Source organism: Equus quagga, chromosome 11 (genome assembly GCF_021613505.1).
Source record: "Equus quagga isolate Etosha38 chromosome 11, UCLA_HA_Equagga_1.0, whole genome shotgun sequence".
In the NCBI taxonomy this organism is placed as follows: Eukaryota; Metazoa; Chordata; class Mammalia; order Perissodactyla; family Equidae; genus Equus; species Equus quagga.
The window spans coordinates 56,612,331-56,753,382 of NC_060277.1; the positions used below are offsets into that span (position 1 = coordinate 56,612,331).

General features: G+C 54.9%; 3 protein-coding genes across 11 annotated transcripts; 1 reads left to right on the plus strand and 2 right to left on the minus strand.

Moving 5' to 3' along the window:
- The first annotated feature begins 8,656 nt into the window (after positions 1–8,656).
- MED9 (mediator complex subunit 9) lies at positions 8,657–19,783 on the plus strand. The gene is made up of 2 exons (XM_046676376.1): positions 8,657–8,972; positions 17,790–19,783. Exons 1-2 carry the CDS (start codon positions 8,746–8,748, stop codon positions 18,004–18,006), a joined length of 444 nt encoding a protein of 147 aa, XP_046532332.1. The 5' UTR covers positions 8,657–8,745; the 3' UTR covers positions 18,007–19,783.
- A 1,145-nt stretch (positions 19,784–20,928) lies between these two features.
- Positions 20,929–22,962, minus strand: RASD1 (ras related dexamethasone induced 1). Its single transcript, XM_046676375.1, has 2 exons — positions 22,418–22,962; positions 20,929–22,132 (listed from the first exon to the last, which is right to left on the minus strand). Exons 1-2 carry the CDS (start codon positions 22,701–22,703, stop codon positions 21,579–21,581), a joined length of 840 nt encoding a protein of 279 aa, XP_046532331.1. The 5' UTR covers positions 22,704–22,962; the 3' UTR covers positions 20,929–21,578.
- Positions 22,963–28,332: 5,370 nt separating this feature from the next.
- PEMT (phosphatidylethanolamine N-methyltransferase) lies at positions 28,333–111,773 on the minus strand. 9 transcript variants are annotated; one of them, XM_046676456.1, is made up of 8 exons: positions 111,492–111,773; positions 95,212–95,315; positions 58,052–58,260; positions 44,931–45,046; positions 34,730–34,875; positions 32,155–32,266; positions 28,976–29,050; positions 28,333–28,629 (listed from the first exon to the last, which is right to left on the minus strand). In XM_046676456.1, the coding sequence occupies exons 1-8, from the start codon at positions 111,494–111,496 to the stop codon at positions 28,572–28,574; spliced, it is 825 nt and encodes a 274-aa protein (XP_046532412.1). In that variant the 5' UTR covers positions 111,497–111,773; the 3' UTR covers positions 28,333–28,571. The 9 variants fall into 9 exon arrangements, with proteins under 9 accessions (XP_046532412.1, XP_046532410.1, XP_046532415.1 ...); XM_046676454.1 differs by lacking the exon at positions 111,492–111,773 and adding an exon at positions 110,428–110,552 and having other exon boundaries at positions 95,212–95,319; XM_046676459.1 differs by lacking the exon at positions 58,052–58,260.
- Positions 111,774–141,052: the final 29,279 nt, after the last annotated feature.

The following is a 141,052-nucleotide window of genomic DNA, read 5'->3' on the forward strand; positions in this document are numbered from 1 at the left end:
GGAGCGTGCGAACTTAACCACTGGGACACAGGGCTGGCTCCCGATGTATTTAATTTCTAAGATCTAATACCATTGCCCTTCGGGAGAACGAGATGATAGAGAACCAATAATAAACAATTTTCCTCTTTTAAAAATTTAAAAGACTGAAATGAGATTCTAGGACAGCTTAAAAAGTAGGAATCTCAGAGCAAGTGAAAATTGTCTCATTTTGGTAAAAATAGTCCCCGAAGGTTACCTCCCATCACTACAGTTCCCAAAACCCTGTGAGGCTTCTCAGGGGGCCTGTCCCACACACAGGCCTGACCACCACTGCTCTTTTGTAGGAATTGGCTGGTTTTCCTCTTTGGTTTAGTTTTTTTCCTTTCGTGCATCCTTTTACTGAAAACCATGTTTTAAATAAATATTAGCTGTTGTGGGAAGCCATTCAAGACAAATTAAGAAGAAAAAAAAAGCAGATTCCAAAACAACATGATCCCAAATTGGTTTAAAAAACACACATATACATTTAAAATGTAGGAGGAAAAGATAGACAACAAAATTTTAAGCGTGGATCTCTCTAGGTGTTTGAGGAAAGTTTTTATTTTCTTTTGTGCTTTTTTTGCACTTTCTAAAAATTTTCTCCATTGAATATGTATTTTTTTGTTAGTAGATTTTAAATTAATTATTATTTTTATGTTAAAAAAGTTATTTAAGGAAATTATCATTAAGGACGTATTTGGGGGCTAGTCACAGAATGACCTCTTTTTCCCACCTAATAAGAAGGTGGGAGGTTGCCCTGTGCAACTGTTTAATGATGCGGTCAGAGACCCAAGGTCTTTCTCTATTTGTGTTCTGTCCTTTTTGCATGTTATGGCCTCACAGTCTCAATATGGCTATGCATCTCCAGGCATCACATTCACATTCCATCAAGAAAGAAGGGAGGAACTAGCAGCCACAGCCACATTTACTTATCCCTTATTCATAGAGTAATGTAAATTTTTCTGGAAGCTCCAATCAACAGATTTCTGCTGATATATCAATGGTCAGAACTGGGTCACATGGCCACCTCCATACCAGTCAAGGGGAATGAGATGATCAGGCCTGGTTCAGCTCGGTAACATTTCATCTCTTAGGGCTGAGCGGAGGCTGGGCAGAGCATGTCCAGACAATGAATGATATTTGACCAAAAAAAATTCTTTTTCCAAGAAATGTCCACATTGCACTATAAATCATTTCAATCTCTCTCCCCCACCCGCCACGGCCGCCAGCACAGGATCTCCAGGAGCAGTAACCATGTCTCCTTGTTAACACGATGCCTGGCAGATGCTTAGGGAGCAATTGCAGAATGAGAGCTGGGAGCATGAAGGATGGACGGCCGTGTTACTGGCTGGAGGAAGTGCCAAACGCAGCGTCAGACAGTGGTGAGTTCTGAAAGGGAGACAGCCCGTGTGCGCGAGGGTCCCACAGAGTTGGGAGGGCAGGAGCGGCATCTTGAAAGGCCAGCTCCTCTCTCTGGCGTCACTAGTTTTGCTCATAGGCTTCTTTACCTTTGTGAAGTAACGTCCTTCACTTATATGTTTCTTTATTTGCATTTGATTTGCGTTTTAGAAGTTCAGCTGGCGGGGGGCTGAATCAATTTGGATTTCAACTCCAGCTTTTGGAGGATTTTGTTTTGTCGTCCGTGTGCTTTCAGCTTCTCAAATTGAGCTGTGCAACCCCCAACCGTGTTTGCTGCATGCTGACTTCTAGTTGGCCCCCCTTTTCCTCAGACAACAACCCTGCAGGGGTCTTCTTTCCCATCTTCCCACCAAGGCTATTTTGGAAGTGCTTTCCTTGCACTTGTGCTCCTTCCCACTCCTTGAGCAGGAGGCTGAGCTGGCGGGCTCCTTGGCAGTTCCCACGCCATTCAGACCAAACTAAGTGGCACCTGACTGTGAGATAAGTGGATGGTGGGTAAGCAAATATCTCCGCTGGAGACGTTAATTCTTGGCTAATGCCAGAGAGCCTTGTCATTCATGTAATGCTTTGTCTCTCCCGTAAAATTAGAAGCTTCCTGAGTCAAACGCGACTCCTTACTTCCGGCCCTTGCCTCCTCGCAGCACCTGATGTGTGGCCCTGCACAGAGCAGGGCTTCAGTGGGTCATTGATGACTCGCCTAACCTTTCATGACCAGAGCAGTGTCACCGATGACAATACTGTGAGTCTGGTTGCGCGTGACACCCAACAATAGCTGAAATGCGAAAAGTACAGGGGAAAAGATGTAATAACATGATTTCTGTTTGCTCTGACTGATTTCTGATCTTCTTTTCTTGTGCTGCTGGCTAATTTGGAACCCTGTGCAGACAATTCCCGAGATGTATTAACCACAGATGTAAGGAGAAACAACAGGAAACAAGCTGAAGAAATGGGCAGGAATCACACCATTGACTCCGTTCATGGGGGCTCCTGAGCTCCAGGCACCGGGCCTGACACTGGACACAGGTGGTCTCTAGACTGGAGGCCCTAGAGGGGAGTAACGTTAACTTCATTTTACTACTGGGATGTCCAAGTTCAAGGTGGTTGAATTACCCGCCCAAGGTCACAGAGGTGGTACTTGGCAGATGTAGGGTCTGAGCCTTTTCTCCAGACTGACCCTCAGGAGACACAATTTAGGCAGTGCTGTCCACAGCTGGAGATCGTGTGACGAGGGGCTGCCCTGTTATTGATGATCACTGTTTGGCTTCTGGCCTCCTCTCACTGTTTCATAGGTTAACGTTGCGCCTTTATTCCTTCCCCACCGATTCACCCGGCAAGAAAACCTGGCCTTCGCTCCAGAAACCAGCTTGGCTCCGGCACGCGGTGCTGCAGCTGACCCACAAGACATTGCTGCCTCTTGGGAGTGCTCAGCCTGCCGCTGGTTTTTTCATAAGGTTGGCTGCCAAGGAGATTTCAGAGGCCGCCCGTGAACTTCACATGCAGGAAGCTCCTCGGTTCCCTAGATTGGGGATGGCTCTTCCCACGTTCTCTTCTCTCCCTGCGGTTGCACAATCCCTAGTCAGGCGGTTACACAAGCAGGCCCCCTTGCCAACTGTCACCAAGGCCACTTGAAAATCAAGACTTACGCAAACCAGCAATGGCTTGCCAGAGGCGCAACACCCTCGTGTACTCATTACCATCTGCTCTGGAGCTGCATTCAAGCCCTCTCCCTCCTAGCAGCCCTGAATTTTTCTGAAGAAGGGAAAATAACAACAATGTGGATTTTCTGTGAATTTAAAACCAGTGAAGATGCTGGGGAGGCAGCATAAATAGGCTGGAAACTCTGTTGTCACTGAAGGTCGTCTGTCCTCTTTTGTTCCTGGTTTCTTCCTAATTTCAGTATCACATACTTACTCCCATTTCCATGTGCCAGTACTTCCACCAGCTGGCAGTATGACCTGGAGTGAGTCATTCAGCCTCCCTGGGCCCCTGCATCCTCATCTGCAAAATGAGGGGAGGGTGGGAGACAAGCACCAGGATCCCTCCAGCTCCCAGATGACAAGTCCATTCTCCTGAGGTTTGGCCTGGAGCTCCCTTTCCTCCCCTCTGTCCAGCAGATCCTGGCACAGTTCTAGGCACAAAGCTGGCACCCAAAACATGGCGTGTGGACACGTGGAAGGTATTTCCTGACAGCTAGAGGGTCACACAGTTTGTTTGAGCTAAAGAACTGGCAGGAAATTTTCACAGCTCACAGAACCACATTTTCAAAGACATGTTGTAAGGAGAGGATGAAAGACAATGGCATGGATGCTGCTGTTCCCTCCCCAGACGGGAACGCTTCTTCTGTTTTTCAGCTTGGAACTTGCTGGCTTCTGCAGTTTTGGATATTCCAAATGTCTGTAGTCACAGGCTCTCTCCTCCCGTCCGAAAAGGTTTGAAAACCCTGCCACAGGACTGGACACAAAGACCCACCACGGCACCCACGGGCAGTGCGCCCTGCCTCTTCTGCACTCCAGGTGCATAATAATTTTTAACTGTAATTTTGCAACTGGAGTTAGTAGTCAAGAGTCAAAAGACTTTCAATGAATCCAATAAGGAAAACAAAGTAAATTCTAGAAAAAGGGAGGAATGAAGAGCAAGAAAAACCCAAAATGGCCATTATGAGAAAAAGGTTATTTTTTAAAAAAGGATTAACAGAAGGAGATAAGGTTGTGAGTTTGGGGGAACAGTTGGTAGACAAAAAAAAAAGCTTGGCTAACAAATAATTTAAATGAAAATGGCTTAGTAAAGAGATTGGAAAGAACATGATATCAGAACAATAATGAACCATTTTAGACAAAAAACTAGTTCCTGGAATGGAGTGCCTCTCATTTGTATTATATCAAAAGCTGGTGGAAGTCTGGTGACTGTAAGAAGGAATCAGGACTAAAGGAAAGGACTTAAGGAGAAAATTCTGAGTCTGAAAGAAATGTTGAATTTATGTGCTGAAACGCCCCAAAAAGAGTGCTTCTGAGAAGAGAAACCAGTGAAACAAGTGAGTTGAGAAACTGGGCATGTGGGGCATCTTGGGTAAGGACAGAATGGTTGAAGGGAGTAAAAAGAAAAACATGCAAGTGAGTTCAGAGAGAGAAGAGCCACCCCAGGGCGGATGTGGGGAGGGTTGTGCTCTGTGGCGGGACGCAGGCACTCCTGGCTGGCGTTGCATTACGTTTGGCCTGAGCAATGATTGCTGTCTTTTTTTTTTTTAACCCACAAAAATCAAAGTATCATGTAGCTTTTCCAACTCGCCTGAGGCTCCAGGTGATGAAAGAGAAGGACGAATCACACGCAAGAATATAGCCTTGAAACAGCCCCTGATTATTCAATGACACGACCACTTTAACAATCCCCATGACATTTGTCTGACAGAGAAATGGCTATTTTTGGACCTCACGTAGCAGAAATGTATCACAATCATATTCATAGGTATTCGTGGCGTAGGTCCACTTAGAGCATCTGAAAGTTCAATTCTGGGATCCAGCCTGGTTTTTATGTTTGTTCGTGTAGTAACAGTTTGTTTCATAAAGAGTTATTATAAGGGTTTTGTGGTGGTTCAGAAAATTAAAAAAAAACCCAGCAGCAGTAGGAGCTAAAGCTTAAATAGTGCTTACTCTCAAACCCCTTTACATACATTAACTCCTGTAAGCCTTACATCAGCCCTATTAGGGAAGGTATTGTTATGATTCCATTTTGCAGATGAGGAAACTGAGGCACAGGAAGGTTAAGTGACTTGTCCAAGGTCACACAGCCAGAAAGTAGCAGAGCCTGGATTTTAATGTACCGAACTCCCATGTACCCACCTCTCTATTTGGCAATTGTCCATATTTTTCCTATTTGCTTCATATCCTCTTATAGTCTATAAAGGAAATATAACACGACACAGACAGTTGCAGTGCTGGTTACGTTCCCATCCAGTCCCAGGAATGTGCGGTATACCCTTCAGTTCTTTTTAGAAACATTTTGTATATATGTCTTGTACCTGTGGACGACATACAGTGTTATTTTTCATGCATCAAGCATCTACAGAAGTAGTAATATACTCTATTTCTCTCGTGCAACTTGCTTTCTCCTTCTCCCCGTTTGACTGTGAGCTCTGTCTACAGCGATGTGTATCGGGCCCTCAACTGCGCGGTCCAGTGCTGGGGTCTCTGGCCACACACGGCCATTCAAACTGAGATGAGCTGTAAATGTAAAGCACATACCAGATTTCAAAAGCAGTATGAAAAACAGGAAAACACCTCTTCAATAATTTTTAACATTGATTACATGTTGAAATAATATTTGGGATATACTAGGTTAAGTAAAATATATTATTAAAATTAACTTGTTTTGGGCCGGGCCCGTGGCCGAGTGGTTGAGTTCGCATGCTTTGCTGCGGCGGCCCAGGGTTTCACTGGTTCGGATCCTGGGTGCAGACATGGCATCGTTCATCAGGCCATGCTGAGGCGGCGTCCGCATGCCACAACTGGTAGGACCCACAACTAAAATACACAACTATGTACTGGGGGCTTTGGGAAGAAAAAGGGAAAATAAAATCTTTTAAAAAAAATTAACTTTTTTTTTTAATGTGGCTACTAGAAAATTGAAAATGACTCATGTGCCTTGCATTTATGTTTCATATTATATTTTTCTTGGAGAGCTCTGATCCTAGATCATTCCTCTCAACTGCTATCAGTCTGGGTTTTACTAGTTGGTGAAGGAACAAGCCCTAAATCTGAAAAATAAGAACTAATATTTACTGTGCACAGATACTTTCGTCTATGATTTATATGTAAGAATACATTCAGTCCTCCTGGGAGCTTGCACGGCTGTAGGAAGTAGGGTTTTGCAGTGGTGCAGAGTCACACAACTTCAAACAGGCTGAGCTGGGACTGGAGTCAGGCGGGCTAGCTCCTCGCAACCACCAACTCGACTGCAAGGCCCTGCGAGAAGCAGTGCAGCTCTGCCTGAGAAAGCAGCAAGCAGGCCGCTTGACTCGGTGCCTCTACCAAGACGCCGTCCTTACACATCAGTGGAGGCTTTCAAATGACTTTTAACGAAGCAGTCATGAACAGACACACACTTGTCGTGGCAATTTTAGCTTTAATGAAACCAGCACGGGCCAGGCAGTATTTTTCTGACATCCACTTGCAATGCTATGAAGTCAGCTTTACGCCTTGCCACTAATTAGATTAACTATTTTTAGGGCAAATTGTCAAGGCACTCTGCTTGTTCATGCTTCCTACGTTTCCAATTTGTTTCTTTTAGTCATATCTATTTATACCTGGAGTGTTTTTTCTTTTTTAAGAAAGAGGTGTCGTTATTATCCTGCCAGTGATAAAGCTGGGGCTGGTAATTAAGTTATAAAACACACTGGGAGGGAAGAATGACGTGTAATTGCCATGGAGATATTATTGACGATTATCGGATTGCTTTTTGAATTCTGCATAGATAAAATGTGAAACTAACTGTAACATTTTAAATCATAAAGTTACAGAACTGGTAGGGACCTGAGGTCTCCTATGTGTTGGTTAAGACCAGAGGCTTGGTGTCAAGCAAACTGTGTGACCCAGGGCAAGTATCTTAACCCACTGTAAGCCTCAGTTTCCTCATCTATAAACTACAGATACTAACATCTACTTCTAGTGCTCTTTTGTGGATTAAATGAGATAATGACTGTGACTCTATTCCTTGTCCCTACTTTTATTGCACAGTAGTTGTGGTAATTACTGTTATTATTATAGCATCATTGTTTTCCCTAGATGACTCCAAGGCTGTACAGTCTTTTCAAGTACATCTGGTCCTATCGCAACAAGCCTCCTCCTCCGCTATCTACCACGACTCTTGAACTCTTCCCTTAGGTGGAGAGGTCCACGGTTCGGAGGAAGAAAACCCTGCAGCCTTCTCCCTCCCCTTGCAATCCCTCTGGAGTGCTCTGGGAAGCTCTTGCTGAAGAAAGCTGCACTGAGGCCCATTACTAAAGAGCATCTACAGCGCACCCTCCAACATCTACTTTGCTCTACGTTCTTGCTCCCCTAGCATCTGCCTCCATAAAGCCCTCCTGATGCATCTGAAAATATCAGCATTGATGCTTTCCTTGAGATTGACCACCTTGCTCTTAAGTGCTACTGCTCATCTTGCTACCTGGATGTGGGCTTCCTTGTCTCTCTTTAAGGCCCATGACGCTAGACGAAGGAAGGATGGGGCTCTCCTGGCTCCCGTCTTCTTCCAATCACTAGCTAAACTTAGGATCAGTGTCCCCACTGCAGAGAAATGTATTGTACAGTTCCCATATCATACCTGTTTTGAGGAACATAACCACAAATCTACCAAAAGTAGCCAGCTTTGGCCTAGGATCCTAGGAGGTCCCCATGTAAACGGGACCTTCAGAGGTCAGCCATGTATCTGAAATTAGAAAGCAGTTTACACTCTGCCATTACCCTGAACTAAAGAAGATTATAGAGGCGAGGAAACTGGAACCTAGGGGCTTAAGAAACTGGCCCACAAGTATGGAGAGCACCTGACTTTGACTTTCTCCAGGATATGGCATTTATTCCGGGCACTGATCCCCTTCTACTTTGCACTGACGTTAGGGCAGCCTCCCCATCTTCTCCCCGTACATTTAGCACAGCGTCTGTTATCCAGGAGGTGCATATTAAATGTTGAATTATTAGTTCCTCCCTATTCAGCCTTGCGGAGCTGTGACGGGCACAATTTCTTCGTCTCTGCGGCACACGCTCTGGCACGATCCACCCGGTCAGGGTTGCTGCCTGTCCTCCTGGAGGCTCCTGCGCGGTGGAGGAACTGCAGGTCCTTCACCTCTGGATTCTCGACGCCCGCAGGCCCGGTGCCCTACACACAGCAGGTGTTCCGCACGTGTGGTCCACTCTGCGCGCAGTTCAAGTGAGTTCTTCCGGAGGCCTCCAAGGGCGGGGCCGTGCTGGGTGTTATTTATCTCAACGCTTCCTGTATTAGCTGCTTTTGGACCCTCTTCGTAACGTGAATAGGAATACGATGTTATGTCTGAAATAAATCTTCTGACTGCTTAATAATTTAGCTCTCTTGACACAGCCAAATCCGGGCCGCCGCAGACACGCCCGCCGCCTGTTGCCTAGTAACAGCCGCCCCGCCCCGTGCCTTTGCCCCGCCCCACGCCCTGGTGCGCATGCTCACAGCCTGCCTCCGGGTCCCGCCCCCACGGGCGCGCGGTGGTGACGTTGGGGTCCGCGACGCTTTCGGCTGGCTGACCGCTCGGGTCCTGCTACCTGTGCGACTGGCCGAGTCCCGAGCGCCATGGCCTCCGCTGGGGTGGCCGCCGGGCGACAGGTCGAGGATGCGTTACCGCCGTCGGCCGACCCGCCGCTGCCCGAGACGAAGCCGCTGCTGCCTCCGCAGGCGCCGCCGCCGGTCGCCGCGCCTCCGCCTCAGCAGTCTCCGGCGCCGCGGCCCCAGTCCCCGGCGGGCGTGAAGGAGGAGGAGAACTTCTCCTTCTTACCGTTGGTTCACAACATCATCAAATGGTAAGGGCCGCGAGAGGACCAGCACCGATCGCCCTCCCGCTTCTCGTCGGCGCGCTCTCGGGTGCGCCCCCATCCTGCAGACGGGGAAGAGGCCCGGGGGACGAGGCCTCTCCCGGGACCGCACTGGCTCGGCCCGCGAGTTCAGCACACGCTTTGAGCCCTGGCGTTGCCGGCCCTCGTGATGGATGGCCAGGCGAGGTTCTCGAAAACGGAGCCAGCTTAGCGACCAGATGCGCGGCTCCGCAGTCGTACCGCTCGAGTGTGCGCCCTGCTGTTCTGGAGCGGGTCAGGCTTCTGAGCCTCGGTTTTCCCCTGTGACATAGGGGTAACACTCACTTGGCTTCTTTTTTTCAACAGATCCAACAGATACGGATCGTCTTCCCTGTGTGGCACACTGCTAAGTGCTGTGGGACGTGCAGAGTAAAAAGGGCCAACTTCTCACCCCCACAGTGCTCATGAGTTAGAAGGAAAAAAGACACGAACGGAAATTACCTGTAATTCAGAACTGTTGGAGGAGTGATGATGGGAAACATTAAAGAAAACAAAGGCGGAGGTTGCCCCACCAGAATCCGTCCCTGTAGTACTACCTTTGTTCTAACATAGTCTCAAAGGGGTGACTGTCCCCCTTTTGACCAGTCTTTAGGCTAGTCAGTTTTCAAACAAAAGGGGAAGAAAAAGGAACACAATGAAAAGTCTCCCTGATTCCCATGTTTGCCTAAATTATTTTTACTGTTACTTACATCCTCATGATACTAGGTGTAAACTCCTAGGCTTGTAACTCTTATTCAGCTGTTAAAAACCAAAACAAAGTAAATTAAAACAAAAATTCCTGCTGCAGTAACATTCAAGTGAACATTAATGTGCTCTTGGATGTTTTGCTGAAATGGAATTTCTACTCACAACATGAAAGTGGTGTTCATGGCCCACCCTCTAAGCTTAGCCAGACTAGGTTCACTGGATGTGGGCTGACCTGATGCTTCCACCACTTTTCAAATAACACAAAGCCTTTGTTCTCACTTTAGACCCTGACTTCCCTTGGCTGCACCCGGGGTGACCATGCTGTGTATGGGCTCAGGCGGACTGTTCTGTTCTCGTAGCCGCGCCCGTCCAGTAGCGCCGCTCGGCCGCAGTGAGGTCGCAAACGCAGCTGCAGGTGCAGACGCTGCCGTCCCAGCGCAGTGCTGGATTGTAAAGGGGCTCTCCACATTCATCCATATCTACTTAGACTGGTTTTAAGAAAAATGTGGAAAAATGAAAACACAAAATGTACACGTTCTCAGGGACAGCTTTTGGACCCCTGCGAGTATGTTCGTAAGCCCCGGGAGAGCAGTTGAGTTGGGCTAACCTTAAAGATGGGGCAGTAAGGTGCACCAGAGAGAACATGGGTTTTGAAGTCAGATAGTCTTGGATTCAAATCTCGTGCTGACGCTTGGTTGCCTTGTATTCTTGGTGAATATGTAACCTTTCTAGGCCTGATTTTCTTACCTGTAATATATGAATAATAATAACGGACCCCAAATGATGGGTTCAAACTGTGGTTTTATAATGTACTGACTAGGTGACCGTGGTCAAACAGCTTAGCTTCTCTGAGCCTCTTTTTCTCTTGGGAAATGGAACTAATAATACTTAAATCATAATATTGTTCTGGGTTCTACTCAAGAGCATCCTCCTGTTAAAGAGGGTGGATTGATTACATGTGTTTGTCTTTGTTTCCTCTAAAAGGGCAGTGAAAAGGTTTTTTCTTTTTGTAAAGCATAAACGCCAAAAGTGCAAGAGAGGAGAGAATTGCCACAAAGCAGATGGCCAAGGGCTAACCCGCCCAGCAGCGCCTGGTTGGCAGAAGCGCCTTTGACCGTGGCTTTGCGCCGCGTTTCCTGCTTGCCAGGGCATGAATGAGGCGGTAAAAGCTGCAGTGAGTTTAGCCTTCCTTGTTCTCACAAAGAATTCAGAGTACTACATCTTAGGTCTTTAAACATTTTTTGTGTAGAAAAAGTAACAATTGCAAATTCAGAAATATGTAAAATGAGAAAAGGATTCCCTCCCCTAAGTTCCCTTCCCAGCAGCACCTGCTGTTACTCCTTTAAGCAGCCTCCCAGGAAGTGGATGCGCTTGTCTTTTCAAAAAGGTGCACACGTGGAGATCAGGCTGTACTCTGCTTTTTTCACTGACTGGTCTGTCTTGGATGCCTTTCCATACGCACACATGAAAATCTTCCTCAATGAGGTGGCTGCACCACAAATTATGTAACTAGTCTTCAGTGTAAGGACTTTTAGCTGTTCTAATTTTTACCATTACCAGCAGCGCTGGGGTCAGCATCCTTGTGTTTGAGTAAGTTTACGATGCGGTAAATCCTCAGCAGTGGAATTGCTGGAGTGGATGGTACATACATTTTTGATTTTGATAACTATCGCTAAATTTAGAGTGCTACATCTTTTTAGCTGTCGCTTCAAAGCACCGTCCTGTAACCTGGATGCTTCAATAAACCTAAAATGGCACATAAATCTATGACCCAGAAAGTATTAAAAAAAATTGAAGTTTAGATATATTCAAAGAGTAGCCATAGATATAAAATGGCAGGTGAGCCTCTCCCTCCCTCGTCCCGAAACTGCGTAACATTCCACCTGATGAATATGCTGTTTATCTGAGCAAGGATGCTCACGCTGTTTCTGGCGTTGGCGGTCACAGTCGGTGCTACGGGGACCCTCTTTGTAAATGCCATCTTGTGAACTCTTGAGAGTCTCTGAAGCGTACATTTCTGGCCACGGGGTATGTGAATTTAAAGTTTTGGTGACTTAGCAAATTCAAGAAGAATGCACCAATTTATACTTCACAACAGTGTATTTGTGTCTTTTTCCCACATCCCTGCTATCACTATTAACCTTTTAACTTTGGCTAATCTGATAGGTCAGAAAGGATGCATTGTAGCAATCTATGTCTTTTATTATATACAGTAAAGCATCTTTTCATATGCAACTTTATATGTCATTTGTATTGTTTCTCTATTAACTGTCCATTTTTCTCTTCATTCTTCTTTTTCTGAGCTCTTTGTAAATTAAGGAAAGTATGCCTTTTTAAGTGTACTGTAAATATTTCCTCCAAGTTGTTGCTTTTCCTTTGACTTTGTTCCTGGTATTTTTTTGTCATTCAGAAGCATATCATTTTATTTAGGCAGATTTGTTAAGCTTTTTCTTTATGGATTCCGAGTTTTGGTCCTAGTTAGAAAGGCCTTCAAACGCTAATAAAATGATAGATATTGATCCCTTTTTCCTAGGACTTTTATGGTTTCATTTTTTGCTTTTAATTCTTTGATGCTTCTAGAATTTATTTTGATGGGGGGGGGCAGCTTTTTCCCAGTTAGCCGCATCTTCCCACTCCTGTTGTTGAACATTCAGTATTTTCCATGCTTTCTTTTTTTTTTTTATTGTGGTAATGTTGGTTTATAACATTATATCAGTTTCAGGTGTATGTCGTTATATGTTTTGATTTCTGTGTAGATTACATCGTCCACCCAAAAACTAATTACTGTCCATCACCACACACATTTGCCTCCCCATAATCGAATGAATGATTAAAACTACACATTTATGTTATTATTAAAGAATGAGGAAAGAGGAAAAAAAAATCTCACTTTTATTCCTATAAGAAATTTTATAGATCCCCTCAGAGACCTTTCCTGGTATGGGTAGAAACCTCATTATAGAAGTACATACATCATAAACGAGGAATGAAATGAGGCTTGTTGGACCAGGGAAAGTTATAATGTTTTTTTTTCCTTCAAACTTGCCAAATCTAATCTGAGTCTGGAACTGTGTCCCAACCTCGGAATTCTGAATTGCAGTTGTCACTGCCTTGCCCGATGATTTGGCTCGCCTAGTAAAAGTGTTCTGTCAACATGGGTACTGAAACACTTTTTTAAATTAAGTTTTTTAGTTCTTTAATATTTTTTAGGGTGCTGGGTGGGTAGAGGGGAGGCAACTTTGACACTGCGGAGGTGGTTAAGTGACGAACACTACGTTGTCCTTTACCCTTAAGCTGGGGCCATATGGCTTCAAACAAGGCCATTTGTTGTTGGGGCCGGTCAGCAAGGCCTCTCTTGTGGGAATGGGGTGTTTCTGACCTACTTCTTCACACATAAGTGTCTGTTTTAATATGGCTGGCCTTCCACACCGGCCGAGTCCTGGCCTCTGGTTGTGCAGGAAGAGCCCCCACAGCAGCAGGGAGGTGACCGCACTGGCTGCACGGGTCCTGTCTGCGCTCGTCTCCCTGAGCCCTCTCTGCTGCTCACTTCCTCTCCTGAAGCCAAGCCCCGGTGAAGAGGACGCGTGCCCAGACGGGGGTGTTTGTGGCCTGTCTCGGGGACAGCCTCTGGCCTGCTCATGGGCCTTGCTGCTTCTCTGCCGCTCTGCCTCTGTCGGTGCAGCACAACTCCCTGAGCACCTGCTGGAATGCAGGCTCCACGAAGGCAGGTGCCCAGGCCAGCAGTCACTCAGTGCAGCGCCACAAATGCCACGGTGGAGTGCTGATGCTGGGTTTGGGAGGAGTGGGACTTTGAGCCTGGAAAGTTTGGAGGCCACTTGTGGGTGGTCCTGGGTGACTGACCACCCTCACAGTGTGAACCTGCCTGGCAGGTATTGTCGGGGAGTTGGGCAAGCATCTGAAGTTTGTGAGCTCAGACTTGGGTTTTGTAAAGGTAGGTGGGGCAGAGGGGTTTAGGAGGAGGAGAGGACCTGGGGCTACAGGATATTGGTGACAGTGGGAGGAGGAGGCAGGGTGGACTTGAGGGGTATGCAGGAGGAGGTGGCAGGACTGGTGGCTGGGTGAACAGTGGGGTCCACGGAAGTGTGTGTGGGAGGGCAGCACCGTGCGGTGGACAGGGCGCCCTCCATCTGAGATGGGACGTGCTGAGGAGGCAGGGAGTTCACTCTGGCATTTGCGGGTCTCCCAGACTCCAGGGAGAAAACGCTTTGTAACTGTTGGAGCAAGGGAGCTGAAATTCAGGAAGGAATTTCAGGCTGGCCTTGGGTGTAGTTCTCAGCGTTGGAAGAGGTGGGAGTGGATGAATACATTCTGGGTTATTTTGTAGAGCAGTGTTATTTCCAAACTTCTTTTAGCAGCAGAATCTTTTACTCCTCCCTAAAAAGATGGTTTTTCACAGGTAACCCTGTGAGCAGATAAAAGCGAGGCTGTGAGTTCAAAGCCCCTCTTGCAAAGGCCCCTTAGGTGCTGGCAGAGCTGGGCAGGGAGACACAGATGGTGCTGGATCGCTAATAGCCGAGGGTGGGAGGACAAGTGTGGCGTCTGTGGCCACAGGAAGTGTACATCAGTACAAGTTTTTTGGAGGGCATTTTGGTAATCTCAAAAATTTTAATATACATAACCTTTGACCTGGAAATCCAACTTCTAGGAAATTATCTTAGTAAATATTCGCACAATTACATACAGATATAGGTACAAAATGTTCATAGCCATTCTGATAGCAAGTGATAAATAGCAAACATCCAAATACCCATCAACAGCCAAATAGTTTAGCTGTATGTATATATATGTGTTAACATGGAAAGACATCTAAGGTACATTGTTAAGGGAGAAAAGCAAGAATCAGAACCGTGTGTGGTCACGTTTTTGTCAAAATAACAAACAAGTATGTGTGTACAGTTGGCCCTCTGTATCTGCAGTTCCACGTGCATGGGTTCGACCAGCCGCGATCGAAAGGCCTAGGATAGTTGCGCCTGTACTGAACGTGTACAGACTTTTTTTTTCTTTTCATTATTCCCTAAGCAATACAGTATAACAACTATTTACATGGCATTTACATTGTATTAGGTATTATAAGTAATCTAGAGATGATTTAAAGTATATAGGAAGATATGCATAGGTTATATGCAATACTATGCCATCTTATAGAAAGGACTCGAGCATTGTGGATTTTGGTATCTGCGGGGGTCCTGGAACCTATCCCCCCCCCACCGGGTACCAAGGGATGACTGTGTTTGCACGTTACTGTATTTGTCAAAGTAATCTGAAAGAACGTGTGCCACATGTTAACAGAGGTTGTTTCTGGGATGTGGGATTAGAGGGACTTTCCTTTTCTAAGCCTTGAGTGTCTGTCATTTTTAAATTTTTGCCCTCAAGCACCTATTACTGTCATTTAAAAAACCCCACTATGTAAAAAAAATGCCAGTCACTGAAGTTAGTGTGGGAGGAGGAGAGGGTGAGAAGGACCAATCCCAGGGCAGGTCAGCTAGGAGAGTAGAGGCAAGAGGAGGGAGAAATGGGAAACTGACTTAGATGCCACTGGCAGGTCAAAAGAAGTGACTCTCAGGTTTGGGAGGAGGTTGGCTTCTGTGACCTGATGGGTCCTTTTGCTTCTGCGTTACCAGTGGACACACTTGCTCAGTTGTTGCCAGTTTGCATCTTCAAGTCCCAAAGCACCTGTACAAAAAGTGAAAGCTGTGCTGTGCTTAGCACCTACGCTAAGCATTGTTCTTGGACTCACCCACCTAAACCTGTGATACGTGCCCGGACTCTGGTGACACCATGCAGAACGTCTGTGTGCACTGCTGAAATGGTGTGCACAAAGGACCAGCAGGAAGCGGCCTGTCCGTCAAGCCACTGTGGTAGTGTTTTTGTCCACCTTTTAAAAGCTGGTAGCCCGGTCCACAGTGCCCTAACCTCACCCTGGTTTGTATTTTTGTGCTTCTCGTCCTGACCTAGTCTCCTTTGTTTTTCCTTCTAAAGTTGGATGATGACTAACACTGAACACAAAGGCACGCCCATTTGGAGCTTTCTGCTTTTATTCCCTTGATGTCTGGGCCTCTTTTCTTTCGGCTTGAGTGTTTCACAGTCATCCTGGCCTAGCAGGTTCCCACTTGTTCCAAGCCAGTTCCTGAATAGAGTGTTTTCCTCACCCCAGGAGCTCCCCGTTATTTCCCTCTGCCACCGAGGGCAGGCTGAGAAGCTGCTGCAGACTGGGCCTCGCTGTGGGCTGTGTGGCCCCCTTTCAGCTCCGCTCCCCTCCGGGTGGGCTTTTCCTATGGCTCCTTTATTCTCTGGAGACTCTCCTTTACCAGAAGTCCACCAGGTAAAGAATGGACAGCCCTTGAGGTTTGGAAGTTTTCAGAAATGATCATCTTAAACAAGGCCCACTTTTTACTTTCAGAATTAAATCTTTTGGGCCAGGTTATGTTTACTTGCAAAACTGGATTATCATAACTTCCTTCCAAATTTTTATTTTGTGTATTTTTGTTTGCTTTTACTATGTTCTTTCAGAGTCACGTGATGTGAATCCATTTTCTTAAAATGTAATTTTAATTTCAAAACTCCCGTGGGACTTAACCAGTAACAATGTGCTAACACAGATGCCGCCCAAGTGCAATGATGTCAGAAGTCCAGATGGCTTCTGTCCGGAATTGTGGGTGTGAGCTGAGATCTAAGAGAATTAAAAGATGCTCCCTTTTGGCTTCCCTCTGAATGATTTGTAGTTCTCTTGAATACCAGTTACTCCTCCCTAGACACTGGGATTAGGTATACCATTAAAGGTCTGTCTAAACTGAGGGCGTCAAATGACAACAAGTGTCTGGCTAGCCATTCATTCCCTAGAATAAATGACTGATTCTCCATCTCTTGCGTCTGAGTTAGAGCTAGTAATAAATAGTGAGCAGGCCCTGGTGGCCGTCTCATTTGCCAGATATGAGCCCTAACCGATGGACCTCCAGGAAGGGGGGCTATTCTGTCTGCGTAAGCAGAGAAATGATGAATAGTAAGCGTGAATTAGCACCATCTGGGTTGAAATTTCCCATCAGGGATGAACACTTATTTAAAAAAATGAATGATCATTGACAGTTTTCCCCTCTTATGCCTTAATGGGTGACTTTTAGAACAGCCTACTGAATTGGCTTTTAGTTTTTAGTCTCAACTGCTTGTTTTCAAAAGCTCATCCACTTACTAAGTTTTAAAAAATGTATAAGAGCGACTGGCAGGCTGCTGCTTTGATGTTCGGTGAAGGTTTTTGTTCTTGTTCTGTTTTTAATTTAGTAGTGACAGGGGGGCATGGATCTCTGGGCAGCTAATAATAGCTGTGAGATGAAGTAAATGATTCTGCATTGAAAATGAGCTTGACCTGAAGGCAGGCAGCCTGCATGACTGTGGTAGGGAACTGGCACCTGCTGAAGAATTCCGGATGGCTTGTAACTGATGTAAAATTTATGAATAGCTCTGTGGAAGTTAGTCTTTATGTTAACAGAAGCAGGCATCAAAACATCAGCTAAAATTAGCTCTTGCTGGCTGATAAAGTCTCCTGGCTGGCCTGGAAATGGCTCAAATCAGACGAAATGTAGTATTTCAGCAAGTTTTGCCTGCCATTTGTCAGCTAATACTGGTAATGGTTTGTTTATTCATTTTACAGACATTTATGAACTTATTTGCCAAGCGTTCATTCTTTCAGCAAGTGTTACTTGGGTGCCCACAGTCCCCAGGGACTGGCCAGGAACAAGGGATATAGCTGTGCCCGAGGCAGCCACAGTCCATACCCTCTAAGCCTCTGATTTTGCGGGAGGGCCGTGAGAGGGGCTGCGCAGGCACCGCTCGGGGCGGGGTGCCTGTGCTGAGCAGCTACCACATGCCTGCCCTGAGGCTGTGTAGGAAAGAACCAGTCCCTTTGCTCTGGGCACACAGCCTAGTAAGGGGACACACGCAGAAAACAGGCATTCTAAAAGACAGTGACACTAGACGGCAGGTTTTGTGGGGTGCACAGGAGGGAAGCCAGGCGTTGCCTCAGTCTGAGCTGCGATTGCTAACGACCGCCCTCTGCCCCTGCAGCATGGACAAAGACAGCCCGGACATCCACCAGGACCTGAACGCCCTCAAAGCCAAGTTCCAGGAGATGCGAAAGGTCATCAGCAGCATGCCTGGCATCCACTTGAGCCCTGAGCAGCAGCAGCAACAGCTGCACAGCCTCCGGGAGCAAGTCAGGACCAAGAGCGAACTTCTGCAGAAGTACAAGAGCCTCTGCATGTTTGAGGTCCCCAAGGAGTAGACAGGCTGGCTTCAAGGGACGCCCGAGAGAAGAAGAGGAGGGCACGAGGCCTTGCTGTCTTCCCCACCGCTCCCTCGGAGTGTGGTTCTTGCAGACCCTAGCTCTGACCTTTGTAGCCAGATGGGGCAAGCTGAACCTGGCAGTGCGAGCAGCCGACTGGCCAGCCTGACTTCTTTGGGCTTCCTTGTATATTAACATATGTCTAGATGTGTGCTGACTCAAGTGCCTGCTGGAAAGGAGGAATGTTCCTAGAGGCTGGGGAGGGGGTGGAGGACTCCACCCCTGCCTCTGGGGAGGGGGCCATCTGCTGTGCATTCAGGCTCCGCCCGCAGATCTGAAGAGCACAGTAGGAAAGGAGGCGGCTCCTCTCTGCTTCCTGCCCTCCCGCCCCTCCCACCCCCTGGATATGATCAGTGCGTACCAGGTACATTTTGTTCTGTTAACAGCAGTGTGGTGAAACACTTGCCTAGAATTCACTGGACAAATTAGGCCTGCGTTCATATGGCATAGATTTAAAATGGTAAAAGAAGGCACTGAGAGAATGCACATTGTTTTGAAAGCCTACAGGGTGGCTTCCCCCCCCGCCCCCCACACAGTTTGGTTTTATGTTTGAGCCAGTGACTGTCACTGTGTCTGTGGGGGGTCAGCCTGGAGCCCTGCCGGGCCGGGCCATCTCCAAGTTCTCTGCCACCTACGTGTTCTTACTTTTAGCTCCTGCTCCCTTCATTTCCTGTCCCCCTCAGTCACCCTGTGTAGCCGTTTAATGCCCAGGAACAGCCGAACCACTTGAAACCCCGCAGGGCTTCCCACGGGCCGCAGGGTACTGTTGTTTCTTTGTGGGCTCAGAGGTTTCCAGGGGAGCAGACCTTGCCTCTTGCAGCACTTAGGTTCCCATTGTCCTGGTTTAAAACATCATTTCCCCTCTGGCCTTCTCACTAAAGAGCCAACCACGAGCACTTAGTGCACTGCGGACAGGGGTGTGCATGATTGACCTGGGTCCCAAGGAGGGCGGCTCTAGGTGACAGGTCTGGTGTCCCTCGGCTAGATGTGGCTCTAGAGTTCAGAATCAGTTCTGAAGGGGTGGGGCGAGCTGTACCTGGAAGTTTTGCAGCCAAGTCCTCCTCACAAGTGTTGGTAACCACCCTCGTTTCTTCCCCATGGCATATTGTGTCTGTGCTCTTCCCTTGGCCATCAGACGGAGGTAAGAGATGTTCTTGCCCTTGCCCTTAAGGATGAGGTGACAGGTGACCGAGTAGTGTTTAGGTCCAGAAATGGCCACATAGCCTGTGCTGACCAATTCGGGGCTTACCAGATGCCGGCTGACCAACCTCGTTGGCAGGAACACTGGTCGAAGATGTTTTCAGCAAGGGTCCCATCTCTGTGGACTGCAGGCACCTGTCAGGAAATGGCTCACACTGGGAACCCAGGGATGTGGGATGTGGGAAGGGGGCTCTCCGGTCATGGTGGCTTTAGAGAGAAGAGCAGGCTCTGGGTTCAGGTGGGTCGTCACTTGTTGGACCAGTTCCACCTTGGGACTGGTAGTTAACTGAGTCACTTATTTCCCTGAGATTTCGGTGCTCTGAAGTGCGGGCCGGCTTGAAGGCTCTGAGCAGATAGCGTGAAACACGGAGCGCACAGAAACACAGACTGTTGCGGCTGCTGCGAGGCGAACCCGACTGGGGCTCCCCGGGGCCGAGGGAGAGGGCCCCTTTCCTACATCCAGTGTTGTGACTGGTGAGATCTTTCTGGAGTGTAATTAAAGGAACTTGTGCTCTGCTCTCGGGACAACTTGGTTTTGTACTGAGGAGTTGATAGTGGGATGTCTCTTTCGGGTAGTTGAGAAGAAAACACTCACTCTGCTGACCAAAGACAGAGTCTGCGCTCCGCGCCCCCCTCCCCCAGCACATGCCGCTAAGCGGCCAACCAGTAACGCCTCCCAGGAGTGGCACCTGTCTGTCCCCAAGAGTGCAGTTGTCCTGGGGGGTCATCCTGCCTGCCTGTGCTTGGTCCCCCAGGCCATCCCTTGGCGTGGAGGTGGGTCCATCCTGGCGGGGCACAGCCCTCCCCAGAGCAGGGGTGAACTCCCTCCCCAGGACGATATTAGGTGCTCCTCACTGGGCTGAGCACCCTCATGGAGCCACCCATTACTTGGGTTCCTGGGTGGCAGGCTCTGCACTGAATGCTTTCCCGACATCACGCTTGCTCCTCGCAGCAGCCCTGTGCTGGGGATGTTCTCTGTGTTTCACAGGGGAGGAATTTGAGGCTCGGCACGTGTCACTCGCCCCAGGCTTGCACAGTTGTGAGCGGCAGAGAGTTGCACCCCGAGTCGGGAGCAGATGCCCTCAACTGCTGCGAAAAGGAGACAGCAAGGCAGAGAAGGGTGCTGGACCCCCACCCCGGGGCAGCGAGCTTCCTGGAGCTGGCAGGGCACAGGAAGATGGGTGATTTTAACTGTCTCCAGACAGCCCCGGGGCAGACCCTGAGAGGAGTCCAGGGCCCAGGGTCCCGCCCCAGCCTAAGGCCAGATCAGTCTCTCGAGGTTCCATTTCCCATATGTGCCAGCAGGGCCTGAGTGACCCTTCAGACCATCTGAGAGGTTTAGGTGTGACACTGTCACTCAGCCTGCACTGAGTGTAGGATACAACGGCTGGGCCCAGGGAAAAGGAAGCAGGTACATGGCTAGAAAGCTGCATCTCTTGGGCGGCCCCTGGCATCCTGTTCCGTCCTGGTTTTCTGAGGAGCTGCTCCAGGTAGAAGGCTCAGCGGCCATGTGGGGCTTCTCCGGGGCCTTTCTCCCATGGGCTGGGGCTGCTTCCAGAAGGCCAGGCTCTTCTCCAGGTCAGGCAGCTTCTGATTCCACAGAAGGAAAAGCCCAGCCCTCCTCACCCTCCCCTCTAGCCGTTTCTAAAGGCGAAGAAAGCATAGGTTTTCTGTTTTATTTTATATTAAAAAACCGATAACAATAACCACACACACAGTATAAACACCTGGGTAAGATTTTGTTCATGTCCACGATACCAGAGCTACTATTAAAGTGCAAGTTTTATGTTTTGTTTTTTCTTTGTGCAATTTCACACACAAATGTAAACAAGTCACTTGGCCTCCGTTTCAGGAGGGCAAAGGTTTTCACCAGCCGTCCTGGCAACCCAGAAGCACAAGGTAATGCCCCATTTGTGCTGCCGGCTGCTCCAGCCGCCAGGACGGGTTTCTTCAAGCCTAACGGGATGATCAACTTCCACTCCCTCCCCATTCTTAGCTCTTTATTAGAAAAGACAAATTCACCCGCGGCTGGGCCCGCACCCCCAAGTCCGGGCGTGGCGGCGCCCACGGGGAATCCGCGGTGGGGGACTCCCGGTGTCAGCCAGTCCTCTTTCCTTCCAGAGCAGATGACGGTCCCTTCTCGGTTCGTTTGCGCCTCCCCAGTGCGCGGGGCCCGGGTCACCGGGAAGGAAGACGCCGGTCAGCGCGCGCACGCGGCCGGGGCGCAGCGGGCTCGCCCAGACGTCAGATTTGATTTTTAAACAAAAAGGTCCTCCTTAGGATCTGTCGCCGGCGCGGGGGTTGCAGGGCTCCTAGCTGATGACGCAGCGCTCCTTGTCCTTTGCCTGGCCGCCACCGCTGGCCTTCTCGCGGATGTACATGAGGTCGCTGTGCACGCTGGGCCTGCGCGCGAAGGGCGCCACGATGCCGAAGGCGTCGCCCCGGTCGCCGCCGCCGCTGCCGGCTCGCAACAGTTTCTTGTTCCGCAGCGCCTTCTTGTGCAGCACATCGCAGTCCTGGACCGACACCTTGCGGTGCAGGTCTGGGCTCATCTCGCTCGGCAGCTTGGCCATGGCGAAGAGCGCCCGGAACATCTGGTCCAGGCTGCTGTTCTTCTTGGCCGAGATCTCGAAGTAGGCGCAGCGCTGGGGGTCGCCCCCCACCAGCTGCTCGATCTCGCGCTGCTCCACCTCGCGGTAGAAGTCCCGGTCGCCCTTGTTGCCGCAGATGACCAGAGGCACGTCCACGTTCTCCTTGGTTTTGTTTTTGAGGCAAGACTTGGTGTCGAGGATCTGCTGCTTGAGCCTCTGCACCTCCTCAAAGGAATCGCGGTTGTCCAGGCTGAACACCAGGATGAAAACGTCTCCTAGAGGGGACACGGCGCAGAAAAGGACAAGGTGAGGGCGGCTGCAAAGTGGACGACGGAAGTTGGGCTGACTTTGGGGCCGCCCGGCCGCCTGGCACCGGGGCTCCAGCAGCCTCGCGCGGGGCGCGCTGACGTCTCCGCGGGCAGAACTTGGCGCGCCGCGGCGGGACTGGCGGAGCGCGCCCCCAGCTCGGCTCGCGGCCGGGGGCCCTTGGACGAGGCGTCTCCGCCCATACCCCGGGCACAGCCCCCTCCCTGCGCCCGCTGCCCGCCCGCCCGGCTCACCAGTGAGGATGGAGAGGCGCCGCATGGCCGGGAACGGGTGGTTGCCGGACGTGTCGAGGATGTCGAGCTGGTAGACCTCGCCGCGGATGGAGTAGAACTTGCGGTGGAAGTCCTCGATGGTGGGCGTGTAGGCGTCTTCGAAGCGGCCCGTGAGGAAACGCGACACGATGGCCGTCTTGCCCACCTTGGACGAGCCGAGGATGACCATGCGGTAGCAGTTCTTGGCCGGGATACTCAGCTCCGAGTCGCTCGGGCACATCTTCTTGATCATCGCGGCCAGTTTCATTGGGCGGAGGGGCCGCGGGGGCAGGGGCGGGGCCGAGAGAAGCGCAGAGGGTGGCCGGAGCGCGCGGGGCTGAGCGGCCGGGCGGCTCTGCTCGGGCTCCGGCGGGGGCTCGGGCTCTGCTCTCCGACGAAGTCGCTCGCTCCGGCTCTCCGCGCCCAGCGGCCGCCCTTATATGCAGCCCGCCTGGCCGCCCCGCCCCGCGCCCTCCCAGCCTCGGTGCGTCACGCCCCGCGGGCCCCCGCCGCTCCCTCCCGCGACCTCGGAGGGCCGCTGTCAGCTCCTGCCTGAGCGCGAGAAGGAAACTGAGTCCAGGGTCCCGCTGGGGCGGGGCGTGAGCGGACCCTGCGCTTTTCCACTGCACCGGGCCCAGCGGCCGAAAGGGCGTCAGGGTTGTAGTCCTCCTGGCTGTGCCTCTGACCCTCTGTGACTTCAGGCAAGGATCCCACCATCAACACACACCACGTACACACACACACACACACACACTTTCTTTGGGCCTCAGTTTCGCCAGAAAATAACAATAGCGATCCCGCAATAAAAGGTGCTTATCAGGTGTTAGGAACCGTGCCCAGGCCCGTGCGCACCTCATTGGTTTCAGGCCTGAGCGCAGACGGGCGCCAGCCCCTCTTGGTCCGCAAGCGGGTGGTTGTTCCCGGGCAGCGACGCGGGCTCCGGCCACCAGAGGGCAGCACAGGGCCCCGCCGGCCGCGCTCAGGGCTGGCATGCGGGCGCAGCGGCAGGGTTGGGGTCTGCGGGGTTCCCGGGGGCGGGCCTTGGGTCGCCAGGCCGGGACCGGGCAGAAGCCGCCTCCAGCGCCGCGCTCCACTGCAGGCCTCAGTTCCTCCTGCTCAGGCTGCTCCCGCGAGCAGCCATGCTCTGCAGCCTGGCAGCAGTTTCCAGCTGGGGCTGTCCCCTCCTTTTCCTGTCCTCCATCAGGCCTAGGCCAATGTCCCCTCCTCCCCCTCCCATAGCATTTTGTGCCTTTAGAGTCCCTTGGGCCAACATTCCCATTTTATAGTTGTGGGAGTTGGGTCTGAAAGCCACAGACTGAGCCCAGGAAAGCCCTGGGCGGACAGCACAGTCTCTTGCCATCCGTCTCTCGGCCTGTTTCCTCTTTTGGAAGATGGTGGTTCTGGTTCTATGATCGTCGATGAGAAATTGCAAACCGTTTAGGCGGCAGGACCTGGTGGTAACAACAACAGTAAATGACCCGTGAGGCGCAGGGCTGGCGGGGTGTGGGGGGGTCAGGAGCAAACCAGGGGGCAGCGGGTTGATCAGTAACCAGGAGTGGGCTGGTGCTGCTAAGCAGCCTGGAAGTAGGCCGTCTGGAGTGAACTGGCCCCGGCCTGGAGCTCCTGGGAAAGCAGTTTCCCCGGCTGGCGGGCGGGGCTGTGCCGTTTTGCTTCTGCGGTGTCTGATTTGGGAGAAAGCTAGGGAGCCCTTAGCTGTGCCACCCACCAATCCACACTGGTCAGGGTGCTCTGGGCAGTGCTGGGGTGCACCCTGCAGCTGTTTGCACAGCGCCTGTGGAATCGCAGCTGCCCTGGAGCAGGGGCGCCCTCAAAGGCCATCTCGTCCAGCCCTTCTATGACCAGGATTCCAGCAGAGTCTCACACACTCTGCAGGGTGATGCCAGGAGAGGGTTTATTCCATGCCAGGCACTGTTCTAAGTCCTTCCTCGTGGCGACCTTGAGGAGTGGAAACTATTACTGTGTCCATTTTACAGATGGAGAAACTGAAGCAGGGGGAAGTGACTTGCTCAGCTAGTAACCACCGCTGGGGATTGAACCCAGGGGGCTGGCAGTCCTGGCTCCTAACCACCTACTCTCCCCCTCCTCTGACTGTGGCTCTGCCTCCAGCGCGGGATGTCTACTGGCTGTGGGACGTTGGTGCCCCACTTCTCAGGAGCACCGCCCTTGGCTCCCCCCACCCCTTTCCACGCTGTCCCCAGGCCTCATGCCCACTGTTGATGAGGTATTTCAAAGGTACACATCACTTGATGAGCACCCAAGGGCTCACCACCCAGATCTAAGACGTGTCAACGGCCCCCAGCCCAGCTGATTCTTGATGTCACTTATGCAGGGGTTGTCCCACAGGGCCCCCCCCAACCCCCACCTCTCTTGCCCCTGTTGAGGCTGCCCTCTCCTGCCTTCCACCTCCAAGGTGAGAAGGAACTGAGCCTGTGCCCTGCACGCGGGGCTGCTATGGACGGTGGGCCTTCCCTGCAGAAGGGGACCAGTTGAGCATGCAAGTGGGGTCGCTGCATGCGCCTGCATCACCCCCAGACCAGGGGTCCTTCCCCTGCCTCCCACAAAGGTCCTGGAGGGGCAGCCGGGCTCTGAAACGGGATGGCTCCTTACTGATGGCCACAGCCGGGCCAGTGTAATAGGGGCTCCCACGCAGCTACGCCCGCCACAGCCTGGAGTCCTAGGAGGGCCTCTTGGAAGAGCAGATGCCTGGAAGCGGCAGGGGAAGGGATTCGAACCCAGCTCTCCTTAGGGAGATCCAGTGGGGCAGGACCCAGCCTAGATTCTGCGCCCCTGCCTCCACCCCAGGTCGCTCCGACTCCTTCCAGCTGGTGACAGTGGCAGGTACTGAACCCAGCCTGGGTTCTCAACCACAACAATTCCTGGTACCTTCTGGGCATGTCACCCCACCCCACAGATGCCAGGTTATAAGACTCCTTCTCCCAAGTCAGCTGAGTTCACTAAGTCCTGAGCTCATCTGTCCTTCACGCCCCAGAGCCACCGGGGGCCCACTCCCCCAGGAATCAGGCAGTAGTGACGCTTGTTAGCTGGGGCCACCTCATTTCCGCCTCCTTTTCAGGGGGTATCTCTTTATTACAAAGGTTACACACAAGCTGTTTCAGAAAGGGACAGAGTGAGAGGAGCTGGAAGCAGTTCCTCTCGGCCCACCCCCGGGGGACGGTGGGGGAAGCGCCTGCGCAGATGCCCCGCCCAGCCCTTCATTATCTGAAGCCCCCTTTCCTGCTCTTCTGGGGTGGCCTTCGTGACCTCACGCCAGGCCCTGCCCCAGGCTGGCTGAATCTGACTGGCCCGGGGTGAGTGGTGTATTTTCCACAGGTGAGTCCTCTGGTCGGGTAAGCAGGGCCATTCGCAATCCCACACGACCGTCAGTGGTCTGGCCTGGCCCGTGCACACTCTGCGCCCCACACTGCGGAGGGGACCTGTGCACTCCCGCCCCCCGCCCGGCAGCCGGAGCATCATGTGTATGCTGTCCAGGTTCATAATGGTCGCCGAGATGCCGTTTCCCGTGGGTTTGGGCCTCAGACCAGGAGCAGCCCCGCCAAGGCCGAGGCCGCCGTAGGCAGCATCTACTCGCACGGCAGCAACTGCCGTGCTCAGAGTGTGATGGGAACTTTTAAAAGTATTTGACCAAATGTTGGGGGTGGATCGGGGGAGGGGTGCAGCGGGCCCCCAAGGCAGGAAATGTCTGCCACAGCTTGGTCTGGCGGCAGAGCCATTTAGAAGGTTCTTAAAAGCTCCATTGGAGGAGCCCAGGCAGGCCCTCGTCAGGGGTCCTCCGCCAGCACCCACGTGCCCAGGTGCCATCATGCTGGCCCGAGCCCACCCCTCGCAGCTCCCTGCACAGAGGACCCTGAGCTCCCATCTGTCCGTGGTCCACGGCCTGGCCCACCCTGGTCCACAGCAGCCATCTGAACAGAGGAAGGAGCTGAAGAGGTGCTTCCGCCCACCGGGTGCCCCCGTCCTCACCCGAGGTCAGAGCTGGCTGGGAGTTTCCTTGCCAGCTTTGAGCGCTGTTCTGTTCACAGCAGACCCTTCTAACAACAGCCAGCTCTGCCCATGGCTCTGGCCCTGCCTCCCACAGCCATGTGGACCAAGGGGTCAGGACGCCGGGAGCTCAGCACCCCTGCCCTAACAAAGGGGCACCTGGCCATTGGGGGCCTGCCTATCCTCAAAGGCTGTGTGCAGATGTCTTTGTGGAGGAGTGAGCTCTCTGTTCCTAGGGGTGTGCAAGCAGAGAGGCAAGGATTGAAGCGTTGGGTAAAATCAGACCAGATGCCTCTTGTGGCCCTTCAAGTCCTGAGCCAGACTCAGAATTCCAGAAAGCAAAGAGAAAGCCTCAAGGAGCTCCACGAGTGACAAGGGAGGCCCAGCCAGCCCTGCCTGAGCACCTGCTGTATACACAAGGCAGGTATGACTGATGGCCATTTCACAGATGAGGAGACTGAGGCTCTGAGAGCTGTGCACACAGGTGGAGATCAAGATCACCCTGGTCCCCCAACTTGAACTGGGGAAAAGGCCAACCTTGTGTCCTTGGAGGGCTTGGGGCCCGCACAGGTAAGGCTGGGGCCAGGGGCAGGTCCCGTCCACATGGCTCTGCAGGCGGGCTGGACCAACACACCTCAAATGGTCACTCGGCGTGCTCCTCGTGGTGACACGAGGTCCACGAGGGGTTAGGAGAGCATGTCAGTGGGAACCAGAGACGCCAGGTTTGGCCTGAGTGGGGGCTGGGGCCTCGGGAGCCCCTTCTCTCTCAACGGCTCTCAGCTAGGCAATGGGGCACACCTCAGTTCCAGGCCACGAGCTGTTACTCAGGTACAAGCCACCCAGCCTTGCTGAGCCCCGAGTCCTCTGCTACCAAACAGAGTGACCCCTGCCTGTTTGGCAGTCATGAGACACAGTCAGTGTGGAGCCGGCCACAGAGCAGGTATGTGTCCAGAGTCCGTGGCCCAGCGCCCGTCCCTTCCCCTCCCGCCCGGGCTCAAGCTGCGAGGCAGCTTTGGGGAAGCAAGCGAGCCCTCCTTCTCCCCAGCCCAGTCCCCCAACTGCCTGCTCTGTGCCAGCCCACAGGGGCACGCGCATCTCCACCCAGACACAGGTCCCTCGTGGGCCCAACAGAGGTGAAGCGCCAGGCAGAGGCTCAGGCACATTTAGACTCCCCTGATAACCCTCAGGACCCCCACAGAGGTGATCTGTCCCCATGGCCAGCTCATCTGGGTGTCATGGCCCAGGCTTCTGCAATTAGTGCCCCGGGGGTCCGGACCCTGGCCCAAGCCCTTGGCCTGACCCCAGGCTAACTAACATGCCCCCCTCGGGCTAACTAACATGCCCCCCCAGGCTAACTAACATGCCCCCCCAAGCTATCATGGCCCCCCAAGGCTAACTAACATGCCCGCCAGGCTAACTGACATGCCCCCCCAGGCTAACTAACATGCTCCCCCAGGCTAACTAACATCCCCTCCCCCATGCTTCCAGGTCACTTTTTACATGTTCAGCACAGGCTTACTCTCTGGGCATTTTCCCAGGACAGCAGCTTACAGGGGCTGGGAGCCCATTGGCATGTGGGGCTGTCGGGCCACTGGGCGGGGTGATGACACCCCCACCCTGAGGCTGGGCTGGCTCCCCAAAGGGACGTGGCAGAAGAGAAGGTGCTGGGGCAGGGGTACAGTGGGTGGCACAGGAGGCCTGAACACCTGGGCAGGCCCTTTCCTGCCACTCACAGATGGTGCTGCCCACCTCAGGGCTGTGATGCCTCAGTGAGCGGGCTGCTGCGCCAGCCTGGCCTGGAACCTGTGGGGAACGTCCCCCCAGATCCCCAAGTCCGCTCCTTCCCCACCTGGACGGACAGAGGCCTGGGGGCATGCTGGGGTCAGGAGGCCTTTATTGGTGAGTCAGGATGTGGTGGGGACAGAGGGGCGGGGGCCTCAGTGGCCACATGGCAGCATGTCCAGGGCCCCCAAGGCAGCGATTTGCAAGGCACTGGAGTGGCCCACACCGGGCACGAGCACCAAGCTGTGGCCAGGCACCGTTGTCCCCCTCCAAGGGCTTGTCACTTGGGGCAGGCCAGGAGCAGCAGACCCTCAGCGGGACGGCCGTGGCCCAGTCAGCTTCTCTTGTGGGACTGGGAGGCTTTCTGCCTGTAGATCTCGGCGGTGAAGGGCCTGTGGGGGCGAGGAGAGAGGCCAGGTCAGCAGGCCTTGGGGGCCATGCCGCCTCCCAGGCCCTGCTTCCCGGAGCGTGGACAGAGCGAGGATATCCGAGTGGGACAACGAGGGCGCAGGGCCGCCTCGTCACCGCCTCTTGGGGCCCTCAGGCCCCACCGTGCCCCGTCTAAGCTTCCTGTGTGCTGCTCTGACGGTGACCTGGTGTGGCCCAGCCAATGGGCAGCCTGGCCCGAGCTGCCCTGGTCGGGGGAAGGCTCTGGAGGGAGAGGCAGGGCCAGCTGGGCGGTCACACTGATGTCAGACAGCAGCCCTGGCTCCAGGGCCTGGGACACCGCCTACTCACTCCTCATACAGGACAGCGACCACGTAGATGAGGGCCACAACCATGGTCAGCAGCAGGCCGGCGGGGCTGGCGTGCCTGCAGAGAAGACGCCCAGTCAGTGGTCCAGCAGGGCCAGGCCCTCCCTGCCATGTTGGGGCCCTGCGGCCTGACAACATGCACCAGATGCCCCCTTCCTGAGCCCAGCTTTCCTGCTCAGACCAGGGCCCCCGCCATGGGCATCCTGACCCATTGGCCAGCTCGCCGCCTGCCTGCCGGGGCTGGCTGGGGTCCTCAGGGCAGGCCCACACCACTTTTCTTGGGTCTCTACCTCGGCCGGGAGCTCAGGACAGAGCAGGCGCGAATCAGGGAAGGAGGGAATACGGGCCTCTCAGAATGGCTGAGTAGCCACGTGTCCTTTTCTGTGCAGGAGGATGCTCCAGGGGCAGATAACACTACCCCTGCCCACCAGCGACGATGTTCTCAGGTAAGGAGATTGTTTTCTAGAAATGGGTCCAGGTCCCCAAAGCCAGGTAGATTGTCTGAGGGCCTCTCCCCAGGCTCTCTGCTGTGACTGCCACACCGAGGAGCCTGGGAGCCTCTGCCGTCAGGCTGTCCCCCATCTTTTCTATAGTTACTTCTGATCCCACGGGCTCCATAGGGGCTTGGCCACTGGGTCGAGAGAGGGTGGGGAGCAGGCTCATGGGGCCACAGGAGAGCCCAGGAGCCAGTGGGGCACATGGGCCCCAGGTGGGCTCTCTGTCCCCAGTCCTGCCTCCTTCACAGGAGCCCCAGGTGGGGCCCAGGGCCGGGGGGGGGGGAGGCGGGCGGGGGCGGGCAGCTTGACGTGTGCACCCTGCGGGGACCCTCTACCCTACCCACTGCCCACATCCCAGGACACACACTGTCTGTCTGTCCGCCTGTGAGCTCTGGGAGGGACAGTGAAGACCTGAGCACTTCATGAAGGCTGTCCCCCTCCCCAGGGCTCCATTCAAATCACCCCTGAGGGCAGAGTGGGCCTCTCGTCCTTGCCACTGCCACATGGAGAGGCCAAGGCCAAACAGAGACCCCTCTGGGCTGAAATGAATTCTGCCCCCGGAGCTTTGCTCACTGGCCTTAGTGTGGTGGCCCAGAGGCAGCAGAGTCCTCAACCCACGAGCCAGGCACCGGGGAGCCAGGGTGGAGCAGATAGCAGGCTGGAGCCCGATGTGGGCGGACCTGCCGCCAGCCAGCCCAGAGACCAGGGCTCCGTGGCCACAGCGACCCTAAGACTGATGACTCCATGCCTGGGAAACCAAGTTAACTAGGAGCCACTGAGGCCAGAGATGGGTGCGGCTCCTGCAGCTGGCCTCGGCTGCCCCCCAGGTGAGCCCCCGGCACTGGGCCCCAGATCGTGAGCCAAGCAGGCACCCCTGCTTGTAGTTATGTCTGTGTGAAACTTCCCTTTCAAAATGCTGTCACCCCCTGATCTTGACATCCTAACCACCCTGTGTGGACATGACCATCCCTCTCTGCAGGTGAGGAAACTGAGGTCGTGACCCACATGCCAGAGCCAGGCCTGGCCCCGAACCTGGGGTGGTGGCAGGGTCAGTTCCAGGCATCCAGCTGTGCTTCTAGGGGAGGGGGCGTCTCACTCACGCTAGTGGGCTGGGAAGGGGGGGCCTGGTGAGGGTGCAAGGCCCTGGTGCCCTGCTCTTGGCCTAGTGCCCCAGGCATCCTGCCAGGGCTCCCCACACCTGGCTGCTCAGGCGCCAGGGAGCCCCATCTGTGGGGGCCCAGGAGGGAGACAGATGGACCGCAGCAGCCAAGGAGCAGCCCTGCTGGGTCAGCGTCTCACAGCCCGGGTGACTGCTCATCTCTAAGCTCAGGCGAGGCTCCAGCCCCAGCACAGCACAGCACTGCACAGCTGATGTCCTCCTGACAGGGCCTCCTTAGGATGCCCCTACACGTTCCTGAGAACCCTGGCCTGACAGCCCTGAGGTGGGGGTGACCTGGGCACAGAGGAGACCCACGTGTGGCATCTGCCCTTGGAGAGCCCGTTTGAGCAGAGAGGAGACATCTATGGGGGAGCAGTCAGGGAGGGCTTCCTGGAGGAGGGGACATTTCCAGTTGGTTTTGGGAGGACCAACCGAGGGTACAAGTGAGAGAGAACAGCGTGTGCTCTGGCAGGGAGAAGGGAGGGGTTCTGCGTGGGGGAGGCAAGGCTGCAGTGGGGTCCTGCGTGGGAGATGCTCTGTGGAGCGGATGAGTGTGCAGATACCCAGCCTGCCCCTCGGGAGCCTACTGCCAAGTCCAGGCGAGAGGCGCCAGGCTGGAAGGCAGGCGGCTGGGCTGGGGTCCCAGTCAGACCCACGAGCCCCTCTAGCTCCTCCTCACTCAAAGCCCAGTGCTCAGATCTGGGGGCCTGGCTCCGAGCCCCGAGGGTGGGGGTTGGGAGGGAACATCTTGCTGACACTGCACCATTTGAGAGTCACTCCTGTGGGTCCTCTAACCTTTCTGGTCTCTGGAAGCACCTGTAACATTCTAGGCAAGTGGTTTTCAAGTGTTAAATAAGGAACCCTTTCCGCAAAAAACCTTCTGTGGAAGGAGCCCCAGTGCAGAAAACGGTCAGACAGGAACTGCTCTGCAGGCTGTGTGGTTTGAAGCCAGAGCCCACAGTGCTCCCTGTACCGGCCTCCTTGACTTTGGGGCCTCTGAGGGGCGTGAAGGGGAGGCCCGAGCCCCAGGGGTCACTTGTCAGTCCCCAGAGCTGGCGGAGGCAGACAGCAGTCAGCCCTGGGCCCCGGTGCCCTCTCTGCACAGACGCACCCCTGCCGGGCTGGAGGCTGCCAGGGCCGTCCAGCCCTGATGTCCTAGCACACGGTCAGCAGCCAGTGGTCCATGGGCCAAGGTCATCTTTACGTTTTTAAATTGTTAAAAAAAAGAATCAAAAGAATATTTTGTGACACATGAAAACTACATGAAATTCAAATTTCAGCGTCCGTGAATGAGGCAGTGCTGGCCTGGCCATGCCCATTTGCTTGGTGCTGGCTCGGGGCTGAGCCCACCAGCCCTTTCGGGAGAGTGTGCCAGCCCCTGTTCTAGGATGCTGGTTGTTCCACAGATGAGGGACCCTGACACCATCCTCAGGCTCCCAAATGCCGCGGGCTGACCGTGGTCCTTGCGGACGTGGCCATCAGGGAGCGGGGAGGCCTGCTACTCACATGATGGCCCAGCCCAGGTAATTGGCCGTGCTGCCCCAGTACATGGGGTTGTCCAGAAGGTTGAATGGGAACGTGGTCACTCTTGCCTCCTTAAGGATCCCGAAGTAATCACCTGTGGACAGTAGGGCAGGAGCGGAGGGTCACATCCTGGCCACACCATTACTGAGGGAGGCCTCCGGGCTCAACCTGGGAGGGCCTGCCCTCCAGGAGGCTCCAGGCCAGGGGGGAGCAGGTTTAACAGTGTGCTGAGTGAGGGGGCACCCCGGGTGGTGGGCCACTGAGACCACAGGCATGCAGACACCTCAGAGGGCACGAGGTCTCCAGGGTGCTGGAGACGCAGCTGAGGCGCTGAGCCCTACCCCACTGCCATCTGCTCCTCTCCTCTGTGCCTCTGCACAGGCTGTTCCCTCTGCTTAGGATGCCTCTCCCTGATCTGCGTACAGCAAGCCCTCTTCCCGCTCTGGACTTCTCTCCCGCGGCTCAAGGTGCCTCCTAACGGAGACCCTTCCCCCCTGCACTGTCTCAGCAGGCCTGCCTCCTGCCCATGCCCTCCCTCCTTGCCCCAGATGTGGCCTCAGCGAGTTCCTCCCCACCCCTAGGGAAACAACGGGGGCTGCTCTGCTCCTCCACCCTGGGCCCCCACTCGGGAGGTCAGCCCTCGTATTGCCGGTTTCCCACCAGCAGCTGGCCCGGAGCAGCTGGTCACAGTGGAGAGTGTGACCATCGGACGGCTGATCCCAGACAGGCCAGTGACCCACCCCTCGCCTCCCCCCCCAGTGCTCGGCCCCTAGCACAGCGGCCGCTCCGTGAAGGGCACTGCCCTGTTCTCTGGCTTCCTCTCCCCAGAAGTCCCTTGGAGCTTTCCCCAAGCAGAAGTAGGGCAGCCGCAGCAGGAGGGCTGGCAGGAGCTGCGTCACTTGTTGTCTGGGACAAAGGGTGCGGGGCCGAGGAGCCGCCCAGGGGCTGCAGGAGGCTTTTTCCCAGGAGGCAGGAAGTGGGGCTGCAATTGGAGGCAGGTGGCACAGAAACCCGCTTTGGGGTGACTCATGGCAGGGACTTCCAGAGCCCAGTGGGCCCCTCAGAGTTTCTGGGCCATTTCTTTGAGGGGGTGGGGGGGTGCTGCGGTGGCTGCTATCCTCAGGCTCCTTCCCACTCACCCCACCCTGCCTCACCCCTCCAGAGGGCTTTCCCCACCCAGCCCTGACCATGCAGTGGACCCCCACACTGCCTGGGGGCTCCACCAGCCCCTTCCTCAGCTCTCTGCCCACTCTGCCCATGGCACCTGTTGCTGGAGGGCTGTTTACCCCTGGGCTCCAGAGGACCGGAACCGCACAGCACGGTGCCCCTCCCTGGGCCCCAGCCTCTCCTCCCTCCCGTGGTCCGCACCCGGCTCTGCCAGGCCCACACTGTGATCCCCACCTTCTCCCTGGCCCCCTGGTCTCAGCCCCACCAGTCCATCCTCCTCACTGCTGGGAGAGGACCCCTCTTCTGGCCCCCGCCTGCCTCGGAGTGAAGCTCCGTCCCCTGCATGGCCTTCAAAGACCCATGTGTCGTGCCCCTGCCCCAGCCTGCAGCCCTGGCCCCACTGGCCCCTGTGCACCAGCCACCCTGCCCTTGAGTTTGCTGTTTGCACACAGGCCTTGCCTTCCCACCCACTCCCACCCGGCAGACCCAGGCGACCCGACTCCCCCTCTTCCTAGGTCCCTGCCTGCATGCCCTCTTCTAGCACTGGGCTGCCTACGGCTCCTGCCTGAGCACGAGGCACGGAACTGCCTGCTGGAGCCCACTGCTGTGGGCGCCCCAGCCCGCGCTGGGCCCACGGCAGGGCGGCCGGGAGCGCTGGCCCTCAGAGGACGGCTACTCCCAAGTGCGCCTCACCTGCCCATGCACATGAGCTCCTCGGGAGCTGCCGGCCCCTGCTGCAGCCTGCCCTGCCCAGCCCGAAGTCTGCAGCCCCGCCGACTGTGGATAGAGACACCCAGGCAAGCTGGGGGCGCCGGAGGCCACCCGGGGCCCTGGAGGAAACAGACAGGACCCCCCCCCCCCCCCCCACCCCCGGTGAAGGGCTGAGAGGGAGGAGGATCCGGGAGCCCCTGACCCAGCACGTCAAAAAGCCAGCACCGTGTGCCACCTGGGGCTCCCTCTGTGGGCAGTGCTGCCCTCCTTTCTTGCTCTGCCCCTCCCCGAGGCTGCTCTCCTTCTGGGGCTTCCAAGTTGCTGGAAGTTGCTGATGTCCTGAGCACGTCCGGCCCGGCCAGCACTGGGCTCCCAGCCTGAAAGCATGGCAGCTGCAGGCAGGAGGGCCTGCAGAGGAGGGACAGCGCCACCTCTCACCTGCCCCAGACCTGCACCAGCACCCGCTTGTGGCCCAAATGCAGCAGACCTAAATCTGCCTGGCCTGGCAGCCGAGCAGCCAGCCAGCTTCCTGAGCTAAGCATGGACAGGCCAAGGCCAAGAGCAGGAAAGCCAGCCCCACAAGACACCACAGATGGCAGGGCAGTCGGCCACCTGGCCCCAACTCCTCCCCTGAACCCCGAGTGGGTCTGCTCAAGGTCCACAGCCTTTGGGGTCTTACCTAGGAAGGTCCCGGTGAAGCCCAGTGCAAAGAAGCTGGAGAGCACAAACACAGTGCCCACTCCCAGGAGCGCAAGGCCCACGCAGTAGGCCACGGGGTTATCCAGACTCTCCATCTTGGGCTGGCTTAGCATGGCCTGCGTGAAGCTGTGGGGCAGGGGACAGGGGAGACAGGAGGTCACTGATGTGGAGAGGGGGCCACCCCACCCTTCCTGCCCCTATCCTTCATGTGGCCCCCAGAGCAGCCAGTTCATGGGTCTCAAACTCAGCGCCTGCTGGGGCCAGGCAGGTTACACAGTGGCTGCAGGTGGAGTGCACCTGGAGACCACCATCCTGCCCAAGGGGTGCTGCCCTGCAGCAGCAGCCCCCTGCCACCACCAGGGAAGTGACCAGAATGTGCCCAGGTGTGCCAGATCTTTTGGTTTTTCAAGATAAGTCAGAAATGCTGACTCGTATGTGAAATATCCTAATTTTTAGAAATAGGCAAGGCATGAAAACCATTTTGGACTCTGTAAATGTCAGCAGGCTGGATTCAGCCCACAGGCTACCAGTTTGCAAATTCCGTTTGTATCTAGTTGGCAACTGGTACTGCAGAGGCAAGCGGGGCTCAGAAGGTTAAAGATGACACCCCAGGTAGTGCGGCAGGCCCCGGGGCCCACGTGTCTCTGCAGCGGGCGTGTGCCGCACGTGACCGTGGCGTCCCACTCCCCGAGTGGACTCGGCACCCTGAAGCCTGGGGCATGCTCTGCCCCTTTCCCGCCTCCACGGCCCCTGCGCAGGGCTGGCTGCATCCCAAGCGGCATCTCAGAGACTCAGGATGTCTCCCCTCCACCCCTGAAATGCCCTTAGCAGTCTCCCTTTGGGGTCAAGCCATGGAAGGCCTAGTTAAAAGACAAGTGAGTTGACCAAAATGGTGACTCTGCTAGTGGTTTTGGAGGTTCAGGTTCTCCAGTTGGCTCCTGAAGACTGGAAGGCCTGGTGTGAGTAGGGCAAAGCGACTAGGCTTGGGGTGATACGCAGGAGCAAGGCTCAGGGGCTGCCTCATTGTGGGGGAACAGGCCCTGGCGGGAGGGACACACTCAAAGGAAAGGATGTGCACGGGAGCTAGTGAATGCACGTACCACAGACACACGCTTCCCATTCCCCCCCCCCCCCCCGCCGATCATAACACTCAGAAGAGACAGGGAGATCTCCTGCCTCATGCAGGGCATCGACTTGTATTCACTCTACCAGGTACCTCCTAGCAGGGCAGCTCACTATCCACCCACTCACTCATCCATTCACCTGTCTATCCATCCATCTACATCCATCCATCTGTCCATCTATTAGTCTACCCGCTATCTATTCATCCATCTACCCACTCATCCACATATCCATCCACCCACCCATGTCCCCCTCCATCCAACTGCCCATCCATCGTCCCATCTCTCCACCCACCCTCCCTCCATCCATCTTTCCATCTATCAATCTGTCCTCTTTCCATCCGTGCGCCTATGCATCTGAGCATCCATCATAAGGTACCTCTGTTTGCCAGGTTCTTCCAAGCAGAACAAACTCATCATCTTCATTCATTCATTCCATTGGTAAATTCACCTTGTTGTAAAACTATCCTCATGTGAAACTAAAAACTGCCTCCCTGGAACTCTTTCCTCAAACTATTTTCAGCTCTTAGAGAACAGAGGCTGTTCCTCCTTCCTGTGAGGATCTCCCTGGCACCTGGCACACACCAGGCAGAAAGGGTTATTGTCCATGTTCATCAACTCGAGGGGACATGGCACCCCTCGCCCCAGAGTGCAGGAAGAGGGACTGGGAGAAAGGTCTGGAAACAAACAGCAAACAGGACACTGCACAGAAGCCTGCATGGTGACCTGGCAAACAGGGGCACATGGGTCAGGCACACCTGGCCACCGGTCACACTGCCCACACCCCCAGCTCTCCACCCACCACTGCCCTCCCTCTGTCCTCCTGCTGCTCGGGCTCAGGGTCACCCTGCAGCTCCAGGCTGAGCCGCCCGGACTGATTCAGGGTCACACAGCCAGTGTTGTGTGGGCTGCCAGCCCATGCCCTGCCCTTCCATGCCCTCACCTGACTTCCCACTAAACCAGCAGACCTACCCTCTATGCAGCCCAAGGACCCAGGTACACCTTCCACCCTGCAGACACCGGCAGCCAAGGCCACAGAGCAGCCAGTTTTGGCACCCAGCCCCACATCTCCCATCTATAGATGGTGGGAGGGGGCATGGAGAGGGGGCAGGCTCTGGCAAGGCTGACTGCCCTGCTCAGGGCAGGCTCAAAGGCCAGCCCCCTGGCTCCGTGGCTACCACCGCACTGGGGACCACACAGCAGAGAGTATTTGCGTGTTGGGGGTGATGCTCAGACCTCCACACTCTTGTGGGCTGGGTGACCCCCCACTGCCTGGCCCTGGACCCTGCCTGCCTACCTGTTTTGCTCTGGCACCTGTATCTCCGTTCCCCGGGCTGACTCCTTACCCCCACAGGACAATGAGGCCTGCTGGCACCATCTAACTGGACACGAGCTGCCCACAGCCCAGCATACTCATCTGCCTCAAGTTCTCTGGGGGGTGCTCTGTGGCAGCCCACTAAAAACGCTGAGGGCTCCTGGCAGAAGAGCGAGATTGGAGTTCAGACAGACCTGGTGGCCTGGGCCTGTTACCCCATCTCCCCGTGCGAGCCCGGCTGGTGGCTGTGCAGGCAGGAGCAGGGCCAGGCAGGGCTGTGCATGGGGCTTTGTGGGAGCCGGGGGTGAGTCTGCATGACGGAGCACCAGGCACCGCAGGACAGGCACGCTAGACGGGGGCCCAGAAGGCCACGGTGAGGCTTAGCTGAGATGTGACAGAAGAAATTTGCCATGGGAAGCAGGCGGGCAGGGAGAGCATTCCAGAAAGAGGAAGGGCCGGGTCTGGACTTCTGAAAGCTCAGGACAGGAGAGTGACGTGAAGGAGCCCGCAGAGGGGCCTCGTTGGCCTGTGTGAGATCTGCAGTGCTTTCTCTGTGGTGGGAGGTCACTGCTGGGAGCAGCAGAGCAGGGAACCAGTCAGGCTGTTGCAATAGTGGGGTTAGCGCCGGGCGGCTGGGGCCGAGGGAGCCTGCCTCAGCCAGATATGGGGCTCGAGAGAAGCAGCCGGGGGCTGCGGGGCTGCGAGCTGGGTGGGCTCCAGCTCCCCTGCCAGAGGTCATTTGCAGCTTCCACGCAGCAGGCTGCCTGCGGGGGCGCAGGGCAGACAGAGGGGAGCCCTCTCCGTCCCATGCTGTCTGGAGCGGCTTCCCTGGGGGATGGCTCTGCAGGAAAAGCCATCTGGCTGGAAGCAGGTGGAGATGCCTGACGAAGGGCAGACCTAGGGCCGGTGGCCCTGATGCGGCCTCGTGGCTGCCCCAGACTTGCCCCTGGGCCTCTTTTCCATTCCTTCACTAGAGGGAGGAGAGGGTCCCGCGGGGCAGCACCTTTCCCAGCACCCTCGGCACCTCGGCGCGCAGCTCCCCACAAAGGGCTCTGGGCCGTTCGCTCGAGGTCAGCGGCCAATGGGGCAGGGCCTTCCCGGGGCTTCTGTTCAGGCGCCCTTTGCACACAACAGGCGGCATGCTCCGGGGCCAGGAGCGGCGGGTTTTCGGACTGGTCCCAGTGAGGTGACCTGTGCTGTTCCGGCTCCTCCATTAAGCCAGGAAAGCACAGTCCATTCCACATGGAAAATTAAGGAAGGGATGAGTGGCTGTGTGGGCCCTGCGCTCCGGACGAATGAAGTCAGAGGAGGCAATTTCCTTGGAAACAGTCTGCGCTGGGGGTGGGGGTGGAGAGACTCCTTCATTTGTCTCAGGTTCTATTTTCCGAACTTGGATTGAGCTTCCCGTCACTGTGTGACAGGCCACCTGCGCTGCACTCCCCTGCAGCCGGGAGCTGGGTGGAGGTGGGGGCGGGGCGCCACCATGCCCAGGCCTGTTCCCCTTCTCTCTGCACCTGACAAACCTCAGCCATTCGAGGTGTGTCTCCATGACGGGTCTGGTGAGCACGAACGGCTGCTCACGTCCTGTCTCCCCATCTCAGGCTCAGGGCACCTCGCACCCCATACTTCGCCCCGTACTAAGCAAAACCATCCACAAAAGTAGGCATCTGACAGGCTTACTTGTTTTTTTCTAACATACATTAAAATTAACATCTAACTGCTAAAACAAACAAAATGTTCATCTATGTCACCCCCCAAAATCATCAAGGGACTAGAATTTAGCGCTATGTTGGTGTACCGACTCTGCACATTTGAACACATCACCTTCTCAAAGTGTTTCCCAAACCCATCTCAGCCAGGAGAGGGTCTGTCGCCTCTTACCAGTCAGGAAGGATTCAGGTTCGGGTAGGACGGGCAGAACCCCAGGCCAACGGCTCCACCCGCCTTCCCAGCCCGAGAACAGTGGGAACACGCACCAACATCTCCCACGGCCCCCGCAGGCCTGGGGCTCCCAGGCTGACAATCAGCCTCCTCGTGGGCCTTGGGGTGGGAAGGCAGCTGGGGCGAGGGTCCTCTTCTCCTTGCCTAGCTGTGGGTCCTATGCCCACGGCTCTGCAGGGGAAGGCCCCCTCTGCCTGGCCCTGGACCCGCCACCCCAGCCCCCTGTTGAGGTGCACCCACCCTTCCCCTGCTCCTACTCCCGGGCCCCTTTGCTCCAAGTAGCCAAACCTAGTTCCCCGCCCCCTCCTGGTGAGAGGCCAGTTCTCCAGCTGCCCACCTGGACCCTGCCCCACCCCTTCCACCTGCACCGACTGTGGGCCTTCAGGCTTCTGCTTCCAAAGGTCCCGACATGCACCCCCCTACACAGCCCACTGACCCAGGCAGGTGACAACAGAACTCCAGGCATCAAGGGGTGAAAGGTGTCTGAAGGGAGCCCCTTGTTCCCCCAACCAGCCACCAGTTCTCAGGGTTCTAAGCTGGCATGGGCCTCCGGCTGCCCCCAGCGCAGGCCTGGCCTCCACCTGCCTCCTGCCCCAGCCTCCTGCTGGTGCACCTCCACCCGTTGCCCGTGCCTCCACCTCTAACCAGGGCCCTTCCCTCAAGGTAGACCCCCAATGGCCCCACAGCCTGCAGAGTTACAGCTGACCCCACCTGCCCTCCCACTCCCTCAGCCTAGAACTCCCTTTCACAGCAGGGCAGGCAGACCCTCAAGGGGCTGCTCAGGGCCCTGGAGCGCATGCTCTGCGTAATCGGCCCCCTGAATGCAGGCAGACTCATGAACACCAGCATCTCCCTCCCCTGATGGGGCAAGGTCAGGACATTTCTCTGATGGAATTAAGGTCCTGGTCAGTTGACCCTGCTTTAATTGGAAGGGAGATTACCCTGGGCAGGAGGGGCTTTCAAAGAGGTCTGGAGGTCAGAGAGAGAAGTCAGAGAGACTTTCCTACTGGCCTGGAAGAAGCCGACAGCAGTGGTAGGCAGACTCTGGGAGCTGAGGGCCTCGTCCTACAGCCACAAGGAACTAAGTCCTGTGCATACCCAGGGAGCCTGGGGGAGGCCCTGACCCATTTTCTGGCTGTGCTCTCACTGCACCATCTGATGGCCCCCCTGCAGTAAACTGTTCCCCGTCTGCTCCCTTCACTTGCTCCTTCGTGTAGCCACAGGCCATCAGGCCTGTCCTGACCACGTCTGTGAGCAGTTCCAGACGGGCATGGATGCAGCAATGACTAGCACACAGACGGCCGCAGGGAAGAGAGCCACACATGTGCTGACATCCGCCGATTCGGCCAGTCTACACGCAGGGTGCACCTGCCCCCAAGCAACTGACAATCAGGTAAGGGAGCTTTGCTCCCTCTACCCCTGGCCACAGCCCTGCTCCTGCTGAACAGTGCACCCCAGCCGCTGAGCGGGAGCCGTCCGCCCCTGGTCTCCCTGCCCTGTGCTTGCATGCCTATTACCACAAGCCGCAGGAAAATTCTGAGGCATACTGGAATACAACTCCATCAAGTGACTGATGAAGGGCACCAGAGGCTCCCTGATGCCCCGAGCACCTCTGAGCACCTGCCCTGAGGCCGCTGTCTGGAAGGAAGACAGCAGAGTAGGGAAGGCTGCGGTGCCTTCCTGGCTGTCTGTACAGCACTGTCCCGACAGGTTCACTACTGGGCAGCGGCTCCAGGCTGCCCGGCTCCCGCGAAGGCCAGCTGTGCAGAGGCTGTGCCAGCTGGGGAGGCTTTGATGGACGCCCAGAGCCCATCAGGCCTCGCTCCTCCTTCAAGCCTCTGCACTAACTGCCTCCAGAGACCCAGCCTGCTCCTCCTGCCGGCAGCCCCCAGCCACCTCCGGCTGCCCAATAGTGAGCTCCCTCTGAGCCAAGCAGTGCAAGGTGGGGTTAGCTCAGGAAGACCCAGAAGCCCCTGCAAATTCTAACACCGACTCAGTTCATTCATTCCCTCCCCTGCTCTGAAACCCCTGTGGCTCCCTCTCCTCCCACATCCCAGCTGCTGCTTGACCCCAGGCATCTCATCCAACCCGACCCACCACACGCTGCCCATCGCTAGACCACCCCACCCCAGTCCAGTGCCCAGCCCAGGCCAGTTTGCTGGGGGTGTGTGTGCAAGTGGAGGAAGCGAGGTCCCCCCATTTCTGAGGGGTCCCCTTGGCCCAGGTCACATGCCGGTCAGGAACCAGCCAAGGGACCTGGGCAAGCCCTCCTGCTACAGGGCCAAGAGAGGCAGGGGCTGAGACGGCGGACAGACTGTGTGCAGGCTGCTTAGGAGAGTGGTGCCTCCACACAGGGACAGTGTGGCAGTGACAGAGAATAAGGCAGACCCACGGCTGCTGTTCTGCAACAGCCTGCGCCCAGCTCCGCTAAGCGAGCCCACCACGCACCGGCCACGTGCACAGTGGCACATGCCTGTACAGGGTTTCAGTAGGGATGCTCTTGCAGGGGGCACCAAGAAATGGGTAACAGAGGGCCCGGAAGGGCAACCAGGCCAAGAGAGGGAGGCTGGGTTTGCGCCTCGCAGCCTCAAGTGCTACTCTCATCAAGTGGACCACATGTGAACGGGTGACCTGTAGCTGGCTAAGCAGAGGGTGCCAGCAGGCTTGGAGGACGTCTGGAGGCAGCAGCAGGAAGAGGCCCTGTACTCCTCTGCCCCATCCAGTCCCCACTCCTCCGGGGCCTGCAGATCTGCAGCTCCTTGAGAATGGGCACCTTGCTGCCACCAAAAACCCAGGAAGTAAGGGCCATGCTGAGCACCCACTTACGCCAGCCCTGCCAGAGGGGCTTCTCCTGCTGGGCAGCTGAGGACCCTGAGGCTGGAAGGCCGCGGTGGGGCAGAATGGATCCAGGCCTGTCTCGGGCAGCCCCTTTTCCCCCGGGAGAGTGCTGTGGGAAGGCAGGCAGAGCATCTGTAACCCCGACCCTGTGACCACAGTCGGAGCAGGGCCCGGGGAGAGAAGGGCCGGGCAAGGACGGGGCAACTTGTTTACATACCTGGAGCTCTCACCAGTGTTTAGAGACCTCACTGGAGTCTCCCAGCCATCCCCTGACCTCTCTTTCTCCAAGGTCCAGGGTCAGCTGGGCCCCCAGTGCAGGCTCCTTCCATTCTGCACTTAGCCTCAGTACTCACTGAGCCAGGCGCAGTGCTCGGCCCTGGGGATAAACGGCTCACGGGACAGAACACAGTCTTGAGCCTCCTGGAGCTTACGGTCTGTCGAGAGGCGGGTCTCACGTCAGCCCTGACAACTGGACGAGGTGCTGAGGGCCGTGCAGGAGCCGAGTTAGAGCTAGCTCCCACAGCGGGGTTTCTGCACATAGGGTGCAGTCAGGGAGGGCTCTCTGGGAGGCGCCATAGAAGCTGAGAGCTAAAGGTGGAGGAAGAGGTAGGGCAGAGGCCCTGCCATGGGAATTCGGAGGGGCCAGGTGAGGAATCTGGGCGTTATCCTTCCTGCAGTGGGAAGCCAGGGTCGGGGTGTAAGGCAGTGATGATATGGTCTGACTCTCATTCTAACAAGATGCTGTGCGGCTGTGCAGTGAGGAGACTGCTGCATGGTTCAGAGAGACAGGGAAGGGAGCAGGGATGGATCCCGGGGCTGGAACCCAGGGTGCATTACAGGTTGTGCTGCGGGACTGAGCAGGGAAATGTCAGGAAGCAACCAAGGCTGCCCCCAAGGCTTCTGCTTGAGCAAGTGGGGAGACGGGGCTCCATGACCGAGGGAGGAGGGACAGGGAAATCAGAACTCAGCCCTGAGACAGAGAAGCTCCCTGGGGAAGGCCACACGGCCAGGACAGCCAGGTTTGCCACCTGACTCTGCCACTCACCAGCCGTGGCCCCCATCTGATGTGTGGGTTCAAATGCCCAACCCCAAGGCTCTTGTGACCATGGGTGCCACAGGCAGGAGGCAGCGTGGCTGCCCACACCTGGTACTCAGCATTGGTGGTGACTTGGGGCACGGATGGGTACCTCTAGACCCCTGGGCCATACTCCTGACTGGGCTGAGGGCTGTGGGGCTCATGCCCTCTCCTGGCAGAGCACAGGCCCTGACTGCAATCCCAGCATGCTCTGGGGTGGGGGCGAGCTCTCTCCAGCCTCTGCTCTTCCTCAGCCTCACCACTCCTAGAGACCTGGGAGCGTGTGCCTGGGGTCCAGAGGGGTCCCTGGGTCAGGGCTTGCAGAGAAGCAGGCCCCCCACGGTCCTGCTGGAGGGGCCTGCACTCCCAGCTTGGGCTCAGATGGGCTACTGACTCCCACCTTCTTGATGGCAGGCCAGGGCCCCTCCATTGTAAGGGGCACACTCATATGGCAGGGTGGGCAAAGTGGACCATTCCCCTCTCCCGCCAAACTTCCTACGCCTATGAGCCCAGCCTAGGGGGAAAGCACTAGCATTGTGACCACTGCATTCCCTGGGCCTAAATGAATCGAGTCTTTCCTCCCCAAGCTGCGGCTGAGCCTGAAGCTGTCAGATCTCCCACCATCTCAGGCTCCATGGGCTGGAAAACCTTGAACAAATCATTGCTTCTTGCCATGCCTCACTTTCTTCATCTGTGCAATGGGCCCCTTCTCTGCCCTACAAATGTGAAAATGCTCCTTGGGGGCCAGCAGACCCAGAGACCCTGTAGGCAGGGCTGTAAGCCAAGCCCCCTGCCCCTTTGTTTCATAGATAGGCCTCTCTGGAGAATGTCTTCATGTCATTCAACCCATGGTGGCAGGTGCCATGGGCCCCGCCCCTCTGAGGACCATGACCCTTGAGATACCCATCCTGGCCTGGAGCAAAGGAAGTAGGAGATGAGAGGCAGCCTGAAAGGCCAAGAAGCACAGGCTGGAGGCAAAGGTCCAATGGGGAAGGCCAGCCTTGGCAGAGCCCCTCCCAGCCACACTCCCTCAAGGTGAGAAGACATCGAGGGTGGAAGGCAAAGGCACCCTGGATGTGGAGAGGGCAGGCCAGGCCACCCTCTCTCCATGTGTGAGTGTGGGTGTGAGGGTCCCCTGCCCGTGGCAGCTACAGAGGCCACTTCCCAGGAGCCAGGGAGGAGTACCCAGCATCGTGCTCCACCTCCTCAGCCTGTGCCTGCAGGGCGGGGCCACGGGGACCGTGGGGGCTGTCCAAAGGAGCAGCTGCCACCTGGTGAGGGCTCCCACGTGTGGAGACTGGAATTCTCACGTGTGATTTCTCATTTTTCAAAGCACTGCATGGGCCATGGTCAGGCCACGAGCTAGTGTGCTCTGCGATGGTTCTCACAGAACCCAAGAGGTGAGCCCCTGAGGCTCAGGGACGGGCTGCGCTGGGCTTGGCCACGTCCGACAGCCTGAACCCACTCTCCTTCCTCCACAGCTGACCCTGCTCCCCTCACCTCACTTGGCCTCTGGGCAGCAGGGCTTGCTCCCAGGTCCTGCTAGCAGTGCCTCATCTTCCAGAACAAGTCCACTGGCCCTAGCCTCTTTCTCTGATGGCAGGAAGGTAACATGCCAGGTCCAGAGGCGGACTGAGTGGCTTGCTGGCATCAGCCTCAGCCTGGGGAAGGCCCCGAGCCTGAGGACCGCCCAGGCCTTGTCCGCCCCATGCCCTGAGGTCCAGGCACTGTCCCCTTCCCAAGGTCATGAGGACTCCTCTACTGACAGGAGTCTAATGGACCTGAGAGGGAAAGGGTGCCTTGCCATGGCACAAGGCCTCGGAAAGCAGAATTCCCTGGGCTTTGGCCACCCCCTCCTGATGGAGCCCTGTACCGCCAGCCTGGGGCTTACCAGTGTGAGCGCAGGAAGTTCAGGAGCAGGATGGCACAACCCAGGGAGTAGCAGGCCAAGTACGGGGATCGGAAGGCCCTGCTCAGCTTGCGAGTTTTCTGTTCCCATCTCGCAACCTAAATGGGGGAAGAGAGGAGGAGGAGGAAACATAAGACCTTTGCTGGGCAGAATCCCGGGGCCAGGGTGGAGGTGGGGAGCAGGTCTCTGTGCTCCAAGGCTCTGAAGCCCCTGGTTGCGAGGCAGGAGAATTACACGGGAGCAGCTGCTGTGTGGCTCTCAGTCCAGCTCTGCGAGCATCTCCACACTCCCTTAGTCCTGTTTGGGTGGACCACGAGGTCCTCCTGGAAGCAGCTCTTGGACCCAACACCCCTCGAACACGGCAGGAAGCAGAAGGGGCCCGGCAGCCCCGGAAACACCCCTGCGCCGGCACGGGGCTCGGACCAGACTTCAGCCTCCCTCCGAGCCTGGGGCCCGGGAGGCAAAATTCCAGCACGCCCACAGCAGACAAGAAGAGACAGCGGAGGAGAGGGTGCCGCCGCCAACACATGGGGCAGCTGCCAAGGAGGCCTGCGGCGGCGCCCACAGGGGCCGGCACCCCCGCTCAGGTGGCCAGGCAAGGCGGGCAGGGGCACCTCGTACCCTCACCCCCGCCTCCCCCGCTCCCTGAGGCACAGACTTTCAAGCTTTTACATTTCAGACACAGAATCCTTATTTTATTTTTTCAAACTAATCATATCTATAATCAACCTTCAATAGCTGCCAGTGGAGCGAGGCGAACAAACAGCTCTAAAAAATGCCCTTCTGGCCCCTGCTGTCCCCACTGCCCCCCTTCCCCGCACCCACGTCGCTGCCACGCTGGGCTCCCGCTGCACCATGTGCACTAGTGAATGGACAGGGTGGGAGCGGGGAGGGAGGCAGAGGGTGAAAAAGGCAAATACACAGGGAGGCTGGAAAGGAGGTGGCGGGAAGTCAAGGTGGCTGTGATCTCTCTGTGTGAGTGAGTGGTCCATCGGGGCCCTGAACAGGAATATATGCACACACACACGGAGCATCTCGAAGGCCGTGGCTGGCGCTCTGCAGCTCTGCGCACTGGAAGAGGACTGGACCCCGGGGGCCATCTATCTCCATTATGGCCTCAGCCGTGATTCCGCCTGCTGCCCGGCTTGGCTTCCCAGATGCACCTGCCTTTCCTGGCAATTAATCAGCAGGGACAGTGATTAGCAGCTCCAGGTCCACCAGCGACTTGGCCCAAGGCCACCGACTCTCTGACTCTCTCCCTGGAGGTAGCTCCCAGGCTTGTCCTCAGATTTCCTGGGGAGTAACAGGCCGGGGGGCGAGGCGGGTACAGGCTGAAGTTTCCGGGAAGGAGAGGTGAGGGAGGTGGCTCCTGGGCCTTCCCCTCAATCAGGTCTCCACTGTTGGCACCACTGCCCACCCTCTCGGAAGGTAAACAAGCCCTTTGTCCGGCTCCAGGCAGGCGGCCTCTGCTGACCCCGTGGGAAGCTCAGTCCTCACTCAGAAAGAGAATGGCGTGAGTGCTTCCGGGGTGAATGCACCACCTAGCAGCCTGCAGATGGCACCGTGGGGCCCAAGGCCACAGACTTCACACTCCTTATGGCCACTTTGTGTTTTTTAAAAAAATTTTTGAGATATAATTCAAAGTGGTTTTTAGTTGTGCAACCATCACCATAGTCTAATTCCAGAATATTTCTATTACCCTACATACAAACCCTGTGGCCAGTAGCTGTCACTCTCCACTCCTCCCAGCCCCTGGCACCACTAATCTACCTTCTGTCTCTATGGATTTGCCTCTTCTGTAAGTTTCATACAAACAGAATCATACAGTGTGTGACCTTTTGTGTCTGGCTTCTTTCCCTTAACATAATGTTTGAGGTTCATCTAAGTTTCAGCAGGTATCATTACTCCATTCATTTTCATGACTGACTAATACTCCGTTGCATGAAAGGACTACATTTTGTTGATCCATTCATCAGTTGATGGACACTTGGGTTGTTTCCCCCTTTTGGCTACTGTGAGTAATGCTGCTGTGAACATCTGGGCACAAGTTTTTGTGCGGACATGTGTTTCCATTTCTCTTGGGTGCATATCCAGAAGTGGCATTGCTGGGTCATATGGTGAATCTATTCTTAACTTATTGAGGAACCGCCAGACTGCTTCTCACAGAGGCTGCCCCAATTTACATTCCCATCAGCAGGGCTTTGCCAACACTTGCTATTTTTCTTTTCTTTTTTTTTTTTTTAAGATTTTCTTTTTTCCTTTTTTTTTTTTAAATATTTTTTTTTTTTTTTTTTTAAAGATTTTTATTTTTTCCTTTTTCTCCCCAAAGCCCCCTGGTACATAGTTTTGTATTCTTCGTTGTGGGTTCTTCTAGTTGTGGCATGTGGGACGCTGCCTCAGCGTGGTCTGAAGAGCAGTGCCATGTCCGCGCCCAGGATTCGAACCAACGAAACACTGGGCCGCCTGCAGCGGAGCGCGCGAACTTAACCACTCGGCCACGGGGCCAGCCCCTTAAATATATATTTTTTAAAGATTTTATTTTTTTCCTTTTTCTCCCCAAAGCCCCCCGGTACATAGTTGTATATTCTTGGTTGTGGGTCCTTCTAGTTGTGGCATGTGGGACGCTGCCTCAGCGTGGTTTGATGAGCAGTGCCATGTCCGCGCCCAGGATTCAAACCAACGAAACACTGGGCCGCCTGCAGCAGAGCGCGCGGACTTAACCACTCGGCCACGGGGCCAGCCCCAACACTTGCTATTTTTCCTTTTTAAAAATTGTAGCCATTCTGGTGGGCGTGAAGCAGGAAGTCATTGTGGCTTTGATTTGCATTTCCCTACTAACTATTGACGATGTTGGGTGTCTTTTCATGCACCTATTGGCGATGTCTATGTCTTCTTTGGAGAGAAGTCTGTTCAAGTCCTTTGCCCGTTTCTTGTATTGGGTTGATTGTCTTTGTTCACGAGCTGTTTATATATTCTGGATACTAGATCTTTATCAGGTATATGATTTACAAATATTTTCTCCAATTCTGTAGGTAGTCTTTCTCTTTCCTTATAAGGTCCTTTGATGCATTAAAGTTCCTTATTTTGATGGGCCACTTTGTTTTGCCCTGTAGGATTCAACCCAACTCAGCCAACCTTCCTCTGGGGCCTACTGGTGTGTGCTCGGCACTGCACCAGGTGTGGCTGAGGCCCCCAAAATGAACAAACCACCAGGCCTCCCCTCAGGGTGGCTCAGAATCTACCAGGATAACACATAGATTTGAGTTTCTGACTGTGTGCCTGTAGTACACAAGCCAGCTGGGCAGATTTACACAACATCAGGAGGGAATCTCGGGTAGCTGGACTTCAGGACAGGTCATGTGGCCTATGAAGGGTTCCTTCTGGAGGTCTCCTGCAAGACACAGGCACGCTCCAAGCAGCCACACCAAGGGGGAAAGAGAAGCCCTTTCAGAGTGCCTGCCCATCAGAAAAGACTGGCAGGTACTAACAACCAATGGGGCAAAGAAGAAATCAGAAGAGAAATCAAAAACTACCTGGAGACAAATGAAAATGGAAATACAACATCCTAAAACCTATAGGATGCAGCAAAAGCAGTTCTAAGAAGGAAGTTCACAGTAATAAATGCCTACCTCAAGAAAGAAGAAAAGTCTCCAACAACCTAACTTTATACCTCAAGGAACTAGAAAAAGAGGAACAAACAAAGCCTAAAGTTAGTAGGTGGAAGGAAATAAAAAAGATCAGAGCAGGAATAAATGAAATAGAGACTAAAAAGATAATAGAAAAGATCAATGAAACAAACAGCTGGTGGTTTTTGAAAAGATAAACAAAATTGACAAACTTTTTAGCTAGACCCACCAAGAAAAAGAGAGAACGCAAATAAATGAAAGAGGAGATACTACAACTGATACCACAGAAATACAAAGGATCATAAGAGACCCCTATGAATAATTATACACCAACAAATAGGATAAGCTAGAAGAAATGAATAAATTCCTAGAACCATACTACCTACCAAGACTGAATCATAAAGAAATAGAGAATCTGAACAGACTGGTTCCCCTCAGGGAGACGGAATCAGTAATCAAAAACCTCCCAACAAACAAAAGTCCAGGATGATATGACTTCATTGGTAAAGCCCACCAAACCTTTAAAGAAGAATTAATACCAATCCTTCTCAAACTCTTCCAGAAGAGGAGGGAACACTTCCAAACTCATTTTACAAGGCCAGAATTACCCTGATACCAAAACCAGACAGGGACATCACAAGGCAAGAAAATTACAGGCCAATACCCCTAGTGAACATATGCAAAAATCCTCAATCCTCTTGAAACAAAAAAACAACCTACTAACTGGGAAAAAATATTTGCAAGTCATATATCTGACAAAGGCTTAATATCCTTAATATATAAAGAACTCTCGCAACTCAACCACAAAACATCAAACAACCCAATCAAAAAATGGGCTGGAGACATGAACAGACATTTCTCCAAAGAAGATATACTGATGGCCAACAGGCACATGAAAAGATGCTCATCATCGCTGATCATCAGGGAAATGCAAATCAAAACTACACTAAGATATCACCTTATACCCGTTAGAATGACAAAAATATCTAAAACTAATAGCAACAAATGTTGGAGAGGTTGCGGAGAAAAAGGAACCCTCATACACTGCTGGTGGGAATGCAAACTGGTGCAGCCACTATGGAAAACAGTATGGAGATTCCTCAAAAAACTAAAAATAGAACTACCATACGATCCAGCCATCCCACTACTGGGTATCTATCCAAAGAGCCTGAAGTCAGCAATCCCAAAAGTCCTGTGCACCCCAATGTTTATTGCAGCACTGCTTACAATAGCCAAGACGTGGAAGCAACCTAAGTGCCCATCAACAGACGAATGGATAAAGAAGATGTGGTACATATATACAATGGAATACTACTCAGCTGCAAAACAGAACAAAATCATTCCATTTGCAATAACATGGATGGACGTTGAGAGAATTATGTTAAGTGAAATAAACCAGTGAGAGAAAGATAATCTGTGTATGACTCCACTCATATGAGGAATTTAAAACTATGGACCAAGAACAGATTAGTGGCTACCAGGGGAAAGGTGGGGTGGGGGGTGGGCACAAAGGGTGAAGTGGTGCACCTACAACATGACTGACAAACATTAATGTACAATTGAAATTTCACAAGATTGTAACCTATCAATAACTCAATAAAAATAAATAAATAAATAAATAAAATCCTCAATCCTCAGCAAACTGAATTCAACAATTCAAATAAATTCAAAGTCAACAATTCAAAAAAAATAAAAAATAAAAATAAAGAAAATGTGGTGTATACACACAGACACACACACACACAATGGAATATTATTCAGCCATAAAAAAAGAATGAAATATGGGGGCCAGCCTGGTAGTGCAGCGGTTAAGTTCACACGTTCCACTTCAGCGGCCATGGGTTCGCCAGTTGGGATCCCAGGTGTGGACCTACACACATCTTATCAAGCCATGCTGTGGTGGCATCCCACATATAAAACAGAGGAAGATGGGCACAGAGGTTAGCTCAGGGCCAATCTTCCTCAGCAAAAAGAGAAGGATTGGCTGTAGATGTTAGCTCAGGGCCAATCTTCCTCAATAAATAAATAAAAGAATGAAATCTTGCCATTTGTGACAACAGAATGGAACTTGAGGACATTAAGCTAAGTGAAATAAGTCAGACAGAGGAATAAAAGCACCATATGATCTCACTTATATGTGGAATCTTAAAAAATAATAATAATAAGCTCATAGATATTGAGAACAAATTGTTTGCCAGAGGCAGGGTGTGGGGCTGGGCAAAATGAGTGAAGGGAATCAAAAGGTACAAACTTCAAGTCACGACAAACAAGCCCTGGGGTGTCATGTAGAGCATGCTGACTAGTTAACAGCTCTGCATGGCATACCTGGAAGTTGCTCAGGGAGTAAATCTTAAGAGTTCTCATCACAAGAAAAAAATTCTGTAACTCTGTGTGGTGATGGATGGTAACTAGACTTATTACGGGCATCATTTTGCAATACACACAAAATATCAAACCATTATACTGTACACCTAAAGCTAACATAATGTCAATTATACTTCAACTAAAAACTTAATTAAAAAAACAAAACAATACACCATGATCAACTAGGATTTATTCCAGGGATGCAGGGATGGTTCAACATCTGCAAATCAATCAACGTGATACACCACCTTAATAAAATGAAGAATAAAAATCACATGATCATCTTAATAGATGCAGAAAAAGCATTTGACAAAATTCAGCATCATTTATGATAAAAGCTCTCAACAAAGAGGGTACAGAGAGAATATACATTATAAAGGCCATATATGACAAACCTACAGCCAACATCATACTCAACGGTGAAAAGCTGAAAGCTTTCCCTCTCAGATCAAGAACAAGACAAGAATAGACACGCGCGCCACTTTTATTCAACATAGTATCTGAAGTTCTAGCCACAGCAATTAGGCAAGAAAAAGAAATAAAAGGCATCCAAATTGCAAAGGAAGAAGTAAAACTGTCACTCTTTGCAGATGACATGATATTGTATAGAGAAAACCCTAAAGACCCCACCAAAACACTGTTACAACTAATAAGCAAATTCAGTAAAGTTGCAGGATAAAAAATCGACATACAAAAATCTGTTGTGTTTCTATACACTAATAACAAACTATCAGAAATTAAGAAAACAATCCCATTTACGACTGCATCAAAAAGAACAAAATACCTAGGAATAAATTTAACCCAGGAGATGAAAGACCTGGACACTGAAAACTACAGAATAGAGCCCAGAAAGAAACCCACACCTATAGGTCAATTAATTCACGATAAAGGAGCCAAGAATATGCAATGGGGAAAGGACAGGCTACCCAATAAATGGTGCTGGGAAAATGGGACAGCCACATGCAGAAGAAGGAAACTGGACCCCTTCTTACGTCATACACAAAACTCAACTCAAGATAGTTCAAAGATTTGAACAGAAGACCTGAAACCATAAAACTCCTAGAAGAAAACATAGGCAGCAAACTCCTCGACACGGGTGTTCACGATGATTTTTTGGATTTTACACCAAAAGTAAAGGGAAAAAAAGCAAAAATTAACAAGTGAAACCACATCAAACTTGAAAGCTTCCTCACAGCAAAGGAAACCTCAACAGACTCAGGCGGCAAGGGCCGACAGGACGGCCCGGCAGACAGGACGGCCCGGCAGAGGAGGCTCCAGGGGCGGGATCGGGTGTCAGCAACTGTCCAGAACCCCGAGGGTCTCCAAGACACTGACAATGCCAATCACAGTGACTCGATGCAGCATCTCACCGTTTCTAAAGTGCTTTTACTGGAGCTCACTTAACCCTCAACACGGAGGGCGACTCGAGTGAGCTCCATTTACATATGAGGAAGCAAGGGCCCCTCAGAACCTACTGGTGGGGTCACACCGCCAGAAAGAGGGTCAGCAGAACAACCCTAGGGCTCCGAACCCAGGGCTCCTTCTAGCCACAGGTGGCCCCTCTCTCCACCCTCCTCATTAGCCCAGTTGTTTTTCAAACGAGCTACCTGGTACAGTCATGTCTCTCTTAATGAAGGGGATGCATCAGGAGAAATGCATCGTTAGGCGATCCCGTCGTTGTGCGAACATCGTGGAGCGCACTTACACAAACCTAGGTGCCATAGCCTACCACACACCTGGGCTCCACGGTACAGACTATTGCTCCCCAGCTGCAACCTGTGCAGCGTGTTACCGCACTGAACACTGCTGGCAATTCTAACACAAGGGTAAGTACTGATGTAGCTAAACATATCTAAACATAGAAAAGATACAGTAAAAAAAGATGAAAAATGGCACCCCTGTACAGGACATTTACCGTGAATGGAGCTCGCCAGACTGGAAGTTGCTCTGGGTGAGTCAGTGAGAGAGCAGTGAGTGATGTGAACGCCTAGGACGTCACTGCTCACTGCTGCAGGCTCTATAAACACTGTGCACTTACGCTACACTGAATATATTTTTCTTCAATAATAGACTAGCCTTAGCTTACTGGAACATTTTTACTTTACAAACAATTTTTAAAACTTTTTGACTCTTGCATAATAACAGCTTAAAACACAAAACGCACTGTATACCTTAGAGACAGTATATTAATAAAGATATAGTATGTTAATAAAATGTTTCAGATATATAGTTAAAAACTAATTATAAAAATATTAGTAGTTGTTGCCCAAATATCGTCTGACTGGTGCTGAATTGTCATTATTAGGAAATGGAGGGGCCAGGCCAGTGGGGGAGTCATTAAGTTTGCGTGCTCCGCTTTGGTGGCCCAGGGCTCACTGGTTCGGATCCTGGGCGCAGACGGAGGCACGGCTCATCAAGCCACGCTGTGGCAGCACCCCACATAGAAGAACTAGGATGGCCTACAACTAGGATACACAACCATGTACTGGGGCTTTGGGAGAAGAAACAGAGGAAGATTGGCAAGAGATGTTAGCTCAGGGCCAATCTTAAAAAAAAAAAAGAAATGGAGAGCATTGTGATTTTTCTTTCTTTGTATCCTTATTCTATACACATTTTTTTCTATTTAAAAATTTTTTTTTAATCTTTAAACCTTTTTTTGTGAAAAACTAAGACACACATTAGCCTAGGCCTACACAGGGTCAGGATCATCAACCCCGCTGTCCTTCACCTCCACATCTTGTTCCACTAGAAGGTCTTCAGGGCAATAACACGCATGGAGCTGTCATCTCCCGTGATAACAATGCCTCCTCCTGGAACGCCTCCTGAAGGACCTCCCTGAGGCTCTCCTTGAGGAGGTGTCACTCTTGCCAGGAACATGTCCATGGTGGTTTGCTTGCTTAGTTTCTTTTGTTCATCACAGATTCACTTGTGAGCAGATAATGCACCAGGAACATTCCTCTCTATGAATGAAAACCCGTCAGTGTTGGGGTCTGTGTTTTCAAAGCTTTTAAGGAGCTTGCTGAGGTCTGTGGAAGCTTCTGCTGAACCCTTCGCTGTGAATTTTCTCGGGGGTTCCTCTTGTCCTGCCTCTTCTTTGCTACGCATTCCCATTCCAGTTCCAAGCCCTCATCAGTCAATTCCTCCAGGAGCCCCTCAGTGTCGTCCGCAGCCACACCCTAGTCAAGGATGTTTCCATCTCCACCACAGCCTTGTTGATTTCTGCAACCTCCTCATCCTTGGCAAATCCTTGGAAGTCATGGATGAACCTCTTAAGTGTCTTCTTCCAAATGCCATTCATACGCTCCTTGATGACATGACCCCAAGTCCAGGCAAGGTTCTTGGTCAGTCAGAGATGTTGCAATTCTTCCAGAATTGCATCAGTGTCTTCTCAGTTGCAGCAACATCCTGGGCAAAGGTCTTCCTCAGGTAGCAGGCCTTAAAAGCTGCTATCCATTGGTTGGATCAGAGAAGTGGTACTTGGAGGGAGAAACACTGCTTTGATGCTGGGATGAAGAACACCAATAAAAGGAGGATGTCCGGGAGCATTATCAACAATAAGCCAAATCTTGAAAGATCTGTCATTCTCCAATCAGTACTTCTCCATGTGGCTGGCACAGCAATTCAGGAGGGCGTCTCGGAAGAGGAGCAGAGTCAACCGTGACTTCTCATTGCTCCTGTGGTACACTGGCAGTGTGTGCTTATTGATGTTAGAAGGCCCTCGGGTGCTCCCTCTGCCAGATCACAAAGGATTTCAATGTGTAGCCTGCAACACTGCCCCCAAGCAAGACTGTAATCCTGTCTTCAAAAGCCTTGAAACCTGGCATTGATGGGGCCTCCTTATGGATGAAAGTCCTTTCACACATCTGCTTCCAGAATATGGAGCTGTCATCCATATTGAATATTTGCTCTAGCAAGTAGTTTTTCTCCACAATCAGCTCACCTAGAGTTTCCAAAAATTCTCCAGCTGCCTTCATATCAGCACTCACAGACCCACCACTCACTTTCGCATCATGTAAGGAATAACGATTCTTTTTTTTTTCTCCCCAAATCCCCCCAGGACACAGTTGTATATTTTAGTGTGGGTCCTCCTAATTGCGCCATGTGGGACGCCACCTCAGCATGGCCTGACGAGCGGTGCCGTGTCCACGCCCAGGATCCGAACCAGTGAAACCCTGGGCCGCCAAAGCAGAGCGTGCGAACTTAACCGCTCGGCCATGGGGCCGGCCCCGGAATAGCTATTCTTGAATCATTTAAACCATCCAAGCCTAACAGTGAATTCAACATCACAGTTGGGTCCTGGCTTTTCTTTCAACACCACAAGCAAGCTTTTTGCTGTGGCCGTGGTCATCATGGAGCTGAGAGGGACATGTTTCTGTGCCTAGTCTTAATCCAGTCATGAGAAGTTCCTCTGTGTCTGACATAGGCTTCTCAAAGTTCTGTCTGTCTCGTTGCCTTCAATGAAGTAGATTCTTCAACAACTCCCATCAATAACCATCTCAGATTTTCCACCTTCGTAGTTCTTAATCACTTTTAATTTCATTTCCAGGTCAATCACTTGACATGGCCTCTCAGTGGTGACATTAGCAGTGGATTTCAGGGGCCATGATGAACAAAACAACATGAGATTAAATCAAGCACAGGAGGAAATGATGCAAACAAGAGACACGGTAAACACGGGATGTATCAGGCTGCCGCCGGCATAACCTGGCAGACTCTTTTACAGTAAACTTTTTTTAATAAGTAGAAAGAGTACACTCTCAAATAATGATAAGAGTATAGTGTAGTAAATACATAAACCAGTAACACAGTTGTTCGTTATCACTATCAAGTGTTACGTACTGCATGTAACTATGCGTGCCACACTTTCACACGACTGGCCATGCAGTAGGTTGATTTACACCAGCATCACCACTAATGAATCAGGAATGCATTGTGCTACGAGGTCAAAACAGCTATGACGTCACTATGGATAGGAACTTCTCACCTCCATTCTAATCTTATGGGACCGCCACCATATAGCCAGTTTGTGGTTGACTGAAACGTCATTAAGCAATGTGACTTACGTGACTTTAAGATATAGCTTTAAAGTCCATTGATTTTTTCCCTCTCAGTGGACGGGATAATGCTTTCAAAATGGCATCGAGGGGCTGGCTCCGCGGCCAAGTGGTTAAGTTCGTGCGCTCCGCTGCGGCGGCCCAGGGTTCGGATCCTGGGCGTGGACATGGCACCACTCGTCCGGCCACGTTGAGGTGGCGTCCCACATCCCACAACTAGAAGGACCTGCAACTAAGATATACAACTGTGTACGGGGGGGCTGGGGGGAGATAAAGCAGGAAAAAAAAAGATTGGCAACGGTTGTTAGCTCAGGTGCCGATCTTTAAAAGAAAAAAAAAATGACATCAAAGTCTGTTAGAAATTACATAAGCTTTCATGTCCTTATACTTGACCCTCCTGGCAGGCCCAGCGTCAGGGGAGCACTAGGCGGGGAGTCACGAGCCCTGGGTGCCAGACCCAGACCTGCCCCGGTCGTCCTCCACACTTGGGGAAACCAGTTTTGCTCTCTGGAGCTGTTTCCCTAGCAGCAAGATGAGGTGGGAGTGGGCACAGGCAGCGTTCTGTGCCCCTGATGACAGCCCTGCCTCTCAGAAACCCGCCACCTGCCGCATGGAATGTGTGGACAATGTGGGTCCCATCTGCACGATGGAATGTTACTCAGTGGCGCAAAGGACAGCTGTCACCGACTTTATGCGAGCCAGAGGAGCCAGACCAGAGGAGTGCTTTCTGCCTAATTCCACGTGCGTGAAGTCCTGGAACGGGCAGAAGCCACCTGTCCCGACAGAAGTGAGAACAGTGGTTGCTGGGGCTGGGGGCTGCAGCAGGGAGGGGAGACTGACGAGGCAGGGGCGTGAGGGGACGTTTTGGGGAAGGAGACGTTCTACATCTCGATCAGGACAGACACAATTGTCAAGCTCATCAAGCTGTACACTGAAAATGTGTGCATTCTATTCTACATACATGACACCTCAATAGAGCTGGCTGTTAAACATGCAGTTCTCGTTGAATCTGAGCTCTGAGGACAGATGGGAACAGCTGCCAACGCCCGTGCCCTGGCAGACTCTTCCACACGCAGAGTCCCGAGTCTGTCCCCTGAAGGGAGGCTTCTTCCTTCTGCTTTCATGAGGCACAGCAGACATGTCCAAGGACACCCAGCTGTGAACGGACCCGAGCCCGGAGCCCAGACTCCTCCCACTGCTTCTATATCACAGCACACTCCTGAGTGGCCAGGAGGCAGCCTGTTCTGCAACGGAGCAAACCAAGGCTCAGAAGAGCCCAGGTGAGCACTCAGGCATCTGGACTCACAGGCTGGGCCCTCCACCAGGCCTCTACTGTTCTGGGGACAATGAAACATCTTTCTTCCAAGGGCCCCTTAGGCATCACTCGGCCTCCCCTGGCCTCCTCCCACCTGTCCATTCACCTGGGAAACAGTGGGGTGCTAAATGCACATTCAGAGCCATCTAATCACAAAGGGCAGCGGAGCCCAGGACTGGCCACGCAGGAAAGGGAAACAGTAAACAGTGACTCCCATGAATGACTCCTGTCTGCCTCTGGTCGGCCTCCATTAGATCGGGCTGTTATTTCATGGCAGTCAATAAATGAGGAGCCAGGGGCCTCGCAGCATCCAAGCTTAATTTCCCTCCCCGCCTGGCAGTTGCACCTTCCCCTCCTTGCACTCCCAGCTGCACACTTCATCTGATTAAGGGACCGGAAGCAGGCAACAGAGCATGAGCACCGGGGGCTGGCTGCAAGGGCCGAGCTGTGGGATGACGCAGGTCACCATCCTTGGGCTGTGAGTGCCGCAGGAGGCAGAATGACAGGACGCTCTGCTGTCACCGCTCCTGGCCTTGCTGGTCTTCTGGATTTCCAGAATCCCCAAATATTGATGAACTGGCCCAACCCTTCCCTACCTCATGCCCAAACTCCCTCTCCCTGGCATTCCCAGATAAATACATCACCCCACCTCCAGTAAATTTGAATTTTGGATAAGAACAAATAATTTCTAGTATAAGTTGTCCCAAATGTTGCATTTGTTGTTTATCTGAAACCCAAACTCAACTGAGGCTCTGTAATCATGTCCCTTTTTTTTTTCCAATCTCTCCCACAGGCTCCGTGCCAGGGCAGAAGAGACAGGAACTGGCTGGTGGAGCAAGAGGAACACTGGAATGGGTGGAAATCCAGCGATGCCCTTCTGGCCTGGACTGTCACCAGCCAACCGCGCGTCTGGAGGCAAATCACGTAATTCCATGCTGCCTCAACTGAGTCAGCTGTAAAATACAAAAAAATGAGACAATAACTCCTGGTTGCTCACGTGCCAGGACTGCTCACACAGACTCCAGCAGGCTCCACATAGTGACCTCATACCTCAGGCCTCCAGCATGTAAGCCCTGCACACCATGTGCCCCCGATAGGGCCAGTCCCTTTAGCTATCAAGATAACTCTTGTCACTGTCCACAGGAAGGCAGAAATCTGCCTTCACCAAGTCCCCAAGACAATGTGATGCGTTTGAGCCAGGAGCCACCAGCATCGCATAGTGACATGTCCCTGCCACTCAGAACTGAGGCTTGCTGGGTTTAAGGCCAGGGAGCACAGGCACAAGCACAGAGTGTGTGACTGGTTACATTGCTGACTTGCGACCTAGAGCTCCTGCATGTAAGCCAGCAAGGGCCTTGCCAGGTTCAGCAGGCCCAAGAGCCACAGGCTCCACAAGCCCAGGCTCGGGTCCTGGACCCCGTGTTTAGAGACCAGGTTCCCTTGGGTGATCTCCTCTGCTTGAAACAACAATAATACCTGCCACAGAGAGCTGCTGCGGGATTATACATGATGTGCTCAGCCAGGGCAGGCACCAGTTAAGTGTGTCCTCGGCAGACCCTCACTCAGAGATGCTGACAACCCAGTGGCACCTGTTAGAACCAGGGAAAGCCATGACGTGCCAAGCATCCTGCAACTGTCTGAGCATCACACTAGGGACACAGTGAGTGTGGGTCACAGCAACTGAGAAGATGAGAGGCATGTGGGTGAGGGTACAAGTGACGGAGATATGGAGATCTAAGAGGTCTTTTCAGTGCCCACAGCCCAAAGACCAGAGAAAGTCTCCAGCGCTAGAAGGTAATGAGAAATATCCTTCTACCCAATCCATTCACCCATCCACCCATCCATCTACCTACCCCCCATCCATCCACCCATCTGCCCATCCATCCACCTAACTACCACCATCCGCCCACCCTTCCACCCATCCATCCATCATCCATCCATCCATCCATCTACCACCCATCACCCACCATCCATCCATCCACCCACTCACCTACCATCCGTCCATCTAGCCATTCACCCATCCATCTACGCATTCATCCAGCGTTTACTGGGGGATCTACAATACGCCAGATATTGTGCTAGATAGTAGTTTTGAAAAGAAAACAGGAAAAAAATATATACAAAGTTATTTCAAAAGTTATAACAATGGGGCTTATTTTGATATAATATACGCAATTTAGCAATGTTAATTAAAGCCAAGGATGCCTCATTCCCTGAACGCACCAGCACCACCCCTTTGTCCGGGTGTCCACAGCACAAAAGCAAGGGCCGTGGGAGGAGACTAGCAGAGCCCATGCAGAGGCTTGGAGAGCCGTCTCTCCAACTTGGTGAGGCCCTTTTCTGGAGACATCCTCCCCTTTGCCTCTCAAACTTCCTACACGTCCTTGAAGTGAGGGCGACTGAGAGTGGATTTTTTAAATACCCCATTTAGTTAAAAGACAGAGGCTCTTTCCTGTTCACTGAACAACTAATTGTTGAGCATCTACCCTGGCGCCCAGCAGGATAGCTTGTGGGTTAAGAGCGTTAGGTTCTGGGTTCAAACACCAGCTCCCCTACTTACTGGCTGTGTGACCTTGGGTGGATCATTTCCCCCTCTCTGCTTCAGTTTACTGACCTATAAAATGGGGCTAATCGTACACTACCTCATAGCTTTGCTATGAGAATCAAGGCATTAGCACACGAGATGCTCAGAGGGCAGGCCTGGAGAGTGGCAAATGTGCAAATGGCGGTGCTGCTGCTTGCCTCACTCTGGAGTGCACGAGTGAGTGGGAGGTGAGAGGCAGAAAGCAGGCCTGGCTGTTGGCCTGACAGGCCGCTGCAGTGGACATGAAGAAAGTGCATTGTGGGCCAGCGTCCCCGGCAGAGGACAGACAGACCCTGGGTCACACTCGGCACCAGGCCCGCCCAGCTGCCAGTCCCTCCCAGCCCGGGCCAGCCCTTGGCCTCACCAAAGGCCCCTCCTCTTGCTCTCCACGTGCTTCCACACCTAAACCCACTCAAAGCCCAGCTGCAGCCACAGGATGTCTGAAACCCTCAGCCGAGTCACACCCTCCACAATCTAGTCTAGGGTTCTCAACCTGGGGACCCGGGGCATGTTACGGGGTTCAGTGAATATCCCAGAACTGAGGCAGACAGCAAGGTGCTTTTGCATGGTAATTCTTGCTGAGGAGAAGCCAGAGTTTCCATGAGCTTTTCAAAGAAGGCCACGGGCCCGAAAGTGAGAACCCCTCTTCTCATGATACGGTCCACCCCCACCCAGACACACGGATGCTCCTGCTGTCTGTCTGCCTTTCTGCTTGTGCCTCCAGCTCCTCCCGCCTGCAGCGGGGCCCCACCCCTCCTCCCTGACTCTACCCACTCCCCCACCCCCATGAGCTGCTCTGGATCACCCCAGCTACAGCCAGAACATTCCCACTCCTCTGAACTCACTCACATACACCTGGGGAATACTGGACCTGGTTTAACAGTTCAGATGGCATCCCACCTGTCTGCACGGCACAGGGCAGTCACGAAAGGAGGCCTATGAGCACCCGTCTTCGCACCTAACAAACGCAAGGCCTCCCACCAGGCAACCAGGCTGGGAACCAACTTCTCCGACCTTTTCTCCTCTGCTTCCACCCGCCTTGCAGGGACACTCAGTGCCGCCTGCCCAGGTGGTTCCATCTTAAAGAGAGCAAGGGCTCAGAGGGCCAGGAGGGGCAGGGAGCCACTGACTGGGAACTTAGGAGCTCCATGTAGTGGGGGGATCCACAGGCCCTTTGCCACAGGAAAGGCAAAGCGAGAGACAGAGAGGGGCACGTCTCTGCTCAGGTGGCCGGGCTGCCTGACCCAAGGAGCCCTGGACCAGCAAGCGAAGGAGAAAGCAAGCATGCAGGCGGCTCACACCTGCCCTTCCCTGACACCCAGCTCCTCCCTGTCCTTCCAGGTGCACACGGAACTGGCTCCTTTCTGAGGCCTGGCTCGATCTGGCCAGAGAGCCCTCTGTCCTTGGAGCCCTAAGCCTGGGCCAGGACCCCTACAAGATGCAGAACCTAGTACACGGGGCACTGTCCAGCAGCTTCCCACAACTGAATCGCCCTTCACCGCTGCCCACGACTTCACTTGGTCATCACCAGCTCACTTGACACCTTCCACCAGCTCATCAAGTGAATACATCAATTTGAGGTACATCCAAGACTTCCCCTTGCCGTGAATTCACATCTGGACTTGATTGCCTGGGACAGGGTCCCCAAATCATACTTTGGAAGCCAGGACACAAAGTTTTTTGTTAACCTGGCACCACCTGCCCAACCCCAGACAGTCTGCGAGGTGCCAGTACAGCAACATGACCTCACGTCACACCCGAGGGGGCCATGGTGCAGGCAGGGAAGCAATGGATCTGGGTCTCCTGCCCGTGCTTGGCATTCCTACCCCTTCACACTGCTTTGACGAGGAGCAGGAAGAGGAGATAGGGGAGGCAGGCCGTGCTCTCGGTGGGCCCAGATGTAGGGCAGGAGAAAGAGCCGAGGGGAGGGAATCCCAGCAAATGGTCAAGAACACAGGCTCTGGGTCCACATTCTGGCTCTGGCACTACGCATAACATCCTTTAACAAAGGCACCCGCCCCAGTGTCCGTCAGCAGTGAGGGGTGGAATAAACTGCGGTCCAGCTCCACCCAGGAGAATGGCAGGAGGAAGGGCTCTACCCAGTGTACGGTGTAAGCTCCAGGATATGCCGCTAGGGGAAGGAGACAGCGCCCTGCTGTGGCGTGAAGAGCCGTGCAAACACCTGCATACGTTTCCAAAAACAAACAATGGGAGGCTAAACCAAAACTAACAAAAACCAGTACCTATAGGCGAGCGTGGGTGCAGCGGGAGAAGACAGATGCTAGGCATTTAAGAATGTCTTGTTTTATAATGTTGACCGCAGGACCACGTAAACATTTTATAAAAACAAAGCAATCGCTAAAACTCCAAAAATGAAATAAAGGAAGCTAACTGTATACAAAATTGTTTTCAAGAAATTTTAAACAGTATTTCGATTAATTCTCCCTCATGCAACAATACATCCTAAGGACAAAAAGAACCAGAAAGAAATTCTAAGCTGCATCCAGTAAACGCACTGTTAGTAATAATACAGGTAGTAACATAGGTATTGTTATTTTGACTATATATAGATTAATTATGTTAATTATTCCCACAAGAGAAAAGGTATACAAAAATAAAATTTTTAAAGTGAAGCAAAAACTTTCAGAATGGAAATATCAGTATGAACTTAGGATTTCTTTCTAAAAAATTCCTTTTTCCTAGCTCAATGCACCGAAGAGGCCGCTCCAGCTGCAGCAAGCACCCCAGCATCCAGACTGCAGTCTCTCAGGATCATTGCCACTCACAGGCACCAGAGCTCCTGTGCAAGGGCCAGCTCAGGCCCACAATAGGAAACGGACAAGACGTCAAGCCTGAGAACAGAAGCTAACAAAGACGCGAGTGGAGACGTCAGAACACGGAGGAAAACTTCAAGCTGGCTAAAAAGGGACACGGAGCAACAAAAGCAACTACAGCAGGTAGAAATTGTCAAATATATGCACGTACACACACACACACACACACACACACACACGCAAATGATCGACCTTTTTGGAGGTTGCTAGGACACTAACATTATTTTGAAAATCAATTTTAAAAGGGGGGGAAATTAAGCATTCATCCTGCCATTGCTAAATGGACTGTATTTCAGGGTAACCAAATCATTGATGAGGAAAAGCTCTTTTTAGACGAATCACAGCTAATAAGTGAGGAGGAATGACAGAGTTAAAATATCACCATTTTATAACACCTGATTTGATAAGTGACCCAGGCGACGCGCGTCAGCGCCTGAAGCTATCAGAGAAGGGCAGAGACCTTCACAGGAGGGTCAGGCCGACCTCCTGAATCCACTGCTCCATCTCAGTGTCACTCAAAGTGGGGCTGCGGGACGTGACGCAACCAGAAGTATGAGGTTGAACAGTAGAAAACTGCCATTTTGTAAGGCAAATAGCCCAATATTGGCAATTCCATATATTTCCTCAAACATGCAGCACGTTCCATGGAGTATTCTTTATATCTAAGTTTACAGGAAATATAGAGGAGCAGAGGAACACGTTAGAAAGTATCACAAAGATATAGGCACCCAAACCCAGAAAATTCTACTGGACGGATGACTCGGTTTCCTCCAAAAATAACTGATATGGAAAGAAGGGATGGAACGCTACTCTAAATTAAAAGGGACGTAAGAATCACGTCAGCCAAACGCAATGTGTAGACGTGACTGGGATCCTGAGTCAAGCACACTAATCATAAAAAGACACTTTTGAGACAATCAGGAAAAAGTGAACATGGGCTGAATATTACATGATATGAAGACATTACTGCTGTCCGTCTACTTCCAGCCAAGACGGATGGAGTCCAGCCTCTCACCTGACACAACAACAACAGACAAATGTGTATGAGAGAAGGGCATCAGCTCCCAACGGGTCAAAGACCTGAACCACGAAACTCCTAGAAGAAAACATGGGCAGTAAGCTCTTCACCATGGGTCTTATCAATATTTTTTTTGGCTCTGACTCCAAAGGCAATGACAACAAAAGCAAAATAAACAACCGGGACTAAATCAAACAAAAAAGCTTCTGCACAGCAATGGAAACATCAGCAAAATGAAAAGGGAACCTACTGAATGGGAGAAGATATTTGCAAATCATGTATATAAGGGGTTAATATCCAAAATATATAAAGAACTCATACAACTCAATAGCAGAAAAACAAACCATCCAATTAAAAAATGGGCAGAGGACCTACACAGACATTTTTCCAAAGAAGACATACAAACGGCCAACAGGCACAGGAAAAGATGCTCAACATCACTAATCATCAGGGAAATGCAAATCAAAACCACAGTGAGGTGTCCCCTCACACCTGTCAGAACGGCTTTTATCAAAAGGACAAACAATAACCCGTGTTGGCGAGGGCGTGGAGCAAAGGGAGCACTCCCGCACTGTCGGTGGATGTAAATCGCAGTAACTGTAAATCGGGTGAGAACCAGAGCGGCTGTGGGTCCTGTGGTTCTCTCTCCCTCTGCGACCCTGGCCCCCAGGACACAGTCTCCTCGCCTGAGGCGTGAGGGTGCTGGTGGCACACTCAGCCACAGCTCTCAGAACGGCAGCTGACACTTACCCAGGGCTTGCTGTCGCATATTAACCCCCCATTTAACCTGCACAGCAACCCTGTGAGGGTTGGACAATTGTGTGCCTATTTCACAGAGATGCCTTGCTAAGGACACACGGCCAGTAAGTGGCTTCTCACCCAAGGTTCGGCTCTGGTTACGACTGCCGCGTGGGTGTGGCCTGCAGTGTCCCTGGGCCTCTACTCTGGCAGGGAGATTCTGCACCAACCCCACCCACCCAAGGAATGTGTTGTCCCTCAGCGCCTTCCCAACCTCTCTTCGCCCATAAAGATCCCTGACAAGGAGCCCTGGCAGCAGTCTGTCTCATCAGAACCTTACCATTGCCCCAGCTGGCTGTACAGTGGGGCCCTCTTGGGAGCCGTGAGGCTGAGCGAGGACAACAAACCCTTCACAGCACCCTCTCCCCTCACTGGGATCTCGAGCCTCTGTCCTTGGCTTTACCCAACCGCTTAAGCCACGTCCAAAGGCCACTTCCACCTGCCCCAGAGTTACCATGGAGAGAGCCAGTGCCTCTGGTCCCAAAGCACACCAGGCAGCTCCCCACCTTTCCACCTGGGGCAGGAGGGCCTGGGGACACTTGTCACCCTCCGTAAAACTTGCACTCCATCGGCAGCCCCTGCTTGAGGCTGGGAAGCGGGTGAAAAGAACAGACTGGTAAGCGTGAGTTCACTGAAATGTGGCTCCTATGGGTTTGGGCAGGGCCGCAATGGCACGGAGCAGCCCTCCTCAGGAGCGCCTGTCACACTGGGCCTCCGCCCGGGTGAGATTTGGCGGCACGCCCTGCGTTGGCTGGAGCAGTGTGGGAAGCAGTGTGGCCCAGGGTGGGCCTGGGGCCCGTCAGGCAGAATCAGCTCCTCCTCGAGCTGCTCTCATTCATGGGGTGGACAGTCTGTCTGAGCCTGAGGGGGAGCACGAGGCCCACACCCCACACCCAGGGGAATCCACCCTTAGCCAGCGAATGCCAGGCGCTGGCATGCCAGGGAGCAGGTGGTCTGACTGCAGGTAAGACCCGCCTCAGAGGCCCCTCACGGCAGGGAGCGGACAGAGTGAGCTCATAGAGATTCAGAGCTGCACAACGACCACAGATTTGGCTCCTTTCTGTCTATCCGTCCGAGTTTCAAACCAAGGTCTCTCAGCCCGTTTACAAAGACAGCGTACCCCACATGTTGGGCCGGTGCTGCCCTGGAAGGAAGGAAGGAGCAACAACAAAACACAGACAACCCAACTCAAAAACAGGCAAAGCCCTTGAACAGACTTTTCTCCAAAGAAGACGTGCAAATGGCCAGCGAGCACACGAAAAGACGCCAACGTCACTAATCACCAGGGAAACGCACATCAAAGCGCAGTGAGCTGTCACCTTGCAGCCATCAGGACGACCACCATCCAAACAGCAGGAAACAAATGCTGGTGAGGATGTGGACAAACTGGAATGGGTGCACTGTGCGTGCGATGTAAAATGGTGCAGCTGCCATGCAGAACATCATGAAAGTTTCTCAAAACATTAGAAACAGAACCGTGTGACCTAGCAATCCCACTTCTGAGCGTTATCCCAAAAGGATTCAAAGCAGGGTCTCGAAGAGATATCTGCACACCCGTGTTCATAGCAGCACTATTCACCACAGCTAAAAAGGGAAACAACTCAAGTGTCCGTCACTGGATGAACGGATAAACCAAATGCTGAATACCCATACAGTGGAATATTATTCAGCCTTAAAAAGGAAGGGAACGCTGACACACACTCCAACATGGAAGAACCTTGAGGGCATCACGCTGAGTGAAATGAGCCAGACACAAAAGACAAACACCGTATGATTCATTTATGTGAGGCACCTAGAGGGGTCAGATTCATAGTGAAAGAAGGTGGAATGGTGGCTTCCAGGGGCTGGGAGGGGGGAGCTATTGTTCAATGGGACGGAGTCTCAGTTTTACAAGATGAAACAAGTTATGGCGATGGATGGTGGTGATGGCGGCACAGCGAGGTGAATGCATTTAATACCACTGAACTCTACACTCAAATATGGTTAAATGGCACACTTTATTTTATGGTTATTTAATTATGCGTACTATAATTTAAAAAAATAAAAATAAAAAAGGAGAATGGCTAGAAAATAAAACCAATTCCAAAACAAAAAAAGGAAGAAGGGGAGGGAGTCCTGGGGGCCCAGCTCCCAGCGGAGCACCGTGGCCCCGGGCCTGCTCCCACAACAAGACCCCGTCGTCCTGTTCCCTGCCTTCCCTTCGCGCTGCTGCTGACACCCCCAAGAGGGCAGGTCCCATCCCAGCTGGTCCCAGCCCCCACCCTTGCGGGGGAACCATGGCCAGAGGCAGCAGTCACCTCACCAGAGAAGGACACAGCCCCTCCAACACACCTGCCCTCAACCAAATCCAAGCCTGCTTGGCGTGGCCACCCCGGGTCCCAGGGGTCCACAGGCCCTCTCCCTGTGCTGGCTCCCGACCGGATGTCCGCAGTGTCCTCACGCTCTGCCTCCTGGCCCTGATGTTTGGCCTCTGCGGGGGAATGGGAAGAGAGAGAAGACAGGGCAGGAGAAGGAAAGGGAAGCACTCGCCCGCTCTGGCTCCAGGGCCCAGAGGCTCTGCCCCCGCAGGGACGCTGACAGGTCTTCCCACGGGCCCCAGCCCTGGACATGGCTGGGGAGGATGGACAGCCTGGGTTCTAGTCCTGGCTCTGCAGGGGGACCTTGGACCAGCCACTCACGCCCACTGAGCCCCGGGAGCGCATGTGCACACGGGCGGGGCCTGCTGCAGGCCCTCCAGCAACCCAGACTTCCAGGTGGCTCAGGGAAGATTTGCGATCGTCACACAGCGGTGACCCGGGTGGGACCTCATCCTGGCATACAACCTGCCAACTCAGGGAGGGTGCAGGCAGAGGGCCAGGGAACTCTCAGCTGGCAAACGCCCTCAAGAGGGGACAGCTTGGCTACAAAGACCCATAGCATGGCCCATCCTGTCTGGCCCGGTCCCCCTGTCCCTACGATGGGGTGCCAGTGCCAGGCCTGGTGCCCCGAGGGTAGAGGAGGATGCTGAGGGGATGCCAGCTGTCCCCACCTTGACAGGAGGAAGGGAAGCCACCCAGCTCACCCTGAGAAAGCCCCTGGAACTCCTGTCACTCACTCAATACACCATGTCGCCTCTCACAGGGAGAGGGGCCTGGAGAGCCCCGGGTGGCCCTGAATATCTCAATGCTACAGTCCTCGGTTAAGCACATCAAATATCTATTTTAAATTTTCCTTAGTAAATACACTGAAGGGGAAGGGAGAGTAATTGCTTTATCAAAAAATTCACTCTGAGATTCATCTAAACATGTGGGCTTTCCGACTGTACTTATAGTGTTTGATTCACGCATGGCTTTTTAGGATCCTTTTTTAAAAAATAAAACAAAGCCCAGCTGTAAGCTACTGGAAAAATACCAAGGAGTGAGTGGCTCTTCAACTATTAACCGAATACAGTACCAAACCCGGCCTGCCTTCTTGGGTCAATATTTACATGGACTTCAGCCTGCCTCGGAAAGGAAATTTGCAAGCATCTGGGGCCAGCCAGAGTGGTTGTCTGGCTACACAGGGCTGCCACAAGCATGGGGCCTTTCCTGGGCACCACCGGGGTGGCGGGGCATGCAGACGCTCCATCAGCAACAACATCGTCACCTACACTCAGCTTTTTTTTCCTTTTTTCTGAAAAAAGGGTTTATTTTTGAAGAAGAGACAAAAAACTTTTTTAGATCAGATTTATAGAGGTAAAAATAAAATTCACGTAAAATATAAATGTACCCTGTTAAATGTAGAGTTCTATGAGTTTTGACAAACACGTATGTTACGTAGCTGAAGCCCCATCAGACAGAGGATGCTCCCATCACCCTGGGAAGTCCTGCCCTTCACAGCCAGACCTGCCCCCGCCCCTCGGTGAGCCTTCTCCAGTGTGCCACCCACATGGAAGCCTGTGGTCTGTGGCCCCCTCATGCTTGGCAGAGAGCCTTTGCAACTTGTCCGGGGCGCTGTGTGCCCCTGCGGTCTGCTCCCTCCTGTGGCGGTGTGGATGGACCATGGTCGGTTTGCCTACTCCCAAGTGGAGGGACCCTGGGGCGTCAGGCTGCCGCAGACAGCTGCTTCTGGGCCTTTGGGTGCACATGTGTCTGTGCTTCTCCTGACTCTCCTGGGCTGAAGAGTAAGTGTCCATTCAGTGGTCTGAGCTGGTGAGGTCTCTGCCAGGGAGCTGAGGCCACTGGGGCACCTGGCCTATCGGGCTGCACAGCCCCCTCTCTGTGTCCACCCCCACCTACTGCTGAGACAGCACTCCAGGGGGCTGGGCAGGGAAGACTGACCAAGCAGATGACAGGGAGCCCCCGCAGCGCCACACCCCCACTACTCAGGGGAGCACGCCCACCCTCCACAGCCCAAGGCCCAGGAGCAGGTGGGGGGACACGAACCTAAACATCAGGGCCATAGCCAGGATGCAGAGCAGAGGCACAAGGGAGTGGCAAGCAAAGGCTGGGGGGCTGAGGGGACAGAGACCCCTTCCTGGAAAAGAGATTCTGAGCTGAGACAAAAGCAAAACAGAAAGGAAGGAGTCCAGTGCATGCAAGCAGGGAAGGGCATGGAGGGCAGGGAAGGGGCCCTGGGGGCTCCCGGGGTGGGGAAGAGAGCAGTGGCAGGCCTGAGGCCTGAGGCCCAGACCTCTTTCCGCCCCAGCTCTGCACCTCCCTGCAGCCCGCTGCCCACCATCTGGGAACCATAGAGCAGCCAGAGCCCTCTGCGGCTCCTCAGGCGTGCGGCTGCTGGGCACCCACAGGGCCCGCCTTGTGGCCAGCCTCCTGTCACCCACTTAGCCAGGTGAGTGAAGCTGGGCTGTCTGCCCACTCACAGGCCACCCTGGGACCACCAGGCAGCAGCAGCAGCAGGCATGGATGGGCTTTCAGCCCTGAGCCTGGTCCTCAGCTCCAGCAGGCAGGACAGCCGTGGCATCTGCCAGGAGGCCACTCACTGGGCTTGAGAAGTCAGCCCCAGACCCGGGGCTGTGGTGGGAGAGAAAGTGGAAGCCAGCATACATTTCTCAAGCCTCCAGAGGTAAATATTTCCACATCCATTTTCCAGGAGAGGACTCCAAGGTTCAGAGAGGAGAAGGGACCTGCCCAAGAGCACACAGCGACAGGGCCGGGACTGTGCCCAGGGCTGCCAGCTTGGTCTGCAACTGCAGAAAGATTCCCTCGTGAGCCCTCTGCCCAGAGAGAAACAGGCTCCCAGCCCTGGCTCCAAGGCCAACCAGACAGGCAATGGCCCCGTGGGCCCAGCGCCCAAGCAGCACCCGCCAAGCGCTGCCTCCGAGAAAGTGCTTCGGGGCCAGGGGAGCCCAGTAGTGAATATGAGAATGTCAGGCCTGAGCCAGAAGGGCGCAGCTAACCTTATTATTCTTTGAGGCAGGCACTGTGCTGAGGAAATGGTTCATGTAACCCAGCTCCCTGGAAGTCAGTCCAGAAAAAGGGCTGGGTCTCCATGGGCTGGACGACACAGCCAGCAGGACCCTGGCTTGGGACAGAGAGAGCGTGCTCAGGTGACCCCGGACGAGTGTGCTCACCTCGTGGCGGCCCCAGATTGCCTGTCAGGCCTCACCCCAGGGCAGCTCCAGAGAGGCCCTCAGGGCGCCTGCGGGGCTGGGAGGGGCCTGTCTCTCAGGTGGTCAGCAGCGTCACGGGTCTTCTCAAGAGCGCTGACCTGCAGCAGGCACACAAGCAGGCCGACGGCAGGGCCTCGTGTTTCAGTGGGATTCTCTCACAGAAGAAAGACGAGAGCACGATTTGGACCTTTCAGCCACAGCACCCCATCCTGGCGTCTGTGTCATCTCTCAGGTTTCTGAGGCTGTTTCACATGCACAGTCTGTCAGGTCCTCAGCGGGGCCTGCGAGGCAGCAGGCCTTCCAGGTGTGGGCCGAGGCTGCACGGGGCCAGGCCCGCGGGCTAGCCTCACTGCCCCGTGCTCAGCGGCTGGGCTGTAGGGCCCGGAGGCCACTGGGCCCCTCCACAGGATGGCAGCTTGCATTCCTTGGAGTCGCTGCCCCGGCTGGAGCATCCTGACACTAGAAGGGGTTTGGGGACACAGTTCCGTTCCTCCGGCCGCCTGCCCTCAGAGGCTGGCCTCCTCACTGCCTCTGAACTAGTTCGTCAAACCCAGCGTGGTCGCCAGAGCTGCGGCGTGGGTGCCACTTGGGAGCCCGTCAGAAATGCAGATCTCAGGCCCCACCCTAGAGCCTGTGAGTCGGCGTCTGCATTTGAGCCAGATGCCCAGGGGCTGCTGAGAAGGGCTGTGCTGTTCCACAACGTTCTGAGGGAGCTCACACGCCCACTCGGTATGGACGCAGCTCTCCTGGACTGTGAGCGCAGCGGCTCTTCCTTCCCACGTGCCAGCATTGCTCCACAGCTGACGCTCCCTCCTCTGACTTCCTCGGGCACGTGGCTGGTGCAGGAGCATTATTTCACTGTGCAAATGAGTCCCGTAGTGAGTGGAGATGGGGTCAGGACCGGGACGTCTCCTGACAGCTTGCTGGGCTCTCCCAGGCCTGCGCCGCTCGGCCCGGGAGCAGTCCCCGAAGGCAGCACAGGCCTCCAGCCCGGACGCTGCTCAGAGTACAGCCATTCCTCCTCGAGGCCATCCACGTGGCTGAGGGCAAAATCAAGCCCTTGCTTTTGTTGGCCTCTGGGCTTGACCAGCATGTGATTTGCTAGAGGTGACCCTAGTGACTGTCAGTTACTGGTAACAACATGCAGCGCTGCCACCACGGAGGAAGAGAGAGCTCAAAGACGGAGCTCCCAGCATGGCAGGATCTCAGTAACTCAGTCTTGCCAGGAGGCGTCTTCATGCTTCTTTTGGGAAAGGCCTAGAGGCTAGGAAAGGAGCACCGGACAGGGGTCAGGAGAGCTGAGCGCCTACTGTGTACAGCTCACTGCCCAAGGATTGTCTCACAGAGTCCTCACCACCATCCACTAGGAAAGCACTTCATTTTATGCATGAGGGAACAGAGGCACAGAGAGGTTAAGTGATTCATCCAAAGCCACACAGCTGAGAAGTGAGAAAGCCCAGCCTTGAACTCTGAACCTGTGTTTCTAACCACTAAGGCCTGCTTTCCCTCCTGCTGATCACCCCCATTTGCTGGGACAGACCACAACTGCTGCTTCCTCACGTATAAAGGGTGGACTCTCTAACCTCTCTCACCAGCTCTGACATCCCGCAGTGCCCATTACAGCAGTAAAATGGGGCTGCTTCCTCCACTTCCTGGCCAGCAGGCGGGGGCCCCAAGAGCATTCTCCCACCCAACCAGGAACTTTGCTTATGCATGAAACCGGGGCAGGAGCACAGGGAGCTGGGGCCACCACACTGAAACTTCCAGTGTTTCCACCAAGGGATCTAGACAGGTGCTTTGGAAAGGAGAAGAAAGGCCACATGCAGGTCACAAGAGGCAGCCACTCCGGCACCGCTGCTTTCGGAGGGAGCCCGCCTTGGCTCCAGGCTCTCATCGGCCCTCCAAGGGCCACCTGGTGTCCTCAGCTTCCCACATGGAGGCCACAGTGAGGCTGTCTGGACTGCATGTCCCACAGTCCCTTGCCAGGCCATACCTGTACAGCCTGACCTCTCCCGGGCACAGGCCGGGGAGGGGGGCCGCCAGGACCTCAGAGATGGAGCCCAGACTGCAGCCTGAGGGACCTCAACCACCCGTGCGGGTCACCCGAGTAAGGTCAAACACAACTAGGCCACCACTGTGAGGCCTGCGCCGTCCCGGCGTCCCAGCTCTCCCCGAGAAGTCTCCCCCTCCCACTCATCCACCCGGAGGAGCCGCCCCCTGCCCTTTGCCCACATCACACTGTGCTGTCAGACCACACTGGGGTCCCTCCTCTTGTGGCCACTATCCCCAGAAGCCATTCCCACGGGCCTGTGGGGCAGCCCCACTTGCCCTGCATCCTAGGTCTTGGCCTCGTCTCCTCCACCTGACTCCTGATGACAGGGCCTATTCTGTGCCCTCTCGTCCCTCCCAGGGCTGAGCACATCCATGACTCATTCAGCCATTCCATTCCAGAACAAACCCTGCTCTTGCCTGCTTCTAAACTTTTGCTCAAAATGTTCTCTTGTGATAATGAAGTTGTGCTGAGGTAGGAAATGTCCCTAGTTTTAGAGATGCTACAATGAAGGGTCAAGGGGCACATGTCACAGCGTTCGTGACTTCAGCAAACAGGGCAAGATGTTCTGGAACCAGGTGATGGTGGTGAGAGGTTCGTTCTCTCCACTTTTCTGTATGCCTGAGATTTGTCAATTAAAACAAGAGTTCCCCTCTGCCTGAGAAAGCCATTCCCCTGCCGCCCGTCTCTTCCTGCTAAAGCCCGCCTCTCAGGGGCTCTGTGCCTTCAGCCTGCTCTGCTGTCCCCTCCCTGAGCCCCTGACTCCCTACCTGGGCCTTGCTCAGAGCACAGCATCTTCTGAGCCCTGAAATCTCTTCTGTACCCACCTCACCTCCTCAAGCAGCCTACGAGCACTGGGGAGAGGCCGCCTCAGTCCTGCTCCTGTCCACTGCTCCCTGGGGCCCTGCGCTCAGGCACCTGGCTGAAGCCCTGACCTGCCAAGGGCTCATGCCCACTGCACTTCTGCACCTGTGGTGGCCATACAAAGCCATCACTCATGGAGGAAGAAAGGAAATGACAGCATCGGTGGAAAAGACTGTGTACCCCAGTCAAGGTGTGGGCAAGAACCTGGGACACCACTGCCACCCTGGCCTGGCCAGCCCACACGCTCTGGCAGGTCCCGGCACCAGCCTGGCAGTCCTGAGCCCATCAAGCACACATTCAAGTGCCCTAGGCTCCCTCCCGGGAACAGTGAGGCTTTCTCCAGGACATTTGTGAAGCGGGCTTCAAGCTGATGCCAGCCTCACGTGGCCAGCCTGGGGGTGGGCCTGATAGGATTTAAGCCACCCCAAGCACTTCTGACATTTGCTAAGTCTGCTAAGGGCACAGAAAGAAAATACCTAGACAAGCTGACGGCGTCTGCGGGGCTGCGTGCAACAGCTTGGGGGGGCCTCATCACACACACACCCCCTTCCTCACCTGGTGGTCCAGCCCACCAGGCCTCTTGCTCATGGATGCAGCACAAAGATGCTCTGAGGCCAATCTGCATCCGGCCCCAGGGGGCCTCCCTTTTCATGGTGGGGGCAATCAACAGCTGCGATTGTCACTGCTGGGGGTGTGGGCGTAAGAGGGAAGAGTGGCTTCCATTCCAGGAGGAGGGCTGACCTGGCCTGTGGCCAAGGGGACAGGGTGGCCCTTGGTCACCTGACAGGGCTCACAATCTGGAGGCAGGCCATGAAATCCCAAGCTTATATGCCAATGAAGGCCACCGTATTATCCTCACAGCTGCCATCAAAGATAAGTTGGAATTATTTCATTTGCCACATGCTGACCCAGGCCTCTGCCCACTGGGCTTAGTTTTCTCTCCTCTCCTTTTAAAGAACAGAAATGAGGTGGCCAGGGTGCTGGGCCTCTGCATGAGTCGAAGTGACCTGCTGGACGAAGCCGGGTGATCCACTGGAGGCTCGAGGAGCCTGCGCCTCTCTCAAGGGCCGAGCTGAAGGCCACTCTCCTGCTGCAAGTGTGCTTCCAGCAAAGCACAGCTCCTCGGGGCACCCAACGCTCCCACGAGCAGCTCGGGCCGTTAACACCAGACTCAGGATAATTGATTCCATAGGAAATAACTCAGCAGGCGAGGAATGCGCAATGCTATCTCACACCTGCTGAGGCTGCGTGAAACATTTACAAAGCAGCCCAGACCCCACAGCAAGCAGAGGATGGGCTCAGGCTTCACACGCTGCAGGCCTGTGCTTTGGGAAGCTGTGGGGCGTCGGCCAGGTGCCAGGCGCTGGGCGCTGAGAACAGGCCAGCGTGTGCCCTCAGGATGCCTCCGTGTGGGCAGACATGCCGGAGACGTGGGCGTCAAGGAACTGGTGCTGAGAAGAAGAACAACTTGGGGTGGGGCTGTGAGGGAGGCAGCTCTGGCAGGGCGGCCTTCACGCGAGGCCTGAAGGATGAAACCGTGACCTGCACAGAACACAGAGCGGAGGGTCCTCCAGGCGCAAGTCCCCAGGATACTCTCTCTCCTGCTCAGACCGGCCTGCTTCCCACGTGGTCCCCCAGGCCTGGGGGGCGTCTGTGCCAGGCCAGGCTCTACCCAAGGGCCTCAGGCCCTCCTCAGTCCAGATGCCGGAGAGTGAGCGTGCCTGGACCCCCAGGACCCCCAGAGCCTGGGCTTCCGAAAGGGAAGAGAATTGACCTGGTCTTCAACAAGGTAAAATGTCTTCACATGAGAGAAGCCAGATGCACCAGGGAGGGACACAGAAAATCTAAGTCACACTACAGTCAGGGAAGTAATTCTAATCGCCACCTCGACAAGAGCAATTGGATGCAGGGGAAGGAGAAGGCAGAACCCAAGGAGCTAAGGGAAAGAGGAAGGAAATGTGAAACTCCAGAGAGTGTCCCCAAACCAGAAGCACCAGCCCTCAGGCCTCACCAAAGAAATGCAGCAAGAGGCAGGCCCAGAGGGTCGTGCAGCCACGTCACCAGCACCCGCCAGCACCAACCACCCCATCCTCACAAGAGCTCCTGAGGCCTTGCAGGACTGCAGCGCACAGACAGGAGACTCAGGAGTTGGCCGAGCCGCACACACCAGGCCTTCTGCACGGGCTGCCGCTGCCTGGGGTGCAGACGTGAGTGGGGAGCAGCAAGGACCGAGCCCGCAGGCTGCGGTCGGCAGGTGGGAGGAGGATTCCAAGAGGTGCTGAGCAGGGACGGGGATCATCTCGCCGGCGCCCTTGAGAGACCCCAGAGGCTCCAAGGTCTGTGGCCAGAAAGTCCCAGAGCTGATGGGGGCTCCGTGGTGGAAGCAGACCTTGAGGACAGGAGGGAGGTCCACCAGGCAGTGGGACGCAGAGATGGCACAGGCCACACACGTGCCCAATCTCAGTGACATTTGTCTGGAAGGCTCCCTGACCACGCACTGGGACCAACCCTCGGCAGTGACAAGCAGCCACGGCATTCTAAAATAACCTTTTATTCTGAAATACTTTTAGATTTCCAGATAGTTACAGAGAAAACACAGGGAATCCCTGTGTGCCTCCAGTCAGCTCCCCTGAGGTTGATGCCTGGACCCACGGCTGAGACAATATGTCCATTCCTTGGGCAGAAGCAGGGCTAGTGTGCTGGATCTGAGGACTCGGTGGCCTTCCAGCCCAGCAGATGGGAGGGGGGAACGTCCTCGTCATGGCCACACAGCCACTCCACGCCCACACGGCCACTTAGTCCCCGAGCACCCACACCCTGCCCTCACCCTCCCAGAGGCTGTGAAGACAGCGTGGGGCAGAGCAAGGGCAGGGCAGGGAGCCCACCCCTTCCGACAGCAGGAAGGGAGACAACGGCAGCGTCCTGACGGAAACCCAACCCCATTCACAGAGTGGTGTGACTGTCCCCGAAACAGGTTCTGACAGCAAGCGGACAGTGTGCTGGGCACAAGGACTCTCTCTCCTCGCTGGGTACAGCCTGGGTTCAAAATACCATGTTCTGTGCTAATAACACCCCACTGGAACATTTCCCATGACCTCTGAGGACAGGGACACTTACGGTTCTCTGTCCCCCAAAGGGAGGGACGAGACAGAACAGCACAGCCTCTGCCTGCTGCAGGCACGGCCGCAGCGCGGGCTCTCTGGGGACAATCTTGTAAAGCTGCTGATCAGGTTGGGTTTAAACAGGAGCCCCTGTTGGCTTTGCAGATGCACGTCTGGGACAGGGTTTGGGGTGCCCTGTGCAGTTTGGTCAAACGCACCAGCCACAGTCCAATTTAGGACATGGGGTCTTGGGGCTTCACAATCACTCCACTCCCTGCCAATCTCCGCCACAGTCACCCTCACACCCACTCTGTGACCCGGCAATTCCAGCTCCAGGAGCAGAGCTACATATATTTGCCCCTGAGTGCAAATAAGCAGAACAAGGAGGTTTCCTTCAGCTGCGTTTACAGTCAAGTCTGAAATAAGCTACTGTCCATCGGTGGGAGAACAGTGACTAAGTGACGGGACTCCATTCAGTGGAACACTACGCAGCATTGAAAAGAACGAAGTAGATCTACGGATGCAAAAGTGAACAATCTCCAAACTCCGCTGAGAGCTACTTAAAGGATTAATTAGAACAGGGTCTGGCGCTCAGGGGACACTAGTAAACGCAAGTTCCCATTACTGTTCTAAGATGTGCATCCTCCGCTTGTGTGAAGGAAAAGATGTAGGATGTGCGGAGGCTGCCGTGCTGTGGGAGGGGAGTCTCTGCACACAGGCACGCCTCCAGCAGAGAACAGCTCAGGAAGGGGATGCAGGGGAAAGGGGTTCAAGGAGACGTTTCCACTCATGCCTTTTGGTACTGTTTGAATTTTTATTGTGCATGTGTATTGCCTGCTTTGACATTTAAAACTTTAAACAGAATAACTGCAGAGATACTAACAAGAACCAACTAACTTATGTGCCCTGGGGTGAGGGGCCGATGCCTGCATCAGGTGAGGCAGGGGCCGGCTGGAAGCAGGAATTGGTTGCTGAGCTTCAAGGCCAACCCAAGTGGTGAGGCTATGCAGCTTCTCACAGGTCTCCACCCACAGGCACCCAAGCCAAGGGCTGGTGCGGGAATGGTTACTCCTGCCTCAGGAGACATGCGCCTACGTTGCACATGATTCTTATACAGCTGATTACATGGACGCCCAAAACAGCAGATGAGACATGACAGCTGACGAGGGATCAGAAATTCGGAAACAAGTCCTGAGAAGAGGTAGTGTCTGGGGCCACCAAGTGCAGGGGCAGGGGGCCCCGAGCGCAGTGGCCCGAGAGGAGCTCTGGGCCCTGCGCCACCACAGTGTGGTCCATCAGCCCATCTGTGCTACTGAGGAGGGTAGGGAGCCTACGTGGGGCCTTAGACAGAGCATACGTGTGATTTAAAAAGAAGACGGAACAAAAACAACAGGGCATTTAAAGTTTCACTGAAAGCTGGAAAGTTCACTGACGTGAAACGGATTCTCCTAGAAAGTGCTGGATAAATGGCCACCTCTTCTGCCCAGTTCCTCGCTGTGTGTGCTGGCCTTCTCTCGGCAGAGACACCACGTGCAAGCAAAGCGCTGCTCCTCACCTGCAGTGGTGCCGAGCAGCCCAGCAGAGGCGCAACGCCCGAGCCGGGCAGCCGAGGGTCTGGGTGCCCTGAGGCCCCCTGGGCAGGCAGAATGCAGCAACAGCAGATGGTGTCTCCCTTCCAGAGAAAATCTGCTGGCTTCATAGTTAAAAAGGTCAAGAGCAGCTGTCGTTTTTCTTTTCTCTTTTTTTCTAATTATCAGCTGCTGTTTTGATATGGAGACCCAAGGTCTAAAATTAGCTCACTGGATCTCACACCTGACTTTCCAAGCTCCAGGGAGTGGGTGTCTCCTCGCTGACCACGGAAGGTGTCAAATCCGCACTAAGGGAACAGTGTCTTCTGAACACACTGTCTGGCCCTGCCCGGGCTGGAGGACCGCTGTCCCCCTATAGGGCTGGGGACACACCGAAGCTCTCTCACCTGGGAGGCTGTGGGGTCCTAGCCCCCCACTTAACACATCTAGAAACCCCAGTCTCAACTTTTTCTTCACAGAAACTGGTGCACAGGTTTCCATTCAGGATCAGGGCACTTGAAGACAAGGGGTAGAAAGGCTGTGAGGTCCCCGTACTGTGTCCTTGCGAGGCCACAGGTCAGATCTGGAGCCAGAGAGCAAGGGGTCAGGGCACCACAGCCCCGCCAGAGAGGGAGACCCCCAAATTGCCTTCTGCCCATCACCTGGCAGTTGGTGGGGGGCCTCTGTCTGGGCTCACAGCAGACTGTCCAGGGTTTAGCTGGGGGATGTTTCAACTTTCTGTTTTCTCACCTGTAATTAGCCGTTTCCCAGGGATCTGTGAGGATCTGAGAGAGAGAGAGAGGCTGATGTGCTCCACATCAGGGAAGGCCTTTCCTGACTGCCACCCTGGTTTTGTTTCAGTGACCTCTCAAATGAAATCACACTCCCAACTCCCTCACCGTCTGGAGCACCCCTAATTCTGCACCCCTCCTGGGAAGGGCCCTTCCCCTGCCCTCTCATCTTATCAGGAATGGCCTCCTCCTGGGAGAACCACCTCCGGAGACTTCCCCAGCATCCTTCACCATCAGCAACTCAGCAAAGTGAGGCCTCACGGCTCCTTCCAACTCTGCACATCTACTTGGGAAGTCTAGCAAAATCCAGAAACTTCTTGTGTGGATGAGTCCCCTTTACTTCTTTTGCCTGTCTTGAAAGATGCCACAACCCAACCACAGCAGATGGTGGGCTGTATTTGGAGAGTCAGTTTTCCTTTCTCCCTCCTGCCAGGGAGTCCAGGCCACTCCAGATCGGATGGCTGGAGGCTTCTGTGGGAGAGGGACACTTGACCTGTGACCTGAGAGGCAGGCTGAAGCCAAGCCAGAAGGCCTTGTAGCCAAATCATGCAAACCATAGCAACTCCAGATGCTTTGAACATCTCCTCTTTTCTCTCCTCTGTTTCTCTTGAGACACGGCTGGTGCAGAGGTGTCTGGTGTTCAGTACAAGGAGAGAGCAATAGGAGATCTGGACCCTTTCCCCTTTGCCACCAGCCACAGTGAGAGATCACGCCTCTGCCCTTCAGCCAGCAGGTGACATGCCTCACGGCCAATGAAGAGGCCGAAAGATGTGAACACCCTGGATCCCGTTGTAGAATGACCTGTCGGGGTCTTCAGAGGCGTAAATGTGGCCCCTGAGCACAGCTCACTGCGCAAGAGCACATTCGGCAGGCATAGCGCTCGGCCACAGAGGTGGAGGGCTTGCCTCGAGCTGGGCCCAAGCAAATGGAGCTCTTCCATTGTGGTTTTTCATCAGTAGCAACCAGTGTGATTTCAGCAGATTTTTTTAAAAGAGCTCACAGCACAGAAGTGAAAGGGGGGCATGCATCTATTCATTCATTTATTCAATCTGCATTTATACACAGTGCACGGCCTCTGTGCCATCTGGAGATGGGGCTCCAGAGTGGCCACCGCAATCTGCATGAGCACTAATGGGTGCTGTTCCAAACCCTGCACAGGGACCAACTCACTGGCTGCTCCCAAGGACCCTGTAGCAGGTACTCTCATTATGCCCATTTCACAGAGAAGGAAACTGGGGAGGGTCCTGGCCACCAGGCCGTGCAGCTGGCAGGCCTGGCACTGTACTCACTTCACAGATGAGGTGGCTTTAAGAAAACAATCCCTGAGGCTCTCAGTGCTGGGCACTGTGATGTGCACCAGGATTCAGCCATGAGCGAAATACACTCCTTCTTGGAGAGAAGACAGGCCCACAGGTGTCACACAACCTGCCCAGGCAGGGGGCCAGGAAAGCGACACAGGGAGTGAGTGGCAGGTATGAAGGTTCCCCTGGACCATAACCCCCAATGACAGGGCCAGCTCGGGCTCAGGTTAGCAGGCCTAAAATGTGGTCCCAGTCATCGGGCCCTTGGAGCAGCCCAGACAGGAAAGTCCCGAGGAAAGAGCCTGGCCGGGGTGCCAACCAAAGCCGGGACCATTCCAGTTGAAGCCTGCCTTCTGGTGGTTTCCTGTGGGCTGTCCGAAGCCTTCTCCCCTCTTCCAGTTGCCAAACAAGCCTCTCAAAGCAACGTGAGAATAGAGAAGACAGTTGAAATACCCCTGGTTTGCAGGGAAGGCTCTGGGAACAGGACCTTTGCTGTTAACGGGGGAAAGGAAGGCCTCTGCAGACCCTGTAGTCCCCACAGGTGGCCAGAGCTGCCAGCTCTCAGTGGGAAACAATGCAGACCTGTGTGTCTTCGGCCAAAAGCAGGATGCTGAAAAGACGCAGAGAAGCCCACCGTCCAGGTCCCCAAGGCCCTAGCAGAGACATAACTAGCCTCTCTCCACCTCATGGTCCCTTGCATCACCAGCTGCTTCTGGGTCCCCAAGAGGATTCAGTCCGGGTCAGGTGGCATGGTGGCTGCCTGGCATCCCCTCCTCTACCTCGCTCCTCTCTGGCTTCCCCCAGAGCCTTTGCACTCACCAACATCCTCCGCTCCCCAACCTCTGGGCAGCCTGCTCGACTTGGGCACATGCCCCTCCTGCATCAGGCTCTGCTGGCCTGTATCTCTTTATCCCAAGCTTCATTATGAAAAGGACGTGAGGTGCTTACAGAAATACACACAATCAACAGACGGGAAATGAGAAATGGAAAAGGCGCTGGGGCCAGGGCTGCTGGTGCACGCATGAGGTCCTGGAGGAAGGGCAGGGAGTTGGCTCACAGCTGCTGGAGTCTGAGGCCTCGAAGAAAGCCATTTCCGGGAGTTTCAGGGGGTTCACAGCTCATTCTGGTACCCACAGTGGAGACAAGGATGCTCCAGCAGACCACAGCCAACTGTGGGTCCATCATCAGGCTCCAGAGTCGGCTTCCTATTCACGTGTAACACCCCACGGCTCCCAGAGCCATGCCTTCCGTGGGACATGTGCCTTGGAAGTGTCTGCTGGATGAAGTGAGCCTCAGCAGCACCGCAGTGGACCGCCCAGTTGGCACAGCAGAGTGGACGGCGATGTTAGAGGAGCTGGGTCCATGGCAGGCTGCACTCCCAAGTCCAGGCAGAGGCAGAGGTCCAGGACTGGCAGTTCCCTCAGGTCCAGGAGCTGGGAAGAGCAGTCCTGGGGAAAGTACAGGCGTCCTGGAGCCCACGGGGTGTCAAGACGGGGAGCAAGGGCTAGCCACACACCTCCAGAGGGTTTGCCAAAAGGGAAAGGGCCTATTTCACAGAAGAGGACACTGAGGCTTGGAGAGGCTAAGTGACATGCTCAAGGCGGGAAAACCAGGATTGGAGCCCAGGCAGCCAAAGGCCATGCTCACCCCTTAGTGGCACTGCTGGGACAGGAGGCTGGCCAGCCAGGAGCCTGGTGCAAGGAGAGAGGGATAGAGATCATCTTAAGCAGGGAGCAGTTCAGGGCTGGGCTCCTTGAATGGGCCTTTGAGCCTTCATACAACAGCAGTTCCTCAGAGGCACCAAAAAGCCAGTAGGGCTGGAATGAGTGGTGGGCACGCCATCTGGGCCAGTGGGGAGGCAGCAGTGCAGCGGTGGGGGTGTTGGGGGCTCTGGGTTGGGGTGAACACTCAGGGCTGTCCCCAAGTCATGGCTGGGATCACCAGGAAACTCTGGGGCATAGGACGGAGCCAGAGAACAGCCTCAAATATGTGGGAGCAGAAAGGCCGCCGTGCAGTCCCACCTCTTCCAGTTTCTGCATGGGGAAACTGAGGTTCGCGGCAGATGAGATGGCCTGCCCTGGCTGCCGGTCAGCCAGCGTGTGACTGGACAGAGCCGCACCGTGGGGCTCCCCATCACCTGCTCCCTCCCCAGCTCAGATGGGCCTCCTGGACCCTGAGTGCTGGCAAGTCGGGTGGACGAAGCCTCTGAGCCCAACCAGCTGCTCTGGTCACCTGAGGCCACCCAGGACCCGGCCTCTCGGCCAATCACAGTGAAGAAACAGCCTAACCAGGCCAGAAAGCTCCCAGGTGGTCGGAGCTGGGGCATGTTTCTCGTGCCCCTGCAGTGACGGGCAAATATCTCGAAGGCCAACAAGGAGGTCCTGGGGCAGCAGGGAAAGGCTCCAGGTCCCGCCCTTGGGAACAAGGCCAGATGCAGAAATGGGCACCAGGAGCCCAGGAGTAGGAGAAACGCCCTGGGCAGGCACTGAGGCCGGCCCTGAGCAACGTTCCCCCAACCTCACCCCTCTGGCTGGGGGCCAGGTCCTGGGCCTGCCCTTGGCACACAAGATCTACTTTAGCCCCCAAACAAAAGCCAAGGCGGAGGTCATCTGGGGAGGAAACCAAGGTGCAGAGTGGGTCTATGTGGCCCCACAGCCCTGCTCTCTACTGCACCATGCCTGCCCTAAGGGGATGTGAGAGGAGGCGGGGGGAGAGGAGGATGCAGAGGCCCTGGGTGCAGGCGTGAGCGCCTTGTGACCAAGAGCGCCCTTGTTGCAAAGCTGCACACAGCTAAGAAGCTGCGCAGAGACTGGGCTAGGCTCTCTGACGTGCCCACGGGTCCAGATCAAGCCACTCCTCCTCCACCTTCACTGGGTCCCATCACCCCCAGCAGCAGGGGCAAGCTCCTCAGAAGGCCCAGGAGGCCTCTCAAGAGTCCAGCCTCGGGGCTGGCCCCGTGGCCGAGTGGTTAAGTTCGCGCGCTCCGCTGCAGGCGGCCCAGTGTTTCGTTGGTTCGAATCCTGGGCGCGGACATGGCACTGCTCATCAGACCACGCTGAGGCAGCATCCCACATGCCACAACTAGAAGGACCCACAACGAAGAATATACAACTATGTACCAGGGCGCTTTGGGGAGAAAAAGGAAAAAATTTAAAAATCTTTAAAAAAAAAAAAAAAAAAGAGTCCAGCCTCAATTCTGGCCACCGCCCCCAACCCTCCTGAACTTCCAACATGGCGCCGCCTGCTCTCCCTCCCACCTCTCTTCCACTTAGACCATCCTCGTGTCCCCTGCACTCCCTCCTCCCCGCTCACACTCCCAGAGCTGCCCTGTAACTGGCTGTCCCCCTGGGCCCTGAATCCTAGGCCCAGCCTGGCACAGGCTAGGGACCCAGCAGGCGTGCATGGCGTGACTGGCAATGCCAGGACACATGTGTGCCCTCTCCCATCTCCTCCCTTTCTCTACAACCTTCCTGCCCCTTCCTCTAGACCGCATGGTCAAAGCACATGATGAGTGGACCAGCACGCAGCCCAGGCACCGATCAGGTGGCACCCAGACAACAGCTCGCGCTTACCAAGCTTTGCTTCTGTGCCTGGCACTGCCCCCATGCCACATGTGGATTATTTCGATACTCTCACAATCCTGGAACAGAGCCCAAAATGAACCCTTTCACAAGTGAGGAAACTGAGGCATGGAGCTTAGGTGAGGCCCTTGCCTGAGGTCATGCTGTCAGTAGCTGGCCACGACTTGGACCCAGGCGGTCAGATCCCAAGCTGGCTGGTAAGGCCCTGCTGCCCTGCCTGAGCCCTTCCCAGAGGACTAAAGCCACAGGACAGCTCCACAACAGAAGCCCCAAGGCAGCCAGGCCACGAGGAACTGCCAGGGGCGAAGCTGACAGTAGGTGCCGGGAGAAGAGAAGAGAGACAGGACAAATGTGATGCTGAATCAGCTCCAGGCACCATTCTATCCACATTCTTGCCCAACCCAACAGGGCCTTGAGGCCTTGACCACTGTGCCTATATTACAGTTAAGAAGACCGAGGCTCAGAAAAGCCAAAACTCCTGCCCAGGTCTCTCGGCTGGGAAGTGCCATCAGCAGGCAGGTCTGCATGCTCAGAGGCCCCTGCTCCTCCTCCCTTGGCCAGGCAGGGTGGGCAGGGAGGACTCAGGGGGCAGAGGGGCCAGACCTCACTGGGCTTCTGAGGCTGAGCCAGCTGAGGACAGGTCCCAGGACACTTGTATCTGCCCTGCCTCTAAACAAAGGCATGCCTTCCACGTGGCTGCCCCTCGTGCAGCCCTGCCCACAGGAAGTCCACATGCAGTCATAATATTGACATAGGTGGGGCATACACCAACAAGGAAGCCAGGCTGTCAAGAAGTCAGTGCACAGCATACACATGGACCCAAGCTCCAGGAGGAAGAGGCCACAGGGCCGGATCTCCGACAGTGCTCTGAAGGCCTCTTCCTGCCAGCAGGGCCCAAGTTCTGCCCTATCTGGGCCAGGCCATGCTGTTGCTTAGGGCTATGTTTGCACCAGAGAGGCCCTCCAAGTGGTGGGATGGGGGAAGGGGATATTGCACAGGAGCAGCAGCCCCAGCTGCCAGGCCCAACTCTACACTCACAGCTGTGTGACCTGGGCAGGTGGCAGGTAAAGCAACCTCTCTGGTCCTCAGCTGCTGCTTCTGAAAAATCCAGGGTTGAACCCCAGGAGCCTGCCAAGTTGAATCCATTCAATCTGGCGGGCATTGTGAAGCAGGCACCGAGCTAGCCATAGGGATGACGAAAACACAATAGCAGCAGTCGTGACGGTGGAGGTGCTGAGAGTGGTGGCGGGGGGCCCATAATGCTCCCTCTGTGGCAGGCATCACTGAGGCACCCCTTGGAAGGTGCTGCTCCCACCCGGGGCTGTGCTGCCCTCACTGCAGGCTGCCATCCCTTGGTCCTGCTTTCAAAGGCTGGCAGGGAGATTACGCTGAGGACAGAGCAGTGCCACCACACCCAACCAACCGGCTGACCAGGCAGGCTGCCCACGCCCACCCCTTTGACCTTCAGCCGCCTCACCAGTGACCGTGTCCAAGATTCCCGCCTACTTGACAAGGAATAGATTCTACAGAACAGAAAACAGATGGCTCTGAGGAGGACAAGTCACCCCTCCTCTCAGAAGCACTCCTTCTCCCGCGTTCTGCAGAGCCAAGGGAGGAAACCTGACATCTTGTGAAGGACAGCTCAGCTGGATGGAAGGTTCTGTCTTGCAGTGACAGGGGAGAAGCTGAGGGTGGGCACTGGGGGCAGGAGGCCACAGCCAGGCAGGGGGGCAGATTCTCAGGGGCTCCCCTGTGCTTGCAGTGGGGGAGGTGGCGCCCCACACGCTGCGCAAGGAGAGCACTACCCCAGCAGGCGGGGGAGGCGGGGGAGGTCCCAGAGGCAGCACGGATGGTCCCACCCCGGGAAAGTAATGCAGATGCTTGCCCTTCTGCAGGTGTTCTGGGGCGACAGGGGCATCCACTGCACGGCTCAAGCTGCCTTTCCCCACGCAGCACTTCCTCTGCAGGCTCCCCATGCCCTTGGGGGCTGCCCTCAGCACAAATCTGCCCTTGGTGCTGCTGGGGCACCTCCCAAGAGACAGACTCACTCCCCCACCTCGCGGTGCACACGCAGAACTCTGCTGGGGCCCTTGGGAAGCAGTGGCTGGCAACAAGGTGGCTGGAGATGGACTGTCAGCTCCAGAGCCACCAGGCCAGGTGGGAAGGGGCGGGCGCGGGCAGGAGGGCAAGGACCCTCCTGGCCGGCAAGGGCTTATGGACAGATGCAGTCCACATGAGTGTTACTATTGGTGCTGGCAGGCAGGGGCCGAGGGAGCCACCCCGGCCTCTGAGCACGGCAGCATCCCCAGCTACGCTGGGCAAGTCCTCTCACCCACCGGGCTCTCGTAGGGGTGTGCCCACCTCTCCCTCCACTTTCCGTAGGGTTCCCAGAGCTGCACGGGAGCGGAGCAGCAGGTTGGGAGGCACCAAGGGGGTGCTCAGCTGGGTCTGCTCGGGGTCTGGGCTCAGGAAGGCTGCCTATAGGACGAGAGAGGCCTGTGAGGGAAACGCAAGGCAGCCAAGCAGAGGGGAGGGGAGGCCCTTCTAGGAAGAGGGAGTGGACTGTGCAAAGGCATGGGGGCATGAGAAAAGACACAGCTGCAGAATGGTGGAGGACAGAGGGTCAGAGCTCTGGGAGGAGGTCCCAGGAGACATGCCCTATGGAGGTGAGTGGGTCCAGGTCACAAACAACCCCCAAGCCACACATCTAACCTGAAAGCCATGGACCTGACAGGAAGATCCAAGTAGGAAGGCCTGATCTGCTGAAATACCTAAGAAAAGGCAAGGCTAGGCTGAGAGATCATCCGCGCCAAACCCGCGGCCAGGAGGCGCTTCCACTGCGTCCAGTCACACGGGCTGCACACATGCCAGTGCTGTCTGCTGTCCTCACGGGCTGTGGAGGCCAGAAGCAAACATAAACCATGGCAGGAAGACGTGCTTGGGCAGCCACCCCACACACACAGCACAGACTTTCTAAGGAAACTCAAATCGCCCCTCCAGAGTGTGAGGAAGCTGAGGCGAAGGAGGAGTTGGCGGAGGAAGCCCAGCTCTGTTGGGGTTTCGCCTGAGCTGCAGGTGGGGAGAGCCTGCTGTGGCTTCCTTCCCTTTGTTCCTAACTGCGTCACCCCGAGTGATCCTGGCAAAGACTGTGAGCTGACCCAGCTCCAGGCGCTATGACACTTTCTCACCGCGTTGCTCAGACACCAAGACTCTAACGCTAGCTCTGGCCAACGGCACGACGCTCCCCTGCCAGGCCGCAGCCGGCCCCACGGAGTGATGCTGCTGCCCAGCACGGCTCTCATTCAGAGAGGGATGGGGCCTCGGGGGCGGGCAGGGCTACTGCTTCCAGCTAAAAACACACGTCTACTCCCTGGTTCAGAAAAGAACACACACATATATGCCACAGAACATCTCGCACTTGAGCCAAAGTCGAGAGGCTGGAGCAGCAAGCATGGGTCCCTGGTGACGAGGAGCTGACTGCCCCCAGCCATGGAGCCGAGGCCAGACACGTCATTAATTCCATAGGAATCCAGCTCTGAACACAGCTCTGAACACAGCTCAGGCAGGGAGGATGGCTGGGGATGCCACGGTGTCCTAGGTGACATCAGTCAGAAGGGATGAGTGGCCAGCCAGCTAGAGCCCTGTGCTCTCAGAGCCAAGGTCTGTGTCAGGCCCAGCCAGCCAGCTGGCTCTGCTCAGAGAAAACCCTTCTTGTGCCACAGGCTGCACCAGTAAGCCCAGCTCAGCGTTCCCGCAATGCAAAAGGAACCCGGGCCAAGGGCAATATTCTCTGACCTGGAAACGCGGCTCAGGGCCCAGAGGGTGTAGGTGGCCATGCCCCGGGAGCCAGATTTCTAAGCAGGCTGGAGGCGGGTCTCAGCCTGGTTCATGTCCCGGCCCAATTCCCCTGCCTGCCTGAGTGAAACGCACACACTTACACACGCATACCCACATGCACACTTGCACACTCTCACATGCATGCCCATACTCTCACAATACATTTGCCCTCACACTTTCAGACACACTCTCACATTCACACCCACACACTTATAACCTTACACACACACTCGCATACTCACCGCCAACCTCTAGCAAACTATCAGGGTCACAAGCCAGCATTCAGGGTCCTCCCCAAGGGGACCTGTGCCTGCTGTCCACCTTCTGGCCACACACGTACCTTTCTTTGGTCTTGACTCTCACCTCTTCTGGAAAGCCCAACCATTACCTTGCAGCCCTCAAGCCACAGAGCCTCACGACCCCTCCCTCATCGCCTGTCTTCTAGACGTGTTCTGCAGCTGCAAGCTTTATGACTAATCAAATCCCGACTTTTAGATTGCACTTCTGATGTCCAACCTTATCTTACTGACCTAAGCACCAGCTCTAGGAGAGCGGGGGACATCCCCTAGGCCGAGCACAGGGCCATCCCAGGGTGGGACTTGGTAGAGTGAGTGGGTCATAGTGTTTCAGAGCTTGACAGGACCTCAGCTGGGTGTCCTCACCCCACAGATGGAGAAACCAAGGCCCAGACGGGGTGTGAACACAGGGGATGGGACCTGGGCCTCCCTCCCGGGGGCCAGGCTGGTTCAGCCTGAAGCATCTGCAGGGTCAGCTTCCTGGAACCTGTTGGGATCCCCCAGGGTACCCCGCAACAAGCCAATGGATTGCTGACTGGGGATCTGAAAGCAGAAGATGAGGAAGCAAAGCAAATGCACCCTACAGGTGTCAGGCAGGGGAGGAGGCGGTGAGGGGCACGACACGCCTGGAAGCACACCACTCGCCCTCCCGTGGCTGTCACACCTCCTCCGGCCTGGGAGTGCCTCGACTTGCCTACAGCGCCACCTACTGTCCTGCTTCCCCAGCCTCTCCAAAGCCTGTGGCTGCCAGCCCAGGACCACAGGTACTCGGCAAGTAACTGTCCCTGGGCCATGGGACCCCGGCCAGGCGGCAAGCTCCCCCACTTCCTGCAGAGGAGGCACTGCCTCCTCCCAAACTTGTCCCTGGGGAGGCCGAGTCCTTCTGCAGACTAGGGTGACCCACCAGGACCCTAGGGGCTCCAGAGACATGGGACTCTCAAGGCTAACCCAGGAAGGTCCCGGGCCAGTGAGCAGGTTGGCTGTCCTGCTACAGATGCGGAACCACCACTGCACCAGCGGGGCCCAGGCTGGGGGCTTTGGCAGTGGTTTGGTTGTGAGCGCCGCGATGTGTGTCAGCAGCTAACCCACCAAATACATTCACTCTGTGAGCACCCGGGAAGGAGCTGCCCAGACACGGGATACAGATTCCACACTCAGAGAGGGGGGCCTGGGGCCAGGACGCACTGAGGGGAAGCCCGTCCCAGGGGGCTGCACTGACCCTTGAAGGAGAGGCGGTGGGTCTCAGGCAGAAGAAACAGCATGAACAGAGGCATGGGCATGAGAGAGCCGTCACACCACGGGGGAGCAGAAAGGTAGGCCAGCCACTTGAGGCCCTTTGAGCTACTTTGAGCCACTCCAAAGCACCCTTTCAAGGCCTACAGAACCCGTTTGCCAGGACAGTCCCCCACTGTCCTGGTAGGATTATTAATAATGTCCCTTTCCCTCTCCCAAGTGTCCCCCTGTGGAAGGTCAAGAACACAGACACTCTGTCCATAAACTCGCCTAATTTGGCCAGGGTGACCAAACGTGCTGAGACGTCTCAATCAGCTTTGACGCCCACGACAGCAATTTGTCTCCCATAATAGTCACAGCACCAAACCATGCGAACAATTCTCTTTTGTAAACAACGGGAGGGCTGAAGGCTACCTTATAACAAAGCGTGTCCTGACATGGAGGGAGTCCTGGTGAGCTGGAATTGCGCAGGGCCACAGCCTATCTTATCTTTACTGAGATGCCAGGAATAGCCAGGCCCACCGTGCTTCACTTCCCTGCAATGCCCTTTCTTTGCAAAGAGTCAGGGTATGCATTTGCAAATGCCACGCAGATGGAGACAGGCCTTGTCCACTGGGTGCCATGGCAGACAGCTGGGAAAGAGCCCAACTGTTGGTGAAGCCAGCGAACACTGACTGCGGGTCTGTCTGTGCGGGCGGCACCAGGCGTGAGCACAGAGAGGCGAAGCAGATGCTCTGCCCTCCACGCCGCAGGGCAGGCAGCACACAGCATCTGGCACACGCCGGGGCTGGGAGCACAGAGGAGTAGCGCAGGCACTGTGTCAGCTCTCTTGGAACACTGGGGCTATGAGGAAGGCCATGGGCCAGCAAGTGATGCTGGAGGGCACACGGGACACACGTGGTGAATGCAACAGGGGCGACTGAGCCCCTCAGGGGACCCTGGCAATGTGTGGAAACATCTGAGGCAGTCAGGATGTGGGGGTCCTACTGACACCTGGTGGGCAGAGACAGGGGATGTGGTTAAACATCCTGCAGTGCTCGGGACAGCTCAAAATGTCAACCATGCCAAAGCAGGCAACGCTGACCAGGAGGCTGAGAGTGGGGAGGGGCTGTGGGGAGCAGGGATGACTGCCTGGAAGAGGTGGCACAGGTGTGCGGGAGGCCTGGGTAAGAGGATGAATCACCCGGGGAAGGGCAAGGACCCAGGGTGACTGAGGGTGCAGGTGAGAGGACGCCCGACAAAGAGGGGCCTCATGGGCCAGGCGAAAGAGCCTACACCTTCTCCTAGAAGATACAGGCACTCTGAGCAACTGAGAGTGTGTTGGGGTGCTGGGTGGGGTCAATCCTTGGCCCTACGTATAGGAGTGAGTGTCACTTGGAGAAGGTTGGAGACTAACAGGGAGTAGCAGGGAGCCAGGCTAGAAGGCTGTTGTGCCAACCCAGGTGATGGTGGTGGCCCTCACATTTAGCACCTGTGAGGCCAGAGCCTGCGGAGGCAGGTGAGGGGAAGGAGAGAAGGCTGGCCCCTGGATCTCCACCCCGGGCCCCTGGGACAGGGTGGCCTCCTCCTTGGAGATGGGGAGGGGAGCACGTCAGAGAGATCTTGGCCAGGGTTTAAACAGTGAGCTCCCTTTTAGGCCTGGACACACCCAGGTGGGGACACAGCACCTGGACTCAAGCTCCCGGCACTCTGAGATGATTCTGGGCCAGAGATTAAGACACAGATGACAAAAGGAAAAGCCCCAATTAGCCCCTTGGTGGCACCTGACCTTTTCACAATTTTAACTACAAACCTTTTTGTGGTCTTTGAGAACAGAGGCTGCACAGGTTTACTCGCTGGCTCCTGAGGGCTCAAACAGCACATGGCACACAGCGGATTCTCTATGAACATTTGTTGAATGAATGAATGACAGTAGAGGAAAAGAAGTTCACAAGGAGCAGCAGAGAGCAAGCCAGAAAAGCAGGAGGGGCACAGGGAGGGCAGGATTTCAAGAAAGAGCGAGGGTCAACAGTGTTACAGTTTCCCCCAAAGATCCAAGGAGAGAAGGCAGAAAGCCTCCTTTGGACTGAGCAACAAAGAACTTGAGGCTGGGGAACAAAGATTCTAACAGAGGAGGACACACACACCAGCTGCCTGCAGCGAGGCGGGCCAGGGTGCTGGGCGGGGCCGGGGCGGGGGGTGCACCAACACATCTACCTAATGGCATTGACAATTCCAGCCGGTGTCAACACTTCCAAGAGCACAGCCCAGGGAGGCAGACAATGGGCCCTGGAGCAGTCAGAAGGTCTGGGTCAAGGCCAGACTCAACCCTGAGCAGCCACTCTCCACCGCTTCAGACATCATCTCCGGCCCCCAAACATTGCCCTGAATTCCAGACCCACGCGGTCTCCATCTCCACCTGGAGTCTCAAGGACATCGTAAATCTGACACAGGCATGACGGAGCCCTCTTCCTCCACAACCCTGGTCTCCCTCAGTTGTCCCATCTCAGCAAATGGCCACGCCCTCTACAATTCTGCACCCAATTCCAACATGTGGGTTTTTCCCCCACACATTCAAGCAGTTGTCTGATACCAGCTAGGTGTCCTACAATTCAACTCAATTCTGACACCATCTACCCAGCTCACAGAATTCAGGAAACCAGTTTACTCACTAGACTACCAGTTTATCACAAAGGATATTAAAGGATACGAATCAACAGCCAGATGGAAAGATGCAGAGGGCAAGGTGTGGGGAAGGGCGCAGAGCTCCACGCTCTCTGGGCACGCCACTCTCCCCACATCTCCATGTATGTGCACCAACCCGAAGCTCTCTGAACCCTGTCCTTTTGGGTTTTTATGGAGGTTTCATTACATCGGCGTGGTTGATTAAGTCACTGGCCATCGGCGATTGAATCCACTCTCCAGCTCCTCCTTTCCAGAGGTCAGGGTGGCATGAATGTTCTAACCCACTAATCACTTGGCTGGTGCCCCTGGCAACAAGTCCCATCCTTAGGTGCTCTCCGAAAGTCACCTCGTTGTCAGAACAAAAGACACGTTGGTCTCACTCACTGCTTAGGAAATTCCAAGGACTTATTTGCGATGTGCCAAGATGAAGACCAAATGTATATTTCTCACTACAAGTCACTCAGGTCCCAACCATGGGGCTGGCCATGCTGCCTCTCTCTTGCACTTCCCAACCAAATCATGGTAAATCCTGCTGACTCTTCCTGCCTTCAAATTGTGCCCAGAATCTGACCACTTCTCCCCACTTCGCTGGTGCCATTCTGGTCCAAGCCGCCATCTTGGTGGCTCAATTGCTGTGACAGCCTCCCAGCTCCGCCCTCACTCCCTGTGATGAGATCTGTTCTCATCACAGCAGCCCAAGTCAACCTCGTCAACCCTGAAAACTTGAGTCAGATAGGGCCACTCATCCCAAGGCTCCCAGCTCAGAATCCATCGAAGTCTTCCCCACGGCCTACGAGGCCTGCCCCATTGTCCCAGCCACCTCTTCCATCTGCCCTCCATTCTCCCCGTCAGATTCCAGCTGGTGGCTGTTCCTTGAAATCACCCAGGACTTTTGTCCAGGACTTTTACACTTGCTGTGTCCTCTTCCTCAGATACCCAAGGGCTCCCTCCTACACGAGGAGCAGTATCTGCTCAAAGGGCACTCCTGCCCTGACCAGTGCTCCCTGACTTTCCCTTCCCTTCCCCTGCTTTACCAACACCGGGCAGTATATGTGTTTATTCACGTACTGCGCCCCCCCCAGAGTGTCAGCTCCATGAGGACCAGGGCCATGTGCCCCCAGCATCTAGGACAATGCCTGGCACATAGTGGGCCTTCAATAAATACTGGAAGAAGAAATGAGTGAACCTCTTCAAGCCCCGGTCTCTAAAGGGGATACTAACAGGCTTTGCTGTGACGATTAACTGAAATACTGCACGAAACGCCCTCAGCACAAGCGTGGCAAGCCCTGCCAAGCATCAGCTGTTACGGGGATTGAATTAATGTTCACGCAGTGCTTTCACAGCGCGACTTCTCACTGCTCGAGGTTGGGACTCTCCATGGCGTCCCAGAGTGGGGGTCCGGTGTTCCCTGCCTCCCAGGGCCATTCCACAGCTCTCCCGAGCAGGAGCCCACTAAACCGCAACATGTCGCTGTAACGTTTCTCCTTCTGAGGCGACTTTGAGGAGCTCTCTCTCTCCCACTAATGAGCACAAACTGTTCCAGTGAATAATTTTTTCAAAAACACGGCAAATCAAAAACGTATGACAAAAGAAAAAAACCCTTATGACAAATGCACAGGCACAAGCTGCCTGTCCCCCAAACCTTCCGCGCCGCAGCCTCGCGGCTGTTACGGACATTGGTCGCGGGCACAGCACAGCTTCAAAATGAACTCACAAAGCACTGTCGGACGGGCCAGCGGGAAGCAGAGGAAGGGGCTTGTGTGTGACGAAGTGCCGCTGTGCACCGGCAGACAGGCCCCCGGCGCTGGGAGACCAGCGTGACTGCAGTCAAGACCAGGCCTTCAGGGAGAGGCACATGGACCGGAGGAGCACCGCGCACGCAGCGGCGTCCTCCTGCCGGGATCAGCGGCCTCCTTAATACCCTGTGTCAGTTCCTGTGGCTGCTGCTGTAACAAACTACCAGAAACTAGTGGCTTACAACCACAGGAACACATTCTCTCTGCTCTGGAGGCCGGAAGTCCAAAACCAGCATCACTGGGCCACAGTCAAGGTGTGGGCACGGCCGTCCCCCGAGGCTCCAAGGGAGAAGCCCTCTGCCTCTCACAGCTGCCGGGGCTGTGGCCTTCCTTGGCTCGTGGCCGCATCACTCCTGTCTTCAAGGCCGGCGTCACGTGTCCACATCTCCCTCTGCCTCCCTCTTGTCAAGGGAGGCATTTAGGGCAATCTCCCCATCTCAGGATTCCTAACTTACTCACACCCGGAAAGCCCTCCCCTTTTTTTGCCGTATAAGGGAACATTCACAGGTTCCAGGGACTAGGACACGGACATCTTTTGGGGCCATTTTTCAGCCTGCCACACCCTCTTTACCCTTCACTGTCTCACACTGCAGATGCTGAAGAGGTGAAGTGGGAGGGGCAGGCGGCGGGGCCCTGGGAGAGCATGGGGAGATACAGGAGGGGCTGAGGGCTGCTCGGACTCCAAGGCCAGCTTTTAGCTCTTGTGGGGCGCTGTGTGTCAGAAGGTCAGGGCCAGCTCAGGCACAGAGTGGGGCAAGGCCACCCAGGACGGGGCGGGGGTCCCAGGAGGCCTGAAAAATGGCTTTGGACAAAGCAAGCTCTGGAGCTCCTTCCCTCAGAGCCCCTCCTGCCCGTGGGTCCCCCCTGGCCCGAGGCTGGCGCCGAGCTTCTCAGGGCAGGTCCAGCGTGCTCAGGACAGGAGGGACAGCACATTCAGAATGTGAACTCTTGGAGATGAGCAGCCCCGCCCCCACCCGACTCCCACCCACCACCCATCTCCCCACATGGAGAAAAGACCTAACTCATAAACCAGATGAAAAACATGTCCTGTTCTGCCCCTGGGACCAAGGGATCACCTGAAATGAAAACGGCCTGGAACAGTGTGCTGCTAACGCTGAGCTGGCGTGACTCCTCAGGCTGCCCTCAAAGGCAATCACAGGACGTCCGCAGCTCTGCATCAGCAAACCCAAGCATGGGCTGAGCCCCAGGGACCACCAGCTCGCCTGGCCCGGGGCAGGAGCCTCGGGAAGCAGCCCCGGGAGCACCACTGCCGCTCCCTTCCACCCCTCTGGAGACGGCCACACCATGGGAGAGCTGGACCAGAAACCCCAAGAGCTTCCACCCCATCTTGGTGAGTGGGACGTCTCACAAAAAGGCTGCAGCTGGAGAGACTGCCCTCCCTCCCACGCCTTCCTCCAAGGGCCCAGAGCCCCTTCCTACACAGCCCGGCCCCACCCCAGCTCTCCAAGGGTCCGTGCACCCACAGAAGAGCTGGGTGCCGCTCTGTCTCCTGTTTTCACTTCCTGTTGGCCAGTTCTTGCTGCCCAGCACACCTCAGTTCAGCGGTGTGCAAACCATTTTGCAAGAAGCTCGTTTAGGAACAATAATCATGTTTATGGAGCACATATGAGGGGGTGGGGAGTCACAAGAAAGTGGCTTCATCGTGAAGCGTGGCAGAAAACCCCTAAACCGAGAATCCACTTCACCAACTAGAAGACCATGCGTGAGATCGTGGGGCACACGTGGGCAGCCCACCACAGGACAGCCCTGCTGCCCCAGGCCAGCCCAGCAGCACCCCGGCTGTCTGCCGATGCCAAGACGCCCTGAGATCCTGGAGGTGAGGGGCTTCCCTGGTCAGCATCCTCTAACGGGGTGCTAACCTCAGTGGGGAAGCAGAGAGGAGGCTTCCACACAGGCCAGAGACAGACGAGGGGTGGGAAGAGCCAGCCGCGTGTCCGTCTGTGCAACCCGCCTGGCCAGTGTCAGTGTGAGAGCACTTACCACATTCCAGAAGAGTGGGTTGAAAGTGATGGCGAGGACGGCAGCCACAAAGCGGGGATCCGAGATGTCCACGTAGCCCAGCAGCCGGGTCATAACGCAGAGGTCTGCCTGTAGGACAGAGCTGGTGTCAACAGGAGACCAGCCAGCCCCCTCCCAACACCCCGCCCCCAGCCCCTTCCCGACCTGGACATGGGGAGCCCAAGGAGCGACAAGCCCGCAAAACTCAGAAACAAAGTTACCCTCTGGGAACACGCCAGGAGGCTCTGGCACATCCAAGTCCCAAAGGTTACTACAGTGTAATCTCATAAAACTGAAGATAAAAAGCTGAAACCCAATCAGCTGTGTCGCGTCCTATGGGGGGGCGGTGGGGGAGCGGGCCAGCAGCGGAAGCGCAGAGTGCAGGCACGCTGGACAAGGGAGCCGGCGGCTCTGAGGGGGTGTCAGCGCCCTGAGGGGAAGGGCCTCCACTGGGGCCAAAGTCTAGGTCACCAGGGTGTTGCGACCAAGACCCTGCGGAGGTGTTCAGAGGCCCCAGAGCAAACGCAAGGGGCTGACACCGGCGTGAAGAGACGCTCAGCCTCCTCAGTGACCAGGAAAATGCAAACCAAAACGACAGCCGCCTGCCCCTTCTCACCAAACCACACGGCGGACAGTCTTCAGTATTGATGAGGGTGTGGACTGGAAAGGTGTGCTCCCATGTGCCAGCAATGACACTCCCAGCCATCTGCCCCAGAGATACTCACAGAAGTGTGCAAAGTCGTGCGCAAAGATGTTCCTATTGGTACGCATGCAATGAAAGAGATTAGAAACTCGGGTGTCTATCTACGGAAGAAGGGATAAATAAAACGTGGCCCATTCCTAAAAGAGCTAAACTACAGAAGTCAAATAAACTGGATGTATGTGTCAACATGTGACATTCTCAAACACATATCGAATGAACAAGGCGGGCTGCAGAATTCCCAGAGCATATCTATACATTTTTAGAAAACAACACACGACCACATAGTACAAAATATTCTTTCTGCACGTGTGTTTAAACACGACACTGGCATTGGACATACCGAATTCATGACAGTGGTTGCGTCTGGAGCAGGGCACTCACCCTGCACACTGTCCACTCCTGGGCTGGGCTGTTCCTCGTGGGGAGGCTGTGCCCTGCACTGTCGGCTTCACAGCTCCCCCTCTGGCATCCACCTACCCGAAACCAGCAGCTCTCCCCACTTGGGACAACCAAAAATGTCTCTAGATGTGACCCAAACATCCCCTGGGGGCAGAATGGCCTGCAGTTGAGACCTCCTGCCTCTCAAGAGGGACAAGAGGGAAGAACAGCTGGACACTTTGCATATTGTTTTCCTTCTCTAAAACGATGAGATGCCTCCGACATTTGGAGTGGTGAGTATTTACTGAGCCCCTGCATTATTCTTTGCACTTTTCTTTTTCTTTTTAGAAAGGATTTTAGAGGCCCAAAGCACTGAAAATATTATGGTGGCTCTCCACATGTAATTCAGAGTAAAAATGTCTAAATTGCAAAATAACTCTAAGGCCATCAGAGTTCTGATCTTTCCCATAACGTCTACTTTGAGGGTGTTTTTATTCTGTTTTGTTTCGTTTGGAGGGAGAGTACATTCTTTCAAAAACCCTGCCACTTTTGGGGGCTGAGAAGAGACAATGCTCCTGGCTTGGTCCGTCCCACAGGTCACCCAGCCCTGGAGGGCAAGGAAGGTTCCACTCCAACTCTTGCTTGACCAAGCGACCTTCTCCTGGCATAACTCAGGCTGCCCTCTAGACAGTGCTGCTAAGTGTGACAGTAGGGAGATTCCAGAAGGTCACTGAGCGCAGAGGATGTGGCCTGGCATTTCTTTCACACGTGTGGTCCTCCTCTCCCAGTCAGCCCGTATCTCCCAAGGGCAAATCTTCACCTCTGTGTGGCCAAGGGCCGAGGTAAGAGGAGAGCAAGAAGTCTGATCCAGACGGGCCTACGAGTGAGTGAGGAATGCACGAACACCCCAAAGGAACCACAGGCGCTCTCTCACGCGCACGCGTAGATGTAACGACAGGGGACGCGACCCCAGGAGCACGCAAGTGCATTAATAAACACACAAGGAAGGAAGACCCGCTCAGCAAGCAGGGGAAGAGGGACCCACAGGCAGCCTCCCAGCTTGCTTCTGTCTTGTCCGGGTTGCACCCCTAGAGGCTCCCAGGCTGGGTCAGAGAGGCAAGCCTTGGGCCATGACAGATGTTTCAAGCTCCCCTGGAGAATACAACAGGAGAAGTGAAGCCACTCATGAAGGACGAAAGAGCTGGAACAGGCCTCAAAACAGGTTGCCCGCCCTAGAAGGGGACACCCACAGCTCAGCCCCGAAGCCTCTAGAACTCAGGCTGAACCAGAGGGCGCTCTACCTTCTGTTCAACAAGAAACACTTACTGAGCACCTTCCACTGCAAGGTGCTTTCCCAGGAGGGGCTGTGATGGCGCTGACCGGTGGCAGCCACGGGGAGGGAGGGAGGGACAGCTGGCCAGGGAGCCGCCCAGGGTCCTGCTCTGATCCTCCCCAGCCTCAAGCAGAGTGAGTTGAGGGAAGGACCTTCTTGCTGTGGACAGCAGACCCCTTGCCAGCCAGAAGCCTCAGTCACCCCCGCCCCTTCTCCCTGGTCCCCATCTCAACCCCCAGCCCAAACCTGCCTCCACTGGCCCCTCTCTCCTCTCCTCCACAAGGCCAGTCTGTTTGGTGACTCCATTGTTCCCCCGGTCAAAACTCTTCCCCTGCATCCCCTGCCTTCAGGATGGTGCACTCCAACCCCAGCCAACTTCAAGAGCCCTGCTTCCTACTTCCTGCCACGCTCCGCACCCCAGGCCTCCTACCTACACAGGGCTCACCCATCCCAGCACCCACCAACAGGCCATGGAGTCACCTCCTTGGCAGCACTGAGAAGACCTTCCGAAGCCTGGCTGTCTCTCACCTGCCATCCTTCCTGTCCTACCCCAACACCCACACCAAACATCGTGTTCTGGACCTTTTCACAATGGCTTCTACATGTCTGACATACTCTCTATCCCTCTGTAACCCTCCAGCAAGCTCCTATTCATCCCTCAAGGCCCAGCAGGAGCATCTCCTCTACCCTCACCCATAGCACCCTCTTTTGTTTCCTTAGTGTATACCCCGTTACAATTATTTCTTTATCTGTCCCTATCTTGCAATCGTTCTCCAGGCTAGTGGCCATTTTTTTCTCCATCTTTTGTATCTTCTGCCTGACACAAAAAGCAAATGCTTGCTGAGTGAACAGTGGCCCTCGTTCCATCAACAGTAAAAAGCAGGGGCTGAAGGTACGCCTCTGAGGGTCCCTCTAGCTCAGCCACCGATGCTCCTGGGATTCTGATCCCCTCCCTTCTGGCTTTGGACTGGAGGCAGGAAACTGTCCAAGCGGCCACTGTGGGGATTCTGCAGGTGAGCAGGCGCCGGGGCCAGCAGATCCCTCTGGACAGAGGGGCACGGCCTCTTCCTCTACCAGCTGCCCAGATGCCATGCTTCATAAATATTTATTTTTATGGCACCTTTTAGGCTGAGAAATCAAGCAATGTTCACAAGCACTGGCAGGAGATGGGACGGCCAGACGGGGGACGGGGATGGCTCCTCAGGTTCGTGGAACCCTGGGGATGGAATCCACTGGAGACAGGTCAGTCTCTCGGGCGGAGGCCTGCCTGTCCCTGGAGCGTGCAGCCGGTGGAAGGTATTTAGGGAAGAGACCTGGCCCTCCCTGACTTTCAGTTACCGCCCTCCAGGCACCAGTATCCTCACCTGTCAACTCCATACCCCGCATCCTCGCCAGCGAGCTGCCCCACGCACAGCTCCACACAGAAAGTCCTCTAGGACCGGCTTGCCCTCTGAATCCTCAGAAAGAGGAACTCAGGGCCAGCACAACTAGAGCATGAAATGTACTCTTTATCATGTGCAAACTTTTATACCCACAATTCCCACAGGAGTTCATATGGCAACTCTAAGACAAGGATTTTATTGTCAGCCAGACTCCCTTTTAAGGAGCATTCTCTCCAAGACTGCCATTCTTCTAAGCTAGCACTCTACTCCTCCATTCTCCTGTCCTTCAGTGCAGCCAGGCAGCTCGTGTTGACAATGATGGAAACGCCCCCAGCAGTCAGGGTCTGCAGTCGGCTGTGGTCCATACCCACAAGGCAAAGAGAAATAAAATATTCTCTCCTGAAATCCTGCTGCCAACCCCACAATCTATATGGTCAATGTCATCTGCATCCTTATTTTATAGATAAGCAAACTGAGGCTCAGCTTCAGACCCCTGTAGGCCTGATTCTTAAGGCTCCACCCCGTGTAATCTGTGCTGTCTCAGCAACTCTCAGGTCTTTGTCACTTTTCAGTAGGAACTAGTGGGGAGCCAGTAGCTGGCTAAGGGGATGTACACCTTCTCAAGGACTGGAAATCCCACGGTCCCAGGCAGGCCCAGTGCACCCTCAGCACTGCGCCCCCTGCCCTGTAGGCTGACCCACAGGACCAAGCCAGAGGAGAGGGTAAATGTGAGGTACAGAGCAGAGTCCGGACCAGAGGGGAAGAGGGTGCAGATGACAGCTGGAGGCTCATGGCTGGAGGCCCAGGCCTTGGGACACGGAGCGGGAAGGAGAGAGCCAGGCAAATGGTTCAGGGGAGGCCTCAGAAGGCACAGCAACACTGACGGTGGCTGCTTGAGGAGCAAGGCACAGGGAATTTCCTGGGGTGATGGCAACATCTCCCACCTCAACTGGGACCTGGGTGGCAGGGAGCGTGCGGTCAGACCTCTAACCAGTTAACCAAGTTCTGCGCGCTTCACCGTGTGTAAATTACAGCTCTGGAAAAGACAGTCAGCAGGGGCCTCCACAGTGGGAGTGGTGTCCCTCATCCCCACTGGCCCCTCGGGAGGAACACTGCCTCTCGAAACGCTTAAGATATTTTTAAGAATTCAGCTCAGGGGCTGGCCCGGTGGCGCAGTGGTTAAGTTCGCACGTTCTGCTTCTCAGCAGCCCGGGGTTCACCGGTTCGGATCCCGGGTGCGGACACGGCACTGCTCGGCAAGCCATGCTGTGGTAGGCGTCCCATGTATAAAGTAGAGGAAGATGGGCACGGATGTGAGCTCAGGGCCAGGCTTCCTCAGCAAAAAGAGGAGGATTGGCGGCAGATGTTAGCTCAGGGCTAATCTTCCTCAAAAAAAAAAAAAAAAAATGAAAAGAATTCAGCTCAGTGTCATTCAACAGATACTGAGCATCCCCCAAGAAGGCCCAACTCCAGGGGGTCTGAGAAACAGATTGAAGGCTAAGACCCTCTACAGAAACTTCATGATGCCAGTTAACAAGATCAGGGAGCATTATTTAAAGTTCACATACCTCATCTTAGGCAAGCCTTTCAACCACAGCAAAGAAAAGCACTATTGTTGCGCCTACTCTGCAGATAAGAAAGCCAGAGACTCCGAGAAGCCCCCAGATCAGCGGCTGACAGCAGAGCCGACCTCGGCCAGCCCAGCTCTTCCAGATTCCTGATAGAAGCTGGGGCTTTCTGTCAGGACTTGGAGCCACCGCCACCCACCAGTGCGGCGAGAGTAAAAGTCCTGAACACTCCCCAGGAGACCAGGCAAATAAGCAAGGAGAAATAGACTTCTTTCACCTCTAGTGGGAGCTAAGGTGGAAGAGGGAAACTGAGGTACTGAAAGGTTAACAAGCTAAAACTGGTTGAAGCTGACAGCAAGGGAGAAGGTTGACAGCAACTCCCAGTTAGGGCTGAACTCATCAGAACAGGAAACCCAGCTCCCACCCAGGTCCCAGTGCCCTCAGGTCAACCTGTCTTGGGAGGGAAATATCTGGTTATCTCAGTCACCTTGAGAGTGGAGAGTGATGGAGGCTTCTGTTGCCTGGAGAGGGGCCCACTCAGCATGAAAGAATGAGTCATGGTTCACAGTGGCATTCCAGGCAGCAGAGGAGAGCCCCTCCCGGCTCCCACTCCACAGACCTAGAGGTCCCTTCCTGATTACTGTCGCTGCCCAAAACCCGCTTGGAAGGGCAGGTCTCCCTCCAGAAACTGGATCGGCAGAAAAGAGCCAAAAACCTGGGTCAGACGTGAGCAGAGCAGGAGGCTCCTGGGGCCCACCTTCACCAAGGGGAGGGATACCCCCACTTCTCCCCCCCAACCTTACTAAAGAGCAGAAGTCCTGGCTTTCTGCCACCTGCTGATGCTAGAAACGGAGCCCCTCCAAGGCCACAGACGACAGAGTTCTCCGTGTTTGGACAGAGGACAGGCGCTACCTACCACAACCAGGGATAACTCCACTAGAGTCGCCGACGAACGGGCTCAGCTACTGAAACCTCACGGGTGGTAAGGAAGTGGCCCACGGCAATGTCACTTCACTGAGGGATTTGAGGACACCTCAGGGAAGGATGTGCCCCGGGTCAACAGCACCCAGGGTCACATTGTGACATCCAAACAAACAGCAGGGGCCCAGAGAGTCAAAGTCACACTGACCACAAGTGGGATCCACACACCACATACAGCAAAGGGCAGGAGGACCGGGGCGAGGGCTGCAGGGCCAGAGGGCACAGGGTCCTCCAGCAGGACCCACATCATTGCAAAATACAACTGCGGAACCACAGCCCCTCTGCCTCTCCGGGGAAGCCAGTGCCCGGGCATCCTCCGCTGACTCAGGGAACTGGCACCGGGCACCTTGTGGTTAGAGCCCTGTACAGGCACAGACACAAGAAGGAATGTGCCAGAGCCTTTTTCCTCGAAGAGGTTTTATACTAAGACAGCCCCTGAACTCATTTCCTCTGCTCTGCACTGGGGGGCCCGACTCAGAAGGTCGTCTCTGGACAGCCCATAGTCTGGGTTCAGGGTGCTCCCACCCTCCAGGACGGGCCACAGGCAGGCTTCCCATGACCAATTTTGGCCCAGGGTTTCCCTTTGGTGAAACGGGGGTGATGAGATGGGCTCCCCACGGTTACATTCTGGACAGAAGGGAGAACAAATGTGAAAGTCCAAGGTGCAGAGGGTTCTTCTAGGGCCGAGGCTGCTCCGGCCCCTCCTCTGTTTGCTCATTGCTAACTAACACGGACAGACACCTCACCTCTCCCGGAAGGGGCCCAAGGGAATACATGCATCCTAAGAAAGAGCCAGAGAAAGGATACTGACACAAGGAATGAAGCCCCCACGTGGAATCTGAGGGCAAGCAACCCCTGGAAACCATCTTAAGGCAGGAGGTTTACTGGAGTGTCACAACGTGACAGGGATCCGCTGCAGACAATTCTTGGAAAAATATTGCTTTGAAGTGTTCCTAAATCCCACAATAAAAAGAAACGGCCAGCAGCTGCTCCAATTCCCCAAATCCATAACTCCGTTCAGGAGGGGAAAGATGTTTACTCATTCTTCTTCATTCAGCAAGTGCGTCCTGGGCCACGTGCAAAAAGGTTCTGCACTCCCCAATCAGTGGGGCCAAAGCGAGCCCCCTCCCTGGGCGTGGGGTCTGCGGGTGGGCCCTGTGCTTCTCAAGACCCTTGTCTCCCCAACCTTGGTCCCTTCTGCATCATTGTGAGCTGCTGACCCCCTTTCACTCACCCTCAAGGGCCCAGGACAGACCCGGCTAGGTCAGTGCTACTGAGCATGTTTATGCAAATGTGCATTATACGTTAACGGCAATAACGACAACGAGCCAGCTGACCTTCACGGGGAAGTTACGGGGCGCCAAGCCCTGGCAAAGGGTTTAATGAGGGAGGGCAGAGAATGGTCCTGAGACAGGGTCCACCCCACACTGGTCAGGCCTGATGTCCTGTATAAGCCTGCGCAAGTCACGTGCCCTCCATGAGCTTTGAAGGACAGTGGCGCCTCCTTCACGCGTCTGTCAGGAGGATTAAAGGAGACCACGCAGGCAACGCACTTGGCGCAGCGTCTGGCACACGGAGGCCCATTATCGCCATGTTACTCAGTCCACGCAACAGCCCTGTGAGGCACACCCACTTTCCAGATTAAAAAACCGAGGTTAACACATGAAGCAAAAACGGACAGAACTAAAAGGTGAAACAGACAAATCCACAATTACAGTCGGAGACCTCAACACTGCCCTCTCAGTGCCTGACAGAGGACGGAGGCAGAGAACTGGTAAGGACATGGTCAATCTGGACAAGACTGCCAACCACTCAGCCCACCTGACATTCACAGAACACCCAAGCAACAGCAGACGGCACGTTCTTCTCAAGTGCACAGGGACAGTCACCAAGACAGACCACAAAAACAAATCTTAAATTCAAAAGAATAAGAAAGCATAAAAGTATGTTCTCAAAGCACAACAGAATTAAACTAGAAATCAATAACAGAAAGATACTTGTAAATCCATGGGTCAAAGGGGAGGTCTGAAAGGAAATTTTAAAATATTTTGAACTGAATGAAAATGAAAATACAACATACAAGTTGTGGGATGCAGGGCTAAGAGAGAAATGGACAGCTTATATTAATGAAGAAGAAAAATCTCAAATCAGTAATATAAGCTTTGCCCTTAAGAAATTAGAGGGGCTGGCCTGGTGGTGTAGCTGTTAAGTTCACATGTTTCGCTTCCGCGGCCCAGGTTTCCCAGTTCGGATGCTGGGTGTGGACCTAAGCACCGCTTGGCACATCATGCAGTGGCAGGCGTCCCACATGTAAAGTAGAGGAAGATGGGCACAGATGTGAGCTCAGGGCCAGTCTTCCTCAGCAAAAAGAGGAGGATTGGCAGCCGATGTTAGCTCAGGGCTAATCTTCCTCAAAAAAAAAAAAAGAAAAAAACAAAGAAAGAAATTAGAGAAGGGGCCAGCCCCGTGACCGAGGGGTTAAATTCACGTGCTCTGCTTCAGCAGCCCAGAATTTCGCCAGTTCAGATCCTGGGCAGGGACCTAGTGCCACTCATGTCAGGCCATGCTGAGGCGGCATCCCACACAGCACAACCAGAGGCACTCAAAAGTAGAATATACAACTATGTACTGGGCGGCTTTGGGGAGAAGAAGACAAGAAAGAAGAAAAAAGGAGATTGGCAACAGACGTTAGCTCAGGTGCCAATCTTTTAAAAACAAAATTAGAGAAAGAGGAGCAAATTAAACCCAAAGCCAGCAGAAGGAAAAAATAAAAGTGCAAAAATCAATCAAATTGAAACAGAAAAACAGGAAAAAACCAAACCCAAATCTTGTTCTTTGTGAAAAAATCAAACTGAAAAACCTGTAGCCAAACTGACCAAGGAAAAAGGAGAGAAGACACAAATTACTAAAACCAGGAACAAAAGAGGGGCCTCCCCACCGGCCTCACAAACATTACAGGGGTCACAACGAGCAAGAGGGTGCCCACTGTCCAACCACTCAGACAAAATGGCCCCGTCCTGGAAAGACGAGCGACCAAAATTCATTCAAGAAAACAGAGCCCTTTATCCACTAAGGGAATTTAAACTCATAGTTTAAAACCTGCCAAAAAAGAACGTTCCAGGTGCTGAAGCTTCACTGGATGAATTCTACCAAGCACTTACGGAAGATATAATGCCGATTCCACACAGCCTCTCCCGGAAGGCAGAAGAGGAGGGTACATTCCCAACTCACATCAGGAGGACAGCACTCCTGTAACAGTGAACCAGACAAAGACACCACAAGAGAACTACAGACCAATGTCCTCATGAACACAGCTGCCAAAGTGCTCAACAAACTAAGAGAAACCAGGGCCTGGCAGTGGGGCCCAGCGGCTGAGTTCATGAGCCCTGCTTCGGTGGCCTTGGTTTGCAGGTTTGGATCCTGGGCACGGACCTACACCACTCATCAGCCATGCTGTGGCTGCGTCCCACATACAAAATAAAGGAAGACTGGCACAGACGTTAGCTCAGGGCAAATCTTCCCCCCAAAAATAAGAGAAATCAAATCCAGCAATATACACAAAGGATAACACCCAAGTAGGGGTCACCCCAGGAATGCAGGGCTGGTTTGACAATCCAAACATCAACGCCATTCACCATATTAACAGACAAACGAGGAAAAGCCATATGATCATCTCCAGCAGGCTCGAGAGTTCAGTGGCTTGCCTGAGGTTGCAAGGAGGGCAGAGGAGAGCCAGAACCCTGCTGTCTGGACTCTGACCCAAAAAAGACTGAAGATAAAAATTATCTCCTCGAGAACGTCCCAAAATAAGTAGTCCAGTGGCCTGATGTTTATCCTAGCTAAAATGATAACAACAGAAGATTTTATAAAATGATTTTGTATAGCCAGCAAACTTTCCCCAAAAGGCAGTCAAGACTTCCCATATCGGCCACTGGGATTTTGCTTCCACTGGTTTACTCCGCCTCCCGTATCACAAACGGGGACTGTGTGAATAAAGGGGCCTGCCCCTCAATGTGGCCTCGAGGCTCCCTGAATAGGGGGCTTTGCCACTCAGGTGGGCTGTACTTTACAATTTCTAAAACTCCTCTACACCCGTACCTCATTTTGGTCTTCACCACTGCCCTGTTATTACCCCCATTTTACAGATCAAGAAACCGAACGTACCTATTGACACCTACACGGAGAAGGTGACACCATTCATCTGCTCACAAGAGCAGGTGAGTGCATAAGGAAAAGGGACTCTCACCTTGGCATGAAAGGGCCACCTGACTGTGCCCGGCCAGGTGGGTTCTCCAAGAAGCCAGCAGCCCCAGACCCCTGGAGCCATCTTCTGAGCCCTAGAGGTGCCCCTGCCTGTGGAAGCCAGTGGGCAGGCCCCAATCCCAGCCACTGGCAGCCGGGGTGCTTCGTGCCCCTGCCAGGCTGAGGCAGCGGCTCTGGAACCCCACGGCGGGGCAGGGCGCGGAGCTGCAGCGGGCACCTTCCTCACCCAACAGGAAATTTTGTTGTTTTTTTTTTAAAGCAAAACCAAGATTCTGTAGCAGCTTGAGCAGGCCCAGAAGATAGCCGGTTCAGGGCAGCGCACCCAGCAGCTGCACTGTTCCGTACAGCACCGCGGCCACAAGGCACACGGAGCGGCCGAGTGCTGGAGGTGCCACACGATGAAATAATGTTTTTGACATATTGAATTACATAAAATACATTGTTAAAAGTCATTTCACTAATTTCTTTTTACTTTTTAAAATGTGGTTACTAGAGAAGTTTAAATTATAAATGTGACACACTATATTCCTATTGGAGGGCACTGGGCGAGCAGGCTGTTGATACCCTGCAGCTCAGATGCCAAGGGGTAAGGGGAAGCCTTGAATCTCCCTGGGGCCAGGGACTGACATCCTTTAAAAGCAGAGATTTTGATTGAGAGAGGAGAGTTACCGTACAAGACAAACACACAATGTTGTATGTAGTTGGGTTTTCTTCGAAGAAAAAATCCCTTAGCAACAGGAAGCTCAACTGTGCCAACAAGGGCAGCAGTGGGAAACTGAATGTCAGTCAACCACAGTCACCCTGACCCGTCCCCCAAAATGTTCCCAGTTCTCTCCAACCGCACAGCCCCTGTCAGGCTCTGCAGGGAAGGGAGAAAGAGTGGACAAGACCCTCCCACACACCCCCGGTATTCTGCCCTACCCACGGGTGAGTCACCTCCCGCTCTAGAACACAGGCCTTGCTCGGACACCCACGGGCAGGGCCCTGGCCCCCCAGCCAGGCCTGTGCTGGGCCCACTGGCCGCCTGCATTCTGCCCTCTGGCTCGAAGGTTTCCCCACCTCAAGTTAATGGTGATCCACCATCCCACGCGGGGGCACTCGTCATGAAGCATCTACCCCCTGAGCCCCTAATGCTGAGGGTTCCTCTTTGGCATTCCAAGTGCCTTTTCATCTGAGGTTTGCGGTGGCAGGAAACATGAAGCACAGTTCTGCCACTGACCCTGTGCATCCAGGGGGTCTCTAACAGTCATTTACAGCTTAACATTCTAAGGGTTCCACTGGATGCGATCACCCTCCAGGGACGGCTCCCCAGGGGCTGCGGGTGATCTGCCTCGATCTGGGTGCTGAGTACAGGGGTGTGTTCACTTCATGAAAATGCACGAGCTGGACCCTGTGATCCATCACTCATCCGACTGTACGTTCTACTTCAAGAAAAAGTTTGCAGAAATAATAGTAGTCTTCTTTGTCTCCTCTGCTTCCCACCCATCCACTTCCCGCACTCCCTCAGGGCCAGGTGCTAGCCCTCTCTTTGTTCCTTGAACAAACACTCCCTCCTCAAGGCCTTTGTCCTGCTGTCCCTCCACTGAGAGCAGCTGGCCCCACTGGCTTGGTACTCAGGTCTCAGATCAGAGGTCACCTCACAGATAGGGAACCGGCTATCTCGGGATTTCAATCCCGCCTCCTCGCCAGCTCTCTCTACAACACCGACCACTTTCATCTCCTTTGGGGAATTTTGTTTCCAGGCTTCTTGGCTCCTCGCTAGAAGGAAAGCTCTGAGAGGGCAGGCCTTTAATTGTCGCCCAACACAGAGTCTCCATAAAAATCAGCGATCAACGCCGAGCAAAGGGAACGCGGGAACGGGGGAACAGGGGGAAGCGGGGGAGGGCTGCTTCGGGCAGGCGCGGACCTTCCGGGCTCCGCGGAGAGGTGCTGGCTGGTGAGGGAGGTGAAGGGAGAATCCAAGAGGGAGCGTGGACGGGAGGGCCCACCGCACGGAGAGGGCAGGAGACGGGAGGCCACCGCACGGGGAGGGCAGGAGAGAGGGGGCCACCGCACAGGGAGGGCATCAGAGGGGAGGCCACCGCACGGGGAGGGCAGGAGACGGGAGGGCAGCAGAGGGGAGGCCACCGCACGCGGAGGCTGCGAGACGCCCGAGAAGGCGAGCCGTCACGCGGGCGGGCCGCCAGCCGGTGGACGGCCAGGGCTCCATCAGGCCGCGCGCGCGGCCCCCCACGGACACGCGGGCGCCCCGCGGCTCGGTCGCTCGCGCTCCAAGACCCCGACACGCCCTCTCGGAGGGACTCCGAGCACAGGCCCGCAGACTCACAATCGCAGGGGGCTCGCGCACACACAAACGCGCACACGCGCGGCCTCGCCCCTCGCCACGCCCCGACCCGTCGCCTGGTAACGGCGGCCCCGCCCATCAGGCGTTGGGGGCGGTGCCGGGGGGTCGGCTGACCGGGCTCGCCCGCCCGATCCCTCTGCCGGCGCCGGCAGCGGCCCGGCGCGGTCGGTACCTGCCTAAAGTCGATATTGCCGAGGCCTCCGCAGCAGTCGGGCCTCGCCACCGAGCTGCTCATAGGCTCTGGCCTGGGCCCCCGTCCTCTCAGCCGGGGGCTGCCTCTGGAGGGACCACGCGGGGGCCTCGCGGCAGCTGCTCGCCCCTGCAACCGGTCCCATCGCTCCTGGAGGCGCCGCCAGCCGGGGCGCTTTCCCGGTGACCCCCAACTTCTCCCGGCCTTCTGGGAAATGTAGTTCCCCGTCCCCGCAAAGCGCCGCTTTCCTGTAGCTCACGTCGGCATCTCGAGGAGCCGAGAACTACAAGTCCCAGCATTGCACACTGCAGCGACGGCCTGTTCCGAGGCGGTCACGCGGCAGTGTCCCCTTGGATTCGGCCTCCCGCCCTGGCCCCTTTAGTCCCTGGCTCCCGCACGCGGCCCGCCAACCCACCTGGCGTCCTGTGCTTGGCTGGCGGCTGTGGGCTAGAGGTATAAGTAGCTTCCTGCGCAGCCCCCTGCGGACGTGGACTTTGGCCCAGGCGGCCCCCCGCCCCGCTCTGAGGTTTGCTCCCGTGCGGGCCGGGCGCGCCCTGGCCCCGCAGCCTCCGCCGCCCGCCGGACCCAGCCTCCACTCTAGGACGCTTCGTCCGTTCGTGTTAGCTCCCGGTGTGGGCTGAGCCCGGCTGTGTGCTGCCGGTACGGAGCGAGCGACACAAGACCCCGGGCCCAGTCTCCTAACGGAAGTGAGATGGAAAACGCGAATAAAGGATTCTAACTTGGACGCGTACTGTGATGGGAAAACGGGGGCCTAGGACAGATGACAATAAGGGAGACTGCCTCAGACTGCTCAGGGAAGGCCCCCGAGGGAGCCCTGAGCTGAGAAGGGGCCAGACTGCCCAGTGCGGGGGCAGGGCAGCCCAGGAAGAGGGACTGCATGTGCAAAGGCCGGGAGACAGGACGGAAGTAGGGGTACTTCAGGAATCCCGAAGGGCTGGTGAGCTGTGGAGTAGCAGTGGACGGGAGAGAGCGAGGGAAGGAGTTCAGAAAAGCAGGTACCATTTTAGATGGTCGGCTCCCGAGAGAGCCCCTTTTGTAGCCGGGTCTTACGTATATGGGGAAATAGAGATTTCTAGATTTGCACAAAGTTCTCCAGCCGGCTGGGAGGCCAGGCAGGACTTCTGCAAGGCCAGCTCCTTCCATTGAGGCGGCCCACCTCTCTGCTCCTTGGCCCTCAGCACCTGCCGTCTTGAGCAGCTGCTGTGCACAGGGCCCTGTGCTGACCTATTAGGGATAGGCCCAGCCTTCACAGCATCCTTAGGATGGGCAGGCCCGCCCACAAGACAGGCAGGACACTGGCTTGGAGCATGCACTAGCTCTGTGGCTGTGGGCCACTGGCAGTCCCCTCGAAAGCGAAAGGGAAATACATGTGGTAAAACGCTCCACACAGGACTTGACCCGTGGGAAGTGCTTAATAACCACTGGCCATGACAGGGCAGGGCGCACAGTGGGTGCTCAAGGGCTGGTTTGCCCACTGACCACTGTTGCTCACAAGGGTCAGGAGCGCTGCCCTGCTCAGGGCTTCCAGGCAGGGCCTGCTGGAACCAGAGCCCATTCTGGGAAGCCTTCCCAGGGGGAGGGCTCCCGGCGAGTACCCTCCTGACACGTCTGCTTCACTGAAGCCCCAGTTTTCTCCTGACCTACCTGGCCTCTCCTGTTGTTTTGTTAAGCCAAAAAAATAAGTTTTTGTGTGTTTGGTTTATCTGGGAACAAAGAAAGGTAAACGTCAGAGGTCACGCCAGAGCTGATGCAACCGGAGGAATCCACTCCTCTCCCGCTAACGTACCCCTTGCCTCTCTCCCGCTGTGAAGAGAAAACACCCAGGCACGCAGAAGCCGGGCTGCAGCTTCAAAGGTGATTGGGTCATTCAGATCGAAAACCTCCCGCCCAAGATAGTTTGGGGCGGAAGTCTTTGCCTGGCCCTTCCAAAACTCTCAGGTGTGACAGCTTGCAGGGAAATCATCCGTGCCAGCCTCTTTGACTGGAATATTCCTTTTCGGGCCACCCTGGCAATGGAAGAGTCACTTCTGCTTACGTGGCTCAGGTGCTGGGAGGCTAACCACCTCTTCCACTGCTGGACAGGGTGTTGATTCACAATACAGACCCAGAGTCGCCATTCCTGAAGCTGTAACAAATAGAGCTCCTTTCTACCCTCAGGGTTATCTCTCTTTGCCCCTTGATAGCTCTTCAGATATGGAAGCCACTTATCACAGCGCATCTCCCAGTCGGCTCCTGGCAAACATCTCCAGATGACCTCTCTGGCCAGGAGTTTGACCCTTGCTACAAGGGAATCAAAGCTAAAAGCCATTTCTTCACTTCTTCATCGCCTTCCTCCTCCTCCCCTCCCCCCACCCGGTGGCACTGGATCTGGCTGCACGCCTCGCAGCAATCACTAAAATGGGCTTTTATTACTAAAATTCACATTTGCGTATTGAGTGGCTTTGGGTAAAACCTACACCTTTTCCCTACTCTGAATTTATTTTCTGTTCATCTAGTAGGTATAATGATATCTCTTGAGTGAGGCTGTTGTGAAGATTAGAGGCAATAATATGCATGAAAGTGCCCTGCACATGGTGGCTTTGCCGTCAGTGTTTGTCTCCCTCTTTCCTACGTAACTGAGACTCCGCTCTCAGGATCACCCTCAGGACTCTCATGGACAGGCTGGAGTCTAGGACCAGCTCAGCACTGGGGCCCCAGAGAGCTGGGTGGCAGCTCAGGGGCTGCCGAGTTCCCAGGAGGACATGGGGTGAGAAGGAGCCAGGCTGGGCGGGCAGAGCTGCTCTCCAGCCCTCCTTTCCTGGGGCGGGAGCAGGGCCAGGCTAGGGCAGGGCGACTGCGGGTCGCGGGAAACCACATCCTCGGGAGGTCTTTAAAACCAGAAGGGTAATTAGGGACCATGGCCGTGATGCCCAGCGCCCCCTCCTAGATTCAGGTCTGGTTGCCCAGATGGAAGGTCCAGGAGCCAGAGAGCGGGGTAGGAGCTGGGGCAGGCAGCACTGCTGGTGATGAGCAAACCCTCCCTTCCGTCCCCAGCTGAGGAAGGACACCCTGCCCTAGTGACCTCCTGCCACTGGGGAGTGGGCTCAGGAGTGGACTCACCGCATCCAGCCGTCCACAGCCTCGGCCGGCCTGGGAGACACCAGCAAGACATTGGTGCTGGTGGGGCCTCCCTCCCCTCAGCGTCCGCAGTGGAAACAAGCCCTGCCCTCCTACTGGCCTCTCTGCTGTTCCCGGAACACCCCAGGCACACCCTTAGGGCCTTTGCCTGTGCTGTGCCCTCTGCCTGGAATGCTGTTCCCCCAAATGGCCTCACAGTTCCTTCTCTCCCCTCCTGCAGGTCAAGTATCTCTCCACTGTATTGAACACGCCAGCCTTGCTCACATGCTGCAGCCCCTTCCTGACTTTATTTCTCTCCACTGCCCTCATTGCCATTGAACAGATTTATTTAGTGCACCTATTTGTTTTGTGTTGTGTCAGTCTCCCCAGGAGAACGTGAGCTGTGCAAGGGCAAGGGTTCCTACCTGTTTACACACAGCTCTCTCCCTGGCACCCGGGTCATGCCTGGCACCCCATCAACAACGAGCACAGCTCTGCCACTCCCAAAGTGAGAGAGCTTGGGCAAGGCTCTACCCTAGGCCTCAGTGACCCGGTCTACGGAATGAGGAGGGCAGTGGGATCTGTGAATAGGAAGTCAAACCCAGTCCTGCCCACCACTTCCTGGCTGTGTGGCCTGGGGTAAGTGACTTACCCTCTCTGACTCTCAGTGGAAGAGAAAATCCTAACCATAAAAACACTAGCTAAGATAGTTGAGCCCTTGCAGCACTGCAGGCCTAGTGCTCGCCACTGTCTTCTTGAAGCCTCCTAACAGTCCTGCAAGGCAGGCAGTGTTCTGGCTTTCCAGGTGAGGAAACTGACTCGTGTGGGAGGGGCCGGCCCATACTCATGCCGCTGAGTTAGAGATGACTTGAAACCTGCCCCAAGCCTGGCCTTTTCCCATTGCTCGCTCCTGCCTCCCTCGATGGAGGCAATGACATAAAGAGCCCACAGGACCCAGTGTAGAATACAGCACTTACTCACATACTCGCTGCTCAAAACCCATCCTGTTTGTGGCCCTTCTCTGCTTTCACACCCACACTTCGAGGTCCGGTTAAAGCTTTGTCTTCTCTAGGAAGCCTGACTGCTCCTATAAGGACGAAAGCAAAGCATTATTCCTCACCATGGCCCCAAGGTCCTCTATGGCCCAGGTGCTGCTGCCTTTCCAGTTCTTCTTGCTCTCTGTACTCCGGCTACACTGGCCTCTTCTCGGTGGCTTCCAGCCACAGGGCCTTTGCATCTCCCCTTCCCTATGCCACACACACCTTTCCTTTCTCTTCTTGGAGAGCAATGACATTTCCTGCGTTGGCCACCGCCACATCTCCTGCACCTGGCACACAGCCAGCACCTATCAGGCACTCATGGAATATGTACTGAAAAAACAATAAGTGAATGAAGGCCAAAACTGAATTTTAGTGCTGTGAAATTATCCCTCAAAAATGGGGACAAAGTAAAGATATTTGCAGACAAACAAAGGCTAAGGGAATTCATCACCAGTAGGTGATGAGCCTAAAAAGAAATATGGGGGGGCCGGGGGTTCTCTTCAGGTGGGAGGAAGTAAGCCCAGTCTGAAGGCCAGGAATGCAGGCAGGAATGCGGCACTGGGAGACATTCATGCGTGTGTAGGGAAAATCTCAATGAATGTTAAATGTTCGGAACAGGAAAAATGTCCTGTGGGGGTGAAAATATTTATCTTGGTGACTGAGAGAAAAGGGAAGAAAAACCCTGTAGGGCTATAGATGTGAACATGAGCAACCAACTCCAGCTCGTTGATCTCCACAGAACTCCCCTCCCAACTGCAGAAGACGCATTATTTTCAAGGTCACATGGAACATTTGCCAAAATCAACCATGTGCTGAGGCATAAAGCAAATCTCAACAGGTTTCAAGGATTGAGACCGCATTGTTTATTTTCCTAAACACGGTGGGATTAAGCTAGAAAACAAGATAACTTAAGCATCTTCCAATGTTTGGAAATTATACATCTTTTTTAAACCCCAGAGACAAGGTCCAGTGGGTCCTGCCTGGGTCAGGTGTCCATCCATGGACCAAAGAGGGTAGCTGAAGGTGTGGGTGCTATACCCAGCTGGGGCGGGTCAGGTCCCAACCCTAGTCCACCAACGGTGGCCAGGAGAGGGCTGCAGACTCAGGAGGGAGGAGGGCATTTCCCATTTAATCGCATGGCTCCAGGAGTGGGGCAGTGCGGGCGGGGGATGCTGAGTGCGCAGGCCTCCCAGGGCGCTGTGCAATAAATAACAAGCAGTCCTTGTCCCCACAGCTCAAAGGTGACGAGAGCACAAGCCGGTCATTGCAATGGAGTGAGAACTGCTCAGTATGAGCATGCACAGGAGAGGGTAGGAAGCTCAATGCAAGAGCTGCAAGCCGCCGGTTAGAACTAAGGCCTGGGGGGTCACAGCGGAGACCCTCTCTCGGCACAGGGCTCGGCTTGCGGAGGCTTGTTTGGGATTTCCCCCTTAGGACTGACCCTGGGAGCTCCGAGGAGACGGCAGCGGACTGCTGTCTACGGTTCACACGGAGCTCCACTTGCCTGCGCACTCGCCAGCCAGAGTCTCACTATTCCAGGCGTAGCTACATCAGTCTAACAGCTGAATAATTACACCTTCTTGAATTGGGCTTTTTTCTCCATTATTTGTGACATTGGCCATTTTCCCACCTGCTTTTCTCTTTCACTAGAATAGTGACTTATTTGCACTCCTTCCCAATGCATCTCAGGGCCTTTTGTCAGAAGGACCCGTAAGCCATAGTCACAGCCACCTCTTGAACATGTTCATTAAATGAATCGAGCTGTGGTGACTTTTAAGTGATTAAAAAATATTTTACCTTGAAAATTTTCTAACCCACCAAAACTTGCAAGAACTATACAGTAAACACCTTTATCGCCTCCCCCTGGATTTCTGTTATCAGTTCCCAGCGCTGCTTTATCTGTTTACATGTAGTTATTTTTTTATGAACTGTTTGAGAGTAAGTTGCAGACTCTTCACCCCAGAGACTTGAGTGGCTGTCGTCCTAGAACAAAGACATTCTCCCAGAAACCCAGTGCAAGGACCAGTGTCAGGACTTTGTCACGTCACAAGAGCATCTAACAAACAGGCCATTCGAACTTTGCCAGATTGTCTGACACCATCCCTCCTGGCATGTTTTCTCCTCAGATCCAGTCTCCAGGGCAGGATCACGCGTGGCCTTTAGACAGTTTTGATCTGGAACATTGCTTGGTCTGTCGTTCTCTGTCATGACGCTGGCATTTGGGGAGTCCAGGCCAGGGGTTCTGCAGACTGCCCCTCAGGTGGGTTCTGTCTGAAGCCCCTCGTGATTCACAGCAGGCTGCGCGTCCCCAGCCAGGACGTCGCCCGGGTGTGGCTGCGTCCTCAGCGCCCGATGTCAGGCTGCCTGTCCTGGCGCATGAGCTCTGATCCTTGGAGCACAGGTCTCTCCTCCGAAGAGGCTTGTGGGGTTCAGCCATTCTCTTTCCTCTGAATTGCCTGATCTGTGGTCGCCCACTGGCATGTTGTTCCTATTGATTCGTAAGACTTCCAGGGTTTTATAGTCCAGCTCAGGCACAGCCAGGTTCCATGGTGTCCAGGCTGAATGCAGGACAAGCATCATCCCGGGCCCTTGCCAGCCACCCCTCCTACCTGGTCGATGTGTCCTTGTTAGTTAGAGTGAGGCCCAGGATGGTGAGCAACAACAGGAGGTGTTGGGCCAGGACCTCAGCCCTGCTGGGCCTGACTCTTCTGTCCTCGCCTGTTTACCGCTGTGCCCTAATGGAGGCAATGCCACATGCTGGCCATGGCCCAGGTGTCGGAGATAAACCTGAGTGAGAGATTGCGTTACTGCTCGGCAAATATTTTCCCCGGCTCCTCCTCTCTTGTGTGGGTGGAGCACACTTGCCCTCACATCGACTTGGGGCCTGAGCCTTTGACTTGCTTTGCCGGCAGAATGAGAATGGGCGGGACATAGCAGAGGCCTTAAATGTGCTCTTGTGGTTTCCTTTGGCTTCTGGAGCTCCAGGGGCCTACCAGGAGAGGTGCATATCCTGGGTGACTGCTGCCCTTTGAGCCTGGGCCCCAGAGCAAACACCTGTGGAGGAGGCCTGACCTCATTCTAGCCTGGCTGACCTGAAGACTGAAGCGGAGCTGCCAGCTGAGCCCAGTCAAGAGCCGCCAACCCGCACTCACCCTCAGAGCCAAGGCATGAGCATGAAGTCTGCCGCTGTCGGCCCCAAGCGTGGGCTGGTTTGTTACGCAGCATTGCTGCAGCAATGCCGACTGATACAACCTGGGCTCCAGGACCAGCTCGAGCAGGTTGTTTTGCCCCGGCAGATCTTTGTTTCCCCATCTGTATAACGGCACAATGATAGTATCGCCCTTATAGGCTCGTTGTGAGGATGGACGGTAGCAGTGCTCTCAGCACAGTGTCTGGTGGGCAAGAAGTATTTTGTAAATGAGTGTTATTCATGACAACTATCGCCGCTGCTACTACTGTTACTGTGTAACCTAGATACTATGTTACTGTCACCTCTGTTACTGCGAGCTGTGACACTCAGGATCCAGTACAGAGCCCTCACCCCCAGTCTCAAGGACTCCCACAGTCTGATGCCATTGGACTCAAGGAGAGGTAGCCCTCGGTTAGGGAGGGCGGCCCCAGGGTCACCTGTCGTAGTCCCATAGTCACCCCTGCCACCAACCCAGTGAGCCTCTGGAGCCGGCTGCCTGGGCACCACATGACCAAGGGCCTGGTGGCAAGGCCTGGCCTGGTCACCTGACCCACAGGCCGCAGGAAACTTGGAGCCAGCCCCACCCCTCCCTTCGGCCCCTGCAGCCCAGGCCCCCTGCTGCCAGTACTTTTAGCCGCAGATGGAACCCAGCCTGCCCCAGCCCAGGGCGGGTGTGAGTGCTTGGGCCTGTGTCTCATTGGCTGTGTGAGTGTCTGCTTCAGGGTGTGTTTCAGCATGTGTCTGTTTTAGTGTGTGTGTGTGTGTTTTGGGGATTGGCGTGTGCCTCAGCATTTCTGGGAGTGTGTGTCTGATTTCCTATGTGTGTAAATGGGTGCGCCTGTGTTTTTGTGTGAAGGTATGTGTGTCAGAGAGTGTTTGCCTGCGTTTCAGTGCCCGTGGGGCTGCGAGTGCCGCCTGTGCACGGGGCGGGTGTGGCCACGTGTGAGCACATGTCAGTGCGAGACTGTGTATCTGGGGTACTGGCCGTGTGCACCTCCAGACTCAGTGCACACCCCAACGCCCCTCTCCTGCCCACGCCGGGGCCAGACCACCTGCGGGCCCATCCCGGCTCTGCCACCACCCTACAGATGGCCGTCACTGGCAAGTGCCTGACCTCCCCGAGCCCTCATTTCTTCCTGGGCTGGTTACGAGCAGGGTCAAAGGCCACAAGATTCTTCCCTGGCTCTGGGGCCTCTGCTGACCCCGTGGGGAGCTCACTCAGACAGAGGACAGCGTGAGCCCTGAGGGGCTGGGGCGGCGCCAGCCAGTGGGGCCCCCTGTGAGTGCAGGAGGGGGTGCCAGTGCCCGGAGGCCTGCAGGGGCAGCTCGGGGCCTAGGGCCACAGCCTGAACACTCCACATGGCCGCTTTGTCTTTCATTTTCTTTTGTTAGTTAATTAGACTATTTTTTAGAGTACTTTTAGGTTTACGGAAGAATTGAGCAGAAAGTACAGAGACTTCCCATATACTTAAAGAATTTTTTTTCTATTGAAATAAAATTCATCACTTAACCATTTTATTTATTTTTTAATGTTTTTAATGAATTTTATTTTATTTATAAATATATATTTTTTGTTGAGGTAACATTGGTTTATAACATTATGTAAATTCCAGGTGTATATTTCGATTTCTGTGTAGATTCCACCACGTTCACCACCCACAGACTAATTACAATCCATCACCACTCACACATTTTAACCATTTTAAAGTGTACGGGTCAGTGGTTTTCAGAACCTCTGTAAATTGTGTGACTATCATCACGACCTTATTCCAGAACGTGTCTGTCGCCCCAAACAGAAGCGCTGTGCCCAGTAGCTGTCACTCTCCACTCCTCCCAGCCCCTGGCACCACTAATCTACTTCCTGTGTCTATGGATTTGCCTCTTCTGGAAGTTTCATACAAGCAGAATCATACAATGTGTGACCTTTTGTGTCTGACTTCTTTCCCTCAAGGTAACTTTTTTGTTGTTGTTTGCTGCTTTTTTTTTTTTTTTTTTTCTGAGGAAGATTAGCCCTGAGCTAACATCTGCCGCCAATCCTCTTCTCCTTTCCGAGGAAGACTGGCCCTGAGCCAACATCCGTGCCCATCTTTCCCCACTCCATATGTGGGAAACTGCCACAGCATGGCTTGCCAAGTGGTGCCTAGGTCCACACCCGGGATCCGAACCAGTGAACCCCAGGCCACCAAAGTGGAATGTGGGAACTTAACCGCTGCACCACCGGGCCAGCCCCAAACTTAACATTTTTGAGGTTCATCCACGTTGTAGTGTGTGTCAGTGCTTCATTCCTTTTTATGACTGAATAGTATTCCACTGTATGGTCAGACCACATTTTGTTCATCCATTCATCCTTTGTTGGGCATTGGGGTTATTTCCACCTTTTGGCCATTATGAGTAAGGCTGCAATGGACGGTTCGTGTACAGGTTGTTTTTTTAACGGATGCACATTTGCATTTCTCCTGGGTGTTCTCTAGCAGCGAAATTGCTGAGTCACGTGGTAACTCTATATTTAGCCTTTTGAGGAACTTCCAGACTGTTTTCCACAGTAGCTACTCCATTTCACATTCCCACCAGCAGCGCACGAGGGTTTCAATTTTCCCACATCCTCAACAATGCTTGTTGTTTTCTGTCTTTTTGGTGATGACCATCCTCATAGGCATGAGGTGGTGTCTTGTGGTTTTGATTTGCGTTTCCCTGAAGCTAATGATGCTGAGCATCTTTTCATGTGTGATTGGCCATCTTTACATGTCCTTTGCAGAAAAGTCTGTTCAGATCCTTTGCCCGTTTTTAACTGGGTTATTTACCTTTGTATTATCGAGTTCTAAGATAAAGGGTAATTAAACATCAGGAGTCATTTAAAATGGAATGTTAGGGGCCAGCCCATTGGCGCAGCGGTTAAGTTCGCACTTTCCGCTTCGGCGGCCCAGGGTTCGCTCGTTCGGATCCCGGGTGCGGACTTGGCACCGCTTGGCAAGCCATGCTGTGATAGGCGTCCCACATATAAAGTAGAGGAAAGTGGGCATGGACGTTAGCTCAGGGCCAGTCTTCCTCAGCAAAAAGAGGAGGATTGGTGATAGATGTTAGCTCAGGGCTAATCTTCCTCAAAAAAAAAAAAGGAATGTTGGACATCTCAGCTTCTCGAGGGGGTCAGCCCTGTGGCAAGGAGACTCCTGTCGCGGGGCACCCTGCCCTCTGGCATTCCCACCCCAGCTCTGAGGAGAACAGAGCACCCCTCTCCTGTGAGGTTGCTTCCAGGCAGGCCCAAAGGCTTTCGGGTAATCAAGGGCTTTTAAAGTATTTTTCCAGACAGGAGCTGCTCTTTCTCCAAACCTCAGTACTGCCACCTTGCATGTATGCAGAAAGAGCTGCAGCCAGCCTCTTAAAAATCGAATTTCGCGGCTTTCCTTCCAGTCACTATATGTGAATGACTCCCAATTTTCCATTTCTTGCTCAGACTCCTTCACACTCCAGGCTCCTTCCACCTGCTGGACTCCTCCCCTCAGGGTGTTCCAGGCACCTCATCCCCAGCCTCCTCCACTCCCTGGTCCATCACCTGAGGCCACCCGACCCCGGCACCCCTCTGACTCCTCTGCTCCCTCCAGACACAGCTCATCAGTCATCAGCTCCTGCAATTGTTCCTCTGAAATGGCTCTGCTCGGCCTCGTCAGCTCTCACCTGGCCTGGACCGGCGGACAGCTGGTCCCCCAGCCACCACCCTTCCTAAAGCATCCTCCACTCAACAGCAGCTGACGCCCCTGCCCAGAGCCCTGCAGTGGCTCCCTACTGTCCAGACCAAACGCGGGTCCTCTCAGGCTGGAATAGGAGACCCTCCTTGAATCAGTTCCTTCAATTATGGATCCATGCAATCATTCAGTTTTCTGAGCTCCTCCTGTGAGTGAGGGACCAGGATACAGTGGAACAAAAGACAGGGCTTTGAGGGAGGGGAGCCATCACAGGATGACCAGCAGTACAACGGGCCTGTAGAAGGACAATGGGCACAGAGAAGAGGGGACCAAACGCGGCTTGCAGGGGGCCTCCTGGAGGAGGCGGCTCCCCAGTGCCCACCCCAGCTGCAGCCACATCAAGTCAGCTCCAGCTCCCAGAATGCGCTGTGCTGTCTTGTGTCTCTGGACCATTGCAAACCCACTAAAGATGCCTCCCCTCTCGCCCCTTTGACAAACTCCTCGGAGCCTTCCCCACCTGGCGGAAGCCTCCCCTGCTTAGACCTGCTGGTCCCGCCTCTGCGCGCCGCCCCCCAGATCTGCAGAGAGCTCGTTACGGTGTTGGCTTCATCCAGGTATTCTTCCGACTGTGATTTCCTGGGAAGTGCTTTGCCATCTTGGTTTTATTTTCTGCTGCGATAGACACACCAGGACACAAGGAGTGCCTCCCTCCCTCCCTGCGCCTCAAACCTCCACCAAGGGGAAGGCGCCTTTTCTACCAAATGTTTTGGTGTCTGCCAATCCCGTGTTCCCCACAGGGGGTGGCTCTGCCACATACAACCCGCCAGGGACATCGAAAGCGTCCGGAGACGTCTTTGGTTGCCACAGCCGGGAGGTGCTATGGACATCTGCTGGGCAGAAGCCAAGGATGCTGCTCGACAGCCTACAGTGTGCAGGACAGCCCCACAACCAAGAATTATCCAGCCCAAAATAGCATAGTGCCAAGGTTGAGAAGCCCTGTTCTAACTCCAGGATGAAATACAGATGTGTGTGTTTCAGGGAAAGAGGGGCCCCTGGGCCGGGTGGGCTTCTTGGAGATGGCCCCTGCCAAGGTTTCCGTGTTGGGCAGATCCAGGCGGCTGAGGACACTGGCCGGCTGGACTGCGAGGAGGAGACAAGGGCTTGGGGAGAACAGGGAGGGAGCCTGCGCCCACGGCCTCCAAGGGCCAGCTGGGCCCGCAGTGTCCGTGCTCTCTTCTTCCTGGACACACCACCAGACTCCCTTTCCCAGCCCTCCTTGCAATTAGTGGTGGCCGTGAGACTGAGTTCCAGCCAGTGGGACGTGAGAGGAAGTGGGGTCGCCACTTCCAGCCCTGGCCCGTAAGACCCGCCCATGCACCCTCTTTACTCTTTCCCCTTCTGCCTGCTAAGTGAGTGGACTCTGAAGACCCAGAGGAAGGCAGAGGCGCAAGATGGAAGGGGCCCAGGTCCTTGAACGATTGTGCAAAACAGACCCCAACCGCACCCTGACCCCCACCAAACACATGGGAGGACGGCAGGAACAAGCAATAAATCTTCACTGTTTTCACTGCGCTCCGGGACTTCAGGGTTTACTGGTTATAGCAGCTCATCTTACTTAACTGAACCAGCCTGGGGCAGCAGGAGCTTCACGGGGAAGACAAAGGCCCTGTCCAGTTTTTCAGGGCTGATTCCAGGATCCCAGACCATCCTGAGCAGGTCCGCCCTTCCCCCGTCTCGCTCTGTCCCAGGTGCTGCCAGCCTTGCCACGCAGGCCCTCAAGTCAGGTTTAATCCAATTTTTAAAAGCAAAGGGATTTCTTGCACCCTGAGAGTCATGCAACAGTTTGGACCAGTTACACAATTTGTGTCATCTTTTTTGGTGGACTGTGGCTCCCTTCAGGGGAGGGTCTGGGCTGATGTCACCAAGGCCAGCAGACGGCCAGCACACAGCGGTCCTGAGGGACTGTCTGTTGGTAGCCCTGAGCAGCCAATGTCCCTGATGGCCCCACCCACCCTCTGCCTTCGAGTCTGTATCAGTTAGGAATACATTTGTCTGAAAAAAAACAAAATCCAACCAACAGAGGCTTGAACAAATAGATGAGAGTTCCTTTTTTTCATATAACACAACTAAAGGCAAGCAGTCGCTAATATGAGAGACCCTGATTCCACCACCCCTCGTGTAATTGACCGTTCATCCTCTAGCTTTGGACTCGTAGTCACAAGATGGCTACTACAGCTCTAGTCATCACACCTGGGTTAAGGACAAGCTGAGGGTGAGGGAAAGATCGAGGACCACACCGTTGCACCCGACTCTGTTCATCAGGAGAGCAAAAGCTTTCCTGGGAGTACCCCCAGCCAACTTTCACTTTAGGATTGATTTGCCAGAACTGAGTCACGCGACCAGCATGTGAGGCTGGGAAATTTGGTAACAAAATGGTCATGATTAGCTGAGACTATTCAATGTTTTGTTGGCACAAAGGGAATAGGTATTAGGAAATAGGCCAACAATGTCTGTCTCAATTTCCAGGCCTGTTTCTGGGACTGCAGCCAGAAAGCCCCCTTCTCCCAGGGACGAGGGGTCCAGCGTGCCCGGTCTCCCCCAGACCTGCGGCTCCGTGGGGATGAAGTGGCCCGAGAGCTCGGGCGCCTCGCCTCCCCTCCCACATCCACCTGCTGCACTGTCCTGGTCAGCTTCTCAGGGAGGCTGGAGTGGAGCCACCACACACCATCCCTACGGTCTCCTCAGCAGAGACCATCCCAGCCGCTTGGGCGAAGCTGGGCTGTCCCCAGGAGATGGAAGGGAAGTCCCTGAGTGGCTCCCCCAGCAAAGGGGCTGGGTCAGTGGTTTCCGAAGATAAACACAGCATTCCCAGGTACTCCCGTTGGAGAAGCTGTCACGTCTCCCCAGCCCTGGCCTTCCCACGCCAGCTGCAAATAACCACTGAGCTCACATCTAGAGTCCGGAATGCCATGGAAATGGAACTAAGAATAGCGCGAGGCAGGAGGACGTGCCCCCAGGAAGACAACGTTTAGCAGGGAGGCATCCAGGGTACTGGGAAGGGGACTAACAGCCAACATGTGCCAGGGCCCGCTGCGCACAGGTCCTGGAGGCACACCACAGGCGTCAGTGTCTTAGCGCATCCTCAAATCAGCCCCAGGAAGGAAGCACGTTGTCACCTGCATCCTAGAGAGTGATGCTGAGGCTCACAGGGCAGTGCCCGAGCGGTGTCCGGAGTGTGGGGGTGTGGTCAGGGCCCGCCCGGCTGGGCCGTTCCCTATGGCATGTCAAGCCCCGTCTGTAGGGCGGGACAACGACACTCCCCCGGAGGCTTGCTGCAAAAGCCTTCTGCTCTCAGATGTGTAGACAGGGCCTGGCGCAAAATAGGCCCTGCGTGCACGTGTGCGAGTGTTACGATGCCCACTCTGTGGATGAGGCAACAGAAACTCACAGACAGCTGTGCATTTGCCCAATGTCGTGCGGCCTGTCAAAGGTGGAGCTGTGGCTCGAAGCCAGGTCTCTCCAACCCCAGCACCCACCCTCTAACTACCCACCAGTCAGCCTGAGGCCAAGGAGCACGGGCCACCGGCACAGCGGCCAGGAGAACAGGCTCCACACACACCAGGCAGCGCAGCGAGTCCCCTGAGGAGAGCACGGGCAAAGCCACGACGGGCAGGGGGCCCGTGACACCTCATTTTGCAGCACACACCCCCTGACATGGCCCTCTGAGCCCATTCCCCAGCAAAGCGGTCCAGGGGAGAGTGGCTGAATGACTTTCAAAGCCTCGAGTTACTCCCATCAGTGGGTCTAGACTACGCGCACCTGGGAACACACTGGTCTGGAGCCGTCTGGAAGGCATGGGACAGGGCTCCTCCAGGGAACAGAGCAGGGAGGGAGGCCCTGTAACGTAATCCTCCTCTTCCTTACTCACAGAGCTCGGGCCTTTTTTGTTTTTTTGCAGAAGATTAACCCTGAGCTAATATCTGCCACTAATCCTCCTCTTTTTTGCTGAAGAAGACTGGCCCTGAGCGAACATCCGTGCCCATCTTCCTCTACTTTATATGGGGGATGCCATACGATATATGTAGATGTGGCTTGACAAGCGGTGCATAGGTCCACACCCGGGATCTGAACGAGGAAACCCTGGGCTGCTGAATCGGAATGTGTGAACTTAATCACTGTGCCAGCAGACCAGCCTGCTCGGGCCATTTTTTTGCACAGCAATGCGCCCAAATAAAAGACTGCATTTCCCAGCCTCCTTTGTAGTTGTGGCGGCGAATAATCTGGAAGCTGGAAGTCTTTCAGTAGGACTAATAAAGACCCGCTTTAAAAAGCCAGCTAAATTAGGAATAAGGTCATTTTGCTCCTTCTCCTTTCTTCTTCTTGCCTATAAAATAGATGAGATGGCTGGAGCTCCAGCAGCCATCTTGGACTGTGAGGCAACTTTAAGGATGGAAGCCATAAACTGAGGATGGTGGAATCTGGGCCTCTGATGATTTTGTGGAGCTGCCAAGCCAGCCCTAGACCCTACCTCTATTATGCAAAAATAAATCTCTAATTTGTTTAAAGAACTATAGTCATCCTTCTCTTACTAACTGCCAGTTACAATTTCTATCTTATGAGCATCACCTTTAGAATCACCCAGAACTGGGTTTGAATTATGCCTCTACCACTTATGAGCTATGTGACTGGAGCAAATCACTTGATCACTCTAAGCTTCTGCTTCTTCATCTGTTAAAAAGTGATAATATGGGCCAGCCCAGTGGTGCAGCCGTTAAGTTTGCACATTCTGCTTTGGCGGCCCAGGTTCAGATCCCGGGTGTGGACCTACACACCGCTTGGCAAACCATGCTGTGGTAGGCGTCCCACATATGAAGTACAGGAAGATGGGCATGGATGTTAGCTCAGGGCCAGTCTTCCTCAGCAAAAAAAAAAAAGAGAGAGAGAGGAGGATTGGTGGCAGATGTTACCTCAGGGCTAATCTTCCTGAAAAAAAAATTTTTTTAATAAAATAAAAAGTGATAATACTTCTATCCTCCTAGAGTCACTGTGATAAGATAAGCCAGGAACAGTGCTGAGCACAATCCCCAGCAGCTGGTTTCATGAGCCCGGACTTGCTGGTTCCTGCCCATCTCTGTGCTGTGTTTAGGCTGTCCCCACTCCCACAGTGGCCTTCCTTTTCCCATGACCCTGACGAGCATCCTGGACGTCAAGCCCCAGCCCTAGGCTGACCTCCTTGGAAAAGTGTGTAAGTGCATCTCCAGTGCTGGCCCCAGTGCCTACGGACCCCCTGTCCTTGGGAGGGCCATCCCTCTGAGGGGTCCTCCCCGTGAGGCCAGCCCAGCAGAGTGCTGCCCGGGCTCTGGTCTCACAGCACGCACGTGGCCCTCACGGTTGTGTGGTCTCCCGCCACGGCACCTGCTCCAGGGGCCTTCAGACAAGGAGCGCGCAGCCGCCCGGGAGAGCGTGCAGGCGGCCAGACCGCAGGGGACCCGCAGACACGGCCCCGCCGCCAGGGGGAGCCCTCGGGTGCAGACACGGCCCCGCCACCAGGGGGAGCCCTCGGGCGCAGACACGGCCCCGCCACCAGGGGGAGCCCTCGGGCGCAGCAGGACCACCAGCCCCGGAAGGAAGCGCAGCCTTCGCGAACCACCCTCCCGGCCCAGCCGAGGCCCAACAACGGCCTCCGGGCAGGCACGGGTCTGACACGACCCGCCAGCGGCCCAGGCGCCGAGGCCGGGCCCAGGAGCAGGGCCGGCCCCGCTCACCGCGCACCGGAGACCAGGAGAAGCACCGGCGACGCCTCTGAACGGCTCTCGCCGAAACCCGCCGGCCCTGGCTCCGCACGAGCGCTCGACCCGACCGCAGATTCCAGGAGCCGCAGGACGGCCGTGCGGAGACGGCACAGGCGGGCGGGCGGGAAGAGCCCGGCTGCGGGAGGCGCCCCACGGCCTCGGCCGGTATCCCCAAAAACAGATTGCGAGAGATCACAGAGGGACGGCCACGGAGCCCGTGGGCTGGGAGGGACACACCAACGTCATGTGACTGCAGCGCCGGGCGCGGGCCGCCCCGGTTCACTGCGGCAGCAGCGGCGACAGGCGTGCGCGGCGCTGGGGAGATGCCGCCTCCGGCGGGCTGTCCAGTGATTTTAGCGAATTGTCCTGACTCCTTCTTTAGGTGTCATAATGGTGGTATAGTACTTTGGTAAAAGAAGTGTCTTTGTCCTTCAGAGATAACTGTTGAAATATTTACAGATAAAACAACGTGACGTCTGGGATTTGCTTCAAAGCAATCAGTTAGAGGGGACGGGTGGGCGGGCGGAACACGGCCGCCAGGGCTGACCGCCGGGCATCTCCAGTTTGCATCTGTGTGCTCTTATCCACAAGAGAAAAGTCGAAGAGGAAGCGACGAGTGGCCCTCACTCATTCATTTTTTAAAATATACTTGTTTTTTGGTGAGGAAGATTGGCCCTGAGCTAACATCTGTTGCCTATCTTCCTCTTTTTTTTTTCTCCCCAAAGCCCCAGTGCATAGTTGTATATCCTAGCTGGGAGTCATTCTAGTTCCTCTAGGTGGGACGCCTCCACAGCGTGGCTTGATGAGCAGTGTGTAAGTCTGTGCCTGGGATCTGAACCAGTGAACCCTGGGCTGCCGAAGCTGAGCGTGCAAACTTCACCACTCGGCCCCCATCACTCATTCACCGATTCTTTCAGCAAACCCACAGTGACTTCTCCCCTGTCCACTGGGGACCATAAATGCTAGCATCAGTACACTCAGCATTGTGATGGGGACACATGGGGCGCTGTGGGAGGACTGAGGAGGACCCCTAACCCAGTCTGGGATCAGGGAAGTCTCTGGAGGGCGTGGGAGCCAAGCAGAGGCTGGGAAATGGGCTGGGAAGGGGCAGCCTGGTGGAAGGGCGTTCCAGGCAGAGGGAACAGCACGTGCAGAGGCAGATGGGCCTGAGGGAGCCTAGGTCCTGTGAGAACCTGAAAGCAGCTCCCTTTGGGGTGAATTTGGCCGGGAGACGGGGCCAGACCACAAAGGCGTCACTTCAGCACAGCGCGTCTCAGCCAGGTCAGTTCTGGCCCCCAGGGGAAGTATGGCAACATCCGGAGACATTTTCAGTTGTCATAACTGGGGCTGCCACAGGCATCTCTCAGGTTGAGGCCTGGGACGCTGCCAACCGTCCGAGAATGCTCAGGACAGCGCTGCGACAGGGACTGTCTGCCCCAAACGTCAGTGGTGCCGCAGCTGAGAAGCCCCCAGTGGCCCCGAGCTGGGGAGCGGGTGCGGCTGGCTGTGCTAGGGGCAGCGCCTCCGCGGAAGGTCTGGAGGCAGGAAGCCAGCCAAGAGGCCGGCAAGGGGCGGGGCAGTAGTCCTGGAGAGCAAGGATGAGGCTGGCAGGACTATGCCCCAGAGGGGCTCAGCCAAGCAGGTGCTGCTCCAGGCAAGGGGCTGTGGGCACACGAAACCCCTGCCCTTGAGGGGCTCACACCCGCTAACGAGATGCCAGGCGGTGACAAGTGCTCTGAAGCAAAAGAAAGGGGTGGAGTGGGGCAGGGTGCGATTTTAAGTAGGGAGGACCCTTCCCCGAGAAGGAGAGTTTGGGGTAAACTCTCGAGGGCATAGGGAGCAGACCCCAGCAGCCGACCAGGTACCGACGCTCCTGACCTTCAACTAGGATAAGCACGTCGTGGGTAAGCACGAAGGAACATTCCAGAACAAGCCCCAGTGCTGCCCATCCCAACCCATAGCATTAACGGTCAGCTGTGGTCACTCCATTCTCAAGCGTCCAGCCCGTGGCACGTGCGGAGTCTGGGTCTGGTTCTGGTCCTCTGGACAACCTCTCCCCAAAGCCAGGAGATGTGGGCAGCACCCACAGGTGGAGGCAGGGAGGGACCCAGAAGCCCAGAGGGTTTTTGGAAGCAGAGAGTGGTGAGCAGAAATCAAGACCACTCGTGCGGAAGGGGTGACACTTTTGAGAGGAGAGTGCATTCTGATGGGCAAAGAGGAAGCCAGGCCCTAGGGAGGCCATGCTCAGGGCTCAGCGCTGGTCCACCCTTGGGAGGACGAGTCTTGAGCAGCCCTAGGACGCTGAGCAGTGGCTGGAAGCTGCGTCTGCAGGAACAGCCCGCTCCGCTGGCTGTTCTGTTCATCCAGCACCCACAGGCCCCCACTGGGCCCGGGGAACTGGGGAGTCGGCAGCAGAGCCTGCAAAGAAAGCCCCAGCCCCTCATAGACGCGCCTCTGGCAGAAGGAGAATTAGCCGGTCAAGTGAGAAACAAACTATCTACACTTCGAGCAGTGTAGATAGCTCAGAATAAAATAGGGCCCGGGAATGAGCTGTGGGGCGAGGGGGCTGTGGACACGAGGTCGAGGTTCTCTCTGAGGAGGAGACAGGGATGCGGGCTCAAAGGTGGGGAAGACGCAGCCCCAGGAGGTCTGGGAGACGGGAGGAAACAGCGTGTGCAAAGGTCTGCAGGAGGGATCCCAGCAGGAGACACAAAGGACAGAGGGAGGGCAGAGCCCATCAGGGGCAGGTGGTGCTAGGCCTGTGGGCCCCGCTCAGGAATTCAGGGTTACTGTGAGGGCATCGGGGAGCCAGTGGAGGGTTTTATTCACATGTGGTCTGAGTTAATTTTGTTTGTTTTTATTGTGATAAAAAACACGTAACATAAAATTCACTGCTGTAACCGTTTCGAAGTGTACAAATTCAGTGGCATTTAGTACGCTCACAGTGTCATGCAATCATCACCACTACCTAGTTCCAGAACATTTTCAGCACCACGAAAGGAAACCCCGAACCCATTAAGTTATCACTCCCCACCCACCCCCAGCCCCTGGCAACTGCCAATCTGCCGTCTGTCCCTGTGGATCTGCCTGCTCATGGGAACGAACCCTACAGCAGGTGGCCTTTTGTGTCTGGCTCCCTTTGATTTCATTTCTTAGAGGCCGCTCTGGCTGCGCCAGGAGGAGGAGATCCATGGTGGGCCTGGTTGAGCAGGGAGGTCAGAGGAGGCAGGGGCCACGGCCAGGTGAGGGATGCTGGTGGCCGGACAGGCCGGAGTTGGGGTGGTGAGAGAGGAGGGCATCAGGGCCCTTGGAGGCAGCGCAACAAGGCTTGCTGTGCCTGGGCTGTAGCCGGTGAGAGAGGACTCAGGGCTTGGGGCCTGAGCGACTGGGACAACATTGGTGCCAAAGTGAGATGGTGGAGACGGGAGAGGGGATGATGGAAGACACAGTGGCCGGGCTCCTCTCCCTCGGCGCCCTGGGGTACCTCGTCCCACCAGGCCTGGCCCTCAGGAGAGACCACGGTCACTGTAGTCCCCTGCCCAGCCGGCCCAGAGCACTCGTGCCACTGAGCCCACACGTCCTGGGTACGTCCGGAGAAATGCAGGTCCAGGACTGTCGGTGCGGCCGGGGACCATGCACGCTGCACAGCAGGGCTTCAGCTCCCTGCAGCCGGGGCCGCGGTGCAGCCACCTCCAGCCAGTGAGCTTGGGCGCCCCGCTCCGGCTCTGGAGTGTAAGATGGGCCATCGGAGGAGTGAAGGAGACAGGGGATGGCGCGGCCAGCACTGGGCCCAGCCCGCGGGGGCGCGTACATCTCAGGCTGGGGCTCTCCGCAGCAGCCCTGAGACCAGGGCTCCAGACGGTGGTTCATTTGGGAGATGCCCCCCGGAGCGCCGGTAGGAAGTGAGGCAGCCGGTGGGGAGGGGAGAGCGGGGAGGGGCGTGGGCCCAGCTCCTTCCGCCCGCCCCAGCCGCTGTCTTCCCTCCAAGGGCTGCTGCCTGAGGGGCGGGTGGTGTGAACCCCAACCAGAGCTGCCCCTCACAGGCTGAGAGAGCCCAGGGACATGGGGGCCAGGCAGGCGCGGGTGCAGACAGTGCTGGTCCAGGCAGGCCCACCTGCTGCCCGACCCCGCTGCCTCCTGGCCGGTGGCCGGCAGCAAGCCTCTCAGCGCTCCCTCCCCTGGAAGACGAGCTCAGGCTCGTGGAGCAGCTGTGAGGGCGCTTGGGACACACAGGCCCCCAGGGGAGTGCTCAGTGAACATCCCTTATTATCAACACAGCCTGGTTGGTATGCTTCCCTGGGAAATCTCAGCAAGGGTCAGCTGCTGTCCCAGGGGACTGCAGGACCTGTAAGATGGCCTGGAGGGCGGCGGGGAAATGCGTCTTGAGTGCAGAGCCTCTGAGGTCCAATTCTGGCTGCTTTTGGCACCAGGCTCAGAGCAAATGGGCCAGGAGGGACTGGTTAGAGGCTGGACTGGCCCAGAGCTGTTTGTCTCCCAGCACGGGCCCACACCCGTCCCTGCCAGCATCCAGAACGCAGGCAGCCTTGTGGAGCAGTAGGTCCTCTGAAGCACCAGGGAATCTGGTGTCAGGGCTTTGCGGAGTCTGGACGGCAGGCCAGAGGGAGAACGGGTCCGGCATGGAGCCTCTGAGACCCTGGCCTGGGAGGGGTTGGCACTCAGTGACCAGAGGGAAGAGGCTTTGCTGTGCCACATAGTGAGGACAGAGCCAGGCTCTGCCAGCACCAGGTCCCTCATTCTTGCCCTAGCCACCATATGCCTGCTGGGGGTCACCCTCATGCACTGGTAACCTTGTAAGATTAACGCTGGGAGAGTGGGCAGCAGCAGGGAGGAGCCACTGACAAACAGCAGCCTCTGCCCCACCCTGTGGATGGTCCCATCCAGATGCTCAGCTGTGGCCAGGAAAATATAAGCAGCAGCAAACCCCCAGTGTTCATGCCCTGCTGTCTGGGCCGTGAGGCGCCTTCAGCCACCTGCTGCCGTTTTACTACTCGCTGATTGAACAATGCGCTGGGCAGCTGCGCCCACCCACCGTGTGTCAGGCTGAGGCCTGCACGGCCGTCGCATTGCCTCCTTCAGGCCTCTGCTTCAACATCCCCTTACCTGAAATAGCACCCCGTGGTCGTGGACACTTCGTGTGACAGGCTGAAAAGTGGCCCCAAAAACGTCCATGTCCTATTCCCTAGAACCTGTGGATTTCCCCTATATGGCAGAAAAAAAAGAGGGCTTCCCGGGTGTGAGTTAGGGATCCTGAGATGAGGAGATTGCCCTAAATGCCTCCCTTGACAAGAGGGAGGCAGAGGGAGATGTGGACACCTGACGCCGGCCTTAAAGACGGGAGTGATGCGGCCACGAGCCAAGGAAGGCCACAGCCCCGGCAGCTGTGAGAGGCAGAGGGCTTCTCCCCTGGAGCCTCGGGGGGCGGCCCTGCCCACACCTTGATTGTGGCCCAGTGATGCTGGTTTCAGACTTCTGGCCTCCAGAGCGGAGAGAATGTGTTCCTGTTTGTGGCAGGGTGTTATAGCAGGAAAAAATACACTCTCTAGGGCCAGCCTGGTGGCACAGCCGTTAAGTGCACACATTCTGCTTTGGTGGCCCAGTGTTCGCCAACTCGGATCCCAGGTGCCGACACTGCATCGCTTGGCATGCCATGCTGTGGTGGGCGTCCCACATACAGAGGAAGATGGGCACGGACGTGAGCTCAGGGCCAGTCTTCCCCAGCAAAAAGAGGAGGATTGGCAGCAGTTAGCTCAGGGCTAATCTTCCTCAAAAAAAAAAAAAACCGCTCTCTAACCTCATTCTGAATTACCAGGTGCCGTCATATGCTCTTGTTCATGTGCAGTATCTCATTCCCGACTAGAACATCAGCTCTGAGGGGTAGGATTGTGTGTGTGTGTGTGGGTGTGTGTACGTGAGGAAGATTTGCTGTGAGCTAACATCCGTTGCCAGCCCTCTTCTTTTTTTCGCTTGAGGAAGATTGGTCCTGAGCTAACATCTGTGCCACTCTTCCTCCACTTTCCATGCAGGATGCCTCCACAGCATGGCAGATGAGTGGAGTAGGTCCGCACCTGGGATCCAAACCTGCAATCCTGGGCCACTGAAGTGGAGCACACAGAACTTGACTCAGCCATGCGGTAGTCGGCTCTGAGGGGTGGGATTTTTTTTTTTTTAAAGATTGGCACCTGAGCTAACAACTGTTGCCAATCTTTTTTTTTTTTCCCCCTGCTTTTTCGCCCCAAATCCCCCCGGTACATAGTTGTATATTTTAGTTGTGGGTCCTTCTAGTTGTGGCATGTGGGACGCCGCCTCAACGTGGCCTGATGAGTGGTGCCGTGTCCACGCCCAGGATTCGAACCAGCGAAACCCTGGGCGGCTGCAGTGGAGCGTGTGAACTTCACTCAGCCACGGGGCTGGCCCCCAGACGGGCGGGATTTTTAAGTGGCTGTTTTTCATTGTACCTGAGGGCTGGCAGTGCCCAGCACAGAAGGAATGCATGAATGAATGCACCAGTATGTTTTTGCTTTTCAAAAGTAGTCATAATTTTTATACAAATGTGGGCTTAGGTACATGCTTAGAGAAGGCCCCCGAGGGAATCCACAGTGATGTCCAGACAGCGCTGACCACTAGGAATGGAGCTGCGGAAGGCTTGGCACTCTACAGTGAGCACTTTTGAGGATTTAAGAGCCTCTATTTATTTTATCAACAGCACAAATAAGAAAGGCAAGCCATGAGAGGACAGGAACACCATTTTTTCCAAAAGTCCGGTTTCCTGTGGAGTTGGGCCCAGGAGTCAGTGGGGCGAGCCGGTGGCTGTGAGGCGGCGAGGCTCTGCAGCGGGCGCAGGCCTGGGAAGGCCCTCGAAGGCCCCCACAGGAGTGACAGAGGGACTCGGATGAGAGAGGGGCTGCCGCGGTTCTCGGAGCCATTTGGACGTTGAGAACCCGGCTCTGGTGACCTTGGAAGGGCTGCAGCGAGGGTCCCAGGAGCAGACCTGACAGTGGACCAGCGCAGACACATTTCATTGACCGCCCGCCAGGCGCCAGGCACCGTGAGCCCAGCTTAATCCTCTCAGCCAGATCTCAAGACGGCACCAGTCCCTGATTGATGGGGGAGGAAGCTGAGACTAAGGGGTGAGTTGCTCAGTGTCACAGGGCAAGATGGTGGGAGAGCTGAGACGGGCCTTCGGGCCGCCCTGACCCTTCTCAGGAGGCCGCCATGAGCACGCACGTCGGAGCACACGGGTGGATGGTCTGCAAGGATTCTGCACACTCGGGAACGCCTCATCTGGCCAATCTGAAGACCTGGAACCCCGGGATGGCCCTGTTTGTGCCAGTGCTTTAAAAAAACGTGTGGGGATGTCAGTTCGGCCCCAACACCTGACAAACAGTGCCATCTGGTGGAAGACAGGGCCACTACAGGCACTATATGTGCCGAGGGAAATGGTCCCAGGTGCCGGCGAGATTCAGGGCCAAGCACAGGATTGTTCTCTTGAATTCATAAGAGGAATAGGAGAGAAGCCCCATTGTTTTATCACAGCTGAAAATTGGAGGGCTCGTCCCACTGGGGTGCCTCTAACAGTGAACCCAGACTTTTGGGGTGCTCAAGCATCCGATGCAATGTTTGACTTCCCTCCACGGTATCCTGCCAAGACAGCATCCAGCCTGGGCTTAAATACCTCCAGGAATGTGGAGCTTACTCTCTGCATGCCTTCATTGCAAAGCTCTTCCCCATCTGTCCTTGTAATATCCACTCTGTGCTCCTCCTCCTCTCTCCACAAAGAGCTCGCCTAACTCTTTTCCTCTCTGACAGCCCCTCAGAAGTTCAAAAGAAGCTTTGCTTTTCTCCACCAGGCTAAGCTTCCTCCATCGTCTCTCCTGGGACCTGAGTCTGGCTCTTCTCCCCAGGTTAAGTGCCGGCAGCTGGCTGTAGGGAGTGAAGGGCAGGGTCACCACCATTTTGCTGTTTCCTTTAACTGGCTTGCCCTTCCCCCAACACCTGCCATGGCTGAAATCTTCTCAGACGTCACCTCTCAGTGAGGACTTCCCTGACCAGCCCAGGCTTTCTAGCCTCTCCCGGCACACCCTCTGCCATCTCCCTGCTTGGTGCTCCTCAGAGACCTCCTGCTGCCCCTCCTCCGCCCCATCCCAGACTTGAACTCCACAAGGTCGGGGGTCTTGTCTGCTGTGCTGGGTGCTGAGCCCAGGGCCCCGCGCCGGAGTTGGCCTGGAAGCTCTGCGTCTGCTCGCCTGATCCTCGCCGAGACTGGGAGTGAAGCAGGGCTCCAGGGGGCCCCCCGAAGAAGACCCTTAAACAAGGATCTGAGGGCAGGTAGTTAATCTGGGAGTTTGTTACGGGTTGAATCGTGTCCCCCAAAACTCATATGCTGAAGTCCTGACCCCCTAAGATCACCTCAGAACATGATCTTCTTTGTAGATGGGGTCTTCACAGGGGGATCAGGTTAGGTCTTTAGTCATAACTTCAGTGAGTCACAGTGAGGTCCTTGGGGCAGGCCTGATCCAACATGACCAGTGTCCTTATAAAAAGGGGAAATCTGGGTACAGACACAGACACGCACAGAGGGAAGACGACGTGAAGTCACAGGGAGAAGACGGCCGCGTGCAAGCCACGGAGAGAGGCCTGGAGCAGCTCCTTCCCCCACGGCCCCGCCCACACCTTGGTCTTGAACTTCCGGCCCCCAGAGCTGGAGACGGAAGCTTCTGCAGTTTAATCCACCCCGCCCGGGGTTACGGCCCCTGCTGTGGCAAGCTTGGGGAGCTAATCCAGGCCTCTGCAGAACCGGCCACCGGCAGGAGTTTGGATCCCCATTTACAAGTGAGAAAGCCGTGCCTGGAGGTGCGGCAATGCACCCACAGCCTCCTGAACCAGGCCACAGACCCGAGTCTCTGAACTCAAGATGGGGGGACAGGCCTGCAGTCCCAAGCCCCCCAACACTAATGGCCTGAAGAATAGTTTAGCACGTGACTCACAATTGTACTCCTAGGCATATACTCCAGGGGATTGGAAGCACATGTCCACACAGATGCGTGTACATGAGTGTTTGTAACAGCACAGTTCACAAAAGCCAAAATGTGCAAACAACCCAAGTGTCCATCAACAGACACGTGGATGGACAAGATGTGGTGCGTCTATACAATGGAATACTATTCAGTCATGAAAAGGAACCAAGTGGTGACACACTAGAACGTGGATGAACCACAAAAACGTTTCCCTAAGTGAAAGAAGCAGACATGAAAAGTCATATGTTGCGTGATTCCATTTAAATGAAATATCTGGAACCAGCAAATCCATAGAGACAAAAAGTGGATTCGTGGCTGCCAGGAGGTGGAGGGAAGAGGGAATGAGGAGGTACAGGTTTTCTTTTTGGGGTGATGAAAATGTTCTGGAACTAGATAGCAGTGTTGCATAACATTGTGAATATACTGAAAACCACTAAATTGTACACTTTTAAATGGTTAGAATGGTAAGTTTGTTATTTGAATTTTACCTCTTTAAAAAAATTTTTTTTAAAAGAAAGAAAGGGCATACCAGGCAGTGGAAATAACAAAATCAAAGGCCTTGAGGCATGATGCTGCAGGATGTCTTCCAGGAGCTGAAGACCACGCACAGGACTTGGCGAGAGAGAAGCGTGGTGTGCGGCCCTGAGAGCCAGGTGAGGGGTTCAGAACTTAGCTGGATGCCAACAGGCAGCTGCGGTGCCGCTTAAGCAGCAGAGCGGCTGGGTGTGGAGGTCGGGAGCGGCGCGGCGTGAGAACGAAGGGAAAGTGAGTCTGGGGGCGGGGCAGCAGGACCAGGCAGGAGCCGTGAGGCCTGAGGAGGGCCAGGGCCAGGAGGACAGCGGAGGAGAGGGAGAGAAGACTCAGGCTGCCAGCTGGGTTTCAGGTTGGCCGACTCAGCACCCTGGGCTTCACAGGATGGAAGCTCTGGGGCAGGAGCCCTCCAGGAGGAAGATGAGAAACAGGTGCAGAATGTGTCGGCTGGTTGGTGCCCAAGAGCCATCCGGGTAGAGACGCCCGCAGGCACCTGGGCACATGGGCCGGCAGGCTGGGATGAAGGTCTGGGCAGGTGACAGGGACCTGGGAGAGTCCACTTAGAGAATCAGGCTGCTAGATGGGTGAGATCACCTGGGACAGGGACGCTGAAACCTTGGTGACAATCTACAGTGGTGGTTTGCCTCGCGGGCTCTGAACAAGATGGCCTGAGCTCAAACCTGAGCACTGGCATTTATGGGCTATGTGGCCTTGGGTGAGCTACCTAATCTCTCAGAGCCTCCTTCCCCACCTGCAAGGTGGAGGTGGTCATAGCTCCCATCTCCCAGAGCTGCAAGGAGGACTCAATGAGTTAGTGTTTGCCCCGTGCTTAGACGGGGGCTACTGATTGTTGGCTACTATGCAGTGTGCATGGGAGTCATTCAGGGAGCTTAAACACGAGGAGGATTCCGGGGCCCCATCCCCACACGCTCCGGTTAGGCAGCTTCAGCTTTTTAACCAGCAACCCACCTGCCCGCCCAGTGTCACCCTGATGCAGGTGGTCACAGGACCTCACAGCCCCAAGAGAGCTGAAGGGGGAGATGAAAGGGCTCTCAGGAAGCCTACAGTGTGAGGGATAGGAGGAGGGGGAGAAGCCTGGGACCCCCAGACAGAGCAGGCAGAGACGTGGGGGGAATCGGGAAGAAAGGAGACCAGCACATGAGGGGACGTGGACTTTCAGGGAGAAGCAGGCGAGTCACGGGGCCAGATGCTGTGGGAAGGCCCAGCCAGACGAGGACAGAGCAGCCTCTGTCCCGTGGGCTCGACAACAAGAAAACGGCTGCCGACTTTGGGGAGTGCTGTTTCAGTGAAGCAGTGGGAACTGGGCCAGTGGCTGGGGATTCAGGAGCATGTGAGACACTGTGGGATGAGTCGTGTCCCCCCAAATCCACATGTTGAACTCCTAACTCCCAGCACTTCAGAATGTGACTTATTTAGAGATAAGGTCTTTAAAGAGGGGATTAAGGTAGAATGAGGCTATGGGAGTCCATTGTAATCCAATCTGACCTGTACCCTTATAAGAGGAAATGTGGACACAAACATGTACAGAGAGAAGACGACGTGAAGACACGGGGGGAAGACAGCCATCTACGAGCCAGCAAGGCCTCAGAAGGGACCAACCCTGCGACACTTTGATCTCAGACTTCCAACCTCCCAGACTGTGAGAAAATACATTTCTGTTGTTTAAGTCACCCCGTCTGTGGTACTTTGTTATGGTGGCCCCAGCAAACTCACACAGGAGGTGAGTCAGCAAGGCTCTCTAAGATTCCAGAGATCGCCTGAAATCTGAGGAGAGAGAAAGAGACCACAATGAACAAACATAAAAAAGCCACTTAGAAGAAACAGAGACTCTACAGGAAGAAGAAAACTTCAAAAATTGGTAACAACCTCATTAATATCCTCAGAGAGATGAAAGAACTGCAACCATGAAACAAGAACAGGATGCAACAAAAAAGGAACATGCAGAGAACAGGAAAGAGCCCATGACGTTACATCTGTATTTCCATATTACTGTATATTATGTCATTGGCATAATATATATTATAAGTTATATTTATGTACATATATGTAAGACATATACTTACAGAAATTAAAACCTCAATGTAAGGGTTAGAAGATAAAATTGAAGAAATCTCCAAGAGCAGTGAGGTACTGACACGGAAAATAGCAGAGAAAAGGTAAGATAATGTAGGGGATCCATACAGGAGGGTCAACAGGTAACTTACAGAAGTTGCAGAAAGTGTGAACAGAAAAAACTGGAGGGGAAGGAATCATCAACCATATAATTTAAGAACATGTCCTAGGCTGAAAGGGCTTTTTCTGCCCCCTGCAGGTTGAAAGGGATTGCCAGGAACCCAGACAATGGATGAAAATAGAGTCACATCAAAGCACACCATCTTGATGATTAGGGACGAAGGGAAGATCCTACAACTTTGCAATGAGGGGCGGGGGTCTCATACAAAGGATCAGAAATCAGACTGACTTCAGACTTCTCAACAGCAGCACTGGAAACCAGGAGACGATGGAAGAGTGCCTCAAAATAGTTGAAGACAAATCACTTCCACCCTTCAATTTTATACCCAGCCAAACTAAAAACCAAGCAGGAAGGTGAACTAAAGGCATTTTCAGACGTGAAAAGTTTCAGTAAATTGACTCCCCCATCTTCTTTCTCTGGAAGGGTGGGAGATATGCTCTACCAAAATAAGAGAGAAAACCAAGAAAGAGGAAATCGTGGACCCAGGAAATCCACACGGGGAGAGATAAGGAGGGACCCAGAGGCGATCTAAGCCATGCGCTGGGCAGAAAGGGCAGCCAGACCGGGTGAGAGTGGGGCAGAGGCCCTGAAGAGACTTCCGCAAGAAGATGCAGCTGAGAGAACACACAGCGCACAGGAGAGGATCAGAAGTCGATTTAGACAAACGGCAGAGGCAGGGGGGTGGAATTCCAGGTAAGAACATACAAAGCAAAACCAAGCCAAGGGCTCCCGGCTGCAGGGCAAAGACAGCTCCAGCTCGGCACACGTTGGCTCAGCCGAGCAGCACGCACGTGGGCATTGGAAGGTGCATGCCAAGCACTGTGGTGTCGGTTTAGACTCTCCAGGAGGCTGGCGCTAAGAGGATTCAGAGCACGGGAGTTTACTGGTGAGGAATGCCTGCAAGAGGTGGAAGGGAGGGAGCAGCACGGGGCAGGAGGGCGCTGAGTCTCAGCCAACCCAGTCAGGAGCTCCAGAGCAAAGAGCCCCGTTTCAGGAGTCTCAGGCGCTGGCAGGGGCTTCCCTGGGAGAGTGTTGCCTCGGCTCAGATGCCGCCCCAAATCCCAAAGGTGCCACAGCAGAGCCCTCACCGCCATGGCTGGCACTTTGATCTAATCACCCCATGACTTAGGCGCCCTGGAGAGGGGCTGGGGAGGCCCCGTGGGTGTGGAGGGCAGGAGGGGAGCACTGGATCTTCATCTTCTCCGGTGCAAAGTCAGTAGATAATACTGAAGCTGGAAACCAAGAAGCAGCGAGGCCAGCTAGCTACTCACAGGGTGGGGACGAACCAGCCAGAAGTTTCTTGGAGCAGCTTCCTCTGGGGAAGGAGGCACTTGTGGGAAGTAAAGAGAGACTGCCATTGTTCCTAATAAACCTATAGAACTATTGGACTCCTTGAACTATAGGTATGCATAATTTTGAAATAAAAATTAAATTAAAAACCGTCAGGACAAGACTTTAGTTAAGAGCACCTGGAGTGTTAGCTAAGTGGGTCAGGAAAGTCACTCTGAGGAGGTGGCATGTGAGCTGAGACCCGAAGACTGAGAAGGAACCAGCCTGGGGAAGGTAGAGGGAACAGTCTGTGCAAATGGCCTGAGACCAGCAATGAACTTAGTAAAGAAAGGGGGTAGGTGAGGGGAGAGGAGGCCGGAGAGCTGTAGGGCTGGGTCCTGCAGGTCCCTCTCGGCCACAGGCACAGTGTGGATTTTATTTTAAGGATGATGGGAAATGGGGTGGGGCAGTGTGGGCGTCTGAGTAGGGACGTGGTGTGGCCTGTTCCAATTTTTAAATGATGACTTTGGCTGCTGTGTGGACTTTTGGGGGAAGACAGAAGCACCACAATAATGGGGCGCAGATGGTGACGGCAGAGGGCTGGGGACAGGGCCAGGTTAGGGCTCTCTGTTGCAGGTAGAGTCGGCAGACATTGAATGACTGAGCATGGCACCAGGGAGGCCATAAGAGACATCACGGGGACACCACAGCCCAGGCCCTGCCCACCAGGCCCAGACGCTGCTGCCCTCCTTCCTCCCAACGGGGCTTCCTGGGGCTGCACTGGACGTGGCCCCCACTCAGATCCCAGGCCTCAGGCCCAGTCTGGGCAGGCCTGGTGAGCCCTGTGGCGCCTTTGGCCAGTGGGTCCCACACAGCCTCCATGTGCCCCCTCAGTGCTGGCAACCAGGCCGTGAATGTCCCCAAGAGAGGCGGACGCCTGAGTGGCCCAGAGCAGCCACATGCCTCATCCTTCCTGGGATAGCCCAGGTGACACCCAATGTCCTGGCCTCCTTTCACTTTAGGAGTGTCCCCATGGGGACGGTCAATATATCAGGGGTTGGCAAAGTTCTGTAAGGAGCCAGAGAAGAAATATTTCAGGCTCTGTGGGCCACGGGGCGCCTGCGGTGTGGCTGGCCCGCCGTCGTGGCGCCACGACTGCCGTGGACGGCACACAGGGCAGCTGACTGTGTGCCAGCAAAGCCTTGTTCACACAGCAGGCAGCAGGCTGGATTTGGACCCTGGGCCATCGTTAGACGATCCCTGAATTAAGTAGTCATCCTACTTGACCCTCCATTTGGACAGGGGAAGGCAGTGTTCTTTTCCCTTACAAGAATCCCCAGGCCTTGGGAGCCAGGATTCTGTCCCACTTTCTCAGTTTCTCCTAAATTCTGTCATGCTGGAGGGGCTCCCTGCCCACCTGTGTCACTGACCAGGCTGTGCTCCCCAATCCTTCCCCAGGAATGATGGTGACCACAGTCCCTCAGCCCGTCGTACCCTCAAGACTTCTAAAAGTCTGTCTGGCCTTATCTTACTGTGTCCTCCCAGTGGCCTGAGGGGTGCTGTGTCCTTGCCCAAGGTCACACAGCAAGTTGGGAAAGCTGAGAGGTGTTGAGAGGTAGAACCCCAGAGAGGGGCCGATGCTGGAGCCTGAGGCGGTGGCTCCTGCCACCAGGAGCAGGATGACTCAGGCCCACAGTCAGACCCATTCACCCTGCTGGGTCCTGAGACCCCTGGTTGTGTCAGGGCTCTCTGCCCCCAGGGGCCAATGGGACGCTCTTGGGCTCTGATGAGCCACACAAGCTCCCCTGGGGTGCCCCCCACAAGACTGCTCCTCCCCCAGACTGTCCTGCCCTGCTCCAGCATGACCTCCCGTTCCCCCAGCCTCTTGGGTAAAGAACTAGATGCTGAGCCAGTGTATTCGCTTCCTGTGCTGCTGGAGCAAAGGGACACAGACTGGGTGGTTTATGACAGAAGCGTGCCCTCTCAGCTCTGGAGGCCTGAAGTCTGAAATCGAGGTGTTGGCGGGGCCACGCCCCCCGCCTCTGCCAGCTCCTGGAGGCTCCTGGAGCTCCTTGGCCTGTGGACGAGCCCCTTTAATCCCTGTCTCCCTTCACATGGCCCTCTTCCATGTGTCTCTGTGTCCTCTCTTCTTATAAGGCCACCAGCCATTGAACTTAGGGCTGACCCTAAATCCAGAATGATTTCACCTTGAGATCCTTAACAAATTACGTCTGTGACGACCCCCTTTCCAAATAAGGTCACATTCTGAGGGGCCAGGTGGACATGAATTTTGGGGAATACTATTCGACCGTCCACAGCAAGGATCAAACTATAGCCTATGTCTCTTCCCTCCTCCCTCCCTCCCCCCTCCCCCAATCTTCTCTCCCTCTCCAGTGCCAGCACTGCCCTGCCCTCCCCCTCAGCACCCTTGTCCTTCTGCCCCTCTGCCCACTCTGAGCCTCCCCTTCACCAGCCTCGTTCTCTGCCTCTTCCTGCCCTGTGGTGGCACCCCTGCTTCCCACCCACCATGTGTGGACATGGTCAAGCAGCCTTCACGCATGTTCCCACCTCCTCCTATGCCTCCCTGGACAGTGAGGCTGGAAAGCTGACACCACATTCCTGGATCTCCTGCATCTGGGTTCTGGATTCGAAACTGGCTCTGGCCATTCGATGCACTGACTCTAGACAGCAGGAAGAAGGAAATGAGGGAGGAGCGCCCCCCTGCTTGGAAGGTGTTGGGCTGCTGCACTGCTCGGGCTCCAGGCTCCAGCCT

Coding starts and splice junctions, on each gene's coding strand:
- MED9 (XM_046676376.1), top strand. CDS start 8,746: ATGGCCTCCGCTGGGGTGGCCGCCGGGCGACAGGTCGAGGATGCGTTA. Junction 8,973..17,789: donor GTTCACAACATCATCAAATG/GTAAGGGCCGCG, acceptor CTGCCCCTGCAG/CATGGACAAAGACAGCCCGG.
- RASD1 (XM_046676375.1), bottom strand. CDS start 22,703: ATGAAACTGGCCGCGATGATCAAGAAGATGTGCCCGAGCGACTCGGAG. Junction 22,133..22,417: donor GCGCCTCTCCATCCTCACTG/GTGAGCCGGGCG, acceptor TGTCCCCTCTAG/GAGACGTTTTCATCCTGGTG.
- PEMT (XM_046676454.1), bottom strand. CDS start 110,509: ATGGCGACTCTGGGTCTGTATTGTGAATCAACACCCTGTCCAGCAGTG. Junction 95,320..110,427: donor CCTCCCAGCACCTGAGCCAC/GTAAGCAGAAGT, acceptor TCTGTCCTACAG/GCAGACCTCTGCGTTATGAC. Junction 58,261..95,211: donor ACCCACTCTTCTGGAATGTG/GTAAGTGCTCTC, acceptor TGTATTTTACAG/CTGACTCAGTTGAGGCAGCA.